Here is a 144,179-nt window from a genome sequence, read left to right on the forward strand (position 1 = left end):
AAAAACAATGATGCACAGAGATTTTGAATTGCCTACCGCTAGGTCAACCGATTTTTTCGTGTACATTTTTGAGATGCAAGGTACCATATTTAAGCTCCTCCAAAAAGCACTGCCTGCTAATTGGTCAGATCAACTACAGCAGTTCGTGCCATCCATTTGCGGTGCCGCCCGTCCGTTGTTTGCAAATGACGCTTCGTCTCAGCGGTGTATGCTTTATGAAAGTGACATAAGAGAAGGTACACATATCTGCATCAGGCATTATCTCATCGACAATGTCACTCCTTCGACCAGCCACACGCTACTGACACACATCCGATTCGCGAGTTGACCGAAGCCATTTCTGTCAAATATGAAGCAAATGCCGCCGGACGGGTTCAAATACATACAGGCAAAAGACTTATGTAAAAGAGTGAAGTGCACATCTGCTTTCTTCATGTGGGTTGTTCTATTGTTTGCTCATGTTATGAATAAAAAATCGCTTCACTGGTGAATTTGTCACCATTCTGTACTATATAAAGAATAAAAGCGTTTTCAAAACAGTTGACAAGCAAGAATTGCACCATATTTCTAGCCATTCTCCGACGACTCGGTCCGCAATATTCAACCGTTTAAAACTGCCGAAACTATCCTATTTGACCGGTCATTTGTAGACTCCGGTTCTAAGAAAGAGGGCGCCGACCGTCACGTTGTCGCATGTGCTTGAAAAAAAAATTGACGCAATACCTTATGCCTGACCACACCCCGTATACCGCTATGGTAGCTTCAAGCTGGACTTCGTAGATTTACGTGGGCTCAAAATCTTGTTTAGACTAGGCTAGACTGCGAAAACCGAAAAGAAACGAACTAAATTCACCTACACCGTTTTTTGGCTCTTTTCATGATCTAAGAAAGGTTTTATCTGTGAATGTGTAGTCTCACTGATGCATGTCTTAAATCCGACCTTGCAAATCGCGATATTTATGCTATGACAGTCGATAGGACTGTTGACAACATCAGGCAATATTATCCGCATAATGAACTATAATAACCTTCTGATGATTTCAAAAGCACTGTATCCAGGGTTGTTAATACGATGAATGCAGCGTTATCGTTTCAACGCGATATCGTTGAAACTACAACTTTTCCATTCCGTTATCATTTTCGCGATGATTTTATCGTTCATCGTAAATGCACTTCAATGAATGAAACGTTAACATTATCGGAAAGTTTTGCGTTTTTACATTTCTTACAAAAGAAATATATAGGATCCGCTCATACAACTTTTTCCGAGTCCCGGAGGGCCGAGTCTCATATACCAATCGACTCAGCTCGACAAATTGGGACAATGTCTGTATCTATGTATGTGCAATAATGTCATCTCAGCAATGGCTGAACCGATTTTAATGAAACTAGTTTCAAATAAAAGGCCTAACGTGACAATTTGACGCTAATATTTTTGTTTTTCGATATGTTGTTTACTTTCTGAGATTTTGATTCATTTGATTTATTTGATTCATTTGATTCATTTGATTCATTTGATTCATTTGATTCATTTGATTCATTTGATTCATTTGATTCATTTGATTCATTTGATTCATTTGATTCATTTGATTCATTTGATTCATTTGATTCATTTGATTCATTTGATTCATTTGATTCATTTGATTCATTTGATTCATTTGATTCATTTGATTCATTTGATTCATTTTTTCATTTGATTCATTTGATTCATTTGATTCATTTGATTCATTTGATTCATTTGATTCATTTGATTCATCTGATTAATTTGATTAATTTGATTCATTTGATTCATTTGATTTATTTGATTCATTTGATTCATTTGATTCATTTGATTCATTTGATTCATTTGATTCACTTGATTCATTTGAATAATTTGATTAATTTGTGTTCGAGAGCACCGTCGATACAAGACTACAACCCTGTATCGTATGCAATTTTACCCGTTATACCAACACCATTGATTCTTTGGCACTGATTTGATCTCACAACCTATGCACACAAATAACTAGCTTAGAAGTATTACAAGGAGACTTTGGTAATGAGAAGGAGAGATACAAACAATTCTCTCACTCCGAATCAAGTGAGACTAATCATCATTTGTGGAAAAATATTCGTCTATAAAAATTGTATTTTAGTTGGCATGTAGATCGTCGTAGTGAATGGGCCTCCGGCCCTATATTTAATGTATATTTGTACAGTTTTAAATATATGTAAAATCACTTAACCGAGAGTTTAAACCTTCAATAACCCGAAGACTACCAACCAAATAATGTACGAATAGTGACTAATTTTGGATAGTTTAGTCAGATTGTGATTGGAGAATTCTACCCGTTGGATAGTCCGCAACCTACGATTACGGCTTTAGTTATTTCGTTGGGAACTTGTCCTCCACCTGCTCTACGCTATCGAAGGAAGATAAGGGACCATTTCCCAACATTGGTCCTTCGAGCCGGATGAGGGGTTTACAATGTTGGGAAATGGTCCCTTATCTTCCTTCGATAGCGTAGAGCAGGTGGAGGACAAGTTCCCAACGAAATAACTAAAGCCGTAATCGTAGGTTGCGGACTATCCAACGGGTAGAATTCTCCAATCACAATCTGACTAAACTATCCAAAATTAGTCACTATTCGTACATTATTTGGTTGGTAGTCTTCGGGTTATTGAAGGTTTAAACTCTCGGTTAAGTGATTTTACATATATTTAAAACTGTACAAATATACATTAAATATAGGGCCGGAGGCCCATTCACTACGACGATCTACATGCCAACTAAAATACAATTTTTATAGACGAATATTTTTCCACAAATCATGATTAGTCTCACTTGATTCGGAGTGAGAGAATTGTTTGTATCTCTCCTTCTCATTACCAAAGTCTCCTTGTAGAATTTGATTCATTTGATTCATTTCATGATTAGTCATTCCACTTATTTAATTTATCCAATTAGTTTTATAACTATTGCCTATTTTTTCGTGCAGGTGTAGAAATCTTTATGTGCCTACTTAGCATGAGTTCTGCAAACTAATAAATGATCCAATAATAAATGTCTCATTTCACTGCTAGGTGGATTAAGTTGCTTTTTCATAAAAAAAACACTTCGATCGAATACGCCTCGCGTAAGATAACCCGGTCAAAAAAATGCGGACGAACATGGTCAGGCAATTTAAACAGTTTGGCGTTTGCCTCAACTCGCCTGTGCTAATTGCCCTTAGGAACAAATGCAACTTGCGAATGCGATTTAAAGGCAATTTCAATACTATTTCAATACTTTTCTGGCGGCTGAAATGGACTTGGATGTTATTTGGGTTTTCTAACATGGCGGTTCATGTTTGGATTAAGCTTAAAATAGTTTATTCAAACACTTGGCATGTTCTCGCTTGTATTTTGTTTGCCTAGTGCACTTCAATTAGCCAACGAATGTGGGAAACTGTGGAATCGTGTGTAAGTACACTCAAGTTTTTTTTACGCGGTTTTTTTTTGCGCGGTATTTTTTTACGCGGTTTTTTTTACGCGGATTTTGAAATTTACGCGGTTTTCATTTACGCGGATTTTGAAATTTACGCGGTTTTCATTTACGCGGTTTTTGAAATTTACGCGGTTTTTGAAATTTACGCGGTTTTCATTTACGCGGATTTTGGAATTTACGCGGTATCCATCAATGAGGTTCCCTTTATCGCGGATTCTTAAATTTAAGTGGTCTTCATTTACGCGGATTTTGAAATTTACGCGGTTTTCATTTACGCGGATTTTGAAATTTACGCGGTTTTCATTTACGCGGATTTTGAAATTTACGCGGTTTTCATTTACGCGGTTTTCATTTACGCGGCTCGTATCCCCCGCGTAAAAAAAAACCTGAGTGTATAGTGGAACAAGATCTCTGACCTAAAGTCTCAATGAAAGTCAAACTGTGGTAAGTTTTGGTATGCAATACTAATTTCACCATTGATTCTTTCTGTAGTTTGGTGGTGATTACCTAGTATACTGTTAAGTTTATGTGAGTAGATAGTGAATCCGAAAATAAGTATTATTTGTAATTTTACATATTAGGCATACAAGGGCGCGTTCCATGGGCGATTTGGGGGCGATTTAAGGGCGAGTAGAGCGGCCAAAAAATGACGGGGGCAAATCGCCCAAATGTTTCATTTGAAATAGCCCCCTAGTTGCCAGCAATTTGCATCCGAGTTGGCAAATAGCCCCCCGTTAGCCAGCAACTTGCCCCTTTTGAGTGGGAAGGAAAATATGCCCAAGAATAAATTTATTTGAATTCAGCCTTTCTCCTCTGTTAGTGCCCATCAAACATATTTCATAATGAGACATTCTCCGAAACGTGCACGCTGCACCAACCGCTTTATAAACGCCGCTCTAAGGTTGCCAGCTAGTGTTTTGTGTAACTAGTACTTGTATTTGCTATTTGCAGTAGTAATAAGCCTTCCATTTTTGTTTAAGCGCAAGGACAATTTTTAAAACAGAATTTGATTGATAAGTATAGCTCATTAAACCAATTTTATCAATTTTGTAATCCAAAAAGAATTTTTGAATTTTACTGAACGTGATGAATTTGGCACCATTTGCATCTGGTATACTCAACCTGCACAAAACGTTTCATAACGAAGGGCTGATTTTTGGAACAATTTGTTTACTCATTCAGCCCTTCGTTATGTAAATTTGCAACATTATGACAGATTGGCTAAGCGCGGTGTTTCATGAAGCGCGGCCGTTCCTTTCGATCAGGAAAGGCCGCGTGAAATTTTGGGGAAAAGTGCTAATATAAGGCTGACAAAATCTGGGGGCAGACAACAAAATCGGGTCTTCACTGTACTATAATAGATAGGCAGTATTCGAAGTAGTTTCTTGTGGACGAAAGTAGAACGACTTTGTTTCTGCTTACTAGAAGTCAGTGGTGTTGCCAGAGGTTCAGTTTGGTGAAAATCGAACTAACTGTCAAAATGACATTACTCTGAAACCACCATCTTTAAATGTTTCAAAACTTCGAAGAAGTTTTCCAACATAAAACAGTGCATCTTCCGATATAATAATTTGACTAATTAATTCTCCTCAAAGGAATTATGGAGAATTATTTCTTCAAAAAAAAATAGTAAGTCTTCATGTCTTTCTCAAATTTGTTGAGACTGTCTGTCGTGAAGGAGTATGACACGGCAACGCGGAAGGCTGGTGTAGCTGAGTGAGCATTGGCGTCGGCTAAGGCTACTATCTTCCAAGTCCCACCCCAAGCTCGAGGACGATGTTGTTGCCGAAGGAAAGAACGCAACCCGGCAGGGAGACAGCTGGAGTGCCGTTATAGGTCGGAAGGAGAAACACGTGAAGCAGCAAAAAAAGAAGAAGGAGTGAAAGGGGGAGCAGAAGAGAGAAGGAAAACCCTCGGCTCATCAGAATGCGTCAAAGCGAGAAGCTGTGTTCGTCAAAGCCAATGACGCGACGACGTATGCAGCACTGGTCAAGAAGGTCAGAGAGAACCCGGAGCTTGGAGTAAAACGTGGTAAGAGTCAGGCGAACCCGAAAAGGTGAAATGCTCCTCGAGCTGAAGAAGAATTCTACGACTAGGAATTCGGCCTTGCTATTACCAAATCAATGGGTGAAAAGGCAGAAGTTAAAGCCTTAAAGCCGGAGATGGTGATTGTGTGCAAGGACCTTGGTGCAATGACGACGAAAGTCGAGCTGAGACGGACACTGAAGCAGTAGCGCAACCTGGGCGAGATGCACATGACGATCTGGTTAAAGAAGGGATACGGAGGAACTCAGACAGCGATGATTCGTTTACCGATAACCGCTGCCGATAAGGCGCATGATGTAGGCAAAGTTGCGGTTGGTTGGATGGTCAAGATGCCCATTTAGAGCCGCCCACGAGTGAATAAACAAGCAGAGAAATGCTTCAAGTGGATGGGCTTTTAACATTAAGCAGGGGGTTGCAAAGACCCTGATAGATCCGGTATGTGCTGGAAATGCGAGGAGACGGGGCATCTTGCGAGAGACTGCACGCAGAGGCCGAAGTGCTTGCTTTGCACTCGCGCGAATGGAAACCACCATGAGATGAGTGGCTTTAAATGCCCTGCCTACAACAACGCGACTGCAGGTCAATGGTAATGGAGATAACCCAGAATCACTGTGATAGACAGAAACTATGTGTGGCGTCGCTTTGATTGCAGAGCCGTACCAAGTCCTCCCTGATAACAGAAACTAGGTGGCGGACAGATCGGGAACAGCTGTGATACAAGTTATGAGGAGATTCCCCATTCAAGAAGTGGTAGAACGCTCATACGAAGGCTTCGTGATCACCAAAATCAAGCTCTAGAGAAGTTAGATGTACGATTGTGCAATGAAGGTTCTGTTAGCACATTTAGAAGAAACAGGAAGGAGTCTATCATCGACGTGACATTCGGTAGTCATTCATTGACGAAGAACATGGATTGGAGAGTATGCGAAACGTATTCGCATAGCGACCACCAGACAATTCGTATCGATCAACGGATTCTTGCTGCAGCACGGAGAAGGATGACCGGCGAGCGAAAGCCTTGAACAAAGACCTCTTCGGCCGAACGCCGGGACAGAGAACGTGGTTGCGGCTGAACTAATAAGAAGGATTGTAGCAGCTTGCGACGTCACAATAACGCGTAAACTAGTGTCCAGCTTGCTGGTGGATCGAGACGCTTAGTACGCTACGTGCTGCTTGTCTCAGAGCCAGAAGACGGACTCAGAGAGCAATATCGAAGCCAGATAGAGAAGAGCGCAAGATAGCATTTCGGAAAGCTAGGGCCGCTTTAAAACGGGAAATCTAGCTTAGCAAGCCAGACTGCCACAAGGAGCTGTGCCGAGAAGTAGACGCCAATCCCTGGGGCGACGCGTACCGAGTCGTGGTGGCGAAAATGAAGGGCTCGACGACGCCAGCCGAAATATACCCGGGTAAGCTGAAGATAATTGTCGAGGGGCTTGTCCTGAAGCACTATGCAACTACTGCAAACCGACACTGTACGGCGAAGAAGAAAGAGTAAACACGGTAAGTGACTAACGATGAACTCGCAGAAGCATCGAATCGCCTGAAATCAAAGAAACCGCCGGGTCCGGATGGAATACCAAACAATGCTACGATCCGAGCATATCCCGACATGTTCAGGATGGTGCTGCAGAAATGTTTAAATGAAAACAACTTCCACGAAATGAGGAAGATACAGAAGCTGGTGTTATAGGGGTGGGCGCAGCGTAGTTGGTAAATCGATTGCCTTGTATGCAACGCACCTGGGTTCGAGTCCCGACCCCGCACATAGGATTAGAAATTTTTCATAAGAGATTTTTCTAACCCGTAGAGGCAAATGACCTTAAGGTTAAAACCTCTATAATCGAAATAAAAAAAACGCTGGTGTTACTGCCGAAGCCAGGGAAGCCACCTGGCGATCCGGCCTCGCATAGGACGATATGTCATCCTTGACGAAATCCACCGAGGGTGAACCCGGACTGTCCAAGATAAAGGTCGAATTCCAATAAAGAGCATCGACAGTGGATGCAATTCAGACAGTGCTAGAGAGTGCTGAGAAGGCATCTAAACAGAAGCAAAGAGGAGATCGATGGCGCTGCATAGAATGAGGGTTCCCGACTATCTATGCCAGATCTGTAAAGCTACTTCCAGCACTGTACGAAATGAGCGAAAGGCAGAAATCAATGCGAGTCACAGCGGGCGTACCTCAGGGCTCCATTTTCGGTTCAAATCTTCGGAACGGGATGTACGATGGGATCTAAACACTGCGGCTGCCCAGGAAAGTGAAAATCATGGTTTTCTCGGACGACGTGTCGCTAATGGCGATGGGTGAAACACTTGAAGAAGTGGAGGTGTCGGTGACAGAGATAATACACGCGATCGAGAGCTGGATTTACGGGGTCAAGCTGCAAATAGCTCACCATAAGACGTAGGTGTTGTTGGTCAGCAACTGCAAAGCGGTTCAGCGGATACAGACGTCGGAAGGCACGTGATTTTATCGAAGCGTGCACTGAAGCAATGGGGAGAGATAATCGACGACCGATTGAGTTTCAAAAACTACATCGACTATGCCAATAGCGAGAATTATGCCAAACATCGGCGGTCCAAGAAGCAGAACGAGACGTCTGCTATCTACTGTTTCGTCATCGTTACTCCGATATGGGGTTCCTGCCTGGGGAAAACCAAGCGGAACCGTAAAAGACTGACCAGGACATTCCGACTGATGGCCGTATGAGTTGCGAGTACTTACAGAACAATGTCGTCGGAGGCAGTATGCGTTATCGCCGGGATGATCCCCATCTGCATCACTCTAGCTAAAGACATGAAATGAAGAAGCATACGGAGAAATGTCCGTAATGCAAGGAGACTGACCCGAGCGGACTCGTTGGCTAAGTGGCAGCAGGAGTGGGACAACACGGAGAAAGGGAGGTGGACTCACCGACTTATCCCAAATGTTCCGGCTTGGGTGCATAGGAAGCAAGCAGAACTGAAGTTGAATTTAACGCAGTTTTTGTCCAGGCACGGATGCTTCCGGAGGTACTTGCATCGGTTTGGACATGCTGTGATGCACGGCGTGTGTGAACGTGCAAGAGACACCGGAACACGTGGTCTTCGAATGCCATAGGTATGACAGTGGACAATATCGTCGAAGAGATGTATGGTATCGCTGGATGGACCTCTACACCTACTGGCTTACCTGTTGAGTAGGCTAAGTCCATCGCCGGGGACTAGATCGAGTAGATCGGGTTAAAGCGGGGAGCTAAATGGCTGACAGAAGTGATCATTGATATCGGGAGAAATCTAACGCTCTGTTTCGGGAGAACTTCTCTAGTCGGGAAAATCTCCATCGGAATAGGCTAAGTTCATCTTCGGGGACTAACCGAGACCGGGCTTGTTCACGAACAAGCCGGGAGTTCAACGAGTAAGTGATGCTGATAGGCAGAAAAGAGTCGAAGGGCTCAGGAAATTTGACAATCTGAAGTTTACCGCTCAGATTGTCTTCGTAGGGAAAGAGCACTAAGTCTCGACCTACAGCTAGCTTTCCGACTGCCATGCAGAAATTGCCGGTCTATGTGGATGGTGAAGAACTGGTGATGTGACGAGGAGTGGTGCTGTAACTCTACTGAAGGAACTAACTACTAAGTAGTTGAATTGGAGTGGGTGCTATGAACATAAAAACCCCTCCCCTAAGTATTGCAGTAAAGTAGTGCCGGGGAGGAATCAGGTTCTGGGCGAGAGCAGTGGTTTATAGCGGGTTTGTCCTGCATTCTCAAAGCATTGTTGAGTCCTTTTGCTTGTTTGCTTATGTATGGGTTTTAACCTTGAAGGTCATTCAATATCTATATATATATATATATATATATATATATATATATATATATATATATATATATATATATATATATATATATATATATATATATATATATATATATATATATATATATATATATATATATATATATATATATATATATATATATATATATATATATATATACAAGTCAATGTTTGTATGTATATGATTTATGGACTCCCAAACGGCTTAACTAATTGCCGTAAAAATTTCTTATTTGTTATAGAGCGTGTTTGTGTGCTATTCATTGGGGATTGTCTGCCCGCCAGATGACGCTTCGGAACAAATTGCGTTTTCCTCCTATTTTGATAAAATTCACTGCAACGCGCGATGGGTATTAGCTAGTTATTAATATAGAAAAATAAACATTTCATTTTACTAATTCAGTTTTTTTTAATGTAAGTACACCCAGGTTTTTTTTTTAAGCAGTTTTTTTGCGCGGTTTTTTTTACGCGGATTTTCCAATTAACGCGATTTTTGCAAAAATATTCTAAGTCCTTTTGAATCCAAAAGACTTAGAAGATTTTCGGAAAGATGGGAGAGACGGGTCTGGAAGATTCCTTATGGCCCGCACCCCAACAATATGGGTATTTTCGGAATGGTCTTGAACAGGGTTACCAAAAATACAGAATAATCTGTATTTAAACAGATTTTTCAGCCAGTTTCAGACCAAGAATCTGTATGTGCAAATACTCAGATTTTTGCGTCTATGTACAGATATACAGATTTTTGAGAAGTGATGTTACAAAACCTATTTTGGAAATATTTTTTTAGTTTCAGTAATACTTCCTCTGTGTCTCTCTCAGCTTAGCCCTCTATATTTGGCTGTGCACGCCGATGAAATCGACTTGAAAATGACTTTTACTGTGAGCCGTGTTTACAAACATTGCTTCACAGTTTAATGACAGTATTGGTAAATACGGCTCACAGTAAAAGTCATTATTTATGTCGACTTCGTCTGCGTGCACAGCCCAATTAAAATATATTTTCACTTTTGCGAGTGGTCGCTCATTCTGAAAGGTAAAGGTTTGTAATGCACTCAGGTTAGCACCCAGCAAACACCTGGCTGAAGTCTACTTCCAGAAACGTTAATTGTAATACTCTGTGACTTTGTGAATTCTCAATTTTTTGTCCTAAAATTAGACAGCTACATTGGTCGACTTAGGCTGTGAACCATTTGGAGAAATTTTTAACTCTTAGTTAAAATCTGACACTTCAAAAGTTATTTGCAAAATAACCCTACTCTGGAGCATGGTTAAAATTGACAGAGCGATAGTTAAATTTGACAGCTCGATGATTAAAATTTTTCCCATGATGCAGAATGAAAAGGTGGAAACATTTTCTGTACCTAATTGAGGTTGTCAATATTTTTCAATACAAATTTAAGGAATAAAGATGGAAGGGATAAAGATGGAAACGATTACGTGTTGTGTAAAGATTTGTTTGGGTTATTTCATGATGTGAATGTTTACTTTTCAAGGCTATGACTGTCATACTTAATGTAATAAGAAAAAAAACTAATTTTAAAATATCGACAAATGTTCACACCTCTACCAACTTGTGGTCATCGCAGCTGTCAATTCTAAATAACTATCCATATGTCAACTTTTGAAATTGTTCGCACTCTCAAGGACTCAACTGATTCGATACAGATATCGACCCAGATTTTTCAAAGAGTAAATACAGATAAAAAGATTTTTTAGGACAAAAATACAGATTTAATTTTGGCAACCCTGGTCTTGAAGAGTAGGCGCCAGAAGTTGATTTTTGACGCCATTTTGAAATCAAAGATGGCGACTTCCGGTTTAGAGAAATACGCTATAACTCAATCAATATGGGTATTTTCGGAATGGACTTGAAGAGTAGGTGCCAGAAATTGATTTTTGACGCCATTTTAAAATCATTAATGGTGACTTCCGGTTTAGCGAAATTCGCTATAACCCAATCAATATGGGTATTTGCGGAATCGTCTTGACGAGTAGTAGATCGATGTTTGACGCCATTTTGAATTCCGAGATGGCGACTTCCGGGTTAGCCACATTCACTATAACCCAGTCAATATGAGTGTTTTTGGAATGATCTTAATGAGTTGGTTCCAAAAATTTAATTTTGACGCCATTTTTAAATCCAAGATGGCGATTTCCGATTTCGCGAAATTCGCTATAACCCAATCAATATTGGTATTTTTGGAAGTTGAAGTTGTAGTACAAATAGTTTTAATTAAAGAGTTGAATTTACTTAAATTTAATCAATATGTTTAATTTGAATAAATTCAAACCCCCAACTCACACCACATACGTCTCTTTCTTCTCTCTCTCTCTTCCATTCTCACCGCACTTTCCTGGATGAACACATAAAAATATTTTGCATTTTGCTGGTTTATGATTAGATCTTATATTTGAGGGTGATTTAGATGATTACCCAAATTTTTCATGCGAGAATTTCGGTAAACCGGAAGTCGCCATCTAGAATTTTAAAATGACGGCAAACATCGACGTTTGTCTGCTGCTCGTCAAAACCATTCCGAAAATACTCATGTTGATTGAGAATCTCGCGAAACCGGAAGCCGCCATTTGGGATTTTAAAATGGCGCTAAAAATCAATTTTCATAAAAAACCTTGCGGGGAAGGTGCAGATTTATTTATTCCTGGCACCTACTCGTCAAGACCATTCCGAAAATACCCATATTGATTGGGTTACAGCGAATTTCGCTAAACCGGAAGTCGCCATCTTTGATTTCAAAATGGCGTCAAAATCAATTTCTGGCACCTACTCTTCAAGACCATTCCAAAAATACCCATATTGATTGGGTTATAGCGAATTTTGCTAAAACCGGAAGTCGCCATCTTTGATTTCAAAATGGCGTCAAAAATCAATTTCTGGAACCTACTCTTCAAGACCATTCTGAAAATACCCATATTGTTGGGGTGCGGGCCATAAGGAATCTTCCAGACCCGTCTCTTCCATCTTTCCGAGAATCATCTAAGTCTTTTGCATTCAAAAGGACTTAGAATATTTTTTGCAAAAACCGTGTTAATTGCGAAATCCGCGCAGAAAAAACTTCCAAAAATATTCTAAGTCTTTTGCTGAGAGTTTTTTTTTGCGCGGATTTTCGAATTACCGCGGTTTTTTTTACGCGGATTTTCCAATTACGCGGTTTTTTTTTACGCGGTAGGTATCCCCCGCGTAAAAAAAACCTGGGTGTATATGATTTTCCCCATCTTCATTGTTATCTAGTTTCATTCTATCTTCGGATTCCTGTGATGGGGCTCGCTGGTTGTTGTATGGAGCTAACATACAGCGTTGATATGAGTTTTAAAGTAATGGAAAATGCCAAGCAGTATATGTTCAGTACCTAACACTGTGGATGGTACTAACCTGGACCGCGGCATACCTCTCCCTGCTACTGATGGTCGAGTAGAGGGCCCGCTTGGGTGTGGTGTTCTCCGAACGATCGATTGGTGTACTTCAGTGTCCACTTCATGCTCCTGGGTATACTTTTACTAATTGTTATTTCATCCTCTAAGTGGGCAATGAGCGACATCCTCAGTATCACTAGTTGGTTGGGCTGAGGGACCATAGCGTTCGATTGGCTGGGTTACATCCATCTGCTTGTCATAAATGTGTCGTCCAATTTACACTCGGCGTACATGGTTAGATCATTGTAAATAGATTGGCATCTTCCAGGAAACCTATCAGTTCTGCATAGACATTTTCCTATCTTAACGAACTGAATCACCTTTCTGTATGAGAAAGGCAAAAATCAAGAAATTAGGGTATTATCGCTGTCTGCAAATTGATAATTTAAAAAAAAACATGCTTGGCAGTTTCTGTGAATTGATATTTTGTCATTTTCATTGAATTTAACTTAATATCTGTATAACACCGGTTCAACAATAGGGGCACCTCAGTGCAGTGGTGTCCAGCGACCTTGAAGTATTTTAAGACGGCTCTGTTCATAGTCGTGAAACAAAATTGAAACGAAAAAAGATGGCTTTGACCCTAATGTCAAATTCATAAGCTTATGGCGATTTCGCTTGAACCTGAAACTGAGTCAGGTTCTAACCCCAACCGCTGTCAGTTAATACATTTTGACAGCAGTTGGGGTTGGGAACTGACTCAGTTTCGCCTCAAACGAAAACCACATTAGTTACGTACTGGCATTGTGCATTCAAAAGGACACGTAACAGCTTTGCAAATACTTGGTCGTTTCCTTGAAGCATATGATCATCATACCATCAGCACACGCGCATTTGTTGCTTCCAAATATGCGACCCACTTCAGTGATGATCGGGTCGGGATTCAAGATTGTCGCGACACCATTGCAAAAATTGTGCACCAGACAGCATGACGCTCGAAAGAGCAAGCAAACATCAAATATGTATTATATAAGCGAAAAAAATGACACTATTTCTGCTATCCACACCACTTTCGTCAACATCGTCAACTTAGCGACAGACCGCACTCCGATTAGACGAACGATTGAATCATCGTGTTTTTTTTTCTTGTTACCTTTTGTTCTCACCTACTGCGGTCACGATCAAACAAAGTTGCGCGAATATTAGCAAACCACGAACAAAGGAGAGTTGAAGATAATATAATAATTAGCAAATGATGCTAACGATCATTGACACCAGATGGGTTGGTGATAATTGAAAAAAAAATCAGAACTTTTCGTCTCTGTCACTTAGGTGTGGTGAGGTTTTCCATCGTCTTTATTTCACTTTCGATCAACAGAAGTGCTACTTTGTGCTAGTTACTCTTTTCTTGCCATGCTTTCAGGAACATCTAATTACACTTGCGTCTGTTAAATAGTTAAATAAAATTCTCCTTCTTACTGTATAATAAATAGTACTAGACAGTGTCCCTATCGAATAGTTGTATAAAAAATCATTACAAGTACACAATACCCATTCATGTAAAAAAGAAAATATTTCCCAAAAACTAAGATTTCAGCAAATTGGTTATCACAACATCTAACCCTATGTGTTTTTCTCCTCTGTCAAATTTGTTGCTTGCACCGCTGTTGAAATAGCTATTTCCTTTCATTGGAATTGTATTTCTAATATGAAATGCTATTTGGTGTTACCTGACTGGAAAAAAATTAACATCCATTCAATCCACTTTCTTTCCCTGAGATATTGGGGACGATGTTGCACTCGTAGGGTCGCCCAACGTCGCAGCTGCCACCCGTGGTTTCTTTTTCAATTTCAAAATTTCATTCGCTATCGTGCAGTAGGGAATCTCGAACAGAACCGTGAAAGCCACAGCAACCAGGTAGGACAGCAACGTGACACCCAGAGCCATAACAATCTATTATGGACGGGTCAAGCACCGAGGATGAAAGAAAGAAATAGAAATATCAAACAATACCGTTTAACGAAAAATGCGAGATTCTATGCAACACGCCAACCAATTAACGGGCAGGTGCTAAATCGGGGTGCGCGGACACGAACTTACCGCAAGAATGGGATCCGCATTGATACTACGGTCGGAGAATCCAAAAATGGCGGTGATTATCAGGGGATTGACCAGATAGATTCCGTACGTCAGTTTATTGATGTGAATGAAAAATTTCGATGACAGGAGCCGGATAACTGCATCTGTTTGGGAAAAAAAATCCAACAATGTAGATCAAATATTCGTTAACTTGCTGACTCTCTACATCATAACCCTTCGCTGAAGACCGTTTCACATTTCAGGAAAACTGTCTTGTTTTTTTTAATGTGTTCTATTTTACTTGTTGTTCGATTTATTGGACGAATGGTATTTCTTTTTGATTTTCTTCTGGTTTTCATACCGTTGACAATTCTGTATCCAGTTATGCTTTTCACACCGAATTGCATTCGTAAAATTTGTGATAATATTAAATTTTATCTTCTTCTTTTACTTCAATATAATTCCACTATCTCTATCTCTATCTCTATCTCTATCTCTATCTCTATCTCTATCTCTATCTCTATCTCTATCTCTATCTCTATCTCTATCTCTATCTCTATCTCTATCTCTATCTCTATCTCTATCTCTATCTCTATCTCTATCTCTATCTCTATCTCTATCTCTATCTCTATCTCTATCTCTATCTCTATCTCTATCTCTATCTCTATCTCTATCTCTATCTCTATCTCTATCTCTATCTCTATCTCTATCTCTATCTCTATCTCTATCTCTATCTCTATCTCTATCTCTATCTCTATCTCTATCTCTATCTCTATCTCTATCTCTATCTCTATCTCTATCTCTATCTCTATCTCTATCTCTATCTCTATCTCTATCTCTATCTCTATCTCTATCTCTATCTCTATCTCTATCTCTATCTCTATCTCTATCTCTATCTCTATCTCTATCTCTATCTCTATCTCTATCTCTATCTCTATCTCTATCTCTATCTCTATCTCTATCTCTATCTCTATCTCTATCTCTATCTCTATCTCTATCTCTATCTCTATCTCTATCTCTATCTCTATCTCTATCTCTATCTCTATCTCTATCTCTATCTCTATCTCTATCTCTATCTCTATCTCTATCTCTATCTCTATCTCTATCTCTATCTCTATCTCTATCTCTATCTCTATCTCTATCTCTATCTCTATCTCTATCTCTATCTCTATCTCTATCTCTATCTCTATCTCTATCTCTATCTCTATCTCTATCTCTATCTCTATCTCTATCTCTATCTCTATCTCTATCTCTATCTCTATCTCTATCTCTATCTCTATCTCTATCTCTATCTCTATCTCTATCTCTATCTCTATCTCTATCTCTATCTCTATCTCTATCTCTATCTCTATCTCTATCTCTATCTCTATCTCTATCTCTATCTCTATCTCTATCTCTATCTCTATCTCTATCTCTATCTCTATCTCTATCTCTATCTCTATCTCTATCTCTATCTCTATCTCTATCTCTATCTCTATCTCTATCTCTATCTCTATCTCTATCTCTATCTCTATCTCTATCTCTATCTCTATCTCTATCTCTATCTCTATCTCTATCTCTATCTCTATCTCTATCTCTATCTCTATCTCTATCTCTATCTCTATCTCTATCTCTATCTCTATCTCTATCTCTATCTCTATCTCTATCTCTATCTCTATCTCTATCTCTATCTCTATCTCTATCTCTATCTCTATCTCTATCTCTATCTCTATCTCTATCTGCATCTGTATCTGTATCTGTATCACTACTACCTCTCTGCCTTCAGATTATCTGTCATTCTTCCTTCTTCATTTCATGAGCAGATTCACCAAGTCCTATTCCCTTCAAAATTTTAACGCTATCAACATTTCACTTCCTTAAATCCTATCAATTTGATGCGAAGAATTCTATTAACCGCGAATAAGGTTAAAAAATCTAACACCCTAGCGATGGCGCATATTGAGGTGGCTCAATACTTCGCTGCCACCATCACATTTGTATAGTTTACTTAAAAATAAAATCTGTTTCCAAGGTTAGTCCGAACATGCGGGAAATACATTGCACTTAATGGTTCTATTATAGAGCTTCGATTTAATGACACAGCATTTCATTAAATAATTTTCCAAAAACTTTGCCCAAATCCTGAGTCCTTGTCAAGTTTAACATCTAAATAATTCTGCTGAACCGAAATTCTTTACTATTCAATTCGTAGGAATCATTGATATAGTAACAACGCTATTGCCTAAACAGTTCTGCGATGGCTTAAAATTTCAAGGTGATTTGATTTATGGTTCATGAATACGATTTACGGTTTACGATTTACGTTTTGCGATTTAAGATTTAAGATTCACGTTTAAAAATTTTATTTTACATTTTCTGCTTTCTTGTTTTTCTGTTTTCGCCTTTCCTGTTTTCTCGTTATTTTTCTGTTTGCTTCTATTTTTCTGTTCTGTTTTACTGTTTTTGGTTCTTATGTTTTTCTGTTTTTCTCTTTCTCTCAATTTCTCTTTTTATTTTCTTCTCTTTTTTATGCACTGTTTTTCCTGTTTTCGTGTTTTCTTATTTTTCTGTTTTTCTGTATTTTAATTATCCTGTTTTTCTTTATGTATATTTTTCTTGTTTCTGTTTTTGAATTTTCCTTTTTCTGTTTTCTTGTTTTCATTTTTGTTGTTGTCTTGTTTTCTTGATTTCTTGTTTTCTTGTTTTCTTGTTTTCTTGTTTTCTTGTTTTCTTGTTTTCTTGTTTTCTTGTTTTCTTGTTTTCTTGTTTTCTTGTTTTCTTGTTTTCTTGTTTTCTTGTTTTCTTGTTTTCTTGTCTTCTTGTTTTCTTGTTTTCTTGTTTTCTTGTTTTCTTGTTTTCTTGTTTTCTTGTTTTCTTGTTTTCTTGTTTTCTTGTTTTCTTGTTTTCTTGTTTTCTTGTTTTCTTGTTTTCTTGTTTTCTTGTTTTCTTGTTTTCTTGTTTTCTTGTTTTCTTGTTTTCTTGTTTTCTTGTTTTCTTGTTTTCTTGTTTTCTTGTTTTCTTGTTTTCTTGTTTTCTTGTTTTCTTGTTTTCTTGTTTTCTTGTTTTCTTGTTTTCTTGTTTTCTTGTTTTCTTGTTTTCTTGTTTTCTTGTTTTCTTGTTTTCTTGTTTTCTTGTTTTCTTGTTTTCTTGTTTTCTTGTTTTCTTGTTTTCTTGTTTTCTTGTTTTCTTGTTTTCTTGTTTTCTTGTTTTCTTGTTTTCTTGTTTTCTTGTTTTCTTGTTTTCTTGTTTTCTTGTTTTCTTGTTTTCTTGTTTTCTTGTTTTCTTGTTTTCTTGTTTTCTTGTTTTCTTGTTTTCTTGTTTTCTTGTTTTCTTGTTTTCTTGTTTTCTTGTTTTCTTGTTTTCTTGTTTTCTTGTTTTCTTGTTTTCTTGTTTTCTTGTTTTCTTGTTTTCTTGTTTTCTTGTTTTCTTGTTTTCTTGTTTTCTTGTTTTCTTGTTTTCTTGTTTTCTTGTTTTCTTGTTTTCTTGTTTTCTTGTTTTCTTGTTTTCTTGTTTTCTTGTTTTCTTGTTTTCTTGTTTTCTTGTTTTCTTGTTTTCTTGTTTTCTTGTTTTCTTGTTTTCTTGTTTTCTTGTTTTCTTGTTTTCTTGTTTTCTTGTTTTCTTGTTTTCTTGTTTTCTTGTTTTCTTGTTTTCTTGTTTTCTTGTTTTCTTGTTTTCTTGTTTTCTTGTTTTCTTGTTTTTTTGTTTTCTTGTTTTCTTGTTTTCTTGTTTTCTTGTTTTCTTGTTTTCTTGTTTTCTTGTTTTCTTGTTTTCTTGTTTTCTTGTTTTCTTGTTTTCTTGTTTTCTTGTTCTCTTGTTTTCTTGTTTTCTTGTTTTCTTGTTTTCTTGTTTTCTTGTTTTCTTGTTTTCTTGTTTTCTTGTTTTATTGTTTTATTGTTTTCTTGTTTTCTTGTTTTCTTGTTTTCTTGTTTTCTTGTTTTCTTGTTTTCTTGTTTTCTTGTTTTCTTGTTTTCTTGTTTTCTTGTTTTCTTGTTTTCTTGTTTTCTTGTTTTCTTGTTTTCTTGTTTTCTTGTTTTCTTGTTTTCTTGTTTTCTTGTTTTCTTGTTTTCTTGTTTTCTTGTTTTCTTGTTTTCTTGTTTTCTTGTTTTCTTGTTTTCTTGTTTTCTTGTTTTCTTGTTTTCTTGTTTTCTTGTTTTCTTGTTTTCTTGTTTTCTTGTTTTCTTGTTTTCTTGTTTTCTTGTTTCTTGTTTTCTTGTTTTCTTGTTTTCTTGTTTTCTTGTTTTCTTGTTTTCTTGTTTTCTTGTTTTCTTGTTTTCTTGTTTTCTTGTTTTCTTGTTTTCTTGTTTTCTTGTTTTCTTGTTTTCTTGTTTTCTTGTTTTCTTGTTTTCTTGTTTTCTTGTTTTCTTGTTTTCTTGTTTTCTTGTTTTCTTGTTTTCTTGTTTTCTTGTTTTCTTGTTTTCTTGTTTTCTTGTTTTCTTGTTTTCTTGTTTTCTTGTTTTCTTGTTTTCTTGTTTTCTTGTTTTCTTGTTTTCTTGTTTTCTTGTTTTCTTGTTTTCTTGTTTTCTTGTTTTCTTGTTTTCTTGTTTTCTTGTTTTCTTGTTTTCTTGTTTTCTTGTTTTCTTGTTTTCTTGTTTTCTTGTTTTCTTGTTTTCTTGTTTTCTTGTTTTCTTGTTTTCTTGTTTTCTTGTTTTCTTGTTTTCTTGTTTTCTTGTTTTCTTGTTTTCTTGTTTTCTTGTTTTCTTGTTTTCTTGTTTTCTTGTTTTCTTGTTTTCTTGTTTTCTTGTTTTCTTGTTTTCTTGTTTTCTTGTTTTCTTGTTTTCTTGTTTTCTTGTTTTCTTGTTTTCTTGTTTTCTTGTTTTCTTGTTTTCTTGTTTTCTTGTTTTCTTGTTTTCTTGTTTTCTTGTTTTCTTGTTTTCTTGTTTTCTTGTTTTCTTGTTTTCTTGTTTTCTTGTTTTCTTGTTTTCTTGTTTTCTTGTTTTCTTGTTTTCTTGTTTTCTTGTTTTCTTGTTTTCTTGTTTTCTTGTTTTCTTGTTTTCTTGTTTTCTTGTTTTCTTGTTTTCTTGTTTTCTTGTTTTCTTGTTTTCTTGTTTTCTTGTTTTCTTGTTTTCTTGTTTTCTTGTTTTCTTGTTTTCTTGTTTTCTTGTTTTCTTGTTTTCTTGTTTTCTTGTTTTCTTGTTTTCTTGTTTTCTTGTTTTCTTGTTTTCTTGTTTTCTTGTTTTCTTGTTTTCTTGTTTTCTTGTTTTCTTGTTTTCTTGTTTTCTTGTTTTCTTGTTTTCTTGTTTTCTTGTTTTCTTGTTTTCTTGTTTTCTTGTTTTCTTGTTTTCTTGTTTTCTTGTTTTCTTGTTTTCTTGTTTTCTTGTTTTCTTGTTTTCTTGTTTTCTTGTTTTCTTGTTTTCTTGTTTTCTTGTTTTCTTGTTTTCTAGTTTTCTTGTTTTCTTGTTTTCTTGTTTTCTTGTTTTCTTGTTTTCTTGTTTTCTTGTTTTCTTGTTTTCTTGTTTTCTTGTTTTCTTGTTTTCTTGTTTTCTTGTTTTCTTGTTTTCTTGTTTTCTTGTTTTCTTGTTTTCTTGTTTTCTTGTTTTCTTGTTTTCTTGTTTTCTTGTTTTCTTGTTTTCTTGTTTTCTTGTTTTCTTGTTTTCTTGTTTTCTTGTTTTCTTGTTTTCTTGTTTTCTTGCTTTCTTGTTTTCTTGTTTTCTTGTTTTCTTGTTTGCTTGTTTGCTTGTTTTCTTGTTTTCTTTTTTTCTTGTTTCCTTGTTTTCTTGTTTTCTTGTTTTCTTGTTTTCTTGTTCTCTTGTTTTCTTGTTTTCTTATTGTCTTGTTTCCTTGTTTTACTTTTTCCGCGTTTTTTCTGTTTTTCTCTTTTCCTGTTCTTCTCTTTTTATGTTTTTCTATTTGTCTTTTTGTCTCTTTTTTTCGGTTTTTCAATTTTCCTGTTTTTTGTTACACTGTTTGTCTAGTTTTCTTTTCTTTGTTTTCCTGTTTTCTATTTTGCAGTTTCTCCGTTTTTCTGCTTTCCTCCTTTGTATTTTTAAATTTTTGTTTTGTTTTCTGTCTTTCTGTTTTTCGGTTCTTCTGGTATTCTGTTTTTCTGCTTTTCTGTTTTTCTGTTTTTTTATTTTCTGCTCCTCTGGCTTCCTGTTTTTTTTTTGGTTTCTTCTTTTCCTGTTCTTCTGTTTTTGTTTTCATTTTCTGTTTTTCTCCTTCTCTTTTTCTGCTCTTCTGTTTTTTCTGGTTTTTGTTTATGTAATTTGCTGTTTTTGTGTTTTGGTGTATTTCTGTTTTCATTATTTTTCCCTTTTTCTTGTTTCGTGTTTTTATATTTTACTGTTTTTCTGTCCTTCTGTTTTTTTTTGTTTTCTGCTTCTCTATTTTTATGTTTTTTAATTTTTATGTTTTCCCTTTTTGTGTTTTTTTATGTTTCTGTTTTGCTATTTTCCAGTTCTCCTGTTGTATGTTTTTTGTAGCTTTGCTGTTTTTGGCTTTTCCTTTCTCTAGTTTTCCTGCTTAGGCTAACATTTAGTTGTTTTTTTCTGTTTTACTTGTAGATGTTTTCTGTTTCTGTGTTTCTTTTTTTCTGTATTTGTTTTTCTGTTTTTATGTATTTCTGGTTTTCTGTTTTTGTTTGCTTTTCCTGTTTTTTTCTCTTTTTCTGTTTTTGTGTTAATCTGTTTTTCTCTTTTTCTGTTCTTTTGTTCTTCTGTTTTTCAGTTTCCCCGTTTTTCTATTTTTGGGTTTTACTGTTTTCTGGTTTCTAGTTTTCTTCTTTTGTTGTTTTTAAGTTAATGTTTTGTTTTTTCGTTTTTCTGGTTTTGTGTTTTCCTGTGTTTCTGTTTCTCTGTTTTCGTGTTTTCTGTTCATCTGTTTTTGTTTTCCTGGTTTTTTGCTTTTTATGTTTTTATGTTGCGGTGTTTTTCTGTTTTTGTGTTTTCCTCTTTTTCCAATTTTGTGTTTTTTGTTTTCCTGTCTTTGTGTTTCTGTTTTTCTATTTTTCTGTTTGTCCGTTTATTTTGATTTTTTGTTTCTCTATTTACCTGTTTTTCAATTTTTCTACTTTTTCTGAATTTCCTTTTTTGTGTTTTTCTAGTTTTCTCTTTTTCTGGTTTTTTGTTTTTTTCTGATTTTGTGGCTTTGTATTTTTTATGCTATATTTCTCCTTAGTGGAGAACAATTTTGACATTTTTCTCCATTACTGAAAAAATCGTTTAAACCATCTTTGCGCGTGAAGAGCACAAAACCTACAACTGAATTAGTTATGGAATTTGCAGGACATAACGCTTGACTAGAGGTTTATTCAGGAACACAAATTTTGTCTCCGTTTTTGGAGGTAGCGTCAATCCGGTGCTAGTTTAGTCCTGTTACTAGGTTAGTGTTGAATTCTTATGAGACGAAGTCGAAGCGCAAATTGCATAACTAATTTGTGTTTTGCTGTTTTTCTATTTTTTGTTTTTCTGTTTTTTATGTTCGCCTAATATTTCTGTTTTTCTGCTTTTCTGGTTTGCAGTTTTTCTGTTTTCGGTATTCCTATTTTTCTGTTTTTATGCTTTTGTGTTTTCTTGTTTTTCTCCTTTTTGTTTTTCTGGGTATCTGTTCTTATACTTTTCTAGTTTGTTGGTTTCCTGGTTTCCTGGTTTTCTGGTATAAAAATAGCATTTATACTGGATCAGAGAGGTTAAAGTTTGCGTATCGCACCATTTTCCCCTGATTATTATTAAATGTCACCCGATACTCACTCGAATAACCAGTAGCGTTGGCAACGATTATCCAACAGGTCGCCCATGCTACTAGGATCCGCACCACTACCATCACTGTCGACGCCAGCGGGAACGGAAAATCCCGCTTAATTGTGCAGTGCATGCTCACTATCAAAGCAATGCATGCAAGGACCCAATACTTGCGGTATTGTTTCTGAAAATACAGTACAAATTGCGGCACCGATATCAATTAGTGTGGACGAAAAAAAAAATGACTATCAATTAAGGGACACTTAAAGCCAGACCTACCTTGGTGAACGAAAGCTCTCCGCGAGTCGCCGACAGCAGCCAGCCAAAGTAGACCCCCACCACGTAGGGAGACACACGGACCCAGGGGGCAATGTACAGCGCACTGCCGGTATTGTAGAGCACATCGTATGACGGCACAAAATGATGCATCAACGTAATGGCCATGCTGAACACGAACGTCCCAACCGCCGAAATCACGAAGATCGACTTGCCCAGCTTGGTGTTCCTGAAGAGTACGGAGGGGGTTGGTCACAGAGTAAGTCCAGTTGAGAAGAGCCGGTATGGCACGAAAGCGAAAACGGGTGCGAAACATGAAACCAGTAAAAACAGTAACAGAAAGAAAGAAAGAGGAAGAAGGAAAGAACAGAAAAAGCAATGTCATGATTGCGACCTTTGCACAGAAAAAAGCTCCGTTGGGTGTCTAGCGCTGGAAGGTGGCGGTGATGGTGGTGGGTGGTAGGATTAATGTTACCGCCTGAATGAATGATTGGGTGGAACATGAAGTAGGTAACGAGAGTGAAATGTGATGTGATCGTTGCTATGCATGGCAGAGAGAGAGGAGAAAAAAATTATTCCAAAAAAGTAGAATTGTATCGTGAGAAGCAGCGGTAAATATTCGTGTAGGTTGGTAAGACGAACCTGGCGTAGACGAAGAGAAGTGCGACGGAGATGATGTAATATTGCATCTCGCAAGCCAATGACCAAGTCCAGTTCAGACAGAGATCGTCGATGTCGAAAAGGTTTTGAATGTAGAGCACGTTTCGCCACCAGTAGCGCTGGCAGCAGAGATCACTTCGCTCGTGTACCCAGAACTTGGAGGTGTCCACTAGGTAGCTCGTCATCAGTTCGCCGATCGCCGTGATCATTAGGTACAGCGGGGACAGTCTGAAATTGATCAAATGTAGGGAAAAAAGGTGTCTAGTTACGGACGATATTGGGAAAAGGGTTCCCCTTTGTTTCTAGTTTCTAGACGTTCGAAGGTCACTGACATAACCTTGATTAGTAAATGATTGTGTTTGATCTTGTTTTTTCGAAATGCTATAGCGTGTTTGAAAAGAATTAGAAAGTCTATTGTCACATCGTTTTCAAAACTGATTAAAGTTTTTGAATACCACGACTGTGTTTAGTTAGTATATAGTGTAGTACTTATATTATCATTTGAACTAGTATCTGTAATCGGGTAGCTGCCATGTGAAGTCAATCCTAAGTCATCTATCGTGCAGCACATGTCATATGTCACATTCGGTCAATTATTCCATTATTCCACCGATTGTCAGTTATATTGAAACGCATGGTCTATTCAAAATTGCTTCCGCTTTGCGTCTTGTCTGGTATCCCGATCAGAAACACATAACAGAAATATTTCAAAACTATATCTCGGATTGTTACTAACGAGACCTAATTTATAACACAATATGTTACAAAAATTGTGTTCTGTTATAATCTTGTTATTTCATTCTGATCGGGATATCATCACAAAATACCTTAGATATCGCTGGATAACCATTTTCCCGTACAGCTTCGTGTTCTGCCAGTAACCGTTAACCTTGATCTCCTCTACCCGATCACGATTTTGGATGAAATTGTACGTGACCAGGAAGCCGCTGATGGCGAAAAACGCATCGACCAGCAGCGGAGCATTGCTGACCAACTGATAGCGAATCTGTTCGGCGTAGTGGAACATCACCGCCGGGTTGTTGATGGTGAAAAAGGTATACCACTGCATGTGGAAGCACAGTATCAGAAAGCAGGAGATGGACCTAGAGCGGAGGGGGATAAAAAATTACATCGTTAAGCTGCGCCTGCGGTGGATTGGATAGGATCGGTCGGTGAGTGTGATTTGTTATTATTCGAGAGAATGGATGAGGATCGTTGGGAGGTGGCGGTTTTTGTCTGTATGTCCCCCGTCGCCGCAGGGCGTTCAGGGTTAGGCTATTTACTTGATACCGCAGATCACGGGCAACGACCGGGGGCCAATATCGGTACGGAATACGGTGGCGAGGTTTTTGCGCACGTTGAAGCTGTCGATGACCTTGGCGGCGAACGAGGTCTCTTTAGGGGCTACAGGTGCCGGTTGAACGTTGGTTTCCTTCATTCTCTCGTCGTCGTTTGGAGCTGATGGCGATGAACTACCATCGGAAGGTGAGTAGCTTTTAGCAGTACCGTTTGGCACTGCACTATAGGTCGAATCGTTTTTGACAGCCGTGGTGGATGATGCATTTCTTTCGTTGAGCTGCTGCTCGCGACTCTGAGCCAAAAACACCAGCAACGCAGTCAATGCCAGGGATATGCTGTTGGTAATGGAGAAAATCAAGATTATGATAAATTTTGTTTGACAAATATGTTTTCTACTGTTTGCCAATGCTCACAAAAACATTAGTTTTTAGCTTAATTTCAACGACGTTCAATTGGTTAGAGATTATTAAATAGGGAAAGTAGCGAAAAGTGTAGAGCCGTTGTAATTATGTGGGAATGAAATTGTGAAAATATACAGATCTGAAAACTAATAGTAGGGGAACATGCGGAGACTTGACCTAGCGCAAAATTCTATTTTTGGCTATGGTGTCTTCTATTCGATTCTGAATTTTTTTTTCAAAAATATTTTTATACTTGTTTGGATCCCTTAAGGTAATTTAAAAAGTTTGGAATGAAAAATCCTTTCCTTACTGAAAATATTACGTGATTAATAAATTTGCATTAAATGATGTAATTTTTTATCAAACTTTGTATGGACATATCTACTCGACTACTAAGTATTGTTAATGTACTAATATACCATCTTAATCTTTGTAAAGCGGTGAAATGATTTTACATAAATTGGAACTTAGGAATAGTTATTACTAGAATTTGAATATCATTGAACGCAATAACTAATATTGGGAGACTTGGCCAAGATTTTATGGGGAGACTTGACCAAGTGGCAATTAGCTGAAGAAATATACACTTCCTGATATTTAGTATGCTTTGGTATCTACTATTAATGTTAATCACGCCATAAAAAATCCCACCTCAAACATAAGTCTTTGTATTTTAGTATTGGTAAACAAAGTTAACAATAGTAGGACTGATTTCGTGATGGGTGAACATGCAATGCAAGCAGTACAGTTAATCCTTAAAAAAATGCATTAAAAAAATCGAAATTTATCAAATGCAACCCTTTTATATATTTTACTGCTACCTAAAGGTCTCGACAATATGGAAAAAAATAATTACAGTATGTTTTATGTCATAGTTTTTTGTTATGATTTTTCAAAATTCTCTGGTTCAAGTCTCCCCGCAGTAGGGAGACTTGACCAAAAAAAACGATCTCAGAAAAACTTTTGTAACTTTTCAAAAATTAAATTAAAAATTCTGCAAAAAATCATGAAGACGCACAATAACTGTGCACATTATATCTCAATGACTTTTTAGGGATTGATGGCTGTTGCGACCAATGATTGCACAAACTCGCCTGCGTTTTGGGCCAATGATTACTAGGCAGAATAGTGTACAAATCTAGCACGCATCCGCATCCCTATTGTATCATACAGCCGATGCACAGGGGAGCGCACCACGGTGATTTTATGCACTTTCGAAAGATCACTATCGCGACTTGTGGTACATGCAAAATTGACTTGATTATTTAAGTAATACTGATAAAGATTTCATGCCTTAAATATTTTTATTGCTCTTCGGGCACAAACGGCGTGATCGACGGACTGATCTGAACTGACTGCTCTGGCGGTAAGTAGTATACCCGAACCATCGTAATTACTATCCGCATCGATATGCGTGTTTGTGTGAGATAGATAAGGGTTTGGCTACTGGCTCGAACGTACGCTACACCGCTCCAATGCGATAGTTCGGTTTTCATGCTACACAGGCATTGCATTTATCGCTCATATGGGTAAATGCGCCCGGATAGTTTGCTACTGCGACAATAAAAACTCACATTTTCACACGAAAAGTTATTGGCACTCACAAAACTTTTCCGGATAAATACAACGTGTTATTTCTCCGGATAAATAAAACAGCCGGAGAATAAGTGAATGAGTTTATCATGGTATGCTTTTTGCGTTCCCTGCTTTGCTGTCGTTATTCCAAAACACGATAAAACAAGTCTATCATACTTCTTTGCCGCTTTTCTTTGTAATTAAGTGTATTTTTTGAAGTTTTTATCGATTTTCACGAAATTAAAATTTTATCACCTTCTCCGGTGAGAAGGAAAAAGTCAAATAAATTTTATCCGGAAAATCATTCTCACGCTATTTGTGGAGACGGAGAATTTTGCGACTCATCTTATCTCGGAAAAGTTGGACATCGGATAAGCTACTTCTCGCGTGAGTGAGAGAGAATTACAATCCCTGATGCTACAATATCGCCACCACCTTTGAAAACTGAAATTTTCAAACATCTTAATTCTAAAAAATATCACACAATAACAAATTGAATCAGCTTATACTAATTAAACATGAAGTAATAATCTTAATTTAGTGAGTTCCTGCTTGGTGATCGTCTAGAATTTCCGTAGGACTGGTTGTGGGCTGAATGTCCTCTTGCGGTAATCGTTCTCCTCCGCCGGCAGCAAACAGATTCTGGTGATAGGTCTCGTGATGACTCCTCGACTGGTACGCAGTGAAACGACTCGCACCAGATCATCTCTACCAGGGTGAACTGCAATTATTCTGGCAAGCGGCCACTTCACCGGCATCTGCAACTCATCCATTAGGACAACCAATCTGCCTGGCTGTATATCGGCATTGGGATGGCAGGTTTTGGTGTCCCGCTGCAATTCATGTAGATACTCCGTCCTCCAGTGATGCCAGAACTGTTGGTATGTACGTTGAAGGCGTTGGTAGTGGTCTAGCCGGTTTAGTGGCGTTCGGCAAAGATACGGTTCTGCTAAAGAATGCATAGTGCCCCCGATTAAAAAATGTGCGGGAGTAATTGCTAAGATGTCGTTCGGGTCCTCACTTAGCGGAACGATGGGGCGCGAGTTCATGCTGGCCTCTATTTGCGTAAGTACCGTAGCCAGGTCTTCGAAGGACAGTTTAGAGCTTCCGAGTTGACGGTATAGCTGGCGCTTGGCCACTTTTACAGCCGCCTCCCACAGTCCTCCAAAATGTGGGGCTTTCGGTGGGTTGAAATGCCAGGTGATTCGTTCGCAGGTGCGATCTGAAGTGATGTTGTGCATTTGCGTCTCATCCTGCAGCATTCGGTAAACCTCCTCTAGCTCGTTGGCGGCGCCTTCAAATTTTTTTCCGTTATAGGAATACATGTCGGTCGGACGTCCTCGGCGAGCGATGAATCGACGAAGTGCGGACAGGAAGGCTTGCGTCGACAAGTCGCTCACCAGCTCTATATGTACTGCTTTGGTACAGAAGCAGACAAAAATGCAAATGTATGCCTTCATTGCAGCAGCTCGTTTGTGTACCGGCTTCAGATACACTGGTCCAGCGTAATCAACCCCCGAAACGGCAAACGGTTGGCTGCGTTGTCGGTGCGGGATTGGCTCGGGCGCATCGGTAGCAACTGCGAAGGACACTTTGGACAAGTCGTCGGCCGTGCACTGGCCAATACTTTTCTCGCATGGCAGCGAGGGTTAGGCGGCCCCCACCGTGAATGAGAGTTAGGTGATAGGATTTGGCAATAAGCCGGGATAGAAGATGATTGCTTGGCAGTAATACAGAATGTTTGATAAGGAATGGCTGGTCTGAAAGCCTCAGTTTCCCCCCTACTCTAACGATTCCCTCAGGGTCAATGAACGGAGCCAATGAACGAATAGGCGAACGTTTTGCGACTGTTTTATTGTGTCGCCTTTCTCTAATTTCATCGTGAAATGCGTCCGCCTGTACGAGTTTAACAATTGTCCTTTCTGCAACGTTTAGGTGATCTGTAGTTAGAGAAATGCTAGGTAGTGATCCAGTGAAAGGAAGTGGTTATGTACGAGTCTTGTTTCGTAGATTGGTGAGGAACCGTAAAATGTACGCGGTCGATCTGAGCAGGCGTTCGTACGAGGAGAATCTAACGAAGATTGGGTTTACGGAGTTTGGTACAACTTGGATTCTAGCTACTGCAACAATGACCTTTCGTCGTTCCTTCCCGTCTGCTGGATACTCGGATAATTTGGTGGCAGGCCATTCTGCTTCTGGGCGGAATAACCATTCCGGGCCATGATTCCATATTTTGCTTGTGACAAAATCGTCAACGTGCATGCCACGGGATAGAAGGTCCGCTAGATTCTCCGTTCCTGCGACGTGATTCCAAAATGCTCCATGGGTTAAAGTTTGGATTTCCGATACCCGGTTTGCCACAAAGGTTTTCCATGTACTGGGAGGAGCACGAAGCCACTGAAGGGTTACTGTGGAATCAGACCAAAAATACGAGCTTGCTAACGGAATCTGGAGAGCCTCAACTATTCGGTTATGCAGTTTCGCTCCAACCTCAGCAGCACACAGTTCTAAACGCGGTAGCGAGATTTTCTTTAACGGAGCTACTCGAGATTTGGATGCTAGGAGCTGTACACGAACCTGTCCGGAAGAATCGACATATCTTACATACGCACACGCCCCATACGCTGATTCCGATGCGCCACAGAACGTATGAAGTTGGATGGTCGACTTTGGTAGAAGTGCATAACGACTGACACGAAAATCGGCAATTTTTGGGAGTTGCGCCGATAGTTTCTCCCAAGCAGTTGCAATGCAGTCTGGAACTTCTTCATCCCACGAACATGGTAGCAACCATAAGCGTTGCATCAGCATCTTTCCGTTGATGATAATTGGTGAGATTAGCCCCAATGGGTCGAACAGCTGCGAAATCGCTGAAAGTATTGAACGCTTCGTTGGTCGTATCTTGGTGTTGGCGGACCTCGGAGTTGAAGTGGAGGTTGTCTGATTCGGGTTCCCAGGTGATGCCAAGCGTCTTAACTGTTTCGTTCGTGTCGAATTTAATCGCCGATTGTGCGCCAATTTCGTCGGATGACAATCCCGCAAGAACCGGTAGTTGGTTTGATGTCCACTTACGAAGCGCAAAACCGCCTTTGGCCAGAAGCTCACTTAGTTCCGATCTCAATTGGATTGCTTCACTGACAGATTGGGCTCCGTCAATAAAATCGTCCACGTAAAAGCTCTTCCGGAGGGCAGGTTTGCCAAGGGGATAGGCATTACCTTCATCGGATGCAAGTTGCTGCAATGTTCGAGTCGCAAGAAACGACGACGGGCCTAATCCATACGTCACCGTCATAAATTCGTAGCTTTCGATAGGATCTGCTGTATCAAAACGCCACAGAATCCTTTGGTAGGGTGTATCTTCCGGATGGAGGAGGACCTGTCGGTACATTTTAGCGATGTCTCTCACAAGCGCCACAGGAAACGTCCGGAACCGAAGAATTATTGAAAGGAGATCGTCCTGCACCACAGGACCTACTAACAGCGTTGATGGAGAAGCCTGTAGAGGTCTTGGCCGAAGCGTCAAAAACCACTCGCACCTTGGTCGTCGTGCTGGCTTCCTTCACTACCGGGTGATGCGGCAAATATGATGAATTTTGCGTGTCGTCCTCTCGAACACATCGCATATGTCCGAGGGAGAGATATTCCATCATAAATTTATGGTATTCATCCTTCAATTCGGGATTGCGAGCAAGCCGTTTCTTCAGGAGTTGAAAACGTTTTGTTGCCATCGGTTTCGAGGCTCCGATCATCTCGTCAAAGTTTGACCGACGAGGTAGACGGACCATGTAACGTCCTTCTGCATTCCTGGTCGTAGAATCCGAGAACAGTTCCTCGCAACGCTTTTCCTCCAGAGAATAATCAGACCTGGTTTGCAACTCCTCCACCTGCCAGAAACGTTCAACGCTCTCATCTAAAGTGAACAAGTATACAGCTACTATGCTGCATGGGGGAATCCGTCCTGCGGGAGGAACCTTGCTGGTTGAACCGGAAACTAGCCATCCGAAGACACTGTCGATCAGCATCGGGAGTGATTTGGACAGGTTAATTCTACTTGCAGTCTTGAAAAATGAAAAGAAGTGCTCAATTCCCAAAATCATGTCAATTGGTGCACGCTTGTGGAATTGTGGATCTGCGAGGAAAATATTCGGTGGAAGCTTCCAGTGATCAACTGGAATATCATGCGCTGGAAGTTCTGGAGTGACCCGCGGAAGAATCAGGAAATCAGTATCGACGGCGAACTTTTCTTTTCTGGAAAGGACCTTAACGTGCACGGATTCTCTTGCGTTCTGTGGTTGCTCCCCTATTCCTTGAATCAGAACGTTTGTTTTGCTTCGCTTTAGTCGTAGAAGTTGAGCCATGCACTCAGAAATTAAGTTTGGTTGGGATGCGCAATCCAGTAAAGCACGTGCCAAATGCTCTTTGCCATATCGATCGACGACTATAAGGACTGCCGTCAGCATAAAGACATTCTTCTCAACACCTTGTAATGGTAAACTGCAGGTAATTTCCGTTGATTGAATGGATGTAGCAGCGGAAAGGACGGATGATGCGAAATCGCCACTCGGAGATGATACGTTCACATTGGTTGTCAGGCGGGCAGCATAACCAGACGAGGATCGTTCCGGAAGCAGTTTAAGCATAACCGCCTTTCGTTGACTACGCGTAACCTATCAGCATCACTCATCTTCTCGAACTTGGCACACTTTACCAATGGATGGCGCTGTTCGCAAGCATAACACTTGGTAGGTACATTATCGTTTGCAGAACTAGAGGACGATTTCATATGGGAGGAATTGCGATTTGCTGAAACATGGATGTAACATACTGTGGTACCGGTTGAGTATGATTCACTGAAATCGACTCCAATATGCGAATTTGACGATGCAAAAACTCGATCAAGGACTCGTAGGATGGGGTTTCGATTGTAGATGCATGATCCTCCCAGGCCTTGAGAGAATCGTCTGGAAGGCGAACGCACAGCAAGTGTTCCAACATCGTACTCCATGCATTCACTGGTTCTCCAAGCTGCCGCAAAATATTAGTGTGCCGCTCGAAATCATCAACGATCCCGTGTAACGAAGCTGTCGACTCCTTCTTTACCCGATGAATCTCCAGCAATGCCTGCAGATGTCTCTTCTTAAGGAGGTACTCGTTTGCATACCTGGATATCAGTGCCTGCCAAGCCAATGGGTAGTTAATGGCACTGATAGCAAACGATTCAATCACCTGTGCGGCCTCGCCTGAAACCGCCGATTTGAGGTAATGAAACTTTTGGATTGCGGGAACGTCCGGATTTGAGTGGATCAACGCGAGGAATGCATCGTGAAACGCCAACCACTCATTGAAGTCGCCGTTGAATTCTGGCAATGTGATCGTCGGAAGTTTAAGCCTTTTGAGGCTAGAGGAAACCGTAAGGGGGGACGAAAGGGTGGTACTGACAGTGGGAACAGTGGGAGGCAACTTTGAAATCAGACCAGCCTTTATCTTGAAATACTGCCCCTCAAAATTAGAGCGAATTTTAAGGATTTTAAGGACATACCATTGCTTGTCTCCTCAGTACTCTCCAATGCCGATTGGATATCCTCTAGTTCGTGCCAAATCGTGTCTAAATTTTCAAGTCGCAGCGCTACCTCGAGCCTATCCCGATCCTCTTCGTATGCCGCCAGAAATTGTCCTGCTCGTCCCAAAGAAGCCAACAGTGATGTACGCCGCAATGCCATTTGCCGCAATTCTTGGATCTCTGCCATGTTGGATGCACGTACAGCAACGATAGGTTATTCGGATGGTGACGCAACGGTGAAAGCGAGCAGGTTCTATTCCAAGGCAAATGAGTGCATTGTACTAATCAAAATCAGGAACAGGAACCAGTTGACACAGATCAGCACACGACGGTGTGATAAATCGTTAAAATCTCTTCCGGTCTTTACGCCAAAAAATTGATGTGCCGGAATCGCACCAGTTCAGTTGCATTTTGCCTTCGGAAATCCTTCAACAATCAGCAGCGGGATGATTCGCAACCTGAGTTTCAGTACATGCAGGTCTCAAATTATCTGGTAGAGCTCAGTTCAGTTGTCGTTGTTGGAAGCTTCTCCGAAGAATTAAGCCAGCATGCGTCGGAATCGTAATTGGACTGGGCACAAAATACAACCGTGGATACAGGTGACGCTCGCAGGAAGAAAAAGAGAACACAAATCTCAAGCGCACCCGAGGATGACGGAATCAGGATGGACAGATACTAACCTTCTGCCTATAGGAATTAGGCCTTGTACAATTAAATTGTCATGCAATATGTGTTCTGGAATGATGTGATTCCCACGCGGTCGGCACACGGAAGCAATGGTGGAACTCCTTTGTCGTCGGCACAATAGGCATGCAATTGTCCACAATAAGATGGCGTACCGGCGCGGCTTGCCCGTATTTTTGCAATGGCGATTGAGCGCAGCGTGTTCGAGTGCAACGGATAAAGTACTCACGTTCGCATGCACAGGATGCAATCCTGGTCACGGCACCACTTTGTTGCGACCAATGATTGCACAAACTCGCCTGCGTTTTGGGCCAATGATTACTAGGCAGAATAGTGTACAAATCTAGCACGCATCCGCATCCCTATTGTATCATACAGCCGATGCACAGGGGAGCGCACCACGGTGATTTTATGCACTTTCGAAAGATCACTATCGCGACTTGTGGTACATGCAAAATTGACTTGATTATTTAAGTAATACTGATAAAGATTTCATGCCTTAAATATTTTTATTGCTCTTCGGGCACAAACGGCGTGATCGACGGACTGATCTGAACTGACTGCTCTGGCGGTAAGTAGTATACCCGAACCATCGTAATTACTATCCGCATCGATATGCGTGTTTGTGTGAGATAGATAAGGGTTTGGCTACTGGCTCGAACGTACGCTACACCGCTCCAATGCGATAGTTCGGTTTTCATGCTACAACAAAGGCTTTTTTAGAGATTTATGCAGTTTTAGCTGAAAACCTGGTCAAGTCTCCCCATGTTCCCCTGACTCTTTAAGAACTGGCTTGATATTTTAACGAAGAATAACACGGTGCTACAGTGATTTTGAACTTTTCAAGAGACCTAGTATAGGTTATAGGGTGCATCAAAGGCAATATAAAAAATTGCTTGAGAAATATTATATACCCTAATCCTTGATTTATAGTAAAAAATCCACTTTTTGGGACTTTCGGCACTAAAGCCTATTTGCCATTTTTTATCATTTTTGGAAAGAAAATAGATCTTTCCAGCGGTTTGGAACGGTGTTTTGTAAAAAATAATGCGCAATTTTTGAACAACCATATGCCAATTTTTCAAGATTTTTTCATGTGATATAAAAAATCGGTCGGAAAATGACAAAGGTATTCAATTATTCCCAAATTAGAAATTTTCGCGCAATGACTCTTAAGACGAAAAATGCAATTTCGCGATAACCACTGTACTATCCATGATCGCATAGTTGTCTCGTTTCCTATGGAATTTCCTATCTTAATGGGACTGATATGCTTATGATCATGGACAGTGTAGTGCAATGCTGATCACAGTAGCAATGCTACATAAACCCCTTAAGAGTTATGGATGACAATTCCTAATTTAGACAAAATCGAATAACTCCGCTATTCCTCGACCGATTAAATGTTCTTTCGAATTGTGATTTGAATTAGGACGCGCTTTTGCAAAAACATTTGCATGTTTTTCGTGAAAAATCTCAAAAATGTAACAATTTTTATATTATTGTCCACAAATCGCACATTATTTCTTACAAAACAGTATCATATAGCATTTACACTTAAAAATAGTTACATCTTGCAAGATGCACATAAAAGGAGCGTCACAATTCACTTGAATTTACATTCAAGAACATGTAAAATGCGCTTTGTTCACAATTCTCCATTTCCATTTAACCGAGTTCTACATTAAAAGAGACACAATATTTTATTTTACATGTCAAAACATGTAAATGTCCATTATTAGACAGCAAAATACGTCGCAATGTCGTTAACTTCAAATGTAATTTTCATTTTTTCTAAGTGTGAACCGTTGAAAAGGTCTATTTTTATTCTTTCCAGAAATATCAAAAAACCGAAAATCGGCTGAAAAATGGCAGTGCTGCTAATTTAGTGCAGAAAGTCCCAAAAAAATAGATTTTTTGCTATAAATCAAGACTTTGGGGGTATATTAAACTGGTCAAACGTGGAGTTGAGTTGTATTGGAAATTATTGGAAAACTTTTCCCATTTTACTATAGCATATAGTATATGAGAGGCGACCCCGAGAAATCAGTGGCGTAGCCGGAAAATTGGTTTGGGGGGGGGGGAAGTTGGTGAAAATCGTTGTTTTTTTATAAAACGCTAAAATATATTTTAAGTTTGATACATTAGTGAAAGTCCAGAAACATAATTAGTCTAGCTGAAACCTTTTATAAATTTTATATAATGTGTCAATAAAGTCAAAGAATGCAAATAAAAAGTGCAATTTTAAAGTGCTATGTGCAAAAACTTTTCTAACGGTCATGATTACATAATTTCAAAATCAACAACTTTGAAGGTTTAAGGGAGGGGTAAAGGTTTCAGCGCAAAAAATCAGTTTTCTTGTCAATCTTTTTAGAAAGTTTGGTGAAGCAAAGCAAAGCAAATTCATGCAAAAATATCTACAAGCGACTCGGTGACGAAGCATTTTATATAACGTCTCTGGAAAAACACGATTTGCGGTGTTAACTGCCATTCAAAAACTACTTGACCGATTCATTTCATACTTTGCATACACATTCTATGTTAAAAATACCTAACACCTACGTTGAGTTTTTGAAATAATTTTTCAATTAAGGAGTTTTTTTGCTAATAAAATTTCGGAATTGCTATTTTTCAAGAAAAATTTCGCCGTTTTACGAGTAAAAAGCCTTCTAAATTGAAAAATTATCCCGAAAACTCAATGTAAGGGTTATGTGTTTTTAACATAGAATGTGTATGCAAAGTGTGAAATGAATCGGTCAAGTACTGTAAACCGGGGGACTTTGATCATCGGGGTGACTTTGATCATCGGGGTGACTTTGATCACTCGAAACTTTTTTCGTAGATCGCTTATCAAACCGGAATAGTCTACCAAATCAATTTAATTTGAAATGATTTTTACTCTAAACTTATAAAATACTGATTTCTTATAATTTTTGAGTATATTGTTCGGTTTTTGGGTACAAAAACTACAAAAAACCGAAATTTTATTTTACCTTATTTTTACGAAGCTTCGTAAAGTGTCTATTTTTTTTTATAAAACAAATACATCTCAGATTTGGACAAGAGTAATAAATTACAAGCGAGTTTTTATTTTCCTTTAGTGTGGGATGTGCCAAATTTACTTGTTTTCTTTAAATACATTTTTTTGTGAAACTAGTTGGCAATTATTTCCAATTATTTAAAGCTAAAATTCGCAACATTTTTTTTATTGTTCAATATTCCAACGTGTGAAAGTGGATGAAACTTTTTGTATATTGAGAAAATACTGAAATAAAACAATTTTGGAAGTTTTAAAGGTTTTCAGAATCTTTTATACTAGTTGGACACAAATTATACGAATTTTGTTTACTCGAATTTTACAGTACATTGAAATACTGTGTGTACAAATTAACATCTATTTAACAATGAGTATATTTTCAGTATTAGTTTTAACAAACATTTGAATGAAAATAATTGACATCAATTACTTAATGTGGGTGAACATGCAGGTTATCAAAGTCACCTCGGAATTCGAAAACGGACTTCAACTTGAAATCATTTTTGGAAAAAAAGCTGTAAGCGAACAGTTTAAGGTAAAACCATCCAATCTTGTTCTCCATGCATCAGTAGATGTTTTAAAAATATTAAACTTGAAAAAAATGTGTTGCGTCTAAAAATATGCAATGATTACTTCGAAAAGTGATTAATGTCACCCCGGTTAACGGTGGTTTTTAATGGCAGTTAAAACCGCAAATCGTGTTTTTACAGACACATTCCACAAAAAGCTTCGCCACGAGATACAAATCAATATTCAAGAAATTTTCTTAAAGCCAGTTCTTTGCAATAAAACTAGACTTTAGAGAATAACTTGTTTTAAAAGTTGTGTTTCACATATAGTCGGTGTTAAGTCAGACCGGACCAAGTCGCAAAACCTTAAAAAATGAGATAATCATAGAACTAGATAAAAAATTTCTTCAGCTACATTCGACTTTTAGTTGTTCTGAAATATGTTACAATAAGCAAGAAATATAGCAAAAATTAATTTCGTATTATAATGTGAAGGATGCTGTAATTCAAACTTTAAACTCGTTTTCCTTGAAATCAATTGCAGTTTGCCAACGAACGGAATCAGCTTGAATTCATCACCGACTCCCATCTGATTGCCATGGAATTTGGATGTTATGGCGGCGACCTTTCCCGGTCAGGTAAAGCTAAGGAGGGTATATGTCCTCCCGAAGCTACTTGAGATACTGCGCACCCTGAGTTTGATCCACCATTGCAGCCTGCCAACATACGTAATCAGGACAACTCCGTCACCGACACCCACCCGTCTACCACAGAACTTGAAGGACACGACATCAACCTTTTCCGGTCAGATAACAACGCTCTAAACAAGTCAGACCAACTCGAAGGACATGGAATTCCTGTATCCGTTTCCTCAGGTAAATATAATGAATGTATATGTCCTTCCGAAGTAGGACATACAGATGCTGCCCCCGTTGAAAGCCCACCCCATTTACAGGCATTTGCTTCCACAATCACTCGATCTACCACCGTTCAACCGTCAGGAGAAAACTTTTTTTTTAATAGGGCAGGGAAGAAACGTGGTGGTGGTGTGCTCATTGCAGTTTCCAACCGACTCTCATCCAAACACAAAAATGACACTCACAATCTCGAACAACTCTGGGTAAATATCCGTGGCCCCTATACTAATCTCTGTGTGGGTGTTGTATATATTCCCCCCGATTCCGCAAGTGATGTAGAAATTATTCAGAAGCACATAGACTCCGCACTTGATATTGCAACTTCCATTGAACCCAACACGGCACATCTACTATTTGGTGATTACAACCAGCCTGGACTTCTTTGGAAGAGCACTCCTTCCGGGTATGCTTTCCCAGACCCTTCTGAATCACCTTTTTCGAGGGCGAGTACTATCTTACTGGACGGAATGTCTGTACTGAACATGCGACAAATGTCTACAGTGAATAATAGACGAAATCGAATCCTGGACCTCCTATTTATAAATGAAGAAGCTTCAATGAACTGTACCGTATCAGAGGCACTTGAGCCTTTAGTTGCTGTAGACGCACATCATCCTCCACTTCTGGTAACGCAGATTTGTCCGCAGCTGGTTCTCTATGACGAGATGAAGGATGTCAGGGAGTTCAACTTTTCGAAGACTGACTTCCCTAGGCTTCATAACTCACTACAAACAATCGACTGGGTGACTTTCTTGAATTTCGCGATCGATGTAGATGCTGCCGTAGAAAAACTGTCACTTGTGTTAAAACCAGTGCTGTGCAATCTCACGATGGTCTTTGAATTGTGAGGGTAAATATGAAGTGACCGTACCACCACAAAAATGACCGTTATTTCATTTCCATTTTCCTCGGATAGTGTTTCAGTTAACTATCTCTCACAGAAGCCGTGAGAGAGAGAACGTTTTGAAATGACAGACTGATTGAGTACCATTTATTTTGAATTGGTATAGTAAACTAAATATTATCAGTGTATTGTATTCAGGCAGCGTGCGGTGCTTTGTTGATTTTTTCTCCACCTTTCTGTTTCTTTTATGCATAGCTATTTATGTGAAACCGCCTGTTTGTTAATTCAAGCTCGTTGTTTGTAATAAGATGACCGTCATAACCGTATTTATAGTGTTAATGAAATGACGGTCAGTTTGCCTTCCTCTCATTAATAATTCCAATGAGTGAGAGATTCAGAAGAGAACCGTCTGACTGTTGTCAATTCATTGGAATGAGAACCGTAACTCAATAAGCATCGCTTACTGTTTTAACTGCTAACCGTTTCATTCTCTTTTGTCTAGCAAGTTTGCCAACAGTACCGTGATGGAGCTCAGCACTGGTTAAAACAGCTTTTCAGTATACATGTGCCTGCACCTCGTCCCCGAACAAAACCACCATGGTCCAACAACCGGCTACGTAAATTGAAAAGATTGCGAGCTGCTGCGCTTCGACATTACACTATTCGAAGAAACCCAATCACAAAAAGGGAGTTCACTATAGCCAGTAACAGCTACAAAACATATAACCGCTTTCTCTACTCAAGACACGTAGCACAAACCCAATCGAACCTAAAACGAAACCCAAAACAGTTTTGGTCCTTTGTAAATGGGAAACGTAAAGAAAATGGGCTTCCTTCCAGTATGTTCCTCGCAGGTGAAACGTCCAATACTCCCAGCGGTATCTGTAATTTGTTCGCAAAACATTTCTCGAGTGTGTTTAAAAATGAATCGGCTAGCTCAACTCAGGTGGACTGTGGCCTTCAAGATGTCCCTCGCGATGTAATCAATTTTGGAAACATTCAATTTACTGACGAAGACATTATGGCTGCCATAAGCAAGTTAAAGTTCTCTACATCGGTGGGGCCAGATGGGATTCCTTCCATTATACTGAAAAAATGCGCAAGCGCATTGTGTACACCTTTACGACTAATCTTCAACCAATCACTGTCGCAATCAGTGTTTCCCGTGTGTTGGAAAAAATCAGTAATGTTTCCCGTTTTTAAAAAAGGTGATAAGCAAATGTTGCGAACTATCGTGGTATTACCTCGCTCTGTGCTGGATCAAAGTTGTTTGAGATCCTAGTAGGAAATATGCTCTTTCGTGAGACCAAAGCATACATATCGAAGGACCAACATGGTTTTTTTGCAGGCAGGTCAACAACCACCAATCTAGCCCAATTTACATCGTACTGTATTAAAAACATCGAAGATGGATCACAAGTAGACACTATATACACTGATCTTAAAGCTGCCTTCGATCGTGTAGACCACTCTCTTCTTCTGGCAAAGATCGAGCGACTGGGTGCTCCATCAAATCTTACAGGATGGCTTAAATCATATCTCGTAGATCGTTCTCTGTCTGTGAAATTAGGAAGTAACGTGTCATATAGCTTCATCAACTTGTCGGGTGTACCTCAAGGGAGCAATCTCGGACCGTTGCTATTTTCTTTATTCTTCAACGACGTCTGCTATGTTATACCCCCAGGGTGCAAACTCATATATGCTGATGATCTCAAACTCTTTCTCATTGTGCGGTCAATAGAGGACTGCATCGAACTTCAGCGACATCTAGATGCTTTCTGTAACTTGTGTAATCGCAACTTGTTGGCTCTCAGTGTGTCCAAATGCTCTATAATATTTTTCACGCGCAGAAAAAATCCAATTCTCTGGAGCTACAACATCGCCAGCCAATTGCTAGAGAGAGTGTCAGTTATCAGAGACCTTGGTGTACTCCTGGACTCGCAACTGACATTCAGAAACCATTACTCTCACGTTATAGCACAGGGAAATAGAAACCTTGGCTTCATAATAAGAATCGCCAACGAGTTTACTGATCCATATTGTCTGCGGGCATTGTATTCTTCACTTGTTCGGTCTGTCCTGGAAGCTTCCGCAGCCATTTGGTGTCCTTATACGAGCATTTGGACTAACAGAATTGAAGCAGTACAAGCAAGATTCCTCCGCTTTGCTGTTAGAACTTTGCCGTGGCGTAACCCAACAGAGCTACCACCATACATTGATCGCTGTCGTCTGCTCGATATGGAAACTCTGGCAAAAAGGCGAAATACATCCAGAGCGATATTTGTTGGGAAAATATTGACTGGCCAAATGGATGCCCCAGATATTCTCTCATAAATCAACATCAACATACCCCCCAGAAACCTTAGATCACGTAACTTTTTAAGACTCGACTTTCAGCGCACCGAGTACGGTTAGAACGAACTCATAAGGGCGATGTGTTGTGTTTTCAATCGTGTGTATGACTATTTCGATTTTTATGTTTCTAGTGATGTTTTCAAGAATAGACTTAGGAGATTGACTTGGCTTATAAGATTATGTGAAAATATTTCTGTACTGTTATTGAAATGCTGTATACCTTGTATGTAATTTTGTTAATTTGTAATGTCAGTTCATTGTTATTGCGTTGCGTTGCGTTGCGTTGTGACGATGATTTTGGCGGATTGCACACTGACTTCATCATGTTTGACTGCTGATTATCTAATAAGAGTTGCTTAGGAAATGGTAAGTAGGAATTCATACCAATTCGACCCATATTAAAACCTCAACAGCATGATAGCCATCATTGCCGGCCGCCCCCATCTCCATCGTTCACGGGGAAGGATAAAGGATAAGGTAGCCAGGAAGTGTTGATGCTCCACCTACTTAACGTGTAATGTCAGTTCATTGTTATTGTAGGAAAAACATGCGAAAAGATTATGGGTTTTTACGCGCATTCGAGGTCTGCTTCTGAAGTGAACCTTGAAATGGGCTTTTCCATACAACAACATTAAATTTCATGTAGACCAACATGGGTCAGATTAAAAATGGAAATAAATAAATAAATAAATACAATTTCACTTAGTCCGGTCTGGCTTAATACCGACCGTATAGTCTAAAATTATTTTATTAGAAGATGTGCGCTTTACGTTGTAATATACTTTAAAGATACTGAACATCCAAAGTTGACAGTTCCGAAATAATACGATCGTGATTGAAAACAATTTTTTTCAAGCAGTAATTTTACTTTTCTTCACAATTAAAGCTCGCAAATCCAAAACGAGTCCTCATACACAACATTTTATGACCCCATTCAATTGAGCACTCAAATATACACCATTAAAAGCCACTTACTTGAAATATTTTAAAATTTTAATTATTTCCAATATTGCTTAAAGGCTATTTATATAATCGATTATACAACAAAAATCAAATGCTCATAAAAACCGATCCTGGTCAAACGGAAAAAGCATTTTTTTTATTGTTTTCCTTCTGTTTTCGAAAATATTATTATTGTTGTCAATCACATTTAGTTATTGTGTCAACTATACGTATTCTTAAAAAAAATACCTTTTAGCAAAAATTTAAAATTATCCAATTTTTCGGTGAGGAAGTTTGTGTTTATAGACATTCAACCTAATCAAACATCGCTTCCCATTCGAAGCATTGTCCCTAATCCATATTTTGGAACATCCCTTCTGATACCGTTTGGGTACTTTGCCCTAGGAAGCTCAAAGATGTGAGTAATAAGAGAGTGAGAGCAGCGCAGGTCATACTGCTGTTCACTGCAAATGAGCGCAGATAGTTGAGTGCTGATTTGCCATTAAAGCATAATTAACTGGCTATAATTAGTTATGTGTATAGATTTAACGTTTAGAATAAATAATTAAATAAATATATTTCGGAAATTGTTATGTGTATAGATAGGTCAATGTTTATTGTTGTATATTATATAAAAATGGTAAAAATACTACACTAAGTTATCAGCGAGTATCGACCAATTCAAACATTACAGAACAAAATTTGTTAAACATTACACCTAGGTTAATACACCAAACACATACATTCATTATCTGATCTGCCGGAAAATGGGGAAAATCGGAGAACGTCGGAAAAGGAGAAGAAAAGAGAGGAAATTGGTTTAAGATAGGTTACTACTGAGTCAAGAGGTTAATTGGGCTCATTTAATGGATAGACAGCCTAGTGATTAGATCGAAAAAGTTCATAAAAAGCAGTTTTTAAAAGCAAGTGATAAATCTTTTTAAGTATCCGTTGATACAGAGTTGCGTATCTATAGAATAACTACGTTTAACCGATAGCGTGAAATATAATGGAAGGAATCAGGTATGTCAAAAAGCCAAATCCAAGAACTCAGTAGCACAACCTTACACTATCTGCCAATTTCCTTCGAAGCAGGGCCAAGTCGGTTTCTTTCGTGAAACCCTCGACGAACCCGCACCTTACGGGCAAGAAAATATACCCGGTCAAACGAGGAGACGATACGGTACAAGAATCGCCCGCAACAGTCACGTGGGCCCAGAGAAACGTTCACCTCGTGTGATAAGAGCACGTGGAACATCATCCCACAAGCCCTCAGCCTAACGAATCCTCCATCTGACTGAGAAGCAACACTTCAAAAACAACTCATGATAATTTGACACCTATAGGACCTCGGCTAAGAGTTCAGTAATATGAAGAATCAACCAAAGATCCTGAAGATTTTTAATTTTAATCCTAAGCTCGTCTCTCGAACATGAAATAGCACCAAACGTGTTCAGTGAGTGGAATTCGCATACGTATTTATTACTATTTAACGTCGAGTTCGCAGTGTTGTGAGAAACTTGTAAGTCGTCGATACCTTAACCAAAAAGAAGAATAAATCGTAGGCTAACTCAACTCTAGATGTTTAGTGATGATTATTTCAAACAACTGTTTTTTTTTTATCGAAAATCACTACTGCGAGAGTTTTGTATTATTTATTGCATATACTTAATTAAGCTGTGGCAATTCGCAATTCGAATTCGAGTTACGAGTTGGTACGGCAAAAACTTGTTTCGAAGGGTGTCAATTAAGATTCTCTGATGCGTTCTTGATGTCACATCATTAGCGCTACTTGCCACCAACCGCTCGCGTATGGCAGATACCGCTATTCAAACAGGGTTGCTATGGTTACTAATAAATTCCCGTATCTTCTATGTTCTCTGTGTCGTTATTTTCGCCGAATTGACGCCAGCTCCAAAGGAATTCTGATTAAGCTGAAGAGACACTGTGCGGCGCTAGCTTAATCCTGTTACTAATTTTGCGACAGGTTCTGACGAGACGAAGTCGAAACGGTATTTCCATAATTAATTTAGTTATAGATTCTGTGCCATTCACGCGCAAGTGTGATTTTAAACAGTTTTCTCCCTAGTGGAGAAAAAATAGTTTTTACCTAAAGTTTTCTCCACTATGTAAGGAGAAATATAGCAGTGATTTGTTTCCTCGCAAACTGCCTCTTGTGGGTCATTTATTTCTTTCTCGTCGATGTCGTGATCGTTAATGTTGCTTTTGTGCTCGCGATCAGAAATTATTCCTGTTTTTGCACTCGCGGATCATGAGAAAAACCACCGTTATTGGTATTAAGGAGCATAAAGAACGTTCCCTCACCGACGGAGAGTCAAGTCCAATACGCATTACTCGCTACAAGCAACAATCCATGGTTTGGCAAACTTTTACAACCGAGCTTTGACAGTCCGTCAGTGACGGAGCATTCTGTTTAATCCTTTGGTTTCCTCACTGATGGTGTTGTCTGTTGATTTTGAGATACTAGACGCAGCGTTTGCAGTTGTGAATAATGCCTGAACAGCGAACACAAATTCGGAAACAGTTGTGATTTAGGTAATGGGTGGATTTGGTTTTGATTTCCGTAGATGAGTTTACCTTAGCGATTTTCGTGCATGGTTATCCGTAGTGTTGGTTAAACTAGGTTGGTTTTGTTCCATTATTGTTACTAATAATGATCAACAGAAGCTAGGTTACTTGGTTGGGACCTTTACACCTATCGCAGCATTAGAAGTTTAAAAAAATTAAGCTAACCGCAGCCTCTCAAACTCATCTTATGTCGTAGCTAAGTATCATAAACACTGAATGTTTCAAGAGCATTGGCAGCGCGAAACTTACCAGATCACAATCATACTTGGTTTTGCCCAAAAATTCTCCGTCAGTTGCATGTCTTTCACCTGTAGCAGATCCGGCTTGAATTCGTATACATCCTGTGAATTGATAACACGCTCGTCGAAGTACCGAGCGGTCAAATTGAACAACTCCTCATTGGAGCATGACTGCGGAACACACAGGCCGATGTGCAGGATATTCTAGCGGGCGAGAATCAATAAACAAAAGCAAAGAGAAAAACGAGCCCCTGAATACCCTTGAACAGCATAAAAATTAGCAATACATATTCAAAAAATCTTTTTTCAACACGCAACAATCAGTGGACTTACCTCGCTCAGAAACTTCATCTCCAGCTGCCAGGCCGACTGGTGTCTGGCGTGGACCATTCTGTAGTTGATGTCAAACGGAGCCAAGGCCGTCACCAAATTAGGCTTCATGTTGCGCCGGTACCGATCGGACAGGGTGATCGACAGCGGAGTCCGGACCGAATCGCAACCCTTCTCCGAACCGATCCAGTGGTTATGACCCAACACGAAACCCGGCTCCTGCGTTCCGGAGGCGTCTAGCACTGTTGGCGAAGGAAATCAGAATGGGGACAAAATGAAAACATGTTTGTGTCACATGAATGATATAAATAAATAAATCTTAATCGTAGCATTTGCGAAGGGAGTTGCACCATTTCCTCGAAAGCATCGCCTGAAAAAAAATAATGCCAAGAGATCACATGGCATTGAACGAACCACTCTCAGGCTGTCAAGTTGCGAAAAACCCAAAAAAACAGGCACGATTCATCCAATCGACTTGTGGTTGGTGCAAACTATGAACCGACGAATCAGCATCCACATCAACCGCATGATTGAATTTGTGGTCGCCCGCACCGTCAAAGTTTCGTCATTCACACAATTAAACAGTTTTGCCGCGAATGGAGTCGATTAAACCGAGATTTGCATGGACAGGGTGGAAAGATAAAATCATCTTGCAAAATTTTCGCCATTTTTGAAGGATTGTTAACGCTATCAAAAATTGATACAGGTTCAAACACCCGCGGGCTATGGTTCGAAGGTGAATTACAAATGTACAGGTTTAAATTCGAACAAGTTACCACATCAACGACGAATGGCTGCCCTTCGATTTGTGAAGTTCAGCCGACCTGAAAACAAGTTTGGACAAAGTTCAACTTAGTGTCGTAAGCGGTTTATGTGATTAGTAAATGCGAATAAATTTGAACTTTGAATCAATTCGATGTTCCACAAATCATCCTACCTTCAATGGATGTCGGATGAATTTTCGTTTTATTGGAGATGACAGATCTCTGAAACACGTGGGCCACCATCCCCCTTAAAAATATTTTTGATATGACTACCATGACCCGGAAACGGCATGGTCAATGTTTAATGAATCTGTACAACGGGTGGTGCAAACAAGCGCCATAGAATAGACTATTATTCAATTCTGTATTCAACACAATCATTTTCCCCTTCCCCAATACACCGTCCAAACAACGCGGAAAGCGAAAGCCCATTAGCGTCGTTTAGTGCGGTTCTACTCGTACACCGACCGTCTCGTGTCGAAAATCCGTCTCAAATTCTTCCAACATTCCGTTATCATGTCATCGGCGCGGTATTCATATACGGTTAGTTCCCACTGTAAAATTTGAATTTCAAATGCCGTTAGGAACCTTCACACCACCGATCGCGGCGTTGACCCTTCGTAGGGCTACTCAGGTAGTCTGTTGGGATCATCTAGTCTGGTCACTTTCTATTTTTTCCCCGTTTCGGGTTCGGATTTCATCACTGTGCTGATCACGGCCGATGGTTGGTGGGGTTCTAGACCGTTTGCACTGCGTGGATATTATTGTTGTAACGTTTAACTCGTTTAACCTGTTAAGCCGAAAAGAGTGTTTTGGTTGCACCAATTCTCGTTTTCAAAACAACACGCATTTTAATTCATTGAATTGAAATTCCCCAGCCAGATAGTTGTGAACTGATGTTTGTTGTTTTTTCTTTCACTCCCAGGCGGAGGCTCGGTTGGCCGCGATGTGTCATGATGTTTTTTGGTAAATTCAAGGCCTCCGCGGTGCGTTTTATCAGTTGCGATTGGGGAAAGGGTAGATGGAAAGAGAGCAGAAACGTGTTTCAAAGGTTTCAAAGTATCTTGCATTGGTGGAGATGTCAGAGTCTAACGATATCGTCCGGGCTTCGAATTTGTCTTATGTAATAGCGAAATTATAGATGCTTTCTGTGAAAACGTTGGTCTTTGATCCGACAATTTAACCCTTAAAGGCGCAAAGCAATTTTTTTGAAATTTTCTGAAAATTGTCTCACAATATTTATACGGTACTATGATAATTTTGAGATGGTTTTCGCAATGTGGTTTTAAAACAACATTGCGCATTTAAGGGTTAATTATGTAGTTGCTTTTCAATATTGATAAACGTGGAACCGGACGTTGAGCTGGTTCGATTTGCGTTGAATGTTTACATTTGTTTCCCCGTAAGTGTGATTTTCAAGATATTGCAATATTTCATGTGAGTATTTCAATTTTTGTTTATGGAATATTGAAGTTTTTTTTTAATTTAAAAATAAATGTTCAGCAAACTTTTCTCTCACATATATACGTTAAATTTCAAGTTAAAATTTAAATGAAGAAAGTTTCTGATTTATTGGAATTGTATTGAGCTGTTTTAGTTAATTGTTTTGTGTCCAGCTAAAAAACGTATTTAACATGCCAACAAAGTGCAGGCCCGTAGCCAGGATTTTGTTTCGGGAGGGGCTTTAAAATTATTGCATAAATCTTTAATTCTGATCTGATAAAATTTTGAGAAGTTCATTATGAAAACAATTCCAAATGTAAGACATTAGAAAAACATTGATTTGTATTATTTACTTACAAGTTATTCTCGTTACAACAATGGACATTCAAGAGTTCAAAGTATTCATATGCTAACCGAATATAACAATCATTGAAAGAGCTAGAAAATGCAAGGTATGCCAAACTACACGTTTTCAAGGTGTAGAAGACGCTAAATCGAAATGGGCAGAAAAATATTCAGCCTTATACTTATGACACACATGTGATACCAAAATCACTGTACACCATGAAATCATATGTGTGTCACCCAGAATCACGGTGGTATCACGCAAGCATCATGATACAACATTGATTTCGGTACCATGGCACCCATCCGTTGTACTGCCTCAAAATACAACCAATGGAAATGCCACCAGCGCTATTTCCAGGCAGTGGTGAACTCTAGAGCTTTTACTTTCCATTAATTTGACGTTTGAAGAATATTGTTTTGAAAAAAGTTTCCTTCGTGTTTTGAACTGATCACATATAAATAGTTCCGGCCAGATTCGATTACTCGTAGAGTTCAGAAAGATGTCGTTTTTGATAATCGAATAATCCGGTTAATTGAATAAAAAAAGTTTCGTCTTGAAAAATATGCATTATATGGTGAAAAAATTCTCCCTATGGTACATGCATTTATGTTTGACTTATACAATTTTTTTTGTCAAACCGTTTTGATAAGTGAAACCCATAACGTTCTCTTTACATTTTTTAAGTGGAATTATATATGTATGCATCGATTGTTGGTCTAATAATCAAATTTAAGACCAAAGAGTTTATATAAGTAAAGAAAAAAATTGGTTTTCAAGCAAAATTTTGCATCTATGTGCGCTATTGAGAAATAAATAAAAGTTTTCAAAGTTCCAGAGTATTTTTTTTAATAATTTTTATGAAATAATACTATAGTGGAGATAGCACCTGATTTTGTCCGACGTCCATTTTTCCGAACCCAGATTTGTCGGCTATTAGCCCGATTTTACAAAGCCTTTTGTAATCAACATATGATGTTTTTAAAAGATCGCATATTTTTTAAAAGTAATGTGATAAAGCACTGATGGTTGAATTTCAATGTGTTTATTGGTGGTTTATTATGGTTGTGGCTCAACAAACATCATATATGTTCCGATTTTTCAGGCTGAAAATATTCTCCCATATATATTTTAACATTCATATACGAAAGCTAGTTGGCGGTACAGGAAAGTTGGTGGAGCCCTATGGAGCTGGCTGCACTACGTTTTGTGTTGTAGAAGTTGCGGGCGATTCTTAGGTGGGGGGGGGGGTTAGGGTTTCAGCGCGAAAAAATCATTTTTTCTTGCGAATTGTTTTAGAACTTTGTGTAAAGCAAATTGATCCAAACTTTTGGACATTATAGTATATCATTTCATTAACAAGCACTTCTGGAAAGGTAAACACCTGGCATCATTTTGTCAATAATGATTTTATGCGTGGCTAAATATTTTTCAAGCTACATCGAATAAAACGGAGACACTTTTTCGATGTTTTTAAACTGTGAGGGTACGATAGTTCACTATATTCGAGGTGAAATAAAACAATATACACGTCTAGAAAATCTGCGGTTCTACTTTTAATTGAAGAGTATGAATACTGCAGATTATTTAAAAATCAATAACTAATAAATCCTTTTCCTTCTATTTTTCGATCATGTTTTTTCGGTTATCTACTTCAACAGCACCTTAAATTATTATATTGTTAACTCACGCGAAATATCATACGCGCTTTCATTGATGACAAGCACTTTCCTTTCACATGAGCTCGTAATGTTTTGAGCAGAACCTTGAGTTGTTTAGAGGCTGATCGATACTGGCGCCATCTTGAACAAATGCAATTACGTTCTTTATGGATGAATTTCGCGCTAAATCGTTTTCGGAGTTGACAGCACCCTCTCAGTTTTTAATGAAACTTTTTGTACATGAAGACTTTGTCACAAAAAGCCACTTTGCATATTTTGGTTTTTCAAAAATGTTCTAGACTGTCTTTTGAAAAAATATTGAAAAACTTCTTCATCGAATCCTACACTGGAAAAAACGATTTTAAAAATTTAAAGTCGATTTACTAAAAAAAAACCCTATTTTTGATTTGGATGAAATTTTGCTCCAAGATAGGTGATTATGTTCCCCATCTACCGTCAACAATTCAAGTTAGGCACTTTCAAGGAAAAAGAGTTATTTGAAAAAAAATTCCTTTTCCAAACTGATTTTTTTCCCCAGTGTGTTTTTATCGAACCAATGAAAGTCATAACCCTCTCAGAATCCAATAAAAACTCAGTTTGTTTGTTGTCTGGATGGAACTTGATCACTTATCGATGCAAAAATTTTCATTTGCGCGAACCTTCTGACTGCAAATTTTCTTATAACCATCGGATCGATCTGAAACATATCTCAGAAATTGGAAAGCGATATAAATTACTACAAGCAACGGCGTAGTCAAGAGGAGGCTTTGGGGCTAACCCCATCGACCCATCACTCCCTCCCGCAACTCAAAAAAAATAATTGGGTTGAAGAGGAAAATGTATTTAGGCTGGTTAATTTAATTCAATACTACAATAATAATTATCTGATCAGTACATTGATAACCCGTTGTTTTAAGCATCATGAGAATTTTTGAAAATTTGTGGGAATGGAATCCTGATCTGTAACTGATCTATTGGTCTTGATCTCACAGTTGTTCAATCACATAAATGTTAAATACCTGCATGACAACATTTCAACAGAAACTCATCCCAGAATTCTACAATCAATCATAATCCTCAGATTTCTTATCATGTTGAGCTCACTTGTGAACGCATGTACTGTATGTAATATGGATTGTTGATTTTTTTAATAGGACGCGAAGTTGGAATTGGTTTAATGTCTATGCTCATCGAAAAATTGCATAACTTTCAACATTTGCTGAAAATATTTATATTTTGGGAATACATCGAGTTTTCGAAAGTAGAGGCACATTTATGAAAAATAGCGTTTTCCGTTCGACTCTAGCAGGTTCTGATCGTTTTTTGTTAGTGTTTGGTTTTTGTTGCATTACTAATTACATAAATATGTAAAATAAATGTTCGAAAACAGTAATTTAATGTCAAGATAATTTCGAAACCGTCAATTTCGGAGGTTTAGTATCTTCGATGAATTTTATAAACGTTAAACAGCACATTATCTGAAAAAAATAATGTTGGCGTTATATTCTTCAAAAAGTATTTAGGGAGAATTTACTTTTCAAATAAATTCAGTTCGAGAATTAATGTCTTCAGCAAAATCTTCGAGACTGCTATTATAAACCACTTTGTTGAAGACATGAAGGCTCCATGTTTTCAGGATATCAAAATATGTTAGGCTATTTGTATATACCTTAAAAATAAATTATTATGATTGTACTCTTTATGATAAATCTTTTTTTACTGTTTACAAACAATAACATTTACATTTGCCCAAAGTTTGAGATTGTAAAGCTCACAATAGAAAGTTATTTTATGAAAAGGAATAGAATTAAGAACATTTCATGTGGTGGGCGTAGCGTAGTTGGTAAATCGATTGCACATAGGGTTAGAAATTTTTCTTAAGAGATTTTTCTAACCCGAAGAGGCGAATGACCTTAAGGTTAAAACCTCTATAATTGAAAAAAAAACATTTCGTAAATATCATTTTGTTGCTCGATGTACTCCTTTCGCGTAGTATTCATGCCTTCAATAAAGTTGTTTTAAACGATAATCTCAACAAATTCGCTGAAGACACGAACTCTGTTACAATTTGTTGAAAAATATTTTTTTCCTTCATTTTATAACTTAAAAAATAACGGTTCCGGAATTATTCTATTTGGACAGTAAGTTAAATTTTCACCAATCCCCCCACCAAACCGAATTACTGACTACGACGCTGATTCCAAGTTAGTAGAAACAAAGTCGCTCTACACTCGTCCACAGGAAATTTCTTCAAATACTGCCTATCTATTATAATACATTGAAGACCCGATTTGATTAGCCCCCGATTTTGTCAGCCTAATATGAAAATATGTTTGATGGGCTCTAGCAGACGAACAAGGCTGAATTCTTAAAGATGCAATTTTTTTGTGTGTTAACCATCCTATCTCCCACTAGCTGGTAGTGATTTACAGAAAAAATATGTTTGCATGTATTTAAATATATTCGTGCAAATAGCTTGGTTCATGGATTTAGGTGGTTGTTAGCTCGATGACCCATTTCGTGTACAGCGCCAGACATGTTCCGAGGTCATCGTTCTATCCACCAGCCCCGCCTTAATATAATGTTTTGTATCCATTGGATTTTAACATTACAGTAAAACTTCCGATTCCTTTCCGGAAGGAAGAATCGACGCGTATTTAGTGTATTTAAGTATATATGTATCATTAATGATAAATTCACTTACTGAAAAGATCTTCCATACTTAACCTTTCGGCGAATGCGTTGAATTGTATGACATTAGTAGAACACATTTAGAAACTTATTTCTCAGCTCGACTATTATTATAAAAAAAAATCCCTAATTCTATAATCAACTAAGACTGTCTGATGATTCTAGTGCAGAAGCTAATTATGTGACCATCAAGAATACGTCAGACAACCTTAATTGACTCCCTCGACACCAGTTTGGCGTCACCAAGCCGTAACGTGGGTGGTGTTGTGAGAGCTGTCGAAAAGGAGTTGAGAACAGTTTGAAACAACATCTGATGTTGTTCCAAATGTATATGATCGAGACACTATGTCTTGGATCTGCCATCGAGCCTAGTTTGCATACCGTACTTAACTAGACTCACTGTTCTCCGTTCACCAACCTGAATTCATAAAGCTGCAAATATGCAAAAATAAAAAAAAAGATTTTTTTCAAAATTCAAATTTACGCTTGACGACCCCTTTTTTACATGAAATATTCAGAAATAGTTATCAGACTACCCTTACCTTTTTGTTTATTAAAAATAAAGAAAACAATATGTCACCATTTAGTCAATATCCCTATTTTTGTAAGCTTAAAATACACCATGGGACAAACACGTTAACGTACAAATACTTGATCCCTTCGCAGCCATCCACGGCACTTACACCCGCGATCTCGCAAACATGATAACATCCCGGTGATAACGTCTCAGTGCTTATAAATATTCAAACGCGGTCTCAATCGTGAACCTAAAAACTCTCGCGCTCGCACGATCATGAATTGATCACTTCCGGATGTTTTTATCCTTGATATCAGCAGACTAGGTCCATGCCTTCAATTGGACCAATTAAAAAAGATAGCTTTCGTATCCACTGGACACCGCGTTACTTGGCGAATTCTAGTGATGTGGCGTAACTTACTCCCTGTCAGAATGTGAATTGTACACCAAAAACTATCAGAATGAAGGTCCGCGTGACCATCCGAAAACGCACGCGTACATAGGAATGGCCACGCGGTTACAAAAACCAGTTTTGTACACGCGAAGTCACATGCACGCGAGCCTACGCGACAAACACGTTAACATACGAACGCTTAAGCTCTTCGCGATTAACAACGCACACCTACGCCCGCGATCATGCAAACTTGATATCACCCCGGTAATAAGATGAACGTTTTAGCACTTACGAAGTTTCAAACGCGAACCTACAAACGTCCGTCGCGATCACGTCCGGAAACCATTACCCTCTATCCTAATAACTTAGGTTCATACATTCAGTAGGACCAATCAAAAAAATAAAGCTCATATCCACTAGACAACACGTTCCATGGCGACATGTCCGGGAACTCTAGTAATATGGAAGATCTCATTTTCTTACAACATCTGAGCCGTAGACCAAAAATAAAGTATTAAATTCACAGTCCGCGCGCGATTATTCAAGAACACACGCGAATATGCCAAAGGCACACGGTTATAAAATAAAATTTATACACGCAAAGTTACATACACGTTAGCACACGTGACATAAAAAGGCACACGCGATCGAACACGTTAACGTACAAATGCTCGAGCCCTTCGCGATGATACACGCGATCGCGAGTACCTACGCCCGCACATACCTGAACCGTACAATGAACATCACATTCAGAATCACGGCCTGCTGTAATTGTAAGTCTAACGGGGAGGCCTTCCGAGACCCTAGCTCTACAGCTCCAGTAAGACAACTATCGAAAAATCTTTTATCGCTATTTTCTGTATAATGCAATTGTAATTAAAACTATTGTTTTTATTTGCAATCATATTTAAAACATTTTTTTGGTTTGCTAGCTGTAAACAGCTTATAGAAAGGGCGTATTTTTACGCTAATTAATTTTGTCGAAAAAAAATCAAAACATTTTGGAAGCTGTTATATTATTTTAAGGAAAATGCAAAGAAATTTCAAATTATACTTAAAATTGTTCAAATACTTATTTATTGATAACTTCTTCGTAATGTCATTACAGTTTCCTCAATTTTACGATTGCGTTAAAAATACTCATAACACAGTTTTATTTCGTAATTACGTTTTTCACTAATTTTTCATATTTTCTGAAAATTTCAACAAAAAATTATCAGAATTAATTCCCTCCATTTTAATTATTATAATATATTTTGCTATACAAATGGCGGTTTCCGAACAATATTTAAAAAAAAAATAATTAAAGATCACAAACATCCTTTACAAATATTACCCTTGAACAGTGTTGGAAAAAAATTTAAATATAAATGTTCACAAAAGAATTTTTTCATCGCCGATTTTCTAATAAATTCAGGTAATTCCGGCCGCCCGATCTATTCGCAATATTTTGAAAATTTCTTTGTTGAATACTATACGATCCGGAAAAGTTTACGTAAAACCGAAGACTGCTTATCAATAAGACTGGAAACTCTGTCCAGAATCTGGAGACAGTAACAGCAACGCCACTTGCGGGTAAAGGTGGTACTTCCCATAGTGATGCACACACACATATACACTTTTACATTAAGCTTCCTACCTTCCTCCAATAGAGGCGATATAATCTCTGTCGCTTCTCGTTTGTATAGGGGAAGAAAAGAGATATCAGTCTTCTTAATATGTAGTCTTCGGTAAAACCTTACGTTTTCATTGCGATCCTTGTTGGTTTTGGTAAAATAATTATTTTTGAAGGAATAACAAATTTTTCAATTTAAAGACATGAAGAAATTCAAGTTTAATACAAATAATTTATGTAGTTGCAAGCTTTTCAGTTTTGCTTCACTATAAAAAAAAATTTGGCTCAAAATGATGCAGATCAAGATAATGAAAACTCCTATCACTTTACTTCTAGTTGATAGAAAATACTTTTTCCGTTGGATGTGGAGTGTCAGATGGTAAATAATTTGAATTTTTGGTTAGAAATACTCGGGAGAAACCAAGTCCAAGTTTAGGAAAATTGTCCATTTCTCTTTCAAATTTAGGTGTTTCGAAATTTATACCGAATTTAACATTCAGTCAGTAATCATTCAGTGTGAAGAAATATTATATTTCAAAGTTATTATAATACGATAAATTATTATTTGGTGAAAAGTGTTGGTATGTCTTGAGGTAATAAGGCTAGTAGTAATAAATAATTTTGTCTCACCATTAATTTCAAGATAAGAAATCGGAAAAAAATCAAGAGTTATATTTTCACATAACTTGCATCGCATGCTCGACAAATTTGACGATTGCTGAAACATTAATAAAACTGTAATGAATTTATTTTACTATATAAATGGATTATTCTGTGAAACAGTTTTGCTGTTTTCCCTTATTTAGAATTTTCATCAGAAAATAAGATGAGGTAGGGAGTGTTTACCCTATTTAGAACGTTTGGACTTGTGCTCACTGTTCGATATAAAATTTGGTTTGTTTACTATGATCAGAGAAAATGCAAGTTTGCTTTGATTGCGAGCTGAAAAATATCATACAGCGGTAACAAAACATGTGTGTCACGCCGCCGCTGTACGAGTACAACGTGGTATGAGAATCATTGTAAGGAAATCACATGTGTGTCAATGGTATTATTCTCTATTGCGACGGATCGCTTTTTCGAACGAATGTGATCTGCATTCTCAATAACGACAGCAAAACCAAAAGGAAGCCTACTTCGATCGAAACACATTCGTTCGAAAATTTGATCCATCGTAATGCAGAATAAGGCAGATTGTTAGAATGTTCGAACGAAGAGAACGACGAAATTTGCACTAAAGCTTCTGATTTAGCGGGAGATTTGTAGATGCGCTGAAACGGTTCATCTTCTAAATTCTTGATCTGGCAACTTGCCACTATTACCAGCTCTGTGGCATCATTCTAACACAATTTTTTGATATATTACATTTAAATGAAACTATTTTCAAGGCGGGTCCTGGACTGGCAAATCAGAGCCCCGGATTTCTGGTAATCAATAGGATTAAAATAGAACATTTCAGAAAGAGGCTGAAAGCGACTGATAAAAAGTAATTTTTTATGTTAAATACTTCAAGGAATCAATTGAAGGTAACCAGAATGTCCACATGAAACATGTATACCCGTTTTACCCTAAGTTCCTCTCATAATTCAAGTGTGAACTTAAACCTGGCTGTACTTCTCCGAAAGAGGCTGGAAAAGTGGTAATTCTTATGTACAAAAAATTCGCGTTCAGCCTGTTTCTGAAATGTTGAGCAAGGTATAACTTCACATATACATTACATGAAGAATTGGGGTAAAACGGGTACATACGTTTCATGCGGTCATACTAACTATCTCCAATCGATTCCCCGTAATTTTGTACATAAGAATTACTACTTTTCATCAGCCGTCTTCAGCCTTTTTTCAAGAAGCACAGCCAGGTTTAACTCTTGAGATATGGGAAGAGTTGGTGTAAAACGGGTACACACGTTTCGTGCGGTCCAATTATCTTCAATCGATTTCCCAGATTTTTTTGCATAAGAAATGCCACTTTTGATCAATCGCATTCACCCTCTTTCTGGAATGTAGAGCCAGGGTTAACTTTACACTTGAGTTTTGAAAGGAATTGGGGTAAAACCGCTACACGCGTTTCAGGCGGTCAGTCTAATTATATTAAAACGATAACCTGGACTTTTATACATAAAAACTACCACTTCTGATCAGCCGCATATAGCCATTTACCGAAATATAATGTCAGGATTATCTTCAAACTTTAGTTGTGAGAAGAATTGGGATAAAATGAGTGTATGCGTTTCGTGAGATTATTCTAGTTATCTTCAATCGATTCTCTGGACTATTTTACATAAGAAATACTAATTTTTGTCAGCCGTATTCAACTTTCTTCCGAATTATATACTCAGTTTTGAACGTAAACTCAAATGAAAAGAGGAATTGGGGCAAAACGGGCATGATAGCGTACTTTACGGTCATTTTAAATACATTTTCGATAACAATACTTAGCCTTCTACGAAGCTATTGAGTAAAACATTTTTGATGCCAAATGTTTTTTTAAAACGAATGAAATGTCGAGATTTTATTTTTGGAATGGCAAATTTTTGCCTTTCTCATAGAAACGTTATGCAACAACTCTGAAAATCGCCAACCTATTTTTTACTTATATAAGTTTTTAATATTTCAACAGGTGCGTATCCCCTCACATTACATACCACCCTTTCCTACCCCCCCCCCCCCAACCCCCATCCAGTCTCCCACATTAAGCCCCCCCCCTCGAGCCCTACAACAAACCCATTCAAACGACAACCTCATCCACCCTCTTCAGATCCACCCCTTGGCATACCAACATAGTTAGGGGGTGGTTCGGTTGTGGATTATGCATCTCCTTCATACGCACACCCCAACATGATAAAATTAGTTAGCCGAAAGACAACATTGAGCTAATGCTGATTAAGTTGATTCAATATTATATATTTTTGTTTCAAGCAGGAGCGGATCTAGAATAAAGTGGGTTTGAACTTTCGATTTTGAAGTGAACGCATTACGTAATACGCAATATCCGCATTTGATAATAACCAGTGAAAAATTTGGTTTGAAATGGTTTTGAGTTTGAAACAGCTTAAAATTGAAGCCAATTTCAAATTTCTTAAAATGTTAAAAATTTTCGGCGGGGACCGGACCCCCCAAACCATTTTCCTGAACCCGCCGCTGGTTTCAAGTGTTTCAGCGTCTACACATAACATCCCAAGTTCGTGGCTATCGATCCATTGCATGTATGTACGAATCGTACTGAATATGTATTAGACATTTCCACCATTATAGTGAACATAACCAGCCATGGAATCGTAGTGTTACCTCGAGCTACTCAGGGTGGGAAAAAGTATGCTTACTTGTGGTGAATATGGATGCCACACACCATCAGATACACTCATTTAGAGGGTGACCCATTTGCATCCGGCAATGGCACAGACAATGTAACCAGACGAAGACCAGCAAACGGGTGTACTTACGTGGGGGATGCTCAAAAGCTACGACCTGATAAAACTTTTCGACCGACAACCTAAGACGAGGGCTGGTGACTCCTTTCGAGTCCGACATCCGAGCAAGAGGGAAACGTGGTGCAAATTTGCTAATCCAAGGCTCAGTGCTTATACAGTAGGGGAGACTGAGAAGACTTGATCCCCGGGGAGACTTGATCCCAGCATTGTAACTCAAAGCCGGATCAGAATACATTAATCGAATATACTATAAAGTTGCGTAGTTTTATCTAAACATAAATTTCATTAACACAGAAAAAAGAAATTGGACTTTTGTGTAACCGATTTTTTACCGATTTAAAAAAAAAGTCTCAGAAGAACTGAAGAAGATTTATTTTTCAAATTTTCAAACTTTTATGAAATTGATAAAATCACCCACTACATACTCTACTTTCGGATACAGAATTACAGGAGAATGTCAATTATATGAATACGTTATGATTGAGCTGATTCTTTTGTTCAACTATATTTTTACTAAAGTTTGCTGAAATAGATGCTATGGGTTCACTTGATCCCTTCAAATTCGTGGAGATTTGATCCCCTTCGCCATACTTCATATACACCACTGAAAATAACCAAATTCACACCAGAAAAATTGAAGTCATTGTTGTCATAAAAAAATGTCAAAAATGAACGCTTCATCGTAAAGACACATAACTGTAATTGTTTACTACAGTATACGTAGCAACAATTCATCCCGCATCCCGTTCCTCAACCATAATAAAGACAGCTTTCAAATAATTGCACGGAGATTTGGGGAATTCGTAAAAAAATCAGGTGAGAGATGCGTAATATGTAGTAACAAAAATAACAATATCTAACCATAACAATTTAATCAATACTACAATCCATTTATAAAATTGAATGGGGAAATGTGCCCGTTTTTGCCCTATTAAGAAGGGTACCACATTATTACTACAATAATTTTATTATTTCAGCTTCTTTGATTTGTTATTAAGGTCCATTTTTTATTTCGATTATAGAGGTTTTAACGTTAAGGTCATTCGCCTCTTATTAAGAGCCAATATAATAACAAAATTGTCTTGAGAATGGTAAAAATCTTTTGTTTGAGCGCAGCAAAATCTCTAATCGAGTACCCACATTATCGCAATACCATTTGAGTCAATGCGTTGAGCAAAGATGGCAGACGCTGCTCTAACCAAAGGCTTTAGATGGGTAGGATGATAGTAGAAACAGGGCAAAAATAGGCTTATTACCCTACATGCTCTTTTAAACACGTTTTCATAAAGGAATCAAGTGTCCCCAAATTAGGGATCGAGTCTCCACAAATCTAAGAATTTTCCATTTTTTTGTTGTTTTCCAGAAATGCTCATAGCTCATGTCCAGTATAATATTTCCATGTAATTTTTTTATCATTATTAGTCATCTCTAGAAACAATATAAAACTACAAAAAAATACATAGTTTTTTATCATTCCACGGACTGAAAAATAAAAAAGGGGATTAAGTCTCCTCAGTCTCCTCTACAATTCTCACCGATTTGAAAACATCTTAACACTATTTATTAACTAAAATTACCCTAAGTGACGTCACCTGCTACTTGCGGTTTTTATCGATTGTAGACGGAAACTGGCAGGATTATCAGCCAACGTTGCATGCATGCCCGGTGGATCTTGACGGTAGCGGTTGCTATTTAGTCGCGGCGATATACGGCGGTCTTCTGCGGCACCGATGCTGTTGGATCAGTACAGACGCCGTTAGTTCGGGGCGTCCATAGATGACACCGGAATCGGAAAAGGGAACCGAGTGCTTCAGGACCCGATGTTAGGTGTAGTGATGGTCCTTCCTACTACCGGGAGTCCATTAGACCGGTTGTTTGGTTGTCGATTCGCAGGGTTGCCAGACGACGGTAGGTTGACGTGTGGCGTTCGCTCTGGATGGTTCTGTGGTTGATTTTTGACACGTGGTGTTGAAGACGAAGTCGAAATGACACGATGCTGCGGACCTCGGCCCGTTCTATCGTCCTGCGAAGGATTAATCTCCAGATGGCAATCTAGAGCCAAGAATAAAAGGCCCTCTGGGGACCTACCCAGAGGTATATGTAACATAATTATACAACCATGTGGTAACCGCTACCAACTTCAAGTCTACTTTTTATAAACAAATGTTACCTTTTTCCGGTATTTTAATTGGCTGTGAACCGTCGAATGCCTTCGATTTCACTTTCGTACTACTAGATATAAATTAATTACTCTAAATCAAAACCACATTATATCCTAACATTTTATAGCTTTTTTGATTTTATTCTTTAACTTCACTAACACGGTATTTTTATTTATTTATTTTTTACTCTTGACTCTCTATTTACTGTAACTAAACAAAAAACAAATCTACACCACATTTTAAAAGCTAAGAGCATGTTCAGGAGTGTTTCAGTTTTAGATTCATAATTTTGACAGTTCTATTATATAAAACTGAAAATTTTAAAATTAGAACTTGCTGTCCCCAGCAGCAGTTTTAGCGTATGTTCTATTCAGTTTAAAATTCATGTCACGCCGTGCTTTCAGCGTCACTGCATTCAAATTTATTTTTCCCCAGTCTATCGGGTCTAAATGTCTGTGCTGAAAACTTTGCACGTAGGGTAACAGCTCCCTAATTCATCTTAGCACCTCTATTCATCCCACCCATTTGAACACATTAGTTAGAGCAGTGTCTGCTATCTCCGTTCAACGCATTAGCTTAAATGGTAGGATGAATAAGGGTGCGTTGTGCTCGACTTTTCACTTCACTCAATCGTGAGTATTTTACATTTTCCAGGTCCGATTCTTCAATGTATTACTTCTTAGGAACGAAGCAAAGATGTTGAAACATATTTAAGTGCAATCCAGTTACAGTAGGCCGAGTTATCAACGAAATAGTGTGACATCCTGACTAATGAGATGAATAAGGGCTCGTTTACCCTATTTAAAACACAGTTCTAAACGTGTTTTAAAATCAGCAATAAATATAGCGGCGTCGTATAACAGTTTTAAATTTTAAAACAAAACTGTTCGAAATTATAAAACAAAACGCTCTGCTGGGGATGTGAATGTTTCAGTTCCAGTTCTACTTTGAAACTCCTATACAAAATAAAACACTCCTGAACATGCCCTAACAAAAAATTTACTTTAATAAACTTAAACATTCCGCGCGCACTTCTAATTCCAGAGAAAAGAGAGGTCAGATACGAAAAGAAGGATCAGTGTCTGGAGCTGAGCCTAGAACGCTATCCTGTTTGTAAGTCGGCACCGGAGATGAACCAAACACCTCCGAAGTTTGACAGCTCGGCTATATCCGCCTGTAAACTCTTTTTCTGGTTGCTCTACCCGTGAAGTGTAGCGGCGGCTAAATGAGACAGGTACCGCTGTAAACAAGTACTGTGAAATGATATGTGGGTACCATTTGGGTGGCAGTGGAGCTCGAAGCAGGAAAAGGCAGAGTTGGATTTGGATACTGGGAGGGCAAAATATTGAACCGCTCGAGGATTGTTATTTATTGTGGCGGAGCCATCAATTGCTCATCGTAACCGGCGGTTACAGTAGTTTCAACAAACGTGAAAGGTACAATTGAACAACTAGGTGGATTAAAGCAGGTTTTTAATTTACATATTTGGAATCTATACGTTTCTACAAATGATTTCATAAAGGATGGGAAATTGTGATTCTATAACCCTGGCATAGGCGATTAAATCGTAAGTTTCTTTAATCACATTTCATTTAAACTTCCCAATAGTCGTGTTTCCGTTAGTTTTAGCAAGCTCCTGTCTAAAATATTCAGAATATCGGATATTTATGAGTTTTCACTGATTCAGCAGAAATGTCGCTATGGGCTAACACGATCTTTTCAGGAAATTTTTTTTTGTTCTTTTTACAGCCCTTTTAGGTGAAAAATTGGTCAAACAATGTTTTTTTGTTTAAGCATTTATAATTTTGCAAAATATTTTTTTTTTCGGGAAGCTCGTGTCGTGTCGTGTTTAGCCAATGTAATAACAACTATAGAAATATCACTATTTTCCAGTTTCAACCACCACTCGAACCAGAGATAGCTTGGTACAAAGTCGCGTACATTTTTGGCGAAGTCGCGTTCATAGGCGTTCAAGATCAAGTTTGTCATTTACTTCAAATTTCAAAATTGTAACAGGAAACGTCAACTAACAAAATTTAAAAGAAGCAATCCATCCTGAAAAAATGCTCGAAATTCAGGTTCACAACCAGAAGACTCCTTTAATACTCGTTTTATTGACATCCTTTAAATGTATAAAATATCCAAGGGTCCAAGTAGCTAACGCATTGAGTTGTGGAAAAAATGATACAAATGATACCTAAATTATTGCGAAGTCGATAAAGCAATACATAAATTTTCTAATAAAATCCCAAGTGACAATTTAACTTCCATAGAACTTAAATTGTTACTAGGATGGATCAGGAAAGTGATAATTGAGCCAATTTGTTATAGGTTCGGATTTATGCGAAAATAAAGCGTCAATAGAAATGAAGTGATTATTATTTTCCCCTAGCAGGCCCGTGCGCAAAGGGGTTTTGGGGATTTACACCCCTCCCATGAGAATGTAGAAGTACTTTTAAAAATTTCATAGCTTCCTGATCAGGAATAAAAAATTTATACTACGATCCGTTTTGACACACAATGTCATTTGAGTTTGGCCATTCAAACAAGCCATTCAAACAAGAAACAAGTCTTTGAACCTGCGAGGGTGGCTGTAAAATGATGTAAGTCAAGCTGGTAGGCTCGACAAGTTTCGATATTAACAACAGTTGTGGGTAGATCAGTTGCACAGCAAAGGTCGATCAGAGAGCTTGCAACAACAGCTACGAAGGCTAAATGGCGAACGAACAACATGAACTCGAGAACTAAATGGCTGACGAAAACGGGCATCGGGAGAAATTCCGCCGCCGAGAAACTCTCAGCACCAACTAGTAGATAAGTAAAAACGAGTATCGCCAACAAGGATAAAAGAAATCCAGTGAAAATGGCTAAAAAGAGATATTTATACCTGACCTGAGCAGGTCTGTTATACCACGAAGGTTAGACAGCAAGCAAGAAAAGCATCAATGAAATAACACAAACGATTAACACAAAGCACAATTCCTCCTGAAGTAGTACTTAACTGTGACCCGGAAAGGTTGAGTATTGGGAGGAAAACGAAGTTTATGTTTAATCGGTAGGCTTACTATAAACCACCCCAGTAAGAATCCGACACTATTTACGGTGGTATCTGATCAAAATTCCTCCTCGATAGCAAACATTGTCCCAATTTGTTGTGCCAAGTCGACACAAGACACAGCCCTCCGGGATTCTAAAACAATCTTCAGCGTTTGAGGGTTTATGTACCTTCTTCGTATATGGTATGGAAAAAATCAATACCCTTCCCTTGAGAATTTTTTTTTTTTGAGATTTTAAGTGATTTGAACGTAAAATGTATTTTTGGCAGCTTTTTTAAGGGCTTCAAGTGTTTTTTGCATAATTTGACCATAGGAATAACATCCTGTTATTTTCGGTTTTCAAAGAAATGGTTGATTTTATGCATTGTATTACTTCACCAAAATTATCCGTGTGATAAAATTACATCGTAAAATCGCCAAAAATAAGTCACTAGTTGGGTTAGTTAGTGTTTGGATAACTGTTTGTCATGAATTTTTATTGAATTCGAACTTCTAATGCGATAAAAACAACGACGTCCGTGAATGCTCGCGATCACACTATACTCATTCGAAAGCTTTTAATTTTCTCTTTAAAATGAGTATATGCTAGTTTTGCAAAAATTTGCGATAAGCAATCAAAATTTAAAAAAAAAACTGTGTATGGAGACGCATGGTTATTACTGATATTGAATTTGAATAATCACTTTATAGCTAGAATAATGACACGAATACATGCACAACTTTCAAATAGCATTAGGAGCATGATCTACAAGAGTTTTACTAGTGATCAAGAGTAAGGAACCGAGCGGGACGTATGTTTTATAGATGGTAGGGGTATTAAGAATGATTGAAAATCAGTAAATATTTTGAACCATCTGAAATAAGTTAAAAAATGATTCTGGCACTATTTCTTGCTAACTTGTGCAATAACTGTCAAATAGAGTGAATACAGTTGAGTTGTAGTCATTTGGTGAGACTATTTTGATCCAAATTTGCATAGCACTGATATAGCTTAAGGGTTTGCGATATTATCCAAATAAAATAAGACCATTTTTAAATGAATCATGTACACGAAAAAAGGGTTTTGGATTTATTTTCATTTAAGATATGAAATAAGCAATCTAAGTAACTTAAAACACACCTACTAAAAAAATCGTTAACCATCTTGTTGATTAGTGAATGTAATTAAACATTCCACCAAGACGCTCAAAATGTTTGTTTTGAAAATGTAGCTTTCATATCAAGTAACCCACTAATGAATTAAATGTTCCAAAATTACGAAATACATCTTATTTGATTCGAATACATCTTATTTGATTCGTAAAAACAAAATAGTCGTTTCTGAAGCCCCATCATGAGATGTCAATTAATTCGTTTCAATATGGATAATAATTTCCAAAATTACCATTGAAAAAAAAATCATTATAAAAGACAAAATACTTACTTTTGAGCCACTCTAATAAGTAGTAAAAATTAATTTCTATTTTTATTTTTATTAAAATAAAAATTCAGCGCACAAAAATTTCTTCAAAAAAACTTTTGAACCTTCACAACAAAATAATTTTTTGAGCCACCCTAACGTATAATGAATTTTTTTTTACATGGGTTAATATCAAAAATGATTTAGCACACGAAATTTTAGGAACGATCTCGAAAAACATTTTTTTTTGAGACATCCTAATGAATAGTGAACGCTTATTTTTGAAATGTTTTAATATCAAAAACGAAATCAGCGTACCAAAATTACATAAATCTATTTGTTAAAGTTTGGACTTTAGTTCACCTTTTGTTCTAAGTCGTGCCACTGTGCATCGTGATGAAAGAAGTAGCAGATAAAGCTGTCAAGGATGTAGGAATTCGCTCACATCGTCTCGGATGAGTGATATATGCAACCGTCACTCCGATTAAACGGAGTTGATCAACCTATAGCTAGATGCGAATAGAAACATCGCTTGATTCGCATTTTTAAGCAATCAAACGATCAGGTGCATCGAATTCTAGGATTGTTTTACGCCAGCCCATGAACCTGCATCTGGCTGTTTCACAAATTGTCGCCATCATGATAATGGGTTGAATCAATCAGTGATGCTTAAATTTGAGTCAGTTTTTGTTCTACTATTCCGCTACCGTATTTGTTACGGGGATTTTTGGCTATGCGATAAATGCGGCAGTAGAAAAAGGCCAATTTTTGCAACGGAAGCAATTCGCTGCGCGACACCGCGTCATTGTGTGTTAAAAAGGTTCGCTGATTTCCGGATGCTTGACCATTAGAACATAATTCGAGATACTGTCGATTTGAATGTCAAAGATTTCGAACGTCAATGATAAAATTCGACCGCTATACGTGGTTAATCAACCATAAATTCGTAAAAAAAATCATTTCGTCTAATGTAAATGCGTAGTTGAGCGAGATTGTCAATTCAGTAACGGTCACATTAATCTAAAGCAGAAGATACCTTTTGATTGTAAAACGACGATTGTTATGTATATTTATGTGATAAACAATATGCTTAAAGCTATAAGGAAATTGATTTCACCTCGAACGCATGTCTCGTTAAGCAAACCAACATGAAAGAGAAAATGAAACTCAGCATTCAACCCATTCGATTTAAATACATTTGTCGGCTAGTGTTTGACTAGTTTCATGCTTATCCAAATAGAATAACACAAATTGTTAGTATGCATGTACAATACGAGTACATACTCATTAATGTAATCAGCGAACATTGCAAACATGATTGATTTGACGCTGAATAAAACATTTTTCCTTATGTGTGATATCCAACTACATCTCATTTCAAATAACCGTGAATCTCTGAATCTGGTTGCTGTCTGTATTCACATTGTATCGAAGTTGTACCCATAAATCATCAGCGCCCCGGCTTGTTATACGGGACCAAACATTGCCACACATAATCTTAATCAGATAATAAATAATGGTGCAATGGGCTTGCGTTCGCCGGAGCAAAGCTGTACACTGCAACTTGTGTGACATGACATGTGCTTGAAATGGACATTGCATACTTCATCGCAACCGGTAGCTAATCGGTTTATTGGTTGCGATAGAGGTAAATTCTGATGATCGTGAAACGATCAACCGATGCAATCCAAATACAGCAAAACCTTGACATCACAATTCCTTTGTGGAATTCATGCATCAATGTTTCAACTGATTTCGCAATCGCAATAATTGGATGAAAAAAAAAATTCCACGACAGAACCCAAATCGTTCTTCTTTCTTATAAAAAATACAGCACAGGAAATCTGCGATTCTGTGTAACGTACAATCGATACTTCAACAGAGAACTTACGGTGAAAGTTTTTTTCCCTCACTGTCAGTTCGCCCTAACCTTACTTCAGCAGATCTGAAATCGAAACTGGTTATCGCATATCGAACTCCGATCGAAGAACTTAGCACTTGAAATACTATCTACCGCAGGTGGGTATCCGGTCACTCCGGTACTACTGGAAATGAATTGGCGGGCGAATTGGCAAGAGCAGGCGTTGCTACTGACTTTGCTAATCCAGAACCAGTTTTACTACTGTCGATTAGTTGGGTAACGCACAAGATTTGCTCTTGGGTCGCACCCGAACATGTCAACCATTGGCGTAACTTGCAAACATGCATTCTAACAAACAATTTTCTACCGGATGTGAGTCGGACAATGTCAAAGAATTTGTTGCATTTTTTTTCAAGCACAATTGCAGCATACTAGTCAGGGCATTGACTGGACATTGCAAGCTCAATTATCATGCCGCGCTACAATTCAGCGTGTTGAGCATTTTTTTTTATTTTGATTATAGAGGTTTTAACCTTAAGGTCATTCGCCTCTTCGGGTTAGAAAAATCCCTTATGAAAATGTCTAACCCTATGTGCGGGGACGGGGCTCGAACCCAGGTGCGCTGCGTACAAGGCAATCGATTTACCAACTACGCTACGACTACCCCCTGTTGAGCATTTATTATTCATGTGACCTTCGTGAATCCGATTACGGAACTTTAAATCATCTGATATATAACTACCCCGCAATAATGCAATTGCGTATCCGGACTTTTAGTTTTTCATACATAAACGAACTTATGTACAGGAGCTAAAACCCAAGGAAATGTTATCGTTTCTAACCCAGTGTAGTATGGTAAAGAGCTATAGGTTATGTCAGTTCATTCTTCCTTCAGAAGTAAAGAATCCAGTGTTTATAGTCATTTCCCAATTTGCTACCATTTTCTTTCATCTCCCTTTCACTTAACTTACAACAAATCATCTAGAGCAGCGGTTCTCAACCTTGTTTGCTCCGCGGACCCCTTCGAAATCACCTTGGGTCATCGCGGACCCCTTCAAAATTACCCTGGGCGGTTGCGGACCCCCACGGCTTAACATCGATTTATATGCTGTCAATTAGTATGTCAGTCTGATACGAGCTTGAGCTTGAGCTTGTGCGACCACTCCTGGCTGCTGTTCCGTTATCGTTATGGACTAGCTGAAGTTGCACAGGGAATCAGTAGATAATTATGCTTGGGAGTAGCGAAACCTCTTTCAATGTGCAACTCCTGGTAATCCTAAAGTCATTATTGATCAATACCGGCACCGGCCAGGCTTGAACGTAGATCGCGGAAGGAAAGGGAAAGAATTGTTAGTCCGATACTTGCTTTTGCTAGAGGCCGTATATACTACTGCGCACTCCACAAGTATCACGGGAGGAGGATATTTGTTAGTAAGTATAAAAGTTGGATTCTACTTCTTCTTTACCGACGCCAGAGAGGTGTCTCCACTATCTGGACGAGATATCGATCCATCAACTCATGGACCGGGGACCAACGGCTTTACTTCCCTTCCGAAGGAAGACATGACCACAGATTTTTTCACCACAGAAAAATCTCAACGACCTCGGCTGGAATTGAACCCAGGACAACTGGAATGAGTGGCGGTCACGCTTACCACTCAACCACCGGCGCCGTCATATATTATTTTCAGTCTGATACGATAAAAAAACTTGAAGTTTCAATATCAGTTCGGAAAAGATTTTCCTTTTCGCGGACCCCCAGCAACGACTTCACGGCCTCCTAGGGGTCCGCGGACCCCAGGTTGAGAATCGCTTATCTAGAGCGCAAATGCATCAGTTTTGCCGTTTTCGAGTTGTGATCAACACGTTTTCAAATATTTCGATCATACTTGCACAACACAATATCAAATTTATTGGCTACACGTCGTTGGTTACATAGCACAGAGATAACTTGAATTACACATACCGCCGTCTCTGAGCAATCCCATTCGGTAAGCTTGTGATGCACTGATGCTTTGAGGAATGCTCGCTCGAAGGTTATGTGTCGTTATGACTCAGGGTATTAAGAAGTGTTTTCAGGGGCGGATCCAGAAAAAAAATTCGGGAAGGAAAATTTCGATTTTTAAAATGAACATTGTACAATACGGAAAAAACCTCATTTAATGAAAATCAGTATTGGTGGCCCCCTGTCGCGCAGGGTTTTTCATAGGTTGTAAATTATTGACAGTACTGACACGTGGGAGACTGATTGTTATATGTACAGAGCGTGATCTGTGAATAGGCTGAGCCAAGTTCCAGGGTCATGAAAGACGGAATTGGATTTTTCAACCGTATTCTCACCCCTTGAACCCCTTTTAGAGTGCCTGAAAAAAATCAATGTACATTCTTAACGGAGAGAACCTCTTCATATTGCTACATAAATATGCGAATGTATCCACCAGATCGTGTAGTCGTTCATCGACCAGTACCGTCTTTACACCTGGGCACACTGGGCCCCGGGATTTTGGGGTCCCCGCGATGAGGATAGGCGCATAAAATCATACCGAATATCTGCACTCCTGGCGCAATGAAAACATTAAAAAAAGAGCGGCCCAATCATTATTTGTTTCAAAAAATATTTCGATTAGCATTCTTGGAATTATATACCGAACACAAGTAGAATATTCTTTAGCCGTTGATTTCAATTTCGGTTAAACCAGATTAATGTCAAAGGCAAAGATACACCACTATGATTTGCGCGACATATACTCGACCAACCAAAGAATCGTTATTCCTTATCCAGCAGCAAAAAACGCGAGGCTTGAAAAAGAATCATCCTCGTTCTAAATCATCTGAAATTCGCCAACACAATATTGATTGATTGCAAAGCCTTCTGTGCGCGAAGTGGTATGTTTATTGAAAGACAAAATATGGTTTTTTTGAAGCTACATTATATCCAGTTTTATCACATCAGGAACGTAGTACTACTAACGTTCAATATATTAAGAATAACTTTTGTAAACCCCATAGCTTAAAAATAGAGATCAATAAAAAGATGGGCAGGTAATGTCAGAGACATAACCGGAGTGAAGTAGAATACACTTTAGTTTGTTAACACGAATGCTACAATTTTGACTATCTTCTGATAGGTTGTATTAAAACCAGCTATTTCGTTATTTCTAATGGAAATACCGAAATATGGTACATCGAAACCTAAAATATTCGAACATATTTATCCTCATATGGTAACCCTGAAAAGAGCATTTAATGAGAGTGAAACAATTCATTTGGAACAGCAGAGAATCGGATATACTTGTACAGTTATTTCGCTATTTCCATTAGAAACATCGAAATAACTTATTTTAATAAAACCTTTCTGAAATTAGTAAAAATTGCAGCATTCGTATTAATAGCTTAAAATGTATGCTACTTCATTTCGGTAATGTCGTTGACATTATTTTCCCATCTTTTTGTAAGAACACGACGATATAATCACAACAAACGGTCCTTATTAGGACCACAAAATCGTTCTCAGAAGAATTACGAATGAAATTTCCATTTCGCACTTTGGAAAATAACTTCCCTTTTATCGGGTTAGTTATTTTCTATAATAATATCCGAAAAATGTGCGATAAACCAAATAAACTGATTAATTGGAAGGAAGCAAGAAAATACCTACAAAATTTGGATCAGAAAAGTGACATTGACGGAAAAATGCTTTGATCGTTTCTAAGTGTTTGGCAACTGAAGTTGCCGATTTGTTTTCCAACGTCAATTATCTGACAAGTGGACTTGCTGAAACCGACTGAAATTCTTTCCGACCAGATTTGCGGCTTGGTTCATGAAATTAGCGGTAACCAATCAGGAACGAGCTTCAGTCAGATGATTAGAAATCGGTTTTTTTTTTCGTGGGTGTATGCTATCTTACATCCATCAGAAAATAAAATGATGGCTTCTGCTAGTAGTACGTTTCAACACAAACTGATTCATCCACCAGTCGTGTACAGCTCACAAATATTTCTCGGTATTGTACAGCCATCCGTTCGCGCCAAGCAACCAAATACGAATGTTGATGGAAACAAATCTGTAGCGGACCTATATTTAAAACTTTTCATCATTTAAGTGTTCGGTTGGTGCACCATATTGACGGCTCTGGCCGAGATGAGCTGAAAACTTTCACGATTTTCGGCAGTTTTTGAAAGATTTTTTAAAACACAGTATTTTCGCATGTTATACATACTCCAAATTTTAATACTACATTGCGGAACATATTTTCGATAAAATTGCCTTAAACCTCAAATGATTCTATTAAGTATGAAGGAAGTTATTAACGTTCAAAATCTGACGCGACTGCCACAGCCGATATTTTGAAACGGGCCCCCATACTGAAACGTTAGAAGTATTCTACTTCAAAATTAAAAATACTTCTGTTATACTTAATAAGATACTCAATGTAATTAATGCCGATGTGCAAGTACTTAGAGTATTTTAAGTACATATTGGCAATAATTAAAATGCTTGGCGTATTTAAAGTACGAATGCAATGCACTTAAAATCTTTTCTGCAATTAAATTACAATGAATTTAACACGTATTTTCAAAATATTGGCGGTAATTAGTGTACTTCAAGGCACTTAATGGTACTGAAAGTAACTAATTAAGTGCAACTTCTGGCACTACGTCGTATTGAAGATTTAGTGCTTGCCACTTGTAAATGCATATAACCTTCATACCATTCAGTTCCACCATGTTAGAAACAATGTACTGAGAGGCTTCAAAGAGTAACTTGAGCTTTTTGTTAACCGTGACAATATGATACACGTGTTTGAGTGTGACAAAAATTACATTCAATGTTTGTGGAAGATAATGCAGTCGGGACTTAACATACAGCGACTGTCAGCTGCACTCGTGAAAACCAGTGGAACGCTTTGTTCCACGCTGTATGCCAAAGCGTCGGACGAGAAAAGGTAGATCAGAAGCCGAATTCTTGCAGTGACTACACGTCAAAACAGGGAACGATCAGAGTATATGTAACGAGAGTGAAGACAGCTGTCATGATTATCTGTCAGTGATATTCCAAACGGACAAACGACCTCTCAAAATACATGGATTTGACTCGTTTGGAATGAAACTGACAAAATATCATTGTTCCAATTTTGACAGCTTCAAAGCTAGAAATAGGTGGATTACATTATTGGGCCATTTGGAAGTGAGGGATTCAACCTTTTCAGAAGTTACTCGCGTTTCTCCATCAACAAAAATAAGTTTTTCAAAAGGCCCATAATATTTCCTATAACTTTCTCTTAGACATCAAGGCGATATTGTAAACAGTTTGAAAGCTAAACGAAAACAATCAAAATACTGTTCAACCAAAGGGTCTGATGATTAAACTAAATAGTTCGATAATATATTGGTTGTTTTCATGTAGCTCATTTGGGGTTAAAAAATCGCCTTGATGTTAAAGGAGAAGTTACAAGAATTGTTAAGGGCCCTTTTAGAAGAATGGTATATGACACTCGGCCCTCCGGTCCTCGGTTGAAAAGTCGATTTTTTTAGTGATTGCATAGCCTTTATTTATAAGAGAAAGACAAAAACGATCAATACACGGTTTGAAAATAAATAAATTTATATCCGAAATGAAACCGCTGCAATCCTCGAGTTGTAGTCCAGTTAGTTCCCACGTTTTCGTTAGTTTGCTCAATCCAGGCCTGTGCGCAGAAAATTCTCAAGGGGGTGGGGGTTTTGATTTTTTAATGTTTATTTTAAAAAAACATGCAGAAACCCTCAAACTTTGAAGATTTTTTCAGAGGCCTGGACCTAGTCTTGTGAACCAAACGACTCAGCTCAACAAATGGGGTAAATGTTTGTTATCGAGAAGGAGTCATCAAAAGACACCGCTGCATAGTGGTCGGAAACTCCAAAAAACGTGAACTTAATTCAGTGGAGGCCAAACCATCGAATATATGCACAGGGTATCTTTGGACGAATTTTTCGTATGAATCAAGGAGTTTTTATTCTCAGGTGATCTTGATCATCAATAACGCCGATCAGTCATATTGGTTTTAGAAAAGACAGCTAACAACATTGTTTACTAATGTTTCAATGCGTATATATTGTGATTGTTTACTAGTTCTCTCCATAGGTTTGCTTTGATTTCAGTGGGTAAACAAAGTTGTTCGCTGTCATTTTTCTTCCCCGCCGTCTGCTGCATGCTTACCTCACTCCTCACCTAGTTACTGCCGAAGACGAATCACCATAGAATTCTAAGCACCTTGGTATGAATAATCCTCATAACCTGATAAAAATGAAAATTAGACAAGGCTTACTACGATCAAACTAAAAAACTATGTATGCTGGCAAGGTAAAAAGTAGAAATGCTCGTAATGAAGGATTTTGTTGAACAACTTAAACTTGTAGGACTTAAGGTTATCGATTTATAAATCGTTTTCTATGGAAACACCCTTAAATTATTTTTTTTTATATAACTTTTTCCACTGTGACTTTTCGTGCAAACTATGTTCAAACAAATGTGGATGCATTAAAACCACATAATATTGTTGAAGACTGTAAGTAAAAATACTCATTTGTTTCAATGTTATTGAAGATTTTAACATTTTTTACCGTTAATTACAAAATTTTACGAAAAAAAACGAAAAAAATGTTTTCGATGATTTTTGTATGGAAAAAGTAAAAAAAACACATTATAAAGTGAGCTTACCCTATTCTTAGGGTTCTAGAGTACCACGCATTAAACCATCTTACCTTTGTTATGGGTGGTTTGGACATTGAAAATAATGCCTGCTCGTCCATTTTGGTTTGAACCTTTCTCTCTTATACGCGGTTGAAGTTGGTGTAAAAAAATTTAAAATTGTTCAATAATTCTAAAACGAATGAATAGTTTTACAAGAGGTGTTCGCCGCGCCGCCGATTTTAGGTAAAATTGTTACATGCAGTCTTCAGCAATATTTTTACATGCAGTCTTCAACAATAATTTAATTTTTACATGCAGTCTTCAACAATGTGGTTTTAAAACCTCAATATTTGTCTGGATCATCGTTTGTACGAAAAGTTAGAGTGAAAAAAGTTATATTAAAAAACTATATTCAAGGGGGTTGTCTCAAAAAACGATTTATAAATCGACAACGTTAAGTCCTACAAGTTCAAGTTGTTCAATAAAATTCTTCATTATGCACATATCTTAAACTTTGTTTAAGACACCAACTTTCTACCTCGTCAGTATAAAAAGTTAATTTTTCTAGTTCAATCATAGTAAGTCATGTCTGATTTTAATTTTTATAAGATTATGGGGATTATTTATACGAACAATTCCTCCAAAGGCATCCTGTGAATATATTTTGACACTTCCGACCACTGTGCGCTACCTGCTGACTCGTGGTGGATTCGGATTGGTTTGTAGTAGTTGTTAAGCCAGCCGACTAAACCTAATCCTCTTGTATCTTGCAATCCTGATCCATCCGGGGCATGTAAGTACTGATTTATTAAGGATTGTGTTCTTGCTTGTTTTGTTTTGTGTTAATCGACATTTTTTATCCATAGCTACTTTTTCTTACTTGCTGTTTAACCTTCGCGATATATCTGACCTGCTCAGGTCTGCTGCAAATGTCGTCACCTGTTGAGACATGAACCGATCCGGAGGCGTCGACCATAAGGATTTACATCTGTTTACAACCACCTTCACCGGGCTTCTTATCCTTCTTGGTGCTAGTCGTTCCTATTTATCTGCTGGCTGGTGCTGAGAACTTCTCCGCGGCGGTATTTCACCGTATACCGATGCCGATTTTCGTGATCCTTTTCGCAGCCACTCCAACGGAATAATCTACGGCGGTGAAATTTCTCTAGACAACGATATCCCGATCTTCTCCCACTTAGTGTTTTTCCTCTTTAGCTGCCGTTGCTAGCCAGCTGACCGACATCTGCAGTCTACTCATTACTGTTGCTAATATCGAAGTTTGTCGAAACGTGAACCGATCCTTCAGAGAAGCCGTCCAACTTTGGGAGGGTCCCTTTCCAGGCACCCTCCCAAAGTTTCGTCCTTGGTTTCTTCATTGACTTGTCTCTAGAGTGACCGAACTTAAATGACATTTTATGTGTCAAAACCGGTTTGCAGTATATTTGTTTCCTGAACAGGAAGTTAATAAATTTTTAAAAGTAATTAAAAACCCTCAGGGGGGGGGGGTTGAACCCCTAAACCCCCCTTGCGCACGGGCCTGGCTCTATCTGATTTTGTCCCTGTAGACAAGCGGAGTTTAACTCCAAATCAGTAGTTGGGAGTGCTGGCAGTTCCATAGTTTTTGTGACAACAGAAGACTCAAAATGTGCTTGAATAGTTTATAAAGAATACGAGTTTATGTTATTTGATGTGCCGCGTGACAGGAATCAATAAAAAAATGCCGAAGAAGTGCAATTCGGAATTACCGGTGCTTAGGACGAACACTTAAGTTGAGCGCCCGAAAAAAAGTCGCAAGGGCGGAACATGCTTCGTAAAACCCGTTTCAAATATCTTAGAATATAAAAATCGGAAATCAACCACAAGCGTAAAAATGGAACAGAAATTATTCAGCATAAAAATCGCTTAAAAAATGTTCACCCGTATTTCAATATTAGTTCACAGTGATAGTGTTTAAATTCACGAAAACAACAAATACATTTTATAATAATGCCAGATTTGAAACTAAACTTTGGAAAATAGATGCATTAAAGACCCCTCCACATACCCCAATGAATATCCGTATAAAACCGGAACCAGCCATCCGGCCAGATCAGCACATACAGCCTATGAAACTTAAATGAATTGCATATGATTCGGTTAGTTGAAAATTGGCAACACACTTTACTCGGCACTGTTTGTATGTATACGTACGTCAGAATTGGATAAAACAGTGAAATGAAATCGCTTTTTTTGCAAAAGTGACATTAGCTAAAATTTACAAAAAATTTCAAAAATGTGAAAACATTTAGCAATTGGCTATGTTCCACGAAGGTTTGTTCACATTTTGTACAGAACAGGCAGTTGCGACATTATTCCTACTTTTGAAAACATCACGAAACACAAAAATTGATTTCCTGACAAATATTCTTATTGGCGTTAAAGTCACAATTGCAAAAAGAGCAGTGTATAATATGTTATTCGAAATAACCTCATTTAACAAAAATCAATGAAAAATTTGATTTGAAACGATTTTGAGTTAAAATTTTTCAAGAAGGTAAAAAACTACAAGGGGCAGCCTATGAGGTTGCACGAACTGTAGACGTAGGACCATACTACTAAATGTAAAATATTTATTTAATGCAAAATAATATTTAGAGTAATAACAAATCAAATGAATTTCTTACGTGAAGTTTAAGCAGTGATAAATTTTCGAAAAATCTGTGAAATTTTCATCAGAATGCCAAAAATTCTACCATCTGTGAAAAAGAATTTGTGATCAAAAATTGTGAAAAAAATCTGTGAATATGCTAACCCTGCAAACAAATTAGATATACCTACATTCGCCTTAAATATTGAACCCAAGCGCACAAAGCAAAATTAGTCAATGCTGATAATGATGGGTAGAGCGAAAGAGACTATGTTAACCGTGTTTGCAAATGGAGCTCGAATGTACAAGCGATTTCGTGTACGAATAATTGTGTTCGAGATTGTACCTAAAAGTGTGCTGGAAACGAACACAACACGAAAGAAAGCATAGTGTTTGAACGCTCAGTCGCGTGTTGGACAATACTGGGTAGCGTATCTCCACAGTCAGGATGTGAAAACACACAGTGGAGGGATCTGCTCCGCCTGCCGTTCAACAGGCAACTGAGCTTGTCACGCCAAATCCGTTCTTTAAATAGTCGATGATGACGTCATTCATAGAAGCGTAGCGTGCTAGGTACACAAATCTGTCGTGCTGGACTTGGGATGCGCTTCTGTGTGTAAATGCGCGATATTTTGACTAGGTTGTACATTATTTAAATTTAAATGAAATCAAAAATTTTTGCCAAAAGATTTTGATTTGATTTTGTATTGGAATCTATTCTTAGAAGTATTTCAAAACGATATGTGCAAAAAATTTAAAAATTTATCGTGAGATGACTGAATTATATGCGTTTAAAATTGGACCGCTTTTCGTTACATAGCATTTTTGTAGAATTTGCAAAGTGCACCCCCATATCGAAATCAAAGACGTAGTCCTACGTCAAAAATTCGGTGATGGATCCAAACCCCCAGGACCCCTGGATCCGACATTCCTAAAATAAGTGACGCTTTTAGATGGGGGGAGGTGATACGATAAATTGCGACATATTGTGACATATGGGGGAGGGGGAGTTAGCTAGAACGTTAAGTAACATGTTCTTACCGAAGAAAAAAAAATTTCAACGAATTTGTTACGTAATAAAGAAGGGGGATAGAGAAATTTTGTTACATGGAAGAAGGGGGGAGTCAATTTTGGACAATTTGCGTGTTACGTAAGTTATGAATGGTCCCTTAACCTTCTTTAGGTGTAACGAATAAGGTGTTAGCGGGTCATATTGACCGGATTTCGAATTCAGTTTTTAGATATAATTTTAGATACATTTTCAGTCAATTATTTATGTACGTGCACTCTGCACCCGAATTGTTTGCTGTAGTTTAATTTTTCAGTTTCTGGTAGATCTTACCGATTTCTCAGGTTGGCCTGTAGGAATCTATGTCGAATAGGGTCACATTTGGACTACTTAGATGAATACCGAACAGGTATCATAAATCACAGATTTATTGACAGAATACTAAAAATATTCACAAACAAAATAAAAATGAGAATGTATGTATACATTCTCATTTTTATTTTATTTGTAATTATTTTTAAGTATACCTCAATTTTGAACATGTTACAACCGATCTTGGATGTTCGGGATGCCAAATCCGCTGATTGCTCATGTCAAGTAAGTTGGCAAAAAGCTGAATGTTTCGCAAAGTTTCGTTCGGAGAGGCAAGAAACGGTCCGAATTGAAAAAGGACTTATAAGGTACAGAACTTTCCGAATCAGGACAAATGATTTTTTTAATACACTGCATTTTACTTTTCCGGTAAAAGAGGTATCCAATGATGGGCGCTAGGACGCAAACCAAGACGTGTGGGAAGGAGATTTAGCGGTAATTTCCTGATTCTTTTACAATAGTCTCGCAACATCACTGGACTCGTTAACCAATCGACACACGGTTAGTCAGGTATTTACTTCAGAAGTAATCCCCATTCTTCTGTCGCATCCAGTATTAGTTTACCGTCCGAACGTAAGCAAAAAGTGAGTCAATTATTCAATTTAACATGGCTGAGCAATGTATCGCTGAGCAATATGAAAGCACAACCTGCTGAGCTTTGCAACAGTCACGAGAAACCGGCTGCGCGGTCATAGGTGTGACCCTGAAGCATTGATAAATGCACTCATGTTGCAGAAATTGTCGGTTGTTGACGGCAGACCGGTTGTATGCTGATAAATAACGTATTATAGTGCCATAGCCAATCATAATAAAATATCTATATTTTAATTCTACAGATTCCCGATCTGGTAACAAAATGATCAGATCGAATTTTGACTGTTCCGTGTAATGGCAAGATATTTTCTTATTTTTGGTATTCGCTTCGGCATTTCCAAATTTAGGCTTGCGTTGGTCATGTATAAATAAAGATTGCTGTTGTTGGCCATCAAATTAATGCTTTATCTGTGTAATGCGGGAATTTATCCGCAATACCTGTCAGTTCGATGCTCCCTGTATATGTCAATTATACGCTGCTGGAATGAATAAGATATTCAATTGAACACTGCAAGCTCGCTTTCTTGCTTGTAGAAATCATTTAATATTTAGCTGATTGTTCTCTGCTGTATAACATCTCTGCTAAGTTTAGAATTATTTACTTCTTGACACAAGGTTGGTCCCACAAATGAGCGTCGTCAGAGAAGACAGTTTGTTATACTCTCACTGATTCCACGATGAGACTTTGCTAAAATCTGGTTTAACTCCCAACTGATCTCTCTGAAGCATACTGCTAGTTGGGACTAAAATCACGTACCCACTAATGTCAAAAACCGAATCCTCAGCATTAGCATCGCTATCAGCATTATAATCCGTATGATGTAGGGGTATAAATATTCATAATTAGTAGATAACTAACTATCGTTTCCAAAAATTCATGCATGTTTGATTAGATGAAAACCATGTCCTGGAAACTTGAAGGAGGAACCATATCAGTAATACCGTAAACCGGGGTGACATTGATCATCGGGGTGACTTTGATCACTCGAAACGTTTTTCGTAGATCGCTTATTAAACCAGAATAGTCAACCGAATCATTTGATTTTGAAATGATTTTTACTCTAAACTTATAAAATACTGATTTGCTATACTTTTTGAGTATATTTTTCGGTTTTTCGGTACAAAAACTACAAAAAAACCAAATTTGACTTTACCTTATTTTTAAGAAGCTTCGTAAAGTGTCTCTTTTTTATAAAACAAATAAATCTCAGATTTGAGCAAGAGTAATAAATTATAAGCGAGTTTTTATTTTCTTTTAGATTGGGATGTGCCAAATGTAGTTTTAAGGGTTTGTTTATTTTAAATACATTTTTTTTGTGAAACTAGTTGGCAATTTTTTCAAATTATTTTAAGCTAAAATTCGCAACATTTTTTTATTGTTCAATATTCCAGCGGGTTAAAATAGATGAAACTTTTTGAACATTTATAAAGCACTGAAATAAAACAATTTTAGCAGTTTTAAAGATTTTCAGAATCTTTTATTTTAGTTGGACATAAGTTATACGAATTTTGGCTACTCGAATTTTACAGTACATTGAAATACTTTGTATAATACCAATTAACATCTATTTAGCAATGAGTATCTTTCCAGAATTAGTTTTAACAAACATTTGAATGAAAAACATTGACATCCATAACTTATTGTGGGTGGACATGCAGGTTATCAAAGTCACCCCGGAATACGAAAACGGACTTCAACTTGAAATTATTTTTGGAAAAATAGCCGAAAGCGGACAATTTCAGTTAAAACCATCCAATCTTGTTCTCCATACATCAGTACATGGTTTAAAAATATTAAACTTGAAAAAAATGTGTTACGTCTAAAAATATGTAATGATTACTTCGAAAAGTGATCAATGTCACCCCGGTTTACGGTACACGTTTTTTTCAGTCATTCGTCGATCTATGTATAACTGTTCGTGTGTGGCTGTTGTCTACTAGGAGGATGGTAATCGTATTATCTTTTATCTGTCTCCTAACAAAAACCAGCGTAGAGCCCATGTGGCATCCGGCGGGTTAAAGTATATCAGCTAATAATTGATCCACTGGGTTCCTGCTCCCATGTAGTGAGAGACGACTGAAAACAGGAGTCCTCCAGTCGAGGTATTTCTTTGTGCCGAGGATTCAATGGCATGAATAAAATATCAGTCGCGCACGGGCGTCGTGAGTCTTTCGCTTGCTGTGTAAAGCGAATCTCTGACACAGCAGACATTTGTTTCTTCGCAAATATGAAATGCCTCGTGCATGTATACTTGTGAATAGTGCTATTGACGCATATCTAATATCCGACCTCACAACTCGCAATATTTGTGTAATATAATCTTTGAAAAAATGAAAATTACATTTGACGTAAACAACGCAGCAACGTATTTTGCTGTCCGATAATAGGATTTTACATGCTATGATATGTAAAATTGAAAATGGTGGCTCTTTTGATGTAAAACTCAGACTGAATGACCTAGAAAAAGCCGAACATCTCACATTTTTACATGTAATAAAATGTAAATTTATGTGAATTGGGATGCTTCTTTTGTGTGCATCTGGCAAGACGTAAAGTTACATGATTTTTTTTGCTGTGTATGACTGTTTATAACATCAATCGTCTATTGTTCAGAATATTTGCCGCATTATTAATCATCACCTTCTGATGATTTCAAAAGTGGTTGTATCATACTGTGGCAGAAATGGGTTTCCACTCATAATCGACAGTGATGCAAAGGCTCAACACACAGATTTGGGGCAGCTCAGAAATAATTTTGAGTGGCACCGAATTGATGGAAGATTTAAGTAGCCCACATCTGCATATACCTAATATAGGAATTTGCCCAACATTTGCACGATCTATCATAGACGAAGTGTTAGATGTAACTCTCTACTCTGACGGTATTACGCATGAGCTGGCAAACTGGTTCGTACCCAACGAGCTCTTACCGTCATTATCTAATCACAAGTACATCATCTTTGATCATTTAAACGTCTAGATGTAGCACCATCTTGCGGGTCTACTGTGTAATAATTCAATTTTGAATAAGTGGTGGTTCAAAATTGGATTTAATTGTGTGGACATTTCTAGAATTTGACATTCTCCCACTCTCTTTTGATCAAACCGGTTGATACGTGCAGGCCATTTCCTCTCCTATTCGAATTTTCGGTGACTTTCCACCACATCAGGTGTGAATACAGACGAGAAGCATGCTGACTTGCGAGAAGCATGCTCTTTCTAATCCCTTAAAAATAATTAAAATTTTGATAAAAATCAAAGAAAAAAAAGCACAATCGCATAGGCGGTCTCTCGAACATTGCTTCATCTCATAATATAGAGTCTTTGAGTCTCAATATTTATCGACTGCAAGCAAGGTTGGATAAAGGTCACTTTTCGATTGCACTGAAGGATGATCTGTCAAAAGATCTTCACGGGTGTCTCTTTTCAATCCCTCCTAACTCATTCAACCCCAATTTCAGTGGATTTGGCTTAAGGTATGCTATTGCTTGGTTCTCTTCAGATAACGAACAAAGCTGCACCTGGCTGGAACAGAAATTGGAGGAGATAAGTGGGAAGGCAGGGGACTTTCGTTATATTGTCGAACCATATGGTCTTCACCAGAATAAGATATTCCTTTAAATTCCGTGGAATCACAAGAAACGCTTCAACAGTATTTTGATGAGGCTAGATTTCCATAATCCTGTTTCGCTGGCAGTTTACTGGGAAGCTCTAAGAAGCAAGTCGATTACAAGGAAAATAGAGCAGTGTTTTTATAGTATCGAGGACCGTTCCCAGGAACTCTAGTCAAAAAAAGGTTATAAACTGAGTTATGGCTTCCAAAAAGTCACGGAGAAAGTTTATAAACCCAAAGCGGTTTAAGCAGAATTTGAATAGCGGTATCTCTTCGGGGGTGTTGTCGTTCTGTTATCTCAATATCTCCTCGGGGTGTTGATATACCCGCTCTTCGAGGAGTGTCTTTATTTCCTTGGGAGTGAAGAATACTTCCGTGTTGCCTGTGTCGTTATTTTCCTTATCCCTAACCTTACCACTTCCCCAATACACCCCATCAGGGCAATGATGAAAAGACAAATCATGGCAAGGCACAAATCTCCAATCAACATGGAGAACGTGCCATTTGAGCCAGTCGTTACTGATTCCTGATAATCTATGTATAACTGTTCGTACGTCATATTGTTGATTGTATTGAAAATCGGAATCTTCCAATCACAGCTGCAAATTCCCTGCCAGACTATCAGCTTACCGGCAATTAATATTTCCTCGTGATCCCTGGTAATATAAAACTTCGGCCACTGAAGCTGTTTGAAGTCGAATTCGACATACATTTCATCGTCTATAAGAATGCTTTCGTTGAATTTATTCAGAGTCTGGTCGTACAGCTTTCAGATCAGTCATCATGCTTTGCTTTGCAGTTGCTTAATAGCTCAATATTCAAAATAAACCTACTCGGTAGGGTTCAAACTGCACTGTGCACAGCTTCTTTGTTGGTCACATACTCGCCCGATCGTCCTGGATTTGTTTTGATAGCCTTCATGACGTTGGTTCACAATGTCGCTTCAGGGAACGAACACAAGTTCCTTGAAGCGATGCAGCAATGGAAAATTTGGTCATTTTAACTCCTGTTGGAGTCATTTTTTGTGCAGAATTATTTTTTTTTTCTGTTTTCTTCCATCATGCTGTAATTCGAGTCATCAATTTTTTTCTCAATTTTTACACTGTAAGAGAACATTTTGTAAACAAATTGCTGCTAGAAGATAGAAGCGCCGATTACTAAGAGCACAATACCTAGGGTGACCAATGACCATACGTCCTGGTTTCCCAGGACATGTCCTGGTTTTTCACTGACTGTCCTTGGAAGTCGAGAAAAACGCTTGATTTATCCCAGTTTTTCTCCTGTAAGCCTAAAATATTTATCTATATTGAGTCTACGCTGTATTCACTTTTGTTCAGTTTGCAGCAACGACCGACCAGAATACGACAAACAAAGCTTAATACACTTGATTCTCCCAATTTTAATATTCGATGTCTTTTTTAATCCTTCAAAAGTGCCTCGTTATTTCTCTTTTCAACTTCCTTTTCTTACGTAGAAATATGGATAGGTACACACCTGGACGCTTAACAGCAACTAACCTGCCGAGTCTAGCATCTTGCAGGAAAACAGGGAGTATGGAATGTCGCTCTCAAACTGATTTGATTTACACCAACTTATCCTCTGTTTGATAACAATGGAAAAACAATTTTACTTTGGAATAAACGGTAGATTTGCAGCTATTTCGATCCTAGCTCTCCGATCGAGAGATGGAGATTGCCACGTACTTATTTTTACATCAGGAATAGCGGATGGAAGCTACTTGAGACCGTTGATGTTCCCGCTTTACTTCAATGACGTGTATTTAGTGTGGAAAACTCCTCGCCGGTCCAAAATATTTCGACTCATCTGCTCAATTCAGGATTGCCGATTTTTCCAAAAATAGCAAGAAACATTCGCTGATGGTGGTGTAGCGAGAACTGGGTGTGTGTAAATGCGAAAAGTGGCCGGTGATTGAATTCTAATGGACTTTCTGGCCTACTATACCGCAGAATTTTTAAACTACCGAAAACCTGCGAAGTAGGCACAGTTGATTGAAAGGTAACGGGGGGAGGCAGTCCCCTTTCGACTGTCCTGGTTTTTTACTCGTCTGATATGGTCGCTCTAAATACCAGATAAAAAAAACAATGTGCAAAGTAAAGCAGCCTATCCTTTGTGTATAGGACACTGCATGTCTCGTGCTACGATCCTACTGACATCCTTTATGAGCAGGATTCGAACATGTGACAGTCCGGGCACAACTTGACGGCTCCCATATAATGAACTCATAAGCAAATTTTGTGGTGATTTGGTGGCATCATGGCGGCTGATATGGACAAACATTTGAAAAAGGCGCATTGTTTGTCTTCCGTTGACCCTCTCAGTACACATTTATACGCTGTAATGTAACAAACAAACAACAATGCTCGCGATTCTAAAAGCATGTTTATTTGCACTTTAGTATTTTTTTCTGTGATGATCATTTTTAATAACAAATTTAAGATAAAATTTAATTATAATCGTTTAAAATGGCAGGCAAAAAAGCATTTTTTTCAATATGTTTTCCAATTTTATTATCTCAAAACATTTAAGACCTATATTGTTAGTACTTTCAGAAGAGTTGCTTGGAATGGCAGTGCCTAAAACTTCTTTGAAGACACCATCCTTCTACCATGTCTCATTAAAAAGTTAGGTGAAGCGCCGCCCTAGTGGCGGAGTTCCGAACTATTTTAATGCAATCATTTGAAGGCCTAGCCACTAAGCATCAACTTTGCAGAAGACACTATACTTCTAAAACGTAACCACGAGGAGTTATAATTTTTTCCACGTTTTTCCAATTTCCTACCACTGTGCACATTTCATGATACTCTATTTCTGAAGGAAATTATAAAGAGAAACCCATACCAAGCTTATGTCCGGTCAAATCATTCGGCATTTGATTCGGAATACTGAATGAAGTCAGTATGGATTCCAGCTCAAATGCAACAACCGATTCCGAAACCGATTGAGTCGGAATCGGCTATCATAAGTCAATTTATTGTCTTCTTCGTAATATTTTCCACTCATAAATCAGGTTTTCGCATAAAAAATAGTTGTTTCTACAAATCTGCATCACTAGCTTATAGGACTTGAGTTTTTTTTTTTTTTTCAAAATCGAGTTGATTTTATTACCGAAAATGAATTCGCCGTATTTTTTTCAAAGAAGTTTTCACCAATCTAATGGTTGTAACTTTATCTTAATAAAAAGCAATAGGCCATACTCCTAAAAAATAGATTTTATAAGATTAGAACACTTATCACTGCACATTCCTGCTTTATGAGCGAAACGAAAAGCTGGCTATACAGTCGCCATGGCGTTATTAACCCATTCATGCCCATGTTGTTTGTGGACAACAACGTTTTTAAACAGCTATGACTTTTGATTGAGACAAGAATTGCTCGCAAAAACAAGTAAGGCTAATAAATGTGACTATTGCCTTTCATTTGAGCATTAACAGTTACAAGGATCAGCCTTAGAACTGAAGTTATTGCAAATAGTCTGACTGGATTCCGATCGAGCAGTGCTGCCAGGAACAGTTTACGTTGGCAACGGAAAATGAATGTTTCATATATCTTCGTTATATTTTTGAAAACTGATAAAACTTATCAATTTGGACTGTGTTAGGCTACGTTTTCCATGCAATTGAACTATTGTAAATATTCTAGGAGAATTGTATTGAGCATAGGAAGGTAAAAATTGAATAGCTTCTAGCACTGCAAGGGAAGCACCTATCTTTATGAAAAACGATTTTTCGTGTATCTTGATCTCACCGTTTTTAAGGAAAAATAGTTTTGAGACCCTACATGCACTAGAAAAAAGTTGGGCATGAAAGGGTTAAGGGTAAGGGTACATAATTTGTTTTTATACACCAATTACTAAACATTTTCCGTTTCAGAGTTATAAGAACTTTTTCGTAAATAAAATGAGTTGTTCAAATAGCATTATCTTCGATTAGGGCACTTAATATTAAATACAGTTGCTCCCTAGTAATAATTGAGGCTTTAAGGAAGTTTTTGTATACCTTGCAATATTTACTAAAAAAATAGCTTGTTTTTAGTAAAAAGTTTATATAACTTTATAACGCAAGAAGCTAGAGGTTCAGTACATTAAGACAAACTGTTCTTCCTCAAAATATCTGAAAGTATTTCTAAATTCATCTTAATGAAAAATCAAATCTGCAGAAGTTATATAAATAAAATAATTTTTAAATAACACCCCAATTTTGTTTCGGTAAATTTCTTGAAAATGAAAAGTACAAGACATAGAGTTCCAGTCTTCGACAAAGTTTTTATAAATTCGATTTTCTACAATTTTATGGAATACTGCGAAACTCTATCACGAACCATTAAAAAGTTAATTTTCTGATATTAATAAATTTAGAACCATCTTAACCACTATTAAAAATAATAGAACAGTCTTGTAAAGTGCAAAATATTATTATGAGAGCGAAGCTTTATCTTCTATATTATCTACTGTAAAAGTAGTTACATACTACCAAGGGTCCATTCACGAAATACCAAATTTTTAACATAACTTGTAGCTTTCATTTTTTGCTAACATATCCTTTTGATGTTTTCCATAGTTTTTGAAGACTTCTAATACTCTAGCTTCTATTAATCAAAAGGTACAAGTACTTATAATATCAAACATTGATTCTTTGATATCAATTTTGTGAAATTTTGAAAAATATCGTGCTCGTTATTTTTTGCTCAATTTTATCTCGAATCATAACTTTCTATGTAAGATAGATCGTTCGCAAATCTATCAATTAAATTCTATGATTTTGTGAATGCATGGTGAGTTGTGCCTAATATACTAGGAATAATAAACCAGTTCAGAATCTTTGAAGAATATTTTACAATTTTTGTAAACTATTTTACGGGCACGCGTTACTAATATAGTAGGAATAATGGATCAGTTCACGAATACATGCATATTTTATGATTTAAATCGTGACTAATATATTAGGAATAATAATATTTTTTCAATAATAATATTCCGAGTTTCATGATTATATCCAGACTGTTTCGATTTTGTGAACGAGTTCACAACCACAAAAACCAAATCATAATGTGATAAATCACGTATCAGTTCACATCGTATAGTCAGACACTGAATAATGTTCCAAGATCTATGAATGAAAGCACTAGTCAAGTGACTTATGAATAATGGTTATACATTTGTGAACTAGCATACACAGTCATAAACTTGTAAACACGTACAGAAAATCGATTTGGTAATGACATGTTGGAAAGCGTGTCTGAAGTTCACAAAATAAAAACAAATATCTTCACTAATAAAAAAGTAATTGGAAGTTGAAAGTTTGTTTTGAAAAATCACGAACTTTAATATGTCACAGTTCTCCCAACAAAATATCCGGAACACGGTCATTTTCAAAAAACTGGCCTCGGTTCCTGAAACTAGACGAATTTTGTGATCGTATTCAAAAAACCACATCAAATTTCGTGTGGAACACGGCTGAGAGCATCATTTTGAAATTTAATATTTTCATTGAAATGGTGCTTGGAAATGTTAACTACACACCAACGCCCCAACGGGGTAAATTAGAAGGAAACATTGCTCCATAGAACAAAACATTGTTGATGTTTTACCTTGCTCTTTACCTTCGAACGTTACGATATGTAACAATTTTCGATTTATTTATGAAATTAATGAAATGTGAACTTCATGCACGACGCGACTGCTCGTGCTATTTTTTACGCGACTTCCGGAAGGATAATGAAAAGTATATGTCAAAACTCGCGTCAAATTGACTTGAGAGATAAACAGGAGATTGATTGATGGATAGAATTTAAAACCAAAGTCGCACGGCTCGCTCAAAATTGTTTTTTTCGCAAGGATTATAAAAATATTAAACTAAACCCACTCTGAAGCGGATCCAAAACCGATTTCGACATAAGATCATCCGCCATCACCGCTCAGTTTTCTCAGATAATAAATCTCATCCGTAAGTTATACCGAAGTGATTGCCAAACCCCGCCAATTTCGACCGCACTCTACCACTATACTACCCAGTGGTTCAGTAACACCCAAGTAGGCCAAGGCCCATATCAGATACATTGAAACAGCCAAAAAGTACCAAAACAGAAGACATAAAAAATCAGTCATCAGTACACCTCCACTTCACAGCTGGAAAGAAACAACAACCGTCAACCTACCCTTCAGCGCCCAGATCTCCTTCTGCTGAATCCCCTCGTATATCTGCTGCAGCTCACTGTAGCACAGTTCCGACAGCTCGTCACGCTCGGCTATCGAAATCAACCCGTAGATAACCGAGGTGTGCTTCAGAATCTCCTTCTGGCGCAGAACTCGACTACCACCGGTGACCAGGTGTTCTTCGATCGTGTCCTCCTGGTGGCAGTACTTGCCCGTACACGATCGGTTCTGTACACGGTGGGAGTGACGATACCCAACGGTTCCATTGCTGCTTCTGCCGGACACCGGCGATGATGCCATAAGGACCACGGCAATGACGATTGAGAGCACGCTCGTCATGGATGCGAAACGGATTGAGGTCATTTTTTCACCTTTTGCTTCACCAATTGTTGATTATCGTTGGCAATTCACCTATTTTTTGTTTCACTTCTCCTCGGCTGCTCACTATATTGCACTCACCGCAAAATCAGCTGCTGAGATGAATCACTTCATAACATCATTGCACTTTTCGCCTCCTTCTTGAGACCATGCAAAGACCCTCAACGAAACACCGTGGCACAGTGCACTCGAAAATGAACGAAAACAGAGGAAAAAAAACAATCTTACGAGTCAGCCGGAACAGGCTTCTTTCATTGAGTAATACTGTTTCACGAGTATTTTTTTTATCGTTTCACTTCTCTCCTGCTAGCAACCCAAATTTGGCTTGCTTCTTTACGTAATATTTATTATCACCTCTCCGCCGGTAACACGCGAAATAATACGTTGGGTCACAAGAAAAAACGGTCAAATAAACGCCTAAACACCTTCGATGAAGCCAAGTCAAATTTTGGCACACTTCGAAGCTCACGCGACTCCCAACTGCACACAGGATTTTTTCTACACTCGTCAAAACTTTTTGGCGCACAAACGCTTGTCGAGGTATGATCGAAAAAACACTACACTATTCAGCACTTTACGTTAGTCACTCACCCGTTTGAATTTGCGTCCCGATCTACGATCTATCAACTCAGCATTCGTCTGCAGCAGACGATGCAGATCGCACGATTATGAGGGCACTCCCCGAAAAATGTCAAACGAGCATCAGGCCACGAAAAGCCTTGAAAGATGACGGACCACACAACAGCCAACGGTCGGTCAAATGAACCAAAACCAACAAAAAAACGCGTGTGCACTGCTTCGACGCGAAACCTATAATGAACGATCGCACGATGCTGAAGATGACTTCTACCGGCAACACCTGACTATGATCATATGCTAATCGAACCTGAGCGCGACTTCGCTAGACAACAGTGACCAAAGACCACCGTCGCGGTCGACGGGTGCAAAGCGAATAAACCTACACTGCTGTGTGACACCGTAACCCGATGACGATGGTTATGGTAATGATGAAGGTAGTACCTACCGACATCGGACCCGCCGATACTCCAAAACTTACACTGTGCTGTCGTAATTGCAGGCCAGTCGAGCGATGCGAGATCAACCCCCAAAATAAACGAGCCCGCGCCCGGAGCGTGTAAACTTGAGCATAAAACATAACAATGTACGGAGCGAAGCAAAATCGAACATCCAATCGGTGGGTTTGGTTTCTGCGCGCCAAAGCGAAAGCTCGGCTCGTTCGCGCTCTCCCGCTTTTGCTCTCGTTCTTAGGGAGCTTTGTTGAAATGGTGAGAGAGCTGTTACTCCTCTTGCAGAAACGTTCTATCAAGTGATGCCAGATATATCATTGTACTTATTATTCTACTGTGTGTTATGAAAGGATAGGAAAATCAGTAGCACGAACTCGTTTGCGAACGATTATGAGTTAGTAAGGGAGTTGTACTAGTTCATTAAATTTTCACCGACAAATAAACGTACCACATGGATCAAAAAAATGCGTCAGATGTTGTGTTTGAAGTTTTTAGCCCGCTTATTTTCATAAAGTTACTACGAGAGACCTAATTGACCGTTTTTAACGAACTAATCAGCAACAAACTTGTCATAAGACAAAGATTCGTGAATTTTTCCTATCCAAAAAAATTAAATTTGTATATTTTTTAAAACAATTGTTTAAAAAACTGAAACAAAAAAGCGATCTGCGCCTCTTTTTTGTTCAAAAAAATACCACATATGCTACTTTTAGTACCTAACAACATGACGTCGAGAAAAAAATAGCCCACGATTTGTAACTAAATTATTCCACACCGAACGGATTGAAAGCGTACACAGCTTGCGTTGCGGCGACTCCACATGGACCAACATGTCTGTTGCAGATTTTGTCGCATTACCAAGGAATTAGTATATGGAAGCGCGGCATGCAAGCGCGGCAAACCTTTATTCAGCCTACAGCTTTGAATTCAATGTGATGACATATACACGGAAAAAAAAAACAAATAAGTCCTTTTAACTTAAATTTAGATCGTTTTGAGTTTTGCGTCGCTTTCGCACTTATTAGTGTTGTCAAAAACAGAGAGAGAGAGAGAGAGAGAGAGAGAGAGAGAGAGATTCGACTCAGTCGAGGCCTTCCATGGAATAAGGACTTTTGAGTTGTTTGAGGTATACTCAAAAATAGGTAGATTCAACTTAAATTTAGGCATATTTAACTTAAAGTTGAGTATAAAAAACCTGTCAATGAGTTGTGGTTTTTACCGTTTACAGGGAAACTACCTTCAACACGGTTTACCTAATTTGACCTTATTCCACGATTCCCCGAGATTGAGTTAAAAGAGCTTTGGTCGCTTTTCGTATCCGTGTACATATTTATACATCAATCGATTGCTATTAATACAGGCTACAATATATGGAAAGAATTTATTTGAAATATGTTGTCGGGTTAAATTATAAGGTATTGGTTAAATGAGTAAAAATTCTTAATTTCTTCGTATTTCTATGATCTTTTGGATTATTTTCAAGGAATTTCAAAAAACGTTCTTCCATAATGGCGCCACTGATATATGCAAAGGTATACGGGGGATAGCCACTAGTGAAAAATTGTTCCCGAGCCTGACGGATAATCCTGTTGCAAATGAGTGGTCGGGACCGTGTATTAATGGTGGCGTTAGCAAAATTGGCCGCTAGATTTTTTTATGGAATTTTCTCATAGTGTTATGTCTGTTAGTCTGTGATATTATGGCCAATAAAAATTTTTCGAAGTGCCCATCTGGATTTGGTTTTACAATGCCACGTACTTCCAAAAAAATAGATCTTCCATCGAAATTGCGGTATCACCTAATTTGGGTGGCCCGTTTGAGAAATTTTGACTCTACATAGGGCAGTAGTAAAATCACAATTTTCAAACTCAATACAATTTTTTTCAGAATGATCACCTTCGCCATTTTTTTAAAACATGCCTTCTCTTTGAAATGGAAGAAAAAGATTTTTTTTTTTCGTTTGCCCCAACTTTAGATATAAATATTTTTTAAGGACCTATTTTTTATTTAATATTGTTAAAAACTTCGGTTTAGAAGGGATATCTGGATTGTTCTATGATGAGAAAAATTATCTCGATGAGCTTTAAAAATTGTCTGAAGACACCGTTTACGAGAAATTATATAATAAAAAAAAGTTGCAGCAAAAAACAGTTTTCGTTAGGAACACACTAAGTTGTTCAGTTAAAATAGCTATAAAATGAAAACCTTTTGAGAACCAGTCAAAAGTTTAAGTTCACCCTACAATGTTAATGTAATATTCAAAAAGCTATGGTTTTCTTCACTTATTGCTATTAATTATTATTATTTATGATTTCTTTTCGACGCATTTCTCTACGATAGATGTAGTATATATGTTTATACTTACCCTTTAATAAAGAAAAAAATTTAAAAAAAAACAATTTGGAATATAATTTTTGGAGTGAGAGTGATTGTTAGCGTGTAGCAACGTGATATAGTCAAGACGCACGTGGTTGACAAATTCTACTGAGAAACCCACTCAATTACGTAAAATAAAAAAAAAAAAAGCAAGTGAGCTTAAACTTTTGACCGGTAGTGTGTCCAAAAGAGGATAATATAATATTCATAAGATTAGGGGGAGGGGATCAGTTTAGGTGGGTCACTTTTTTATCTTTAGAGGGATTGATTCCATTTTATTAAAGTTAGTGAAAGGGGAGGGGGGTTAATTTGGGCTGTTTTAACGAATAGTAGTACTGTTGGGCCTTTCCTAAAGAGATTATATACTGAACAACTATTAACTATCAACTTGTTACTAGAAAAGACAGGAAAGTGGCATTTTTGGGAAGATATTGAAGAAGCGGGGGGGGGGGGTGAATCCCTATATCTGGGTATCAGAGACATGGAAGAAAGGGTGACAAAGCTGACAGGGGGAAATAGATATTACTTTCAGTTTCCGGCATCAGAAAATCAACGGTAAGGATTGCAGACTTTGACTGTTTTCATCAGGAAGTACTGGGACGCCGGGCGGTCGTTCTCGAGCCGGCAAGGGTTCCTCCAGACGATTTCGTAGTCGGTTTAAACGTGGATTGGCAACACACCGCGGTGCGCGTGTGATGTTTGTTTTGTAGGTCCCGTGTTTGTTGACTCAGTCGACAGAGATGTTTCGTGATGGATGGAAGTCACGTTAAACCACCGTTGATGTATGGTATACACGGAAGAGGGCACTTCTGAGAATGATAAGAAAAATACTACGAGCAATCAAATCTGTATATTGACGGTTCTTAGGAAGCTGTGTACGAGGGACATGTAGAGAATATCGCGGCTTGCCAGTACATCTCGAATAGAGACATTGGGTGATCTTCATCGGGCCCGTAGGGAATCCAATAGTTGAGATCCGGCAGAAAAGTAAGGGAAACCGAGGAGATTTGAAACAGAAGAGAGTTGAAACAGTGCCCATTACTTGTGAAACAGTACCGTTAAGGATTCAACAATAATGCATTTATTTTATTTATATCGTGCCCACAAATCCTCCAATACACGCTAACTACGTTAAATGAGTGGTTGAGTATTTACGGTAAACACAAACAACGAACAAAAGTGAGTTTTCATTATATTATTAACTTTGGTATAAATAGGATATTAAGTGATGTTTTATCATGAAAATATCATTATTATGTAGTCTTACAGTTAACATTTATGAAGTGTATGCATTTTTTTTTCTATCTATGCAATGTATAAATTGTAAATTTTGGATCAAGCCTTACTTCTCGACCCAGGGGAGTTGAAATACCTTGTTTCAATTCTCCTCGATGTTGAACTTCTAGTCTTATGGTAATGATATAATCACATCAACGTTCCTGAACTAATAAAAATAATCAAGATTATTCTTTCCTGAATTGACAACAGTGGTCAACATTCTCAACTTAATGGTTCTAGGTTATTTATAACCTCGGAATATTCATTTGATCTAATTATTTACTCCTATCAGCCTTTGAAGCTTGGAGCGAAGTGACCATAATTCAAAATAAACCAAATACTACCGGTATGGATACCAAATTATCTGTTTTCATAAGCCCGTATCTTTTGTAGTCATAAATAGTATTACTGGTCATATCAAATGTTTTTAAGAATGCAAAATGTATTAGGGAAAGCGGATGGAAAATATTACATAACTAAATATATAAAAAATGGGTGTCAAATTTCTTGATTATACAGTTATAGTCAATTAGTGGTTATGTAAAGTATCTTACTATTATTACTGTTGAGATCAGTGCATAAATTCCTGCATTTGAAACCAAAATCTAACATTAATTTTCAGAACAAGTGTCAGTTTATACGTAGATATACACTGTGAAAAATAATGATACGAATGCATGTCATTTTAAGGAATTATCTTAGTGTGAACGAATAAAAATGACACAATTGTAACATTTAATGCTTTAGAAAGCGTTTTGATAATATTTAAAATAATTGGTTACTTGTTTCAACTCACATTGATTACTGTTTCAACTTACCTCGGTATGAGGAGAGTTGAAACAAAGAGAACACTGTTACAAAAATCAATATATTGATGCTTTGTTATTGATTTATACCAGTTATTCTGGCGTAATTTGATAAAGCATAAACAGAAGAAGGAAATTTAAAAATAAGCAATCATAGAACGACAGTTTTTGTCGATTTATCTAACAAAAACGATAAATTGTTTCAACCCTCCTCGGTCTCCCCTACTCGGCACATGCCCAGACAATATATTCAATAGTGATCTTGTGACTGCAAATGAACCGAATGAAATCTTGACCCACATCCATTCCTCTGAACCAAGGTTTCGTTGATACCTTCGGTATGATAGAATGTAGCCACCATCCTCCACGATGTCTAGCAACTTTCTAGCGTCCTCCAACGAGAGATATTGAAAAAAATCATTGAAGCGGATTAATCTTTCGTAGATGTCATCTTCTCAAGTGCCTGTCTTAGCTAAAATGTTAGTTTCTCCATTAACCGGGATGGAGCAATGCGAGGGGACCCAAACTAAGGTAATCTTGTATGATTTTACAGACAAGGCACGCAGAAGCTCCCATTTTTCCCATAAAATAAGTGATCTACTTTATAGGTTTCATCGAACGGAGAGCTTCTATTGAGCTCAAGCTGTCCGAGATAATAAGGTGATAATCGGTGGGCAGAGTATCAATAATAAATGATTAAATATACCGAGACCAGTGAAACCTTTGAGACTTAAACCGTCGGTGTGAAACATCTTGTTGCAGTCAACTTCTCGAAATTTATTATTAAAGATGTTTGGGATCACTGGCGGCCGTATATGATCCGGAAATTCCATGAATCTCATCTTTCATGAATGTGTTGAAGAAGACAGTTGAATCAGAAGCATGGGGGAGATCAACACGGTTGGGATAATATGAATAAAGAATGATATTTTGTGCCATATAACCAAAGCACAAGGACATAAATCGGCTTTGAGAATTGAACTCGACAAGCCTCTCGAAATTTGCAATTACTAACAAGTTCAAGATATCGCATTGGATGAGCAATCGATATGAGAGGTCCCGATTTTTCAGCGGAAGGACGCCCAGCAGCACTTCTAGACTCATCGTATGGGTCGAGTGCATGCAACCCAAAGCAATCATTTGTTGCAATAGTTACACTCATTAATCTAAGCTGTAATTACGATGGTTCACGCTACCGAAAATACGACCAGCTCGGTCGATACTCATCTAGAGGGCCCAAGCAGACAAATTTCCCAAGGTATCTTGCAATGGATCTTGCAAATCGACAGATTTGGGACATGTAATAGAGACCACGCCGTCATCTGCAAGCTGTCTTAGTATGCAGGAATTGACAAGACATTCGACAATGTCATTCACGTAAGAGTTGTAGAGAAGGGCGCTTAGACATGAGCCCTAGGAAAGGCCCATGTAGCTAATTCGTGATGTCCATAAATCACCATGCGAAAAATGCATGTGTTTTTCAGACAACTTTAGCAAAAAGTTGTTTAGAGTCGGCGAAAGACCATGCTGGTGCAGCTTCTTAGAATGAATGTTGATATAAACTGAGTGAAAAGCCCTCTTGATATTCAAGAAAACTTATGCCACCTGCTCTTTGCTAGCATAGGCCATTTGAATTTCTGTTGAGAACAACGCAAGACAATTGTTCGTCCCTGTGTCTGACAGTAAACCATCCATTCGACCCTATTTTCGAGGCGGGATATGATCATTTTCTCGAACAACTTTCGGATACAGGACAGCATTGCAATCGGTCGATACGAGTTGTAGTCGGAGGCTGGTTTTCCTGGTTTTTGGATGGCGATGACCTTCACTTGCCTCTAATCTTGAGGGACGATGTCTCCCTCAAGAAATTTATTAAATAACTTCAACAAGAGTACGCGTGCGTGAGCTCGCGTTTGGCGTGTATTTAGTCTGAGTGGATTCGATTTGAATGTATATCGCGGACGCGTAGCTCTAACAGTCAATATTGCGTGTGAGGTTAAATGATACATTGATTGTATTTGGTGGCCCTGGGTCGTTATCATTAGTAATTACAAATGGAAAATGGTCACTACCGTTTGGATCAGCGATTTTCTTCCACATGCAATGTAACCACAGCAATATCGAGCAGAGGGACAAGCCTAAACCAATTGGGGCGCTGAGAGAGCAGAAAGTGCGGAAGGAACTCCGCAATATCGTAAAGCCATCGGTGACCAACTGAGACTCTTAGGAGGTCATGTAGGTAGAAGCAATACAAATGCCTTCAATTCTAGTTTAATAAGCGACAACTTCAATGCATGGTGCCGAGGGAGTACTCTTCCGTAAGAGTCCTCTCGATTCAACCGAATAATTTAAAAATCGTGGAAGTTTAAGTAATTCATGTTTCGCATAATCCAAATGCATCGCATTTCAAATTACACAGTACTATAGTGATTTTTTACTTTTCAAGAGATCTATTATAGGTTATAGGACTCTTCAAATACAATACAAAAAATTGTTCGAAAAATGTAGCATAGCACCAAAATCTTGATTTATGGCAAAAAAATCCATTTTTAGGACACTAAAAAATTAACTGCACTGCCATTTTTCGATCGATTTTCGATTTTTCAACAGTTCTGGAAATAAGTTTCCGCAAATTATTTCTTACAAAATTGCGTCATATCACATACCGTTGGAAAGTTCCGATTTTATACTTACCAGAACCGTTGAAAAATTAAAAATCGTCTTCTCGAATAAATATATAAACAAGACTTCAATCAAGAAGTTGTATAAATAATCTTGCTTGTTAAATACGTTGGAGTAATTGGAATTTTGTATACACATGTTTTAGAGAACGGCAATTATGGGGAAGATTTTACTGATTCAGCATTACCATCACCATGAAAAGTGGAGAAGATTTCCAAATTCAAATACAACGAAATTAAATAGTACTGAGAAGATCCGAATGTTTTAAACGGTATACTAAAAGAGTGATAAATGTAATATCTGAAAACATCTCATCATCACTATTTGTGTCTCCAGGGTATTCTACACTTTTCAGGACAACTCCGTAATTATAGATTTGTCGAAAAACAGTTCGACTCAGAACAAACAATCGAATAACTTTTGATAAAACTTGATCAAAGACAATATAACATTGTATTACACCGTTATCAACGATTGAAATGGCAGTTTAACCGGCTTATATATCATTTTACCGTGAATCGAGATCAGTTTCCCGTATCCCAAGTAGCATTTGCAACATGTTCTTGAAAAACAACAAAAGTTATTTGTTGCTTTACGATGACAACAGAATTGCAAAAAACACGACTGGTGCATGTGTGAAACGCAGCTGCTGCACGTTACATCTTAATTATTTATTTGTATTGCTAATGTTTTCTGAAACAATCAAATTTGACACATATTATGGATGTGTCAGGCCTCGAATGGAGGTTTTTTGCAACATCTTTGTTGCTCTACTGCACAGCTCAAACAATTTTGTTGCAAGAATTATCGCGAAAACTGGAAATGGCATTATTATTCAACCTGTCAACAAACTTTATTCCGGATACACTTATAAAACTTTTACTCAACTTGCGTTTGTAACACAGTAGAAATAAAGACAATCGTCATATTTATGGATAGAATGAATTGTTTCTCGATAAAAGTTGCTGATGAATAGTTAATATGTTTATATTTTATGATCAGAACCCAAAATGTTCATCATTAATATGCTTCAAATTTTTGATTACTCTCGGAAGAAGCATATTTGAACACAGTACTTTGCGTACGATAAATAATTCACACAATAAGTTTAAAACTTATTGAGTTTATATCAACGATGTTTTAAGGCCCTTTTAAAAAATCGAAGTATTTTCAAAAATTACTCGTTTCATTTTTATTGGTTATACATTTTCACCCACATTAATAATATTGTCATATTCGAATGTGGACATAATATTTTTGCTTTGTTTGTATGACCATTTCATGAAACACATTAAGTTTCATTTCATTTCGACAAAGTTGTTTTCAAAGCAATCGCTAGCATTATTGCAACAATCTCTGTTGTTAGTATGATTCTTGGTACATCATTCGTAACAAATGAACATGTTGCCTATAGGCTCCACCTCTTGCGCTTTTTTAATTGCATAACAGTTAACGATTGCTGCACGAATATTTTCACAAAATAATGTTTGACATTGGTGTTGCAAAAACAGCTCGTCAACATACCGTGTTGTTAGGGTAGTAGAGTGGAATCAAAAAGTTTGAATGTTCATATAAACAAGCACTTTGAACTGTTCAAGGTCAGGTCAAAAATCATACAACTTTCTATGATCAGAATAATTACGTCTAGTAATATGGCAACGCTGTCCATCGTTTCTGGAATCAGCATGTCCGGCCTCCACTCTCTCTCGCATTCTCTCGTTTTTTGTATAAAAGCTTTTGCTAGCGAAAAGAGCACTTAATAATGATGGAGACGCAAGGTTAGCGTTGGAAGCATGTTCGGGGCCATCTGACCAAATCGATTTCGTTCACTATCTTGATCTTTTCGGAACCAAATTGATGTCTAATTTATTTGCTTTGGTATATGTACGTGGCATTCATTTGTGTAATCACGTAGATATGTCCAAACAATGAATGACGGAAAACTTTCCAAATGACAAAAATATGTTCTCGGCGTAAATATGATATGGTCGGTGTTAAGTCAGACCGGACTAAGTGACAATATATTGATTTCGATAAAAACGAGTTTAAAGTTTGAATCGCAGCATCCTTTACATTAGTTTTGGAAATTATTTTTGCCATAATGCTTGTTCATTGTTTACATATTTCCAATCTGGCAAAAGTCGAATGTAGCCGATGAAATTCTTTATCCAGTGCTATCATTATCTCATTTATTGATGTTTTGCGACTTAGTCCGGTCTGACTTAACACCGACCATATGATGAATGAATTTTTTCGGCGGTTCCGCTTTGCGTGTTCAAGCAATTTAAGCAAATGGGTTACTCGTACTCCTCTTTTGATGGTATCGCTAGCAAATATTTGCAATATTAAACAAAACAGGGAAGAACTAGCTTATAGAACACATTTGAGGTCTCCAGATTAAAGCCGCGAAATTGCTAGAAAACATAAACCAAATGAGTGGCGGTAGATCTTGTGGTTACAGTCGTGGCGAAACTAATTTTTGAAATCACCTTGCGAAGCGTACCTTGATGTTATGGTTGGTGGATGATTTTGAGGCCTAAATGGCCAAAATGATTTGAATGTTCTTTGAGAAACGATTTCACCAGACCGTATCGATCAATGCCACACTGGGCCACCGATACAGTTTAGCGAGACAAAATTAATAGCTTATTGAGATTACAAGAAGAAATCCATCAGAAAAATATTTAAATCTTCTTTTTTTAACTGCAACTGCTTCTTGACTGCAGCGCATGTCAAGGTGGGGTGATGGGCCAATATCTATGGTCCAGATGAACCACTCACCTTTCTGGCGTCGATGATAGGCGAGCAGGGCGGACAGAGACCGACGGAAAAAAAAATTCTCAGCAACTCAGTATAATTGAATCAGTTGGCCAGGAAATGTTGATGTCTTCGACAATTTTTTTATTCTTGGACAAACATAAGGGAACATCAACTAAGGGCTGATATCTTCACCCTCGCTTAACGCTTAAGCCAGGTTTAAACGTACTGGTGAACCGGGTGTAAAAGTTAAGCTAGGGTGAAGAAATAGACTTTAGAATTCACCAATAAACTGAACTCTTATTCGAAAAAGTAATCTTAGACATTTGTGACCAACTTAGCCGAAGCTGCCGAATCTCTAGGGCATAAGCTCAAAGATCTATAATTTTTGTCCCGCTAGATTGCATCTGTGGCCCACTCTGCTATATGTTCAAGGTTGTCTATAGAACTGTATGTAAATCCATCATTTTTTGTGGTATGAAATGAAAATCAGAACAAATTGCTGTTGGTTCTCATCTGGGCGTGACGATCATAGCAAGCAAAGGGTACATCTGGATTAACTTCAAAATAGTTTTTTTCGATTAGTCTTGGTACGTCGAATTATTTTTTATCACCTTTCGTTCAATCACGGTCTCACGTTGGCTGAAATTGAATTAGTTTTTTTATGTGTATCAAAACGATACGATTTGTTCATAACCTTCACTGACTTGAATGTTGAAAATGAGGCTGGGTGAAGCCTCTTGTGGCACTAATCGCAGTAGCCTTTGATGTTTCATTATTTTATTCGGAGCAATACTCTAATGAAACTTATTGCGTTGAAATTTTTTATAATTAATCTCTCTATGTAGTATAATTTAATGAAACATCATGTACCGCTGATTAAATGCACACCTGCATATTGCCCTTCAAACGAAAAATGATTTAATCTAGTTTTCACGTTAGGTTAGAAAGTAATATAGAAAACAAATATACATTTTTGTTTCCGTTTAGGGGCCGTACACAAATGACGTAGCTTTTTTTCGACGATTTTCAACATCTCCCTCCCCCCTCGTAGCATTTGGTCACTAAATTCTAACCTCCCCCTTGTAAATAACGTTATTAGTCTTAAATGTAAATCTTGTAAGAATCTACTTATTTCTAAAGTTGCACCCACTTTAAACATATTTGAGGGCTGTTATAAAGCAGTTGATCAGTACAGGCTTTAAACTGACATTTGACACAACGCTGATCAATGATATCAATGTAGCCGAACTTCAACTATTAATAAAGGACTGCAAGAATGCTAACTTGATTGGTATAATAACCAATTCAAGAGTGCTGATTCAAATGGTCCTTAGTGACAAATGTAAACAAACTGAGTTATTTGCAGCACAGCATGTGATTACAACATAGCTAACGAATACCGAAAACCAGGATTCATTATGCCCAGTATTATCAAAAAAACAAGCATTATATAAAAAGTCACAAAGTTTTCATGATCATATTTTAATATTTTGCGCTTGAGACCTTTTAAAATAAAAGGACCTATGCGCGAAATATTTCAAAACCTCTGCAACTGTTCATAGACGCCATGCAAAAACGACGCAAGATTCATTTCATTCTGTTTTCCCCACTGCACATAGGTACCTAGTAAAAACGTCCTAAGCATCAAAATAAAAAAAAATATTTTCTTCTGTTCATGCGACTTATTTTCGAAGTTGAATTTAGTAAGTATAATAAATTAAATGATAATTGGAAAGCTTAGTTATTCTAAAGTAACATGCCATTCGTTGGTTTTAACCACTTCCAGCCAATGATTTGTTAATATAAACTAAAGTTTCCCGCATTTTTTTCTGCAAGACTTCTGTTAAATCCAGTGCAACTATTTACCATAGTAATGAAGAACATTCGTATTCTGGTGCTCATTTTGTCGAAAACTTTGAAGAAATTCAATATTCGTCGTAAGAGCTACCTTTGCTGAAAAAAGCCGTATGTGCAGCGTCGTATGATTCTTGGGCCCGAAAAAAGACCTATGTGAAAGGTCCTATAATTTTCAAAAGGACGCATCATTCTAAAGCGCTTAAAAACTACATTAGCACTAAACATTTCATATTTTTAGTATTATTTACCTAAAGAGCATAGTCCTTAGACTATATTGGCATAATTGTTCCATCAAAACTAGTCTTCCCAACTACTCATGCGTCCGCAAATGCTCTCGATCGCAGCAAACTGTGCTGCATTTTTTTTTTCAAGAGCAGGAGAGGTATCACAAACGATGAGAATTTTTTTTGAGCGCAACCATATCAAGCAAACTTATTGAAAAGGTCCTATGTGCGAATGAGAGCCTCTCTTTGTTTACTTTCTCTTCCGCTAATATCACGGTCACATAAGCGTTTGCTGCTTAACTCTTTGCATAATATGCTAGTCAAAATTATTCTCTTCCAATATGTACTGGAACATCATTGGAAAGATTAATGGTGTAGCCGTGATAATCGAAAGAGAAAGTAAACAAAGAGAGGCTCTCTTTTGCACATAGGTCCATTTCAAAAAGTACGCGAGATATAGCAAGCGCATCGAAATTTAATGTAGGGCAACTGCTCCCTAATTCATCTTAGCACCTCTATTCATCTCACCCATTTGAACACATTAGTTAGAGCAGTATCTGCTATCTCTATTCAACGCATTAGCTCAAATGGTAGGATGAATAAGGGTACGTTGTGCTCGACTTTTCGCTTCGCTCAAACGCGAGTATTTTACATTTCCCAGGAAATTTTTTTAACTGTACTGTTTTTTAGGAACGAAGCAAAGATGATGATACCTATTTAAGCGCAATCCACTAACACTATGTCGAGTTATCAACGAAATAGTGTGATATCCTGAATAATGAGATGAATAAGGGCTCGTCTACCCTACGTACAGTTATATTTTTCGCATCGCATTGGACCTGGAGCGCGGTTCGAGCGAATTTGCCTCATGAGACAGCGCATGAGACGGTACACCGCGATGCGCTCGTGCTTGTCTCCTAAGATTTGTACCAGTGTGCTGGGATGATTTGTTTCTATGCACTCATGGCAGAATACACATTTCTTTTGCTAGGTATATTTTAGGGGCCGTACACCAATTATTTGAAGGAACATTTTTACAAAACATTATCTTTGTGGAACGCGGGGGAGTGACCTTTCTTACATGACATTATATATCTAGTATATAAAATACAATTGTGTAAACAATTAATAACAATTATATTGTCTGAATTGTACCACAAACGTGTAGCTAGAAAAAAAAGCAAATTTCATAGTGAATTATCGTTAAGCAAGAACAGTTGAATTTAAGAACGTCAGAACTTGAATTTAAGCATTTCGCAGCGCAGTGTCCTGTTTAGAGGCTCGAGTCATAGTACGTCCTACATGTAGTGAAATATAGGAACCCTTCGTCCCGAGCAGCACCGCTTGTTGATTAGCGGTTTCTACAACACAACTTGTTAAAAAGAAGCCTACATAAACTATTATTAAACTGATTTAGCAACTGAAAAAGAGCACCAGCAAAAGTTTATGGTTATGCAACACACCGCGGCCATCACATGTTGCAAATGTTGCTTGGGGTGATGTCATGAAGCAATGTATTGTCAATTTTATCCGAGTTATTTGTGTCTCAACCTTGCCCGATCAGACAATCGGTCCGCTGGTTCCTAGCCATCAATGGATTCAGTTTTTCCAACTCTTTTCGGTGTTTATTTCCATTCCAATCTCGCAAATTAGAATAAAAATTAAAACTTTAGGGACATGTTGAGTCCGTCGGTTATCAAAGATCTTCTAGGTTGAATATTTTCAGTTTGAAAATAAAGAATCAAATTGAAGTTCAATTACTTCGGGGGTCCTAATGAAACGTGCTTAATGCATTTTCAACCCTCAAAAAGGTCTCAGAGGCCCGGCTAGTTGCAGTTCTCTAGTTTCAATGAACTTGAATGAAATACAAATGATCGAGCGTTTTCAGGCTTTTGATTCTCTCACTGATAAAACGACAAAACAGAGGCTTTTACTTGCATTTAGTCTTAGGAGCGATGATTCTTAAGTCACAATGTTTGCTTGCCTTTTTCAGGGTTATTAACAATGTATATTTACCAACATTTGGCACTACATTTTAGTCTCAATGCCTCGATATTTTGACTTAGACGGGTGCTCCATATTCATAATCAAATTCTTCAGACGTTTAGCTTAAGTAAATGCTCCCTGCATTGACGAGATACACAAGAAAAAGAATCTCTTGCTTTGGAGTGAATTCTAGAAATAAAAATATTTGATGACAATTTTTTTTCACTGTAAGTAGTATCGCCAACTGGTCCCGTGTGTATCACCGACGATTTACCCCAACCGCATATTTTATTTAAAAAACCTGTTTTAATCCACCTAGCGGTGCAATTGTGCCTTTCTCATTTCTCTAAACTATGTCTCGGTGGCTGATTATGTTCAACATGATTTTGGAAATGTCTATTACATTCTTAGTACGCTTTGCACTTATACACAATGGCTTGCCAGCCACGAACTTGATGAGCTTTGTGTCGACGGTGATACACTTGAAACAAAAAAATATCATACTTAATTAGCCTAATCAGCATTAGTTCAATGTTATCTACTTGCTAACTCATTTTGTCATGCGGGAGTGGATGTGTAAAGAGGGCGAAAATCCCTCGAACACTCCCCAGCTTAATTTGCCCAAGTAACACACTTTGTCGTTCAATTGCGTTTCTTAAATGATTGTGCAACTTATCGTAGTGTTTATGTAACTTATTTGGTATACAGTTGTGTTACGGAAAAAAGCGCAGATTGCTTGTATGATGTGCAACATCTTGAACATTTTAAAGCAACAGTTATGCAATTAACTCTGCTTAGTATATATGAATATTTACAAAAACATATCGAACTTAATTTCTAATAAAAATGTTGCATAACAGATTCTGAAAAAATATCCATTATCGCAAAATGTCATTTCTTTTTAAAGGGAAACATTTATCATCTGCCTAATTCCAAAAGGAGAATAATTGATCTTGTGAATGTGCTTTTAGGCAAGAAAGTTACAACAAATTGTATTTTTACTGTGAAACACACAATTCTTCCTCTCAGATTTTCATGCCCCATTGCAAAATTGCATTTTTATTCGCATATTACAATTTTATCAAAAATTATTTTTCAAAGTTTTCGTCAATATTAATAAGAAAGCATAATCAAAGTATTTCCAGACTAATTTTCAACCCATGTCGCTGTATGTTCAATAATTGTTACTTGAAATAAGCAAAAAGTTAGTTCAAAAAAATTTCAATTTGTTTTTGTTTATTTTTATTGAAAATGGCTGCACGCTGTATGTATAAACCTTGTTTATGTGCTTGACATTAAGTTTCATAAGCAAAGTAAACAAGCTGTAACATAAACTCAAGAATACAAGTAATTTGACATTGAGTTGCGGATACAAGTTTCACTAGCAATAACATGAACTGTTCCTGTAGAACATGGCGATTCATGCAACTAGTTGAACAGGTGGTGCAACATATCTCTGTCTGATCAGCTACTCAACTATTATACAGGTTCCAAAGAAAAGCATCATCTCACAATTTCAAAATTTTTTGTGCAATTTTTTCGACTGCTTTTGAACGTAGCACTGTTTCTGATCAGCTTCACAACTGATAACGGTGTTTTAGATCATGTTACCACGAGGTTTATCTCGGATGTATAGTGCAGATCAACAGCGATATGTTACACAATCAACTGAAACATGCGAGCACATCAAATGTGAAAATCTATTGTGTTGGAATTGTAGAACATCTTAAATTTTCAGCAAGTTACAATTGCTACTTGGGTGGTATGCTTTGTGATATGTATAGCGGTGGTTTAAAGCTGATGGGGTTGAGAGGGGGTATGAGGGCTGGATGGGGTGGTGGTCTGAGGGGTGATTTAAGTGGATTTTAAAGGGAGGGGAGTAAACAGTAGAGGGGGGGGGGGGTAACCAATCTCCGTATACCCTCAACTACGCCCCTTTTAAAATCAAGAAACCTTATGCCAGTCAAAAAAAAATTGGTCGAAAATTATAAACAGTCGTGGAATAAATTTAAATCACCTTAAGTAATATGTCTAACCCGGGCTCCTCTACGATAAACGTGGGTAAACTTTAACTTTTCACAAAATTGTTCGCCATTTTGTAAAAAATCATTATTTGAAAAAAATGCAACAGAATATAAAAAGTTTCGTTCCAATACCGTAAACCTTACCTTACATACGGTGCAAGCCCCCCATAACTAGAAACATTGACTTACGAATGAATTTAATATTTGATGTGGTTGAATGTAATGTTTTGGTTGTTCACCGTAAATAGATAATAATAGTTCCTCATACACTTTTATGGCTAGGGCTCAGCAAAATATTTTACGAACCCGTAGTCTGGATGCGAACGTTGAACATTACTCTTTTTAGCGTAGAAGTTTTTTTAGATTTCCGTAGTATACCCATCCCTTGCAAGTAAATTTTCATCATCTTTGGATTAACATGGTATTTTTTCCAAGGTCACAAGAGAACTTGCTGACCGATCCACTGTTTCAACCTTTAGAGATTTTTAAAGAAATGAAAAAATGTCACCTTTAGATTTTTCCGTATTTTGCGCATAAAAATTGACCATCAATTTACAACGATTTTGTTTTGACAACTCCACTTTCCGAACTAAACGAGGTTCGTGTACCGATGAATGAAAATCCAAAACAAACCGGGTGCCATGTAAGCGAAACGACGTGTGGTTTTCTAGCATCGCCAGTAAAATAACCAATGGCCAACCCGAACTTTGTGCAGATATTGAAATTTTCCATTTGAAAACACGTTGTGGAAATTAATTTGTTAAACCACACCAGTACAAAACTGGTGTTCATCTCCATTTCACATCCAAATCGCATGAGACAAGCGCGCCGCGCTGGCGATGCGATGGGAATACATGAAACTCCCGCTTGGCCTAACGCGATGAGAACGTGAAAAAAGCGACGCATCAGATTATTTTGCGAGGGTGCATATGCGGTGCGTATTCTCATGAGAAAAGAAAAAGCACATAGCATGCGCTGGGCCATTCTTGTGAGCATGAGAGTAAAAACATTGCGCGCAAAAAATTATAGCGCGCGTGCATCATGTCTGATCAAAACGCATATTTGTTCTCTAATAAGGATTTGTTTTAGGTCCATGAAACTTCAGCCTCGTTTTTCTCAGTTCGAGCTCAATGTCACTTAGGACCTTTTGAATAAGTACTCTTGAATTTTTCAAGCGCTAGTAGAAAGGCGATATGTCTTAGAAGGAAGAGTAACGATTGTAGTAACACAATGTAACAGGATTCGAATCCAAATGGTAGAGAAATGAAATGGATCTAAAAAGTTTCATCAGGGAAGTTTTGTGGTGATCAGTGACTTGGCAACCATGAGTTCCGTTCACCCACTACTGACGCATGGAAAACAGGAAGAATAAATTATTTGAACAAGAAATAGCTGAAGAAAAACCTGTTTTAATCCACCTTATGGTGTAATCGTGCCTTTCTCATTTATCCAATAGCAAGTTATATTCAATATATTTGTGAAAATGTCTATTACATTCTTATTACACTTTGCACATATTTACAAGGGCACGATTGCCACGAACCTGATGAGTAACATCTTGACGATGACGTCCTTAGAACAAAAAATATAATATAGACGTGCGTGGTCGTGAGAAGCTGCATCGAACGACCAATCAAATCGGCTACCAAAGGAGAGAAGAAGAAAAACGTTGGTGCAGGTGGTGGCGGTGAGAAGGCCAGAAAAGCCAAAGGCTAAAAAACGCAGTCACTGAAAAGGCGGTAGCAACTGCCTCTAAAATACCACCAAAACATCGAAGGCTGCAGCGAACAAGCCGAAGACCCCAAAGCCAAAGAAGGCCGCCAAACAGCTGCCCGAAGATAAGTAAATTCACGCGTCTCTAATGTTGCCAACATTCCTTTTCAGGACTAACAAAATACTTGTAAAGAATTAGTGGTGCTTATTTTTCGTTTGCGCTGTTATTTGTAGATGGATTTGCGTCACAGTTAAATGCAAACCGTCCTTAGAATGAATATATAATGGAAAAAGAATTTTATTAGGAAGTTCCTTTCATTAATTTGTATAATTAAAAATAATTATATAAGAAAATATTTTTCTAATCTACAAACCTGAAGATTTATGCAAATCCTTCCAAGAAAATCAGTGAATGTGGCAACTCTGCCACTAAGCGAAAGCTACACCAAAACGAATGATGAAAATATTTTCATTTATCGCACAAAAGGATGGCCTTCCATCTGCAACGATAAGTTAATAAATAGAAATGCCTTGATGCAAAGCGTACTCATTCGGTGTGAGCTGCGAAAGTTGAATGTTCATATGTATGTACGCAGTAAAAACAAATCGTCGGCAAGGTTTGTGTCTTTTCAAAAGATTCTCGTCTTGTATCACCATAGTTATCTACAAACCGTCTTTATTAGCACGAATGCAAAATGGAAAAAGATGGGTTGGTAATGTATATGACATAACAGGGGTGTCGTGACCACACCAAGTTATTTCAAATCTTGCAAAGCATAAATTGACATAATTTCAATGATTGTTCCTATATGAATGAAATGATTAATTTTCAGGTTAACACGGCAATAACTTTGCAATTTATGGAACAATTTTATATTTTTAGTTATCATATAATAACTGTCATCTCTTCCAAACAACTTAACCCTCTGCTGCCAACCCCGTGGTTTTGCGGGGTTAAGGAGAATCATCGTAAAATGTCCAATACATGATTTTATGTTGTTACCTCCACTAAAACCACTTCAAAACAGTCCCACCTGTCATACAAGTACATTGTTTGCTTGTTGAAATCATATGAAATTATTGACCTGTATTCAATGCGAAGAACTCGGTAATAAAATTGTTTTACTGAATAGATTAACGAACGGGATCGCCAGGAAAATTCCGCTGAGCCCGGTGAATCGAACTTAATGCGTAAAATTTAGCCATTTGAAAGAGATACAAGCAGAATTTTAAGAATATGATCATCGCGGTTATGTCCCGGACATTACCCGCCCCTAGTTTTTCGCTAAGCGTGATTCATTTCTGTACGCTAGGAAAAAGATTCCGATGGTTGTTTCGAGAGATTTTAACATTGATATTTCAAAGTAAGAAAATATGAACTTTATTCATTTCAAACGTCAAACGAGTATAGTCAAGACCAGGGATTGTAATTCTCTCTCACTCACGCGAGAAGAACCTTATCCGACGTCCATTTTTTCCGAGATAAGATGAGTCGCAAAATTCTCTGGCTTCACAAACAGCGTGAGAATAATTTTCCGGATAAAATTTATTTGCTGTTTTTCTTCTCACGGGAGAAGATGATAATATTTTAATTTCGTGGAAATCAATAAAAGCGTCAAAATATATACTTAATTTCAAAAAAAAAGCGGCAAAGAAGTACGATAGACTAGAAAAACTCTAGAAAGAGAACTGCGGAGACTCCATTTTGGATCGATTGGATTCGCGTTTAGCTGTCAAAAAACGAATCCAATCGAACATTGCCTATCCTTATAACATTGGACGTGTTCATCATAACAGTTTTTGCAACCGGCCGAGACGGTTGTGCCTCCAGGTGGAAGGTTTTGTTCTCGAGAGAGTGACGGAGTGCGAGACGCTGTATGCGTTTTTGTGGGAGAGAGAGAGACCAGTTTGTTAAGTGTGAGTCGACAGTTGATACGTCGGAGGCGTGGTCAACGGCATCCTCGGTGTTTTGACAGCAAACCGCGGGTAGACGAATTTGCCTACCGCGGTGGCAGAAATCGACAGTGATCGTGCCTGTACACACAGAAAAAATATATTGTATTGGTGTCGTCGGGCAATTCTAATCGACGAGAGGGGAAGCGTCACAGGTAGACCCATTTGCTCTATTCGTCTACCGCAGAAGTGGTACGACGAATAAGGAAAACAAGTGGCACCGAAAAGTGCCGCATCGACAGTGGGATTTTCGCAGCAAGCCACAGGTAGCCACATTTGTTTACCGCGGCGGTGGAAACGGAGAGAGCGCGCTTGTGGTGGTGATACCGACGAGCAGCTTAACCGGAGAGTATTTTGAAGTGTTGCAGGTAGGCCTATTTCTCTACTGAAGAAGCAACGCGACGAAGAAGGACAGCAAGTGTCACATTGTCATACAACGGGCACCGAGTTTACAACGTAACACATGAGGTGTGTTCTACAGGTGTAACAGGTATATTTTTCATTCCTTTTTGTGATAGTTTTTCTTGCTAGGTAAAATGGATGAAGAGATGGGAGAACGAGTAACAGACCCTCCCCCTAAGCCTTATGCTGAAAATGTAAATCCAACTAGAATTAAAATTTATCCAGAGTCGTCAACGGGACCATGGATTGTATTTATTAGGCGTAAAGTAAAGGCGCTAAATATTATTCAAATTTCTAAAGATTTGACTACGCGATTCTCGGATGTAAAAGAGATCGTCAAAGTCAATAAAGATAAAATACGCATTGTCGTTGGTAGTCTCAAACAAGCCAATGCAATTGCTTCTTGCGAGCTTTTTACGCGTGAGTATAGAGCGTATATTCCTTCAAAGGAAATTGAAATTGATGGGGTCATCACAGAATCGAGTTTGACTGTTGATGACATAATTAAGCATGGGGTTGGTCGTTTCAAAGAAACCATACTTAAAGACGTAAAAATACTTGAATGCAAGCAATTGCATTCAGTATCACACGAAGGAGATAAAAAAGTTTATCGACTGTCTGACTCATTTCGAGTGACTTTCGCTGGGTCTGCGCTGCCCAACTATGTCATTATCGATAAGATTCGTCTCCCTGTTCGCCTTTTTATCCCTCGTGTAATGAATTGCCTTAATTGCAAACAGCTTGGCCACACACCCACTTACTGTTCCAATAAGGCACGGTGTGGCAAATGTGGGGGTTCTCATCAAGAGGATACATGCAATGAAAATTCAGAAAAATGTTTAATGTGCGGAGAAAACTCACATGAGCTCCCTGCATGCCCCATTTATAAATTGCGTGAGGATAAAATTAAACGATCCTTGAAGGAGAGGTCTAAGCGCTCCTATGCAGAAATGTTGAAAAATGCTACCCCTAAACCCATTTTCTTAGAAAACACTTACACATCTCTATTTTCGGAACAGTCTGACTCTGACGGAGCGTGCGAAGGTACATCATTTGTTTTACCCGGAAATTCCAGAAAAAGAAAACAGTCTTCTTTTCCCAAGCTGCCAAGAAAGGGCCTTAAAATTTCTCCACCAATAGATAAACTGCGCCCAAAACCGAAAAATTCCGATTCAAAACCGAAATCAATTCCGCCCGGTTTTGGGAACGTACAATCCAAACAGAACACCATTACTGGAAATAATAAAATTTCGACTTCCTCTGAGCCTCAGCCGGGGGTAGGATTATTGAAATTTTCTGAAATTGTTGATTGGATTTTTAAAGCATTCAATATTTCTGAACCACTAAAGAGTATACTTTCAGCTTTCCTCCCAACAATTAGAACATTTTTAGAGCAGCTGATTGCTCAATGGCCCATCCTTGCAGCGATTGTATCTTTCAATGGGTAATTCACCTCCTCCAATGAAAGATTCCATCACTGTTTTACAGTGGAATTGCAGAAGTATCATACCAAAAATTGATTCTTTAAAAATTTTACTGCATAATTTAAAATGCGATGCTTTTGCTCTATGTGAAACATGGCTTACCTCAAACATTAATTTCAACTTAAATGATTTCAACATTATTCGCCTAGACCGAGACACCCCGTATGGAGGAGTGCTTCTAGGAATTAAAAAGTGCTATTCTTTCTATAGAATTAACATCCCCTTGTTTGCGGGCATTGAGGCTGTAGCTGTCCAAACGAACATTAAAGGCAAAGACATGTCTATCGCTTCTATATATATACCTCCCAAAGTTCAAATTGGACAACATCAAATTTTTGAGGTAGTGGAATCCATGGCTGCTCCGCGTCTGATACTGGGAGACTTCAACTCGCACGGAGTATTGTGGGGTTCCCTCTACAATGATAATCGATCCTCTTTGATATACAATGTGTGTGACGAATTTAATATGACAGTTTTAAATACTGGCGAAACAACACGCATCCCCAGACCTCCTGCACGTCCAAGTGCATTAGATCTGTCTCTGTGCTCGACATCACTTCGGTTAGATTGCACGTGGAAGGTTGTACCTGATCCTCACGGTAGCGATCATTTGCCAATCGTTGTTTCAATTAACAGTGAATTAGGCCTTACGAATTCAATCAATGTTCCTTATGACTTAACACGAAATATTGATTGGAAAACATACGAAACATTAATTTCCACTTCTCTTGCTTCGACAGAAGAGCTACCCCCTACCGAAGAATATGAATTCCTAGCGGGTTTAATTATTGAAGCAGCAGAACAAGCCCAAACGAAATGCAATCCTGGAATGACAATAAATAGACGGCCCCCTAATCCTTGGTGGGACAAAGAGTGCTCTGATGCATATGAAGCTAAACAAGTTGCCTACAAAGAAATTATGAAACAGAAAGGGGGTATACGTGAGAACTTTGAAAATTATTTCATTTTGCAAAACAAATTTGACAGTATACGTCGTGCCAAAAAATCTAGTTATTGGAGACACTTCGTTAATGGCTTGTCAAGAGAAACATCAATGAGTACTCTTTGGAACACAGCCAGAAGAATGAGGAATCGAAACGTGACTAATGAAAGCGAAGATTTTTCGAATCGTTGGATATTTAATTTTGCCAAGAAAATTTGTCCCGATTCTGCTCCTGCGCAAAAAATCACTCGCGATGCTCCCACAAGTAACGATTTCATAGATTCGCCTTTGACAATGATGGAATTCTCAATTGCACTCCTCTCATGCAACAATAATGCTCCGGGACTAGACAGAATTAAATTCAACTTGGTGAAGAATCTGCCTGACCTAGCAAAAAGACGCTTGTTGAATTTATTCAATAAGCTTCTTGAGCAGAACATTGTCCCGCACGACTGGAGACAAGTGAGAGTTATCGCTATTCCAAAACCGGGAAAACCAGCCTCCGATCATAACTCGTATCGACCGATTGCAATGTTATCCTGCATCAGGAAATTGTTGGAAAAAATTATCTTACGACGTCTCGACAATTGGGTTGAGGCGAACGGCTTGCTATCAGATACCCAGTTTGGTTTTCGGAGGGGAAAGGGAACGAATGATTGTCTGGCGCTACTTTCGTCAGAAATCCAACTAGCTTACGCAAAAAAAGAACAAATGGCGTCTGTGTTCTTAGACATAAAAGGAGCATTCGACTCTGTTTCCATTGATGTTCTCTCAGAGAAACTACATCAATGTGGTCTTTCACCAATATTAAATAATTATTTATACAACTTATTGTCAGAAAAGCACATGCATTTTTCATATGGCGATTTGGCAACATTCAGAATAAGTTACATGGGCCTCCCACAAGGTTCTTGTTTAAGCCCCCTTCTCTACAATTTTTACGTGAATGATATTGATAATTGTATTGTCAGCCCATGCACTCTAAGGCAACTTGCAGATGATGGCGTGGTTTCTGTTACAGGACCAAAAGCCTTAAATTTACAACAACCACTGCAAGATAGTTTGGATAATTTATCAAGTTGGGCTTTGAAGTTAGGCATCGATTTCTCTACGGAGAAAACAGAGTTGGTTGTTTTTTCAAGGAAGCGTGATCCAGCTCAGCTTCAGCTTCAGTTGGTTGGTAGAACGATAGCCCAAGTCCTGACTTTTAAATACCTTGGAATTTGGTTCGATTCTAAAGGCACATGGGGAGGCCACATTAGGTATCTAATAACGAAATGCCAACAAAGGATAAATTTTCTGCGAACAATAACTGGATCATGGTGGGGTTCTCATCCAAGTGACATGATAAGATTGTATCAAACAACAATACTTTCAGTAATGGAATATGGGTGCATCTGTTTCCGTTCAGCTGCGAACACTCACATTATTAAACTGGAAAGGATACAGTATCGCTGTTTACGAATTGCCTTAGGTTGCATGCAGTCGACCCATACGATGAGTCTTGAAGTACTAGCGGGAGTTCTTCCTTTAAAAGACCGATTCTGGGATCTCTCTTCTCGTTTACTTATTCGATGTGAGGTTATGAACCCACTGGTAATTGAAAATTTTGAAAGACTTGTCGAGCTTCAACCCCAAACCAGATTCATGACAGTGTATTTCAATCACATGTCACAAGAAATAACGCCTGCTAGGTATGTTCCCACATACGTCAATATACTAGATATTCCTGAATCCACTTTATTCTTCGACACGTCCATGCAAGCAGAGATTCGTGGAATTCCGGGTCATCTACGCTCGCGGGAGATCCCTAAAATATTCACAAGTAAATATCAACACATAGACTGCCTTAAAATGTTTTACACTGATGGGTCACGAATCAGTGAGGCCACTGGTTTCGGTATTTTCAACAATAATTTTTCAATTTCTCTCAAACTTGCAGAACCCGCCTCTGTTTATATAGCGGAACTAGCAGCAGTTCACTATAGTTTGCAAATAATTAATACTTTACCCCCGAACCATTACTTTATCCTCACTGATAGTCTCAGCACAATTGCAGCTCTACGCTCAAAGAGGATTGATAATCACGATCCGTTCTTTTTGGGGAAGATACGAGAATCTCTGAGTAACCTGACAAGAAAATGTTTTAAATTTACCCTAGTGTGGCTCCCCGCCCATTGCTCTATTGCGGGCAATGAGAAAGCTGATAATTTAGCCAAGATTGGTGCACTAGATGGTGAAATATATGAAAGACCCATCGCTTACAATGAATTTTATAGCGCTTCTCGACAGAGGACACTTGCTAGTTGGCAAACATCTTGGGACAATGGAGATATGGGACGATGGCTACACTCAATTACCCCTAAAGTATCAACGAAGGCATGGTTCAAAGGATTGGATGTAAGTCGGGACTTCATCCGTGTGATGTCTAGGCTCATGTCCAATCATTATACTTTAGATGCGCATCTCCGTCGTATTGGGCTCGCTGAGGGTAATCATTGTGCTTGTGGAGAAGGTTACCATGACATTGAGCATGTTGTTTGGTCCTGCACTGAATATCGTGAAGCCAGATCACAATTAGTAGATTCTTTACAAGTCCGAGGAAGACCAATCCATGTTCCTGTTAGAGACATCCTGGCGTATCGCGATCCTCTATACATGGAACTTATCTATCATTTTCTAAAAACAGCGTCTGTCAAAATTTAATTAAATTCATCTCCTCATACTCTCATCCAAGGCTAATCATTCACCAATTAAAGGGTCCTAGAATATTTAGTTTTTAAATTTAGACAATAACAGAAAAAAAAGTAAATAAATACACCCGAAAATACTAGATCAGTATGAAATACAACAATGTAAGGAAAAAAGCAAACAATAAAGTGATTTCAGTGTTAGTTTTAGACAAAGTACTAGTATAGTTAAAATTAGTCTTAAGGATTTTTGTAACGTGCTATGTAAAAAAAAGAAACTGGCGTAAAAAGCTATTGCAAATGCCGTGTCAAATAAACGTATGAAAAAAAAAAAAAATCACATGGTTGTATGTTTATGTTGCTAATACCTCTGGGTAGGTCCCCAGAGGGCCTTTTATTCTTGGCTCTAGATTGCCAGCTGGAGATAAATCCTTCGTAGGACGATAGAACGGGCCGAGATCCGGTGCACCGTGGCATTTCGATTTCGTCTTCAACACCACGTGTCGAAAATCAACCACAGAACCATTCAGAACGAATGCCACACGTCAACCTACCATTGTCTGGCAACCCTGCGAATCGGCAATCAAACACCGGTCGAATGGACTCCCGGAAATAGGAATGACCATCACTACACCTAACATCGGGTCCTAAAGCACTCGGTTCCCTTTTCCTATTCCAGCGTCATCTATGGACGCCCCGAATTCACGGCGCGTGTCCTGATCCAACAGCATCGGTTCCGCATAAGACCGCCGTATATCGCCGCCACTAAACAGCAACCGCTACCGTCAAGATCCACCGGGCATGCATGCAACGTTGACAGATGATCCTGCCAGTTTCCGTCTACAACCGATAAAAACCGCAAGTAGCAAGTGACGTCACTTAGGGTAATTTAGTTAATAAATAGCGTTAAGATGTTTTCAAACCGGTGAGAATTGTACTGTATAAGCACTGAGCCTTGAATTAGCAAATTTGCACCACGTTTTCCTCTTGCTCGGGTTTCGGACTCGAAAGGAGTCGCCAGCCCTCGTCTTTGATTGTCGGTCGAAAAGATTTATCAGGTCAGAGCTTTTGAGCATCCCCCACGTAAGTACACCCGTTTGCTGGTCTTCGTCTGGTTGCATTGTCTGTGCCATTGCCGGATGCAAATGGGTCACCCTCTAAATGAGTGTACCTGATGGTGTGTGGCATCCATATTCACCACAAGTAAGCATACTTTTCCCACCCTGAGCAGCTCGTGGTAACACTTTTGAAAATGGTTCATAAGATTTGTAAACAAACATTTGTTTTACTGATTTCGGTGCAATTTCAACGCAGAAAACATTTCGAATTGCTTCTACGAAGGGTAAATATGTGAATCAATATGTATTTTTCATGTAATTCACGCAGAGGAATAAGGAAAGAAACGAGTTTGTTTACAAAAAATCTATCCCTTTTGAAGAATTGATATTGAATTGATCTCTTTATTTGACATATCTATGACCCCCCCCCCCTAGTCCACCTTGCTGAAGACTTTATACCGTCCAGTGTTTTCGCTCATGAGATATGACGCATGTATAGGAATAGTGGAAGAAACTTTAAGCCGCTTGCGGAACCACTAAATAAACTGCAATATTTTAGGAACACTTATTAGTAACCCTAACTTTTCCGGTGCAAGGTTTTGATTTCGAGATTTGAGGCATTTTGAGCCACTCTTTCCACCTCTTTTGGCCCTATCAGGGAGGGTGCCGCACTATTTCATTGATTACGCGCCCAACAATGAATGGAAAGTGTATAATTTTGCATCAGCATCTTTGCTTCGTAAGAACCTGTGATAACAAAAAAGGACCTGAGGCAGTGGCGTAGCCAGAAATTTGGTTTGGAGGGGGTTTTGATGAGAATCGCAAATTTTTTGAAAAAATGCTAAAATTTAATATGAGTTTGATAAATTATTGAAAACTCAAAAACATAAGTAGTCTAACAGATGTCATTCCAGTCTACAAACAAGAAGGATCAACATGGAACAGTTTTCAAACCTCTATAGATTATTTTCTTGTATAAAATGTCAATGAAGTCAAAAATTGCGATCTTTTAAAGTGGGATAAATGATCTAAAAATTTTTCAACGTTCAAGATCCCCTAATATAATAATCCTAGACTTTGAAGGTTTGACAACTTCGGGAAGTTATCAACATAAAACAGCGCCTGCTTTGATATAGAAATTTTAGTGATTAATTCTCATAGAGGTAATTATGGTGAATTAATTTTTCAAAAATATTAAGAGACATGGTGCCTTCAGCAAAGTTTTTGATAATGTCATTTCAAACAATTTTGTTGAAAATATGAAGGCTACATGAATTCAACATATAGGGATTTAAAAGGACTAGGCCTGCTATATTTCTCCTTAGTGAAGAAAAATTTAGGTGAAAACTATTTTTTTCTGCGCTACGGATAAAATTGTTTGAAACAATCATTGCGAGTTGAGAACACAAAACCTATAACTAAATTATGGATGGATGGAACTGAAACTTGCGTTTCGACTTCATCGCATCAGAATCCGACACTAACTTTGTGGGCTGACTAAGCCAGCGCCGAATTGATGCTAGCTCCTGAAAATGGAATCACTCTTTGTGTTTTTGAATCCTTTTAATCCCTGGGAATTATTTGTTTTAAATCCAGTTCCCTTATTTTTTTTGTAAGCTTCAAAGGCACCTTGAACGCAATGTGAATTTATTATTTAATTACCGCAGAAGTGATTTATCAAATACAGTAATTTCAGAATAGCTTGTTGTAAAGGTTTTCTACTACTATATTTCGATACTCTGAATATGTGGGATATTTATGTCTTTGACAAAGTTGTTTGAAATAGCACTTTCGTAAACTTTGCTGGAGACATTAAGTCTCGACTCAAATTTGCTTGAAGAGTAATTCTTCTCTATAATTACTTCTAGGAGGATTAACCGTCAAAATTATTCTATCAGCAGATGAACAGTTTTACGTTTTGAAATTCTTCAATGTTACTTAACATCGAAATTTGGCAGTTTCGAATGAATGTGATCGTGACCGTTAAAAATTTATCGAGCATTAATTTTACTTTTCTTTATTAGTCAACCTCACAACTTGCAGTACTAGTACATAGCATAAAATTTTAGTACGCCATTCATTGCATCCTGCTAAGAGCAAGGCTAAGAGGCTATTCATATAGTTGATAATACAACAAAAACCCAATACAACAAAAAACCGATCCTGACCTGCTAGAGACAAAATTACATCAGCTTTCAACAAGTTTCTGAAATGTTATTCTTGTTGTTAACTATATTGAATTGTTGTCTAAACTCTACACAATCTAAAAAAATACATTTTCAGCAAATGTTGAAATGTATGCAAGTTTTCGGTAAACAAGCTTATGTTTTATATGCAATCAACCTATTCAAATTTAGATTCCCATTCGAAAAATTGTCTCTAATCCATATTTTGAAGCATCTTTCCAAAAATGAGCTCATAGTAATTCAGACAGTTATTTTATTTTACATTGAAGTAATTTGACAACTATGGGATTTTGGCTAAGAGATAAGTTACAAGATCCCCTTCCCACAATTTTCCAAAAGTTCTCATGACGCTTTAAACACAGTTCTCAATGTAGTGATCAGAGAATATTTTTCCAAAAATATTTTGTGGAATATTAAATTAAATTCGTCAATATCAATTTTTTTCAATCCAATTAATTTTGGTTTGGGGGGGGGGGGGGTTTAACCCCCAAAACCCCCCCTGGCTACGCCACTGACCTGAGGGTTGCTAATACTTTTGTTTGAGTGCAACCGTAAACACGCATCGATTACCCCAATCATCGCACTACCATTTGAACCAATTCGTTAAACAAAGATGGCCGACGCTGTTGCAACCAACGGTTTCAAATCGGTAGGGTAATATTTGTAACAGGGTGAAAATAGGCTTATTAGGGCTCATTCATAAATTACGTAACGCAAAAATTGCTCAAAATTGACTCCCTCCTCCCCCATGTAACAAATTGTCACAAATTTCTCTATCCCCCCTCCCTTATCACGTTACAAATTCCTAAAAAAACATTTTCATCAGAAAAAAACATGTTATGTAACGTTTTAGCTTAGCCCATATGTCACAATATGTCACACTTTGTCGTACCCCCCAAAACCGTTACATAATTTATGAATGATTCCTTACGCTATATTTCAAAATCTGGTGAAGGATGTAAGGAATTCGATCAAGCCTTGCTTTGATGAGTGATACGTGCAACCACTATTCCGATTAAACAGAGTTGACCAACCTATAGCTAGATGCCAATAAAAACATACCGATTAGATTCGCATTTTTAAGCAATCAAACGTTCAGAGGCCATGAGCCTGCATCTGGCTGTTTCGCAAATTGTCGCCATCACGATAATGTGTTGAATCAATCAGTGATGCTTAAATTTGAGTCAGTTTTTGTTCTACTATTCCGCTACCGTATTTGTTACGGGGATTTTTGGCTATGCGATAAATGCGGCAGTAGAAAAAGGCCAATTTTTGCAACGGAAGCAATTCGCTGCGCGACACCGCGTCATTGTGTGTTAAGAAGGTTCGCTGATTTCCGGATGCTTGACCATTAGAACATAATTCGAGATACTGTCGATTTGAATGTCAAAGATTTCGAACGTCAATGATAAAATTCGACCGCTATACGTGGTTAATCAACCATAAATTCGTAAAAAAAATCATTTCGTCTAATGTAAATGCGTAGTTGAGCGAGATTGTCAATTCAGTAACGGTCACATTAATCTAAAGCAGAAGATACCTTTTGATTGTAAAACGACGATTGTTATGTATATTTATGTGATAAACAATATGCTTAAAGCTATAAGGAAATTGATTTCACCTCGAACGCATGTCTCGTTAAGCAAACCAACATGAAAGAGAAAATGAAACTCAGCATTCAACCCATTCGATTTAAATACATTTGTCGGCTAGTGTTTGACTAGTTTCATGCTTATCCAAATAGAATAACACAAATTGTTAGTATGCATGTACAATACGAGTACATACTCATTAATGTAATCAGCGAACATTGCAAACATGATTGATTTGACGCTGAATAAAACATTTTTCCTTATGTGTGATATCCAACTACATCTCATTTCAAATAACCGTGAATCTCTGAATCTGGTTGCTGTCTGTATTCACATTGTATCGAAGTTGTACCCATAAATCATCAGCGCCCCGGCTTGTTATACGGGACCAAACATTGCCACACATAATCTTAATCAGATAATAAATAATGGTGCAATGGGCTTGCGTTCGCCGGAGCAAAGCTGTACACTGCAACTTGTGTGACATGACATGTGCTTGAAATGGACATTGCATACTTCATCGCAACCGGTAGCTAATCGGTTTATTGGTTGCGATAGAGGTAAATTCTGATGATCGTGAAACGATCAACCGATGCAATCCAAATACAGCAAAACCTTGACATCACAATTCCTTTGTGGAATTCATGCATCAATGTTTCAACTGATTTCGCAATCGCAATAATTGGATGAAAAAAAAAATTCCACGACAGAACCCAAATCGTTCTTCTTTCTTATAAAAAATACAGCACAGGAAATCTGCGATTCTGTGTAACGTACAATCGATACTTCAACAGAGAACTTACGGTGAAAGTTTTTTTCCCTCACTGTCAGTTCGCCCTAACCTTACTTCAGCAGATCTGAAATCGAAACTGGTTATCGCATATCGAACTCCGATCGAAGAACTTAGCACTTGAAATACTATCTACCGCAGGTGGGTATCCGGTCACTCCGGTACTACTGGAAATGAATTGGCGGGCGAATTGGCAAGAGCAGGCGTTGCTACTGACTTTGCTAATCCAGAACCAGTTTTACTACTGTCGATTAGTTGGGTAACGCACAAGATTTGCTCTTGGGTCGCACCCGAACATGTCAACCATTGGCGTAACTTGCAAACATGCATTCTAACAAACAATTTTCTACCGGATGTGAGTCGGACAATGTCAAAGAATTTGTTGCATTTTTTTTCAAGCACAATTGCAGCATACTAGTCAGGGCATTGACTGGACATTGCAAGCTCAATTATCATGCCGCGCTACAATTCAGCGTGTTGAGCATTTTTTTTTATTTTGATTATAGAGGTTTTAACCTTAAGGTCATTCGCCTCTTCGGGTTAGAAAAATCCCTTATGAAAATATCTAACCCTATGTGCGGGGACGGGGCTCGAACCCAGGTGCGCTGCGTACAAGGCAATCGATTTACCAACTACGCTACGACTACCCCCTGTTGAGCATTTATTATTCATGTGACCTTCGTGAATCCGATTACGGAACTTTAAATCATCTGATATATAACTACCCCGCAATAATGCAATTGCGTATCCGGACTTTTAGTTCTTCATACATAAACGAACTTATGTACAGGAGCTAAAACCCAAGGAAATGTTATCGTTTCTAACCCAGTGTAGTATGGTAAAGAGCTATAGGTTATGTCAGTTCATTCTTCCTTCAGAAGTAAAGAATCCAGTGTTTATAGTCATTTCCCAATTTGCTATCATTTTCTTTCATCTCCCTTTCACTTAACTTACAACAAATCATCTAGAGCAGCGGTTCTCAACCTTGTTTGCTCCGCGGACCCCTTCGAAATCACCTTGGGTCATCGCGGACCCCTTCAAAATTACCCTGGGCGGTTGCGGACCCCCACGGCTTAACATCGATTTATATGCTGTCAATTAGTATGTCAGTCTGATACGAGCTTGAGCTTGAGCTTGTGCGACCACTCCTGGCTGCTGTTCCGTTATCGTTATGGACTAGCTGAAGTTGCACAGGGAATCAGTAGATAATTATGCTTGGGAGTAGCGAAACCTCTTTCAATGTGCAACTCCTGGTAATCCTAAAGTCATTATTGATCAATACCGGCACCGGCCAGGCTTGAACGTAGATCGCGGAAGGAAAGGGAAAGAATTGTTAGTCCGATACTTGCTTTTGCTAGAGGCCGTATATACTACTGCGCACTCCACAAGTATCACGGGAGGAGGATATTTGTTAGTAAGTATAAAAGTTGGATTCTACTTCTTCTTTACCGACGCCAGAGAGGTGTCTCCACTATCTGGACGAGATATCGATCCATCAACTCATGGACCGGGGACCAACGGCTTTACTTCCCTTCCGAAGGAAGACATGACCACAGATTTTTTCACCACAGAAAAATCTCAACGACCTCGGCTGGAATTGAACCCAGGACAACTGGAATGAGTGGCGGTCACGCTTACCACTCAACCACCGGCGCCGTCATATATTATTTTCAGTCTGATACGATAAAAAAACTTGAAGTTTCAATATCAGTTCGGAAAAGATTTTCCTTTTCGCGGACCCCCAGCAACGACTTCACGGCCTCCTAGGGGTCCGCGGACCCCAGGTTGAGAATCGCTTATCTAGAGCGCAAATGCATCAGTTTTGCCGTTTTCGAGTTGTGATCAACACGTTTTCAAATATTTCGATCATACTTGCACAACACAATATCAAATTTATTGGCTACACGTCGTTGGTTACATAGCACAGAGATAACTTGAATTACACATACCGCCGTCTCTGAGCAATCCCATTCGGTAAGCTTGTGATGCACTGATGCTTTGAGGAATGCTCGCTCGAAGGTTATGTGTCGTTATGACTCAGGGTATTAAGAAGTGTTTTCAGGGGCGGATCCAGAAAAAAAATTCGGGAAGGAAAATTTCGATTTTTAAAATGAACATTGTACAATACGGAAAAAACCTCATTTAATGAAAATCAGTATTGGTGGCCCCCTGTCGCGCAGGGTTTTTCATAGGTTGTAAATTATTGACAGTACTGACACGTGGGAGACTGATTGTTATATGTACAGAGCGTGATCTGTGAATAGGCTGAGCCAAGTTCCAGGGTCATGAAAGACGGAATTGGATTTTTCAACCGTATTCTCACCCCTTGAACCCCTTTTAGAGTGCCTGAAAAAAATCAATGTACATTCTTAACGGAGAGAACCTCTTCATATTGCTACATAAATATGCGAATGTATCCACCAGATCGTGTAGTCGTTCATCGACCAGTACCGTCTTTACACCTGGGCACACTGGGCCCCGGGATTTTGGGGTCCCCGCGATGAGGATAGGCGCATAAAATCATACCGAATATCTGCACTCCTGGCGCAATGAAAACATTAAAAAAAGAGCGGCCCAATCATTATTTGTTTCAAAAAATATTTCGATTAGCATTCTTGGAATTATATACCGAACACAAGTAGAATATTCTTTAGCCGTTGATTTCAATTTCGGTTAAACCAGATTAATGTCAAAGGCAAAGATACACCACTATGATTTGCGCGACATATACTCGACCAACCAAAGAATCGTTATTCCTTATCCAGCAGCAAAAAACGCGAGGCTTGAAAAAGAATCATCCTCGTTCTAAATCATCTGAAATTCGCCAACACAATATTGATTGATTGCAAAGCCTTCTGTGCGCGAAGTGGTATGTTTATTGAAAGACAAAATATGGTTTTTTTGAAGCTACATTATATCCAGTTTTATCACATCAGGAACGTAGTACTACTAACGTTCAATATATTAAGAATAACTTTTGTAAACCCCATAGCTTAAAAATAGAGATCAATAAAAAGATGGGCAGGTAATGTCAGAGACATAACCGGAGTGAAGTAGAATACACTTTAGTTTGTTAACACGAATGCTACAATTTTGACTATCTTCTGATAGATTGTATTAAAACCAGCTATTTCGTTATTTCTAATGGAAATACCGAAATATGGTACATCGAAACCTAAAATATTCGAACATATTTATCCTCATATGGTAACCCTGAAAAGAGCATTTAATGAGAGTGAAACAATTCATTTGGAACAGCAGAGAATCGGATATACTTGTACAGTTATTTCGCTATTTCCATTAGAAACATCGAAATAACTTATTTTAATAAAACCTTTCTGAATTTAGTAAAAATTGCAGCATTCGTATTAATAGCTTGAAATGTATGCTACTTCATTTCGGTAATGTGGTTGACATTATTTTCCCATCTTTTTGTAAGAACACGACGATATAATCACAACAAACGGTCCTTATTAGGACCACAAAATCGTTCTCAGAAGAATTACGAATGAATTTTCCATTTCGCGCTTTGGAAAATAACTTCCCTTTTATTGGGTTAGTTATTTTCTATAATAATATCAATAATATCCGAAAAATGTGCGATAAACCGGAAGGAAGCAAGAAAATACCTACAAAATTTGGATCAGAAAAGTGACATTGACGGAAAAATGCTTTGATCGTTTCTAAGTGTTTGGCAACTGAAGTTGCCGATTTGTTTTCCAACGTCAATTATCTGACAAGTGGACTTGCTGAAACCGACTGAAATTCTTTCCGACCAGATTTGCGGCTTGGTTCATGAAATTAGCGGTAACCAATCAGGAACGAGCTTCAGTCAGATGATTAGAAATCGGTTTTTTTTTTCGTGGGTGTATGCTATCTTACATCCATCAGAAAATAAAATGATGGCTTCTGCTAGTAGTACGTTTCAACACAAACTGATTCATCCACCAGTCGTGTACAGCTCACAAATATTTCTCGGTATTGTACAGCCATCCGTTCGCGCCAAGCAACCAAATACGAATGTTGATGGAAACAAATCTGTAGCGGACCTATATTTAAAACTTTTCATCATTTAAGTGTTCGGTTGGTGCACCATATTGACGGCTCTGGCCGAGATGAGCTGAAAACTTTCACGATTTTCGGCAGTTTTTGAAAGATTTTTTAAAACACAGTATTTTCGCATGTTATACATACTCCAAATTTTAATACTACATTGCGGAACATATTTTCGATAAAATTGCCTTAAACCTCAAATGATTCTATTAAGTATGAAGGAAGTTATTAACGTTCAAAATCTGACGCGACTGCCACAGCCGATATTTTGAAACGGGCCCCCATACTGAAACGTTAGAAGTATTCTACTTCAAAATTAAAAATACTTCTGTTATACTTAATAAGATACTCAATGTAATTAATGCCGATGTGCAAGTACTTAGAGTATTTTAAGTACATATTGGCAATAATTAAAATGCTTGGCGTATTTAAAGTACGAATGCAATGCACTTAAAATCTTTTCTGCAATTAAATTACAATGAATTTAACACGTATTTTCAAAATATTGGCGGTAATTAGTGTACTTCAAGGCACTTAATGGTACTGAAAGTAACTAATTAAGTGCAACTTCTGGCACTACGTCGTATTGAAGATTTAGTGCTTGCCACTTGTAAATGCATATAACCTTCATACCATTCAGTTCCACCATGTTAGAAACAATGTACTGAGAGGCTTCAAAGAGTAACTTGAGCTTTTTGTTAACCGTGACAATATGATACACGTGTTTGAGTGTGACAAAAATTACATTCAATGTTTGTGGAAGATAATGCAGTCGGGACTTAACATACAGCGACTGTCAGCTGCACTCGTGAAAACCAGTGGAACGCTTTGTTCCACGCTGTATGCCAAAGCGTCGGACGAGAAAAGGTAGATCAGAAGCCGAATTCTTGCAGTGACTACACGTCAAAACAGGGAACGATCAGAGTATATGTAACGAGAGTGAAGACAGCTGTCATGATTATCTGTCAGTGATATTCCAAACGGACAAACGACCTCTCAAAATACATGGATTTGACTCGTTTGGAATGAAACTGACAAAATATCATTGTTCCAATTTTGACAGCTTCAAAGCTAGAAATAGGTGGATTACATTATTGGGCCATTTGGAAGTGAGGGATTCAACCTTTTCAGAAGTTACTCGCGTTTCTCCATCAACAAAAATAAGTTTTTCAAAAGGCCCATAATATTTCCTATAACTTTCTCTTAGACATCAAGGCGATATTGTAAACAGTTTGAAAGCTAAACGAAAACAATCAAAATACTGTTCAACCAAAGGGTCTGATGATTAAACTAAATAGTTCGATAATATATTGGTTGTTTTCATGTAGCTCATTTGGGGTTAAAAAATCGCCTTGATGTTAAAGGAGAAGTTACAAGAATTGTTAAGGGCCCTTTTAGAAGAATGGTATATGACACTCGGCCCTCCGGTCCTCGGTTGAAAAGTCGATTTTTTTAGTGATTGCATAGCCTTTATTTATAAGAGAAAGACAAAAACGATCAATACACGGTTTGAAAATAAATAAATTTATATCCGAAATGAAACCGCTGCAATCCTCGAGTTGTAGTCCAGTTAGTTCCCACGTTTTCGTTAGTTTGCTCAATCCAGGCCTGTGCGCAGAAAATTCTCAAGGGGGTGGGGGTTTTGATTTTTTAATGTTTATTTTAAAAAAACATGCAGAAACCCTCAAACTTTGAAGATTTTTTCAGAGGCCTGGACCTAGTCTTGTGAACCAAACGACTCAGCTCAACAAATGGGGTAAATGTTTGTTATCGAGAAGGAGTCATCAAAAGACACTGCTGCATAGTGGTCGGAAACTCCAAAAAACGTGAACTTAATTCAGTGGAGGCCAAACCATCGAATATATGCACAGGGTATCTTTGGACGAATTTTTCGTATGAATCAAGGAGTTTTTATTCTCAGGTGATCTTGATCATCAATAACGCCGATCAGTCATATTGGTTTTAGAAAAGACAGCTAACAACATTGTTTACTAATGTTTCAATGCGTATATATTGTGATTGTTTACTAGTTCTCTCCATAGGTTTGCTTTGATTTCAGTGGGTAAACAAAGTTGTTCGCTGTCATTTTTCTTCCCCGCCGTCTGCTGCATGCTTACCTCACTCCTCACCTAGTTACTGCCGAAGACGAATCACCATAGAATTCTAAGCACCTTGGTATGAATAATCCTCATAACCTGATAAAAATGAAAATTAGACAAGGCTTACTACGATCAAACTAAAAAACTATGTATGCTGGCAAGGTAAAAAGTAGAAATGCTCGTAATGAAGGATTTTGTTGAACAACTTAAACTTGTAGGACTTAAGGTTATCGATTTATAAATCGTTTTCTATGGAAACACCCTTAAATTATTTTTTTTTATATAACTTTTTCCACTGTGACTTTTCGTGCAAACTATGTTCAAACAAATGTGGATGCATTAAAACCACATAATATTGTTGAAGACTGTAAGTAAAAATACTCATTTGTTTCAATGTTATTGAAGATTTTAACATTTTTTACCGTTAATTACAAAATTTTACGAAAAAAAACGAAAAAAATGTTTTCGATGATTTTTGTATGGAAAAAGTAAAAAAAACACATTATAAAGTGAGCTTACCCTATTCTTAGGGTTCTAGAGTACCACGCATTAAACCATCTTACCTTTGTTATGGGTGGTTTGGACATTGAAAATAATGCCTGCTCGTCCATTTTGGTTTGAACCTTTCTCTCTTATACGCGGTTGAAGTTGGTGTAAAAAAATTTAAAATTGTTCAATAATTCTAAAACGAATGAATAGTTTTACAAGAGGTGTTCGCCGCGCCGCCGATTTTAGGTAAAATTGTTACATGCAGTCTTCAGCAATATTTTTACATGCAGTCTTCAACAATAATTTAATTTTTACATGCAGTCTTCAACAATGTGGTTTTAAAACCTCAATATTTGTCTGGATCATCGTTTGTACGAAAAGTTAGAGTGAAAAAAGTTATATTAAAAAACTATATTCAAGGGGGTTGTCTCAAAAAACGATTTATAAATCGACAACGTTAAGTCCTACAAGTTCAAGTTGTTCAATAAAATTCTTCATTATGCACATATCTTAAACTTTGTTTAAGACACCAACTTTCTACCTCGTCAGTATAAAAAGTTAATTTTTCTAGTTCAATCATAGTAAGTCATGTCTAATTTTAATTTTTATAAGATTATGGGGATTATTTATACGAACAATTCCTCCAAAGGCATCCTGTGAATATATTTTGACACTTCCGACCACTGTGCGCTACCTGCTGACTCGTGGTGGATTCGGATTGGTTTGTAGTAGTTGTTAAGCCAGCCGACTAAACCTAATCCTCTTGTATCTTGCAATCCTGATCCATCCGGGGCATGTAAGTACTGATTTATTAAGGATTGTGTTCTTGCTTGTTTTGTTTTGTGTTAATCGACATTTTTTATCCATAGCTACTTTTTCTTACTTGCTGTTTAACCTTCGCGATATATCTGACCTGCTCAGGTCTGCTGCAAATGTCGTCACCTGTTGAGACATGAACCGATCCGGAGGCGTCGACCATAAGGATTTACATCTGTTTACAACCACCTTCGCCGGGCTTCTTATCCTTCTTGGTGCTAGTCGTTCCTATTTATCTGCTGGCTGGTGCTGAGAACTTCTCCGCGGCGGTATTTCACCGTATACCGATGCCGATTTTCGTGATCCTTTTCGCAGCCACTCCAACGGAATAATCTACGGCGGTGAAATTTCTCTAGACAACGATATCCCGATCTTCTCCCACTTAGTGTTTTTCCTCTTTAGCTGCCGTTGCTAGCCAGCTGACCGACATCTGCAGTCTACTCATTACTGTTGCTAATATCGAAGTTTGTCGAAACGTGAACCGATCCTTCAGAGAAGCCGTCCAACTTTGGGAGGGTCCCTTTCCAGGCACCCTCCCAAAGTTTCGTCCTTGGTTTCTTCATTGACTTGTCTCTAGAGTGACCGAACTTAAATGACATTTTATGTGTCAAAACCGGTTTGCAGTATATTTGTTTCCTGAACAGGAAGTTAATAAATTTTTAAAAGTAATTAAAAACCCTCAGGGGGGGGGTTGAACCCCTAAACCCCCCTTGCGCACGGGCCTGGCTCTATCTGATTTTGTCCCTGTAGACAAGCGGAGTTTAACTCCAAATCAGTAGTTGGGAGTGCTGGCAGTTCCATAGTTTTTGTGACAACAGAAGACTCAAAATGTGCTTGAATAGTTTATAAAGAATACGAGTTTATGTTATTTGATGTGCCGCGTGACAGGAATCAATAAAAAAATGCCGAAGAAGTGCAATTCGGAATTACCGGTGCTTAGGACGAACACTTAAGTTGAGCGCCCGAAAAAAAGTCGCAAGGGCGGAACATGCTTCGTAAAACCCGTTTCAAATATCTTAGAATATAAAAATCGGAAATCAACCACAAGCGTAAAAATGGAACAGAAATTATTCAGCATAAAAATCGCTTAAAAAATGTTCACCCGTATTTCAATATTAGTTCACAGTGATAGTGTTTAAATTCACGAAAACAACAAATACATTTTATAATAATGCCAGATTTGAAACTAAACTTTGGAAAATAGATGCATTAAAGACCCCTCCACATACCCCAATGAATATCCGTATAAAACCGGAACCAGCCATCCGGCCAGATCAGCACATACAGCCTATGAAACTTAAATGAATTGCATATGATTCGGTTAGTTGAAAATTGGCAACACACTTTACTCGGCACTGTTTGTATGTATACGTACGTCAGAATTGGATAAAACAGTGAAATGAAATCGCTTTTTTTGCAAAAGTGACATTAGCTAAAATTTACAAAAAATTTCAAAAATGTGAAAACATTTAGCAATTGGCTATGTTCCACGAAGGTTTGTTCACATTTTGTACAGAACAGGCAGTTGCGTCATTATTCCTACTTTTGAAAACATCACGAAACACAAAAATTGATTTCCTGACAAATATTCTTATTGGCGTTAAAGTCACAATTGCAAAAAGAGCAGTGTATAATATGTTATTCGAAATAACCTCATTTAACAAAAATCAATGAAAAATTTGATTTGAAACGATTTTGAGTTAAAATTTTTCAAGAAGGTAAAAAACTGCAAGGGGCAGCCTATGAGGTTGCACGAACTGTAGACGTAGGACCATACTACTAAATGTAAAATATTTATTTAATGCAAAATAATATTTAGAGTAATAACAAATCAAATGAATTTCTTACGTGAAGTTTAAGCAGTGATAAATTTTCGAAAAATCTGTGAAATTTTCATCAGAATGCCAAAAATTCTACCATCTGTGAAAAAGAATTTGTGATCAAAAATTGTGAAAAAAATCTGTGAATATGCTAACTCTGCAAACAAATTAGATATACCTACATTCGCCTTAAATATTGAACCCAAGCGCACAAAGCAAAATTAGTCAATGCTGATAATGATGGGTAGAGCGAAAGAGACTATGTTAACCGTGTTTGCAAATGGAGCTCGAATGTACAAGCGATTTCGTGTACGAATAATTGTGTTCGAGATTGTACCTAAAAGTGTGCTGGAAACGAACACAACACGAAAGAAAGCATAGTGTTTGAACGCTCAGTCGCGTGTTGGACAATACTGGGTAGCGTATCTCCACAGCCAGGATGTGAAAACACACAGTGGAGGGATCTGCTCCGCCTGCCGTTCAACAGGCAACTGAGCTTGTCACGCCAAATCCGTTCTTTAAATAGTCGATGATGACGTCATTCATAGAAGCGTAGCGTGCTAGGTACACAAATCTGTCGTGCTGGACTTGGGATGCGCTTCTGTGTGTAAATGCGCGATATTTTGACTAGGTTGTACATTATTTAAATTTAAATGAAATCAAAAATCTTTGCAAAAAGATTTTGATTTGATTTTGTATTGGAATCTATTCTTAGAAGTATTTCAAAACGATATGTGCAAAAAATTTAAAAATTTATCGTGAGATGACTGAATTATATGCGTTTAAAATTGGACCGCTTTTCGTTACATAGCATTTTTGTAGAATTTGCAAAGTGCACCCCCATATCGAAATCAAAGACGTAGTCCTACGTCAAAAATTCGGTGATGGATCCAAACCCCCAGGACCCCTGGATCCGACATTCCTAAAATAAGTGACGCTTTTAGATGGGGGGAGGTGATACGATAAATTGCGACATATTGTGACATATGGGGGAGGGGGAGTTAGCTAGAACGTTAAGTAACATGTTCTTACCGAAGAAAAAAAAATTTCAACGAATTTGTTACGTAATAAAGAAGGGGGATAGAGAAATTTTGTTACATGGAAGAAGGGGGGAGTCAATTTTGGACAATTTGCGTGTTACGTAAGTTATGAATGGTCCCTTAACCTTCTTTAGGTGTAACGAATAAGGTGTTAGCGGGTCATATTGACCGGATTTCGAATTCAGTTTTTAGATATAATTTTAGATACATTTTCAGTCAATTATTTATGTACGTGCACTCTGCACCCGAATTGTTTGCTGTAGTTTAATTTTTCAGTTTCTGGTAGATCTTACCGATTTCTCAGGTTGGCCTGTAGGAATCTATGTCGAATAGGGTCACATTTGGACTACTTAGATGAATACCGAACAGGTATCATAAATCACACATTTATTGACAGAATACTAAAAATATTCACAAACAAAATAAAAATGAGAATGTATGTATACATTCTCATTTTTATTTTGTTTGTAATTATTTTTAAGTATACCTCAATTTTGAACATGTTACAACCGATCTTGGATGTTCGGGATGCCAAATCCGCTGATTGCTCATGTCAAGTAAGTTGGCAAAAAGCTGAATGTTTCGCAAAGTTTCGTTCGGAGAGGCAAGAAACGGTCCGAATTGAAAAAGGACTTATAAGGTACAGAACTTTCCGAATCAGGACAAATGATTAAAAAAAAAATACACTGCATTTTACTTTTCCGGTAAAAGAGGTATCCAATGATGGGCGCTAGGACGCAAACCAAGACGTGTGGGAAGGAGATTTAGCGGTAATTTCCTGATTCTTTTACAATAGTCTCGCAACATCACTGGACTCGTTAACCAATCGACGCACGGTTAGTCAGGTATTTACTTCAGAAGTAATCCCCATTCTTCTGTCGCATCCAGTATTAGTTTACCGTCCGAACGTAAGCAAAAAGTGAGTCAATTATTCAATTTAACATGGCTGAGCAATGTATCGCTGAGCAATATGAAAGCACAACCTGCTGAGCTTTGCAACAGTCACGAGAAACCGGCTGCGCGGTCATAGGTGTGACCCTGAAGCATTGATAAATGCACTCATGTTGCAGAAATTGTCGGTTGTTGACGGCAGACCGGTTGTATGCTGATAAATAACGTATTATAGTGCCATAGCCAATCATAATAAAATATCTATATTTTAATTCTACAGATTCCCGATCTGGTAACAAAATGATCAGATCGAATTTTGACTGTTCCGTGTAATGGCAAGATATTTTCTTATTTTTGGTATTCGCTTCGGCATTTCCAAATTTAGGCTTGCGTTGGTCATGTATAAATAAAGATTGCTGTTGTTGGCCATCAAATTAATGCTTTATCTGTGTAATGCGGGAATTTATCCGCAATACCTGTCAGTTCGATGCTCCCTGTATATGTCAATTATACGCTGCTGGAATGAATAAGATATTCAATTGAACACTGCAAGCTCGCTTTCTTGCTTGTAGAAATCATTTAATATTTAGCTGATTGTTCTCTGCTGTATAACATCTCTGCTAAGTTTAGAATTATTTACTTCTTGACACAAGGTTGGTCCCACAAATGAGCGTCGTCAGAGAAGACAGTTTGTTATACTCTCACTGATTCCACGATGAGACTTTGCTAAAATCTGGTTTAACTCCCAACTGATCTCTCTGAAGCATACTGCTAGTTGGGACTAAAATCACGTACCCACTAATGTCAAAAACCGAATCCTCAGCATTAGCATCGCTATCAGCATTATAATCCGTATGATGTAGGGGTATAAATATTCATAATTAGTAGATAACTAACTATCGTTTCCAAAAATTCATGCATGTTTGATTAGATGAAAACCATGTCCTGGAAACTTGAAGGAGGAACCATATCAGTAATACCGTAAACCGGGGTGACATTGATCATCGGGGTGACTTTGATCACTCGAAACGTTTTTCGTAGATCGCTTATTAAACCAGAATAGTCAACCGAATCATTTGATTTTGAAATGATTTTTACTCTAAACTTATAAAATACTGATTTGCTATACTTTTTGAGTATATTTTTCGGTTTTTCGGTACAAAAACTACAAAAAAACCAAATTTGACTTTACCTTATTTTTAAGAAGCTTCGTAAAGTGTCTCTTTTTTATAAAACAAATAAATCTCAGATTTGAGCAAGAGTAATAAATTATAAGCGAGTTTTTATTTTCTTTTAGATTGGGATGTGCCAAATGTAGTTTTAAGGGTTTGTTTATTTTAAATACATTTTTTTTGTGAAACTAGTTGGCAATTTTTTCAAATTATTTTAAGCTAAAATTCGCAACATTTTTTTATTGTTCAATATTCCAGCGGGTTAAAATAGATGAAACTTTTTGAACATTTATAAAGCACTGAAATAAAACAATTTTAGCAGTTTTAAAGATTTTCAGAATCTTTTATTTTAGTTGGACATAAGTTATACGAATTTTGGCTACTCGAATTTTACAGTACATTGAAATACTTTGTATAATACCAATTAACATCTATTTAGCAATGAGTATCTTTCCAGAATTAGTTTTAACAAACATTTGAATGAAAAACATTGACATCCATAACTTATTGTGGGTGGACATGCAGGTTATCAAAGTCACCCCGGAATACGAAAACGGACTTCAACTTGAAATTATTTTTGGAAAAATAGCCGAAAGCGGACAATTTCAGTTAAAACCATCCAATCTTGTTCTCCATACATCAGTACATGGTATAAAAATATTAAACTTGAAAAAAATGTGTTACGTCTAAAAATATGTAATGATTACTTCGAAAAGTGATCAATGTCACCCCGGTTTATGGTACACGTTTTTTTCAGTCATTCGTCGATCTATGTATAACTGTTCGTGTGTGGCTGTTGTCTACTAGGAGGATGGTAATCGTATTATCTTTTATCTGTCTCCTAACAAAAACCAGCGTAGAGCCCATGTGGCATCCGGCGGGTTAAAGTATATCAGCTAATAATTGATCCACTGGGTTCCTGCTCCCATGTAGTGAGAGACGACTGAAAACAGGAGTCCTCCAGTCGAGGTATTTCTCTGTGCCGAGGATTCAATGGCATGAATAAAATATCAGTCGCGCACGGGCGTCGTGAGTCTTTCGCTTGCTGTGTAAAGCGAATCTCTGACACAGCAGACATTTGTTTCTTCGCAAATATGAAATGCCTCGTGTATGTATACTTGTGAATAGTGCTATTGACGCATATCTAATATCCGACCTCACAACTCGCGATATTTGTGCAATACACTCTTTGAAAAAATGAAAATTACATTTGACGTAAACAACGCAGCAACGTATTTTGCTGTCCGGTAATAGGATTTTACATGCTATGATATGTAAAATTGAATATTGTGGCTTTTTTGATGTAAAACTCAGACTGAATGACCTAGAAAAAGCCGAACATCTCACCTTTTTACATGTAATAAAATGTAAATTTATGTGAATTAGGATGCTTTTTTTATGTGTATCTGGCAAGACGTAAAGTTACATGATTTTTTTTTTGCTGTGTATGACTGTTTATAACATCAATAGGATATACGTCTATTGTTCGGAATATTTGCCGCATAATGAATCATCACCTTCTGATGATTTCAAAAGTGGTTGTATCATACTGTGGCAGAAATGGGTTTCCACTCATAATCGACAGTGATGCAAAGGCTCAACACATAGATTTGGGGCAGCTCAGAAATAATTTTGAGTGACACCGAATTGATGGAAGACTTAAGTAGCACACATCTACATATACCTAATATAGTGATTGTGCCCAACATTTGCACGATCTATCATAGTCGAGGTGTTAGATGTAACTCTCTACTCTGACGGTATTACGCATGAGCTGGCAAACTGGTTCGTACCCAACGAGCTCTTACCGTCATTATCCAATCACAAGTACATCGTCTTTGATCATTTAAACATTTAAACGTCTAGATGTAGCACCATCTTGCGGTTCTACTGTGTAATAACTCAATTTTGAATAAGTGGTAGTTCAAAATTGAATTTAATAGTGTGGACATTTCTAGAATATAAATTCCCACTCTCTTTTGATCAAACCGGTTGATACGTGCAGGCCATTTCCTCTCCTATTCGAATTTTCGGTGACTTTCCACCACATCAGGTGTGAATACAGACGAAAAGCATGCTGACTTGCGAGAAGCATGCTCTTTCTAATCCCTTAAAAATAGTTAAAATTTTGATAAAAATCAAAGAAAGAAAAGCACAATCGCATTGGCGGTCTCTCGAACATTGCTTCATCTCATAATATAGAGTCTTTGAGTCTCAATATTTATCGACTGCAAGCAAGGTTGGATAAAGGTCACTTTTCGATTGCACTGAAGGATGATCTGTCAAAAGATCTTCACGGGTGTCTCTTTTCAATCCCTCCTAACTCATTCAACCCCAATTTCAGTGGATTTGGCTTAAGGTATGCTATTGCTTGGTTCTCTTCAGATAACGAACAAAGCTGCACCTGGCTGGAACAGAAATTGGAGTAGATAAGTGGGAAGGCAGGGGACTTTCGTTATATTGTCGAACCATATGGTCTTCACCAGAATAAGATATTCCTTTAAATTCCGTGGAATCACAAGAAACGCTTCAACAGTATTTTGATGAGGCTAGATTTCCATAATCCTGTTTCGCTGGCAGTTTACTGGGAAGCTCTAAGAAGCAAGTCGATTACAAGGAAAATAGAGCAGTGTTTTTATAGTATCGAGGACCGTTCCCAGGAACTCTAGTCAAAAAAAGGTTATAAACTGAGTTATGGCTTCCAAAAAGTCACGGAGAAAGTTTATAAACCCAAAGCGGTTTAAGCAGAATTTGAATGGCGGTATCTCTTCGGGGGTGTTGTCGTTCTGTTATCTCAATATCTCCTCGGGGTGTTGATATACCCGCTCTTCGAGGAGTGTCTTTATTTCCTTGGGAGTGAAGAATACTTCCGTGTTGCCTGTGTCGTTATTTTCCTTATCCCTAACCTTACCACTTCCCCAATACACCCCATCAGGGCAATGATGAAAAGACAAATCATGGCAAGGCACAAATCTCCAATCAACATGGAGAACGTGCCATTTGAGCCAGTCGTTACTGATTCCTGATAATCTATGTATAACTGTTCGTACGTCATATTGTTGATTGTATTGAAAATCGGAATCTTCCAATCACAGCTGCAAATTCCCTGCCAGACTATCAGCTTACCGGCAATTAATATTTCCTCGTGATCCCTGGTAATATAAAACTTCGGCCACTGAAGCTGTTTGAAGTCGAATTCGACATACATTTCATCGTCTATAAGAATGCTTTCGTTGAATTTATTCAGAGTCTGATCGTACAGCTTTCAGATCAGTCATCATGTTTTGCTTTGCAGTTGCTTAATAGCTCAATATTCAAAATAAACCTACTCGGTAGGGTTCGAACTGCACTGTGCACAGCTTCTTTGTTGGTCACATACTCGCCCGATCGTCCTGGATTTGTTTTGATAGCCTTCATGACGTTGGTTCACAATGTCGCTTCAGGGAACGAACACAAGTTCCTTGAAGCGATGCAGCAATGGAAAATTTGGTCATTTTAACTCCTGTTGGAGTCATTTTTTGAGCAGAATTTTTTTTTTTTTCTGTTTTCTTCCATCATGCTGTAATTCGAGTCATCAATTTTTTTCTCAATTTTTACACTGTAAGAGAACATTTTGTAAACAAATTGCTGCTAGAAGATAGAAGCGCCGATTACTAAGAGCACAATACCTAGGGTGACCAATGACCATACGTCCTGGTTTCCCAGGACATGTCCTGGTTTTTCACTGACTGTCCTTGGAAGTCGAGAAAAACGCTTGATTTATCCCAGTTTTTCTCCTGTAAGCCTAAAATATTTATCTATATTGAGTCTACGCTGTATTCACTTTTGTTCAGTTTGCAGCAACGACCGACCAGAATACGACAAACAAAGCTTAATACACTTGATTCTCCCAATTTTAATATTCGATGTCTTTTTTAATCCTTCAAAAGTGCCTCGTTATTTCTCTTTTCAACTTCCTTTTCTTACGTAGAAATATGGATAGGTACACACCTGGACGCTTAACAGCAACTAACCTGCCGAGTCTAGCATCTTGCAGGAAAACAGGGAGTATGGAATGTCGCTCTCAAACTGATTTGATTTACACCAACTTATCCTCTGTTTGATAACAATGGAAAAACAATTTTACTTTGGAATAAACGGTAGATTTGCAGCTATTTCGATACTAGCTCTCCGATCGAGAGATGGAGATTGCCACGTACTTATTTTTACATCAGGAATAGCGGATGGAAGCTACTTGAGACCGTTGATGTTCCCGCTTTACTTCAATGACGTGTATTTAGTGTGGAAAACTCCTCGCCGGTCCAATACAGACGATCTCAAAATATTTCGACTCATCTGCTCAATTCAGGATTGCCGATTTTTCCAAAAATAGCAAGAAACATTCGCTGATGGTGGTGTAGCGAGAACTGGGTGTGTGTAAATGCGAAAAGTGGCCGGTGATTGAATTCTAATGGACTTTCTGGCCTACTATACCGCAGAATTTTTAAACTACCGAAAACCTGCGAAGTAGGCACAGTTGATTGAAAGGTAACGGGGGGAGGCAGTCCCCTTTCGACTGTCCTGGTTTTTTACTCGTCTGATATGGTCGCTCTAAATACCAGATAAAAAAAACAATGTGCAAAGTAAAGCAGCCTATCCTTTGTGTATAGGACACTGCATGTCTCGTGCTACGATCCTACTGACATCCTTTATGAGCAGGATTCGAACATGTGACAGTCCGGGCACAACTTGACGGCTCCCATATAATGAACTCATAAGCAAATTTTGTGGTGATTTGGTGGCATCATGGCGGCTGATATGGACAAACATTTGAAAAAGGCGCATTGTTTGTCTTCCGTTGACCCTCTCAGTACACATTTATACGCTGTAATGTAACAAACAAACAACAATGCTCGCGATTCTAAAAGCATGTTTATTTGCACTTTAGTATTTTTTCTGTGATGATCATTTTTAATAATAAATTTAAGATAAAACTTAATTATAATCGTTTAAAATGGTTGCCTGCCAGCATTTTTTTAAATGTGTTTTCCAATTTTATTATCTCAAAACATTTAAGACCTATATTGTTAGTACTTTCAGAAAAGTTTCTCGGAATGGCAGTGCCTAAAACTTCTTTGAAGACACCATCCTTCCGTTAGGTGAAGCGCCGCCCTAGTGGCGGAGTTCCGAACTATTTTAATGCAATCATTTGAAGGCCTAGCCACTAAGCATCAACTCTGCAGAAGACACTATACTTCTAAAACGTAACCACGAGGAGTTATAATTTTTTCCACGTTTTTCCAATTTCCTACCACTGTGCACATTTCATGATACTCTATTTCTGAGAAACCCATACCAAGCTTATGTCCGGTCAAATCATTCGGCATTTGGTTCGGAATACTGAATGAAGTCAGTATGGATTCCAGCTCAAATGCAACAACCGATTCCGAAACCGATTGAGTCGGAATCGGCTATCATAAGTCAATTTATTGTCTTCTTCGTAATATTTTCCACTCATAAATCAGGTTTTCGCATAAAAAATAGTTGTTTCTACAAATCTGCATCACTAGCTTATAGGACATGAGTATTTTTTTTTTCAAAATCGAGTTGATTTTATTACCGAAAATGAATTCGCCGTATTTTTTTCAAAGAAGTTTTCACCAATCTGATGGTTGTAACTTTATCTTAATAAAAAGCAATAGGCCATACTCCTAAAAAATAGATTTTATAAGATTAGAACACTTATCACTGCACATTCCTGCTTTATGAGCGAAACGAAAAGCTGGCTATACAGTCGCCATGGCGTTATTAACCCATTCATGCCCATGTTGTTTGTGGACAACAACGTTTTTAAACAGTTATAACTTTTGATTGAGACAAGAATTGCTCGCAAAAACAAGTAAGGCTAATAAATGTGACTATTGCCTTTCATTTGAGCATTAACAGTTACAAGGATCAGCCTTAGAACTGAAGTTATTGCAAATAGTCTGACTGGATTCCGATCGAGCAGTGCTGCCAGGAACAGTTTATGTTGGCAACGGAAAATGAATGTTTCATATATCTTCGTTATATTTTTGAAAACTGATAAAACTTATCAATTTGGACTGTGTTAGGCTACGTTTTCCATGCAATTGAACTATTGTAAATATTCTAGGAGAATTGTATTGAGCATAGGAAGGTAAAAATTGAATAGCTTCTAGCACTGCAAGGGAAGCACCTATCTTTATGAAAAACGATTTTTCGTGTATCTTGATCTCACCGTTTTTAAGGAAAAATAGTTTTGAGACCCTACATGCACTAGAAAAAAGTTGGGCATGAAAGGGTTAAGGGTAAGGGTACATAATTTGTTTTTATACACCAATTACTAAACATTTTCCGTTTCAGAGTTATAAGAACTTTTTCGTAAATAAAATGAGTTGTTCAAATAGCATTATCTTCGATTAGGGCACTTAATATTAAATACAGTTGCTCCCTAGTAATAATTGAGGTTTTAAGAAAGTTTTTGTATACCTTGCAATATTTACTAAAAAAATAGCTTGTTTTTAGTAAAAAGTTTATATAACTTTATAACGCAAGAAGCTAGAGGTTCAGTACATTAAGACAAACTGTTCTTCCTCAAAATATCTGAAAGTATTTCTAAATTCATCTTAATGAAAAATCAAATCTGCAGAAGTTATATAAATAAAATAATTTTCAAATAACACCCTAATTTTGTTTCGGTAAATTTCTTGAAAATGAAAAGTACAAGACATAGAGTTCCAGTCTTCGACAAAGTTTTTATAAACCCGATTTTCTACAATTTTATGGAATACTGCGAAACTCTATCTCGAACCATTAAAAAGTTAATTTTCTGATATTAATAAATTTGGAACCATCTTAACCACTATTAAAAATAATAGAACAGTCTTGTAAAGTGCAAAATATTATTATGAAAGCGAAGCTTTATCTTCTATATTATCTACTGTAAAAGTAGTTACATACTACCAAAGGTCCATTCACGAAATACCAAATTTTTAACATAACTTGTAGCTTTCATTTTTTGCTAACATATCCTTTTGATGTTTTCCATAGTTTTTGAAGACTTCTAATACTCTAGCTTCTATTAATCAAAAGGTACAAGTACTTATAATATCAAACATTGATTCTTTGATATCAATTTTGTGAAATTTTGAAAAATATCGTGCTCGTTATTTTTTGCTCAATTTTATCTCGAATCATAACTTTCTATGTAAGATAGATCGTTCGCAAATCTATCAATTAAATTCTATGATTTTGTGAATGCATGGTGAGTTGTGCCTAATATACTAGGAATAATAAACCAGTTCAGAATCTTTGAAGAATATTTTACAATTTTTGTAAACTATTTTACGGGCACGCGTTACTAATATAGTAGGAATAATGGATCAGTTCACGAATACATGCATATTTTATGATTTAAATCGTGACTAATATATTAGGAATAATAATATTTTTTCAATAATAATATTCCGAGTTTCATGATTATATCCAGACTGTTTCGATTTTGTGAACGAGTTCACAACCACAAAAACCAAATCATAATGTGATAAATCACGTATCAGTTCACATCGTATAGTCAGACACTGAATAATGTTCCAAGATCTATGAATGAAAGCACTAGTCAAGTGACTTATGAATAATGGTTATACATTTGTGAACTAGCATACACAGTCATAAACTTGTAAACACGTACAGAAAATCGATTTGGTAATGACATGTTGGAAAGCGTGTCTGAAGTTCACAAAATAAAAACAAATATCTTCACTAATAAAAAAGTAATTGGAAGTTGAAAGTTTGTTTTGAAAAATCACGAACTTTAATATGTCACAGTTCTCCCAACAAAATATCCGGAACACGGTCATTTTCAAAAAACTGGCCTCGGTTCCTGAAACTAGACGAATTTTGTGATCGTATTCAAAAAACCACATCAAATTTCGTGTGGAACACGGCTGAGAGCATCATTTTGAAATTTAATATTTTCATTGAAATGGTGCTTGGAAATGTTAACTACACACCAACGCCCCAACGGGGTAAATTAGAAGGAAACATTGCTCCATAGAACAAAACATTGTTGATGTTTTACCTTGCTCTTTACATTTGAACGTTACGATATGTAACAGTTTTCGATTTATTTATCAAATTAATGAAATGTATACTTCGTGCACGACGCGACTGCTCGTGTTATTTTTTACGCGACTTCCGGAAGGATAATGAATAGTGTATGTCAAAACTCGCGTCAAATTGACTTGAGAGATAAACAGAAGATCGATTGCTGGATAGAATTTAAAACCAAAGTCGCACGGCTCACTCAAAATAGTTTTTTTCACATGGATTTTGAAAACATTAAACGGATCCAAAACCGATTTCGACATAAGATCATCCGCCATCACCGCTCAATTTTCTCAGATAATAAATCTCATCCGTAAGTTATACCGAAGTGATTTCCAAACCCCGCCAATTTCGACCGCACTCTACCACTATACTACCCAGTGGTTCAGTAACACCCAAGTAGGCCAAGGCCCATATCAGATACATTGAAACAGCCAAAAAGTACCAAAAACAGAAGACATAAAAAATCAGTCATCAGTACACCTCCACTTCACAGCTGGAAAGCAACGAAAGAAACAACAACCGTCAACCTACCCTTCAGCGCCCAGATCTCCTTCTGCTGAATCCCCTCGTATATCTGCTGCAGCTCACTGTAGCACAGTTCCGACAGCTCGTCACGCTCGGCTATCGAAATCAACCCGTAGATAACCGAGGTGTGCTTCAGAATCTCCTTCTGGCGCAGAACTCGACTACCACCGGTGACCAGGTGTTCTTCAATCGTGTCCTCCTGGTGGCAGTACTTGCCCGTACACGATCGGTTCTGTACACGGTGGGAGTGACGATACCCAACGGTTCCATTGCTGCTTCTGCCGGACACCGGCGATGATGCCATAAGGACCACGGCAATGACGATTGAGAGCACGCTCGTCATGGATGCGAAACGGATTGAGGTCATTTTTTCACCTTTTGCTTCACCAATTGTTGATTATCGTTGGCAATTCACCTATTTTTTGTTTCACTTCTCCTCGGCTGCTCACTATATTGCACTCACCGCAAAATCAGCTGCTGAGATGAATCACTTCATAACATCATTGCACTTTTCGCCTCCTTCTTGAGACCATGCAAAGACCCTCAACGAAACACCGTGGCACAGTGCACTCGAAAATGAACGAAAACAGAGGAAAAAAACAATCTTACGAGTCAGCCGGAACAGGCTTCTTTCATTGAGTAATACTGTTTCACGAGTATTTTTTTATCGTTTCACTCCTTCTCTCCCGCTAGCAACCCAAATTTGGCTTGCTTCCTTACGTAATATTTATTATCACCTCTCCGCCGGTAACACGCGAAATAATGCGTTGGGTCACAAGAAAAAAAAAGGTCAAATAAACGCCTAAACACCTTCGATGAAGCCAAGTCGAATTTTGGCACACTTCGAAGCTCACGCGACTCCCAACTGCACACAGGATTTTTTCTACTCTCGTCAAAATTTTTTGGCGCACAAATGCTTTTCGAGAAACGATTGAAAAATACACTACACTATTCAGCACTTCACCTTAGTCACTCACCCGTTTGAATTTGCGTCCCGATCTACGATCTATCAACTCAGCATTCGTCTGCAGCAGACGATGCAGATCGCACGATTATGAGGGCACTCCCCGAAAAATGTCAAACGAGCATCAGGCCACGAAAAGCCTTGAAAGATGACGGACCACACAACAGCCAACGGTCGGTCAGAAGAACCAAAACCAACAAAAAACGCGTGTGCACTGCTTCGACGCGAAACCTATAATGAACGATCGCACGATGCTGAAGATGACTTCTACCGGCAACACCTGACTATGATCATATGCTAATCGAACCTGAGCGCGACTTCGCTAGACAACAGTGACCAAAGACCACCGTCGCGGTCGACGGGTGCAAAGCGAATAAACCTACACTGCTGTGTGACACCGTAACCCGATGACGATGGTTATGGTAATGATGAAGGTAGTACCTACCGACATCGGACCCGCCGATACTCCAAAACTTGCGCTGTGCTGTCGTAATTGCAGGCCAGTCGAGCGATGCGAGATCAACCCCCAAAATAAACGAGCCCACGCCCGGAGCGTGTAAACTTGAGCATAAAACATAACAATGTACGGAGCGAAGCATAATCGAACATCCAATCGGTGGGTTTTGTTTCTGCGCGCCAAAGTAAAAGCTCGGCTCGCTCGCGCTCTCCCGCTTTTGCTCTCGTTCTTAGGGAGCTTTGTTGAAATGGCGAGAGAGCTGTTGCTCCTCTTGCAGAAACGTTCTATCAAGTGATGCCAGATATATCATTGTACTTATTATTCTACTGGGTGTTACGAAAGGATAGGAAAATCAATATTACGAACTCGTTTGCGAACGATTATGAACCAGGAAGGGAGTTATATCAGTTAAATAAATTATCTGCTATACATTGTTGCAACAAAAAATGCAATTCGGTCGAGTTCATTTTACAACTTAGCTGACTAATTACATTTTGTAATTGAAAACTGACTTAGGATTGATCTACAGTCTTTGACAATATTGTAGGCAATAAATTAGCTTTCTGATTTTGAATTGCATCGAAAAAAGAAGCATAATGTTATCACCTTGTGGAGAAAATGTAAATTAGTGGGTTTTCTCTATGTAAATTATCGGAAAATCCGATACAAATTTCGGGCATGTTGAGCCGCTAGCAAGACCTGTCTGATTTGATTCTGATTCAACAAACATTTGATAAATGTTGATTTCTCAACGCTTTTGATACTGTTTTTAAAACAATAATCTAAACATATTTAATCTAGTTGCAGCTGAAAAACGAAATATTGTAATCAGATTTTTGTTTTGCAAAAATGTTGTGAAAAATGTTCCACAAAAACAAAATCATAATTACGTACTTATTTCATATTGTCGTGAAAAAATCTCTCAAGATTTTTTTGCAATCGACATACTCATACAATTCGATACACATATTTGAGATATTCAAAAATGGTCCAAATATTATAAAACGATTTAAAATTAATTGCGTAACGTATTCATGTGTGCTGAAGGTACAAACTTCAACTGTGTTTTCGATATTATATAGAAGAGACCGGGTCAAGTTGATGTGGATTTCGTGTTTCAAGCTAAAAATCATAAGATTATACTTTTTTTCTAAAAACTAAATGAATGTATACTATCAAAGTTATTTTCATTAAAAAAGATCAAGAACGAAGATTTGGCCCACCTGTTTCCCTCACATGACTGCTTGTTACAGTCTCATTGCAGGGAATTTCATGGTTTGCCTCCGTCTGCATCCAGTCTACTATTAAATGTGGAATATGACTTATATTGAATTTTTTGAGGATCGTTAAATGTCCTGTCATATCTCCTTCTACAATCTTTGTAGATCGAATTAATTTCAAGGCACTTTTTTCTGCCTGGAATTCCACGAACTGATGAAGCGGTAAGAGATTTTGAAGAGCATTTAGAGCCAGGGAAGGTGTGCCCTGCATCACCCTAGTTGTTGAAATACAAGCAGTTTTCTCAATTTTGTCTGTGCGGTCACCTCTTTAGGTTTATGCCATCATATTAATGAAGCATAAATTATTCTAGGCCTTACTATTGTCATATACATCCATTGAATTATTTCAACATCGAGATATTTAACTTATTTTGATAATTCAATTAGAACTCTATCTAGAGTTAAATGTGTTAATGAAACGGCCCTTCGTTTAGTTTACGGAACTTTTGCTGTTTTTGAAGGATTAATATTATGATTGGAGACTTAAGTGTAAAATTTAGTGCCGCTTGCAGTCGGCTGGAAATTTAGTGCCGCTTGCAGTCGGCTGAACAACCTACTTTTCCATGTATTTCAATACTTATTCAGTGTGCACACTCAATTCGCCTCGGCTATTTTCCAGCAGCAAATTTAAAAATATTTTCCTAGTATCAGCTATCAAACGTCGCTTTTACTGAGATCTCAGAAAAAAACAAATTGTTTACTAAGTTCTCAGCTGTTAAGTTTTCGGCAAAAGCTGAGATTCGGCAGAAAAATTATGTGTGGACTATTTCTTTTCATGGTACAGGTTTGTAGAGGACTCATTAATCCATGCCTCCAGGTCGGGAATCCCGAACGAAACAATTTGCAAATATAACTGGAAAGAGACTACATTGTACACGACTGAACGCACGGCTTTTGTACTAACGACAATACAACATAATACAACATAATCAAGGCACTTCACACTCCCTTATACATACTTCCATGTACATGGATACTTTGAAATATCTACCTGTCTCATTCTTGAATCGCATTCTCACTTTCTCTCTGTGTCGTCCTCTGTTTAAGTTTAAGTACATGTGACCTTATCTTTGTTAAATAGTACCAATTAAGCGTTAAAATACTGGACCTGGAAATTCTATTTCTTACAAAAGTCCCCCAACTATTTTATCAATCACTTAAAAACCATTTCCATTATGGTTCGTTCGACAATAGAAGAACCATT

The 144,179-nt window shown here is 37.9% G+C and overlaps 1 protein-coding gene across 1 annotated transcript; it reads right to left on the reverse strand.

Annotated features, from left to right (window-relative positions):
• Positions 1-14,029: 14,029 nt before the first annotated feature.
• LOC131690073 (nose resistant to fluoxetine protein 6-like) lies at positions 14,030-87,904 on the reverse strand. Its single transcript, XM_058975570.1, has 10 exons — positions 87,053-87,904; positions 44,659-44,897; positions 44,336-44,529; positions 24,658-25,008; positions 24,202-24,477; positions 23,357-23,602; positions 22,718-22,943; positions 22,448-22,622; positions 14,805-14,947; positions 14,030-14,657 (listed from the first exon to the last, which is right to left on the reverse strand). Exons 1-10 carry the CDS (start codon positions 87,411-87,413, stop codon positions 14,460-14,462), a joined length of 2,409 nt encoding a protein of 802 aa, XP_058831553.1. The 5' UTR covers positions 87,414-87,904; the 3' UTR covers positions 14,030-14,459.
• Positions 87,905-144,179: the final 56,275 nt, after the last annotated feature.

Source organism: Topomyia yanbarensis, chromosome 3 (genome assembly GCF_030247195.1).
Source record: "Topomyia yanbarensis strain Yona2022 chromosome 3, ASM3024719v1, whole genome shotgun sequence".
In the NCBI taxonomy this organism is placed as follows: domain Eukaryota; kingdom Metazoa; phylum Arthropoda; class Insecta; order Diptera; family Culicidae; genus Topomyia; species Topomyia yanbarensis.

Coding starts and splice junctions, on each gene's coding strand:
- LOC131690073 (XM_058975570.1), bottom strand. CDS start 87,413: ATGACCTCAATCCGTTTCGCATCCATGACGAGCGTGCTCTCAATCGTC. Junction 44,530..44,658: donor AGATGAAGTTTCTGAGCGAG/GTAAGTCCACTG, acceptor CTCGCCCGCTAG/AATATCCTGCACATCGGCCT. Junction 23,603..24,201: donor GTTATCCAGCGATATCTAAG/GTATTTTGTGAT, acceptor GATCAATTTCAG/ACTGTCCCCGCTGTACCTAA.